General features: G+C 32.1%; 8 protein-coding genes, 1 long non-coding RNA gene and 1 pseudogene across 15 annotated transcripts; 6 read left to right on the forward strand and 4 right to left on the reverse strand.

The window, feature by feature from the left end:
- The first annotated feature begins 6,715 nt into the window (after nucleotides 1-6,715).
- On the forward strand, nucleotides 6,716-7,168 carry LOC113859437. The gene is made up of 2 exons (XM_027492213.1): nucleotides 6,716-6,847; nucleotides 6,893-7,168. Exons 1-2 carry the CDS (start codon nucleotides 6,716-6,718, stop codon nucleotides 7,166-7,168), a joined length of 408 nt encoding a protein of 135 aa, XP_027348014.1.
- A 161-nt stretch (nucleotides 7,169-7,329) lies between these two features.
- On the forward strand, nucleotides 7,330-7,725 carry LOC113859438. Its single transcript, XM_027492214.1, has one exon. It carries the CDS (start codon nucleotides 7,330-7,332, stop codon nucleotides 7,723-7,725), a length of 396 nt encoding a protein of 131 aa, XP_027348015.1.
- A 14,699-nt stretch (nucleotides 7,726-22,424) lies between these two features.
- Nucleotides 22,425-30,046, forward strand: LOC113859440 (annotated as a pseudogene).
- A 1,225-nt stretch (nucleotides 30,047-31,271) lies between these two features.
- LOC113857809 (isoprenylcysteine alpha-carbonyl methylesterase ICME-like) lies at nucleotides 31,272-49,006 on the forward strand. The gene is made up of 11 exons (XM_027490019.1): nucleotides 31,272-32,003; nucleotides 32,877-32,953; nucleotides 33,086-33,155; nucleotides 33,240-33,320; nucleotides 33,801-33,875; nucleotides 34,049-34,150; nucleotides 34,274-34,414; nucleotides 41,471-41,536; nucleotides 41,638-41,781; nucleotides 48,037-48,127; nucleotides 48,633-49,006. Exons 1-11 carry the CDS (start codon nucleotides 31,597-31,599, stop codon nucleotides 48,792-48,794), a joined length of 1,416 nt encoding a protein of 471 aa, XP_027345820.1. The 5' UTR covers nucleotides 31,272-31,596; the 3' UTR covers nucleotides 48,795-49,006.
- A 7,501-nt stretch (nucleotides 49,007-56,507) lies between these two features.
- On the reverse strand, nucleotides 56,508-62,094 carry LOC113857808 (histone-lysine N-methyltransferase family member SUVH9-like). Its single transcript, XM_027490017.1, has 2 exons — nucleotides 59,695-62,094; nucleotides 56,508-57,164 (listed from the first exon to the last, which is right to left on the reverse strand). Exon 1 carries the CDS (start codon nucleotides 61,815-61,817, stop codon nucleotides 59,760-59,762), a length of 2,058 nt encoding a protein of 685 aa, XP_027345818.1. The 5' UTR covers nucleotides 61,818-62,094; the 3' UTR covers nucleotides 56,508-57,164; nucleotides 59,695-59,759.
- Nucleotides 62,095-71,104: 9,010 nt separating this feature from the next.
- Nucleotides 71,105-71,711, reverse strand: LOC113858759 (defensin Ec-AMP-D2-like). The gene is made up of 2 exons (XM_027491507.1): nucleotides 71,551-71,711; nucleotides 71,105-71,412 (listed from the first exon to the last, which is right to left on the reverse strand). The coding sequence occupies exons 1-2, from the start codon at nucleotides 71,612-71,614 to the stop codon at nucleotides 71,240-71,242; spliced, it is 237 nt and encodes a 78-aa protein (XP_027347308.1). The 5' UTR covers nucleotides 71,615-71,711; the 3' UTR covers nucleotides 71,105-71,239.
- A 9,054-nt stretch (nucleotides 71,712-80,765) lies between these two features.
- On the forward strand, nucleotides 80,766-82,944 carry LOC113859441. The gene is made up of 5 exons (XM_027492215.1): nucleotides 80,766-81,275; nucleotides 81,722-82,002; nucleotides 82,092-82,164; nucleotides 82,300-82,487; nucleotides 82,593-82,944. The coding sequence occupies exons 1-5, from the start codon at nucleotides 80,766-80,768 to the stop codon at nucleotides 82,942-82,944; spliced, it is 1,404 nt and encodes a 467-aa protein (XP_027348016.1).
- A 73-nt stretch (nucleotides 82,945-83,017) lies between these two features.
- Nucleotides 83,018-102,392, forward strand: LOC113857640. Its single transcript, XR_003503286.1, has 3 exons — nucleotides 83,018-83,029; nucleotides 95,126-95,131; nucleotides 102,122-102,392. It is a non-coding gene; the product is annotated as an uncharacterized LOC113857640 (long non-coding RNA).
- On the reverse strand, nucleotides 96,639-115,456 carry LOC113857638 (plant UBX domain-containing protein 7). 7 transcript variants are annotated; one of them, XM_027489727.1, is made up of 11 exons: nucleotides 115,375-115,456; nucleotides 115,153-115,266; nucleotides 114,959-115,071; nucleotides 114,780-114,881; nucleotides 113,890-114,085; nucleotides 110,622-110,699; nucleotides 110,469-110,537; nucleotides 100,913-101,056; nucleotides 100,678-100,774; nucleotides 100,095-100,378; nucleotides 96,639-97,002 (listed from the first exon to the last, which is right to left on the reverse strand). In XM_027489727.1, exons 2-11 carry the CDS (start codon nucleotides 115,246-115,248, stop codon nucleotides 96,838-96,840), a joined length of 1,344 nt encoding a protein of 447 aa, XP_027345528.1. In that variant the 5' UTR covers nucleotides 115,249-115,266; nucleotides 115,375-115,456; the 3' UTR covers nucleotides 96,639-96,837. The 7 variants fall into 7 exon arrangements, with proteins under 7 accessions (XP_027345528.1, XP_027345527.1, XP_027345529.1 ...); XM_027489726.1 differs by having other exon boundaries at nucleotides 115,366-115,444; XM_027489728.1 differs by having other exon boundaries at nucleotides 100,095-100,369; nucleotides 114,780-114,876; nucleotides 114,972-115,071; nucleotides 115,153-115,425.
- Nucleotides 115,457-123,196: 7,740 nt separating this feature from the next.
- On the reverse strand, nucleotides 123,197-123,691 carry LOC113859442. Its single transcript, XM_027492216.1, has one exon. The coding sequence runs from the start codon at nucleotides 123,689-123,691 to the stop codon at nucleotides 123,197-123,199; it is 495 nt and encodes a 164-aa protein (XP_027348017.1).
- Between the last annotated feature and the right edge of the window lie 20,488 nt (nucleotides 123,692-144,179).

Raw genomic sequence — 144,179 nt, forward strand, 5'->3', positions numbered from 1 at the left:
CCACCTAAACATGTAACTCAGCTCTATAATGATGCAAAATATATTTTTCAGCATGATGCACACTGCCAAAATTATTGTAACAGCTCAGCTAAGGCAAGTTTATAATAGATCAGCCAAAATCTCAGTATTTTAAATCAATTAACAGCAGTTACAGCTTAGAAAATAACTTTTATTCAAAAGATTTATCAAAATTCATATCAAAACTTCTTGTAATAATATATCAACCGTCCAAAACATAGATTATATGCTAAAGTAAGCTCCCCTTACCTCAAAACGATGATTCACACTAGATCTACCGAATATTACTTATTTTATAGCAAAATTCACCGAAAATTTGGCTTTAGAACGAAGTTTCTCCTAAGAACACCATAAACTTCTATGAGAAAGAGAAGGAGAAGAGAAACGAACGGTAAATCTAGTTTCAAACTTAAAGAAACTTACTTCAAATCCTTTAGAATAGACGTAGAATCTTAGATCTGGCGAGAAATTTAAGTTTAGGAGGGTTTAGTATGAGAGAAAATGGTAGTATACGGCCTTAGAACCTTTGAGAACCTTGAAGAGGAATGAAGAAATGAAAATTTCATGTGAAACCCCTTTTTATTGAAAATTTTTAAAATTTACTGTTCACCGCCGAATTTACTGTTCATCGCCGGAAACATTGTTCACCGTCTTACTGTTCACACCGGAAACACTGTTTAGGGCACTATTCATGCCAGAAAATACTGTGCACACGTACTGTACGCGTATGTGACGTCAGCCATGACATCATGATGATGTCACTGATGACGTCAGCAGTCACTGTTCATACGTGGTTTTTACTGTTCATAGCCCGTTTTACTGTTCATTGACATTGTTCATACGGTACTGTTCACTTTTTTTTTTTAATAAATTTCAAACTCCATCTAATTATATTTCAATACCAAATAATCCTTCAATTAACATTTAACAAGTATAAAATATTATAGATTACTCAATAATAAATCACTAGCCTGACAGAACTACTTTTGAGTCTAAATAGAGTCAGTAGTTATTTTGAATGTATTTCATATTCCCTATATACTCATTGTAAATGTATTGCAACCGATGATGCTTCACATTAAATGATTATATATATACATATCTTTTTACAACGGTGTTATTCCTAAATCCTAATTTATGTTCAATAAAAAGATAAGTTCTCCATGTTCTTATAAAATGATGAAAGTTGTTAAGTATTTATATACATGTGGCTTATAAATAGATAAACAGGTGTCACATGCCCGGATAATCAATATATAATTCGTAAATGCGTGTACTAATATGTGTAAATAGCAAATGCATTTGTGGACACTAATTTTCTTATATAAGAATATTCCCTATAACACGTATTTAAGTATAAATACAGGTGTTGCATGTCTTTTCGTTCAATAAATGTGTTATGCATTTAGGTGGGCCATTGAATTTATATTAGGGACATTACACACAGCATTACACAACTTTAATAAAATAATGTAGCATATTCAGACTATTTTTAGTCCATTTAATGCATTAATGTAAATGTAGCAATTCAGTTTCCATCTGGTTTCATAACTTAGGTAATCCAGAGGAACTGTTCTGGTCTGGGAGCGATCCATCTTGGTAACTGGATCCAGACACAGCACAGCTCAGCATCCTAATCAGCTATAGAATGATGATAATGAATGTGATGCAACACAGTTAAATCAGCATATTACAATACAGCAAATTTTTATTTTCAACTTCAGCAGTATAGCAAAGCACATAATTTTAACAACTCAGCAATGTATATTTTCAGCCAGCTTTATATATATATATATATATATATATATATATATATATATATTCACAGTCTCAACAATATTGCATTGTGCATTTACACAATAAAGAAAATTAAGTAGCTTACAGCTCAAATAAAACTTTTCAACATACTTTAATATTCTTAACATCATATATATCATTATATTTTAATGTATCACTTTTCTTTACAACATTCTAAGTGTTCACAAGTCAACAGTGAAGTCGTCTCAGTTATACTATTTCAAGTTTTATTCTAGAATTTGGTCACTCAACTACTTATTTCTCAGCTATATTGTTACACAATTGGAGAACTAACTAGTAAGTGTACTAGGTAGTTGTAGTAAGTAATAAAATTGGAAATCAATGTGAGTCCTAAGTATCATCCTCAGGGATTAGGTCTATCAATTACCACTTCACAAATTAATAACTAGTTGAGCCAAACAAATTTGGAGTGTTTTGAATCATTTAACAAACAAAAACAATAAAGTGCAGAAATTTGAAAAATACAGCAAAATAGAAATACGAATTTTATATTAAAATGCTATGTGGAAAATAGTTAGGAATCATTTCACCAGATTTTCTATTGCAATGTAATAATGTTCTGGACTCTTAAGAATTTTAATTGATTGATAATCAATTTCACTTCTTTAACCAAAGGACAATTTCTTGCCTCATTGATCCTAATACCTAATTAAATCTCCCTAATTCTTTAGGTGAAATTCAATCAAATATTACATTAAGTTCTGGAAATTATAGGATTACTAGATTATGATACTTATTCCTAAGATCTCAATAACCTAGGCATATGATTCAGATCTGAGAAATAAACTTAATTTCTATTGATGAAGATTCCTCTAGGTTCAATTGAATGAAGGATTAGTTCACAACTGCATTAAGAACAGAATCACATACTCAATTCAATCAAAACCTCAAGGTCCAGATCCAAAATTACATCACAATATCAAATCTGGATCCATGGATCCCTAACAAAAAGAAATCAAAACATGTTCCTAAAAGAAAAAGAGAGAGAAATAGTAGAAGAAGAGGAGCTGTAGAATTTCTTCATAAATTCAATCCCCAGCCTGATTCCTCAAGGTCCAGAGCTTGGAAGTCGCCCCCAATCTCCCTCTCTAACTCTCCTAAGGTGTAAAAATGAAAAGAAAACAAAAAATGGCAAAAAACCTCCAATTCTGAACTCTTAACTTCTATTTATAATGTTTTTTCCGCCTTTTCCACTTCCACACTTTAATCTCTCAGGCTTATAGCATGAAAGGTCTTCTAGAAGCTCCTATAACTGAATTAGGAACTCAAATCGTCCAAAGTTGACACTTAGGACTGATATTTAAAATTCGGTTACTTTTGCGTAAACACTCTCAGCACTTAGAGTGTCTATGCGCTTACTGCGTAGCTACTCTGAGCACTTGAAGTGGCTACGCGCTCAATTGCGTAGCTACTCTGAGCACTTGAAGTAGCTACGCGCATTGTGCAATTCTGAATTAGCCTTGGGCGTAGCTACTCTCAGCACCTGGAGTGACTACGCGCATACTGCGTAGCTACTCTGAACACTTGAAATAGCTACTCTCTTAGTCTTCATGGATTTTTTTCTTCAAAGTGTTAACTCTATGCACTCAAAGTGGCTACGCCCAACACATAACACTTGATTCTTTATCTTTTAAGCTCAATTCCTCTACTTTCTTCACTTCAATCTTCAACTCAAACATCTTCAGCTCAAGCTTCTGCACAAAAGTAAGTCTTTTTAAGCAAAATTGTCCAGAATTGGAATAAAATCTAAAATTCTAAATTATTTATACAATTTTGAATATTAATGTAATTTTTATGATATTTTCAAGTTTGTTTACTATTGAACTCTTTATTTGCTAACAAAAACTAGGCTAAAAATATAGTAAAATGTGGATTTATCATATATCAGAATTAAATTCATAAATAGCTTCATATTTACTAAACAAATGAACCAACTCAGATAAGCTCCCTTTACCTGTAATAAGTTCCAAGATCGTACTCCTAATGAGCCCCGCAAAGATAGATTGATCGTTTGTGTTTGAAATACGGTTTGAACGACTCAAATCCACTCAGCACAACCCGATTTAAGCCTCTTGAGAAAGAGAGAGAAGAAACAAGGTAAAAACTAAAAACTGAGCTCTAAAAACTCACGTATATCTTGATGAGGTAGAAGATCTCAATTTGATCAGAGAAAAATTCAATTTCAGGAAGGTTTTTGCTAAGGATAATAGGAGAGAGAATAGAGAGAAAATGAGAGAGAGAAGTTGTCTGGTGAGAAAATAAAGTTTATGGGTGCTATGGCCCTTTAAATATCCCTCTAGCGCATACGTTCTCGCTTAAGCGAGCTAATTCTTGCTTGAGCGAGTTTTGCTCTCGCCTGGGCGAGAATTTAGTAGCTCACTCTCGCTTAAGCGAGCTAGTTCTCGCTTGAGCAAGAAACACGTCGCTTAAGCAAGATACATCTCACCTGGATGAGATTGGGTCCAGAGAGCTCACCTCTCACCTAAGCAAAATTCTTTCTCGCCTGGGCGAGGTTACAACTGAGGCAATCTTATCTACTCTCGCTTGAGCGAGACACCCTGCACCCAAACTCTAAAATTTCTCTCCTGAATGAAATACTACCAATCCTTTATCAAATTTTTTAATTTATCCAAACACTCAACACATATAATAATCATTATTCAACTCACACTGCACTTTGCATTGAATCAACATCATCATACAGTACAACAACCGCACTACTCCTTATTCGGCAATTACATAACTTTTATATTCCAACATATAACTAATTCACATGGTTCAAGTCTACGTAACTCTAATCAATCAGCATAACAATAAGTACATATAATTACACTAATCTGACAGAGGGAGAAAGGAAGGAAGCTGGACAACGGTAATCTGAACAAAACTAGCTCAAAGGGAGAAGAGAAAGACAAAAATTGAATACATAAAATATTATTATTTAAAGAACTTTGAAAGAAAAGCTTACAAAGAAGATATCTTAGCAACAATTCTTTCTCTTAAACACTCACTCAATATGTAAATCAAAGGGTGTCTCACAACATGGTCGATGACTACTTATATAGAAACATTAAAATATTGTTTCTACAGTTCTGGTTATTTAACATGAACTATTTCCACAGTACCAGTTATAAATTTCCTAAATCTATACCGAAACAATCATCTTCATTTTGGTAAAGATTATCTGACTCTTTTGTGGAAGATGAATATTTTGTCTCATCTTCTTTCTAGAGTAATTGAAGAGCATCTTTCAAGTTATTTTTCATAAGTTCTTTTGAATTGTAACCTGCTAAGAAAGCTAAAATTTGTGATTTCTAATTGAGAAATCTTAAAGTATTTGGATCAGATACTCTGAGAAATTGGAGATGCATATAGAACTAGTTATTTACTCCAAGCGGCTCAGTATAGAATGCATCATATTGATTCCACCATTTAAAAGAAGCATGTCTTTGTAAAATAGGAAGTATAACACCCTAAATTTTGGTAATATTAATTATCAGTAATTATACGTGTATGCGGATTGAATGGATGTCAGAATTGCACTTAAGTGCGTAACGATGAAATGGAAATGAGGTAATTGCATTTGACTGCGTAATAAAGGTGTTGAGTGTATATATGTGTGTGTCTATGTCTGTGTGTGTGTGACTGAGTTGGACTGGAAATAAGCTGAGAATTTAAGTGCAGAGGCTCTTGCTGCGGGGAAAGAATCTCGCTGTAGCGAGAGGGCCCTGGAAAAAAAAGGGCAAAACGGTCGCCTTTTTGCTGTAGCGAGGTATTCTCGTTGTGGCGAGAGAGCGACAGAGGGGACTGCATTTATGGATGCAGACTCGCTGTAGCGAAAGAGTCTCGCTGTAGTGAGATTCTGCAGAAACCAGGATGCAGTTTCGTCTGAGATTTTCACTGTGGCGACAGAGGACTTTGCTGCAGCGAGAGATGCCTCACTGCAGCGAGAATTGTTGTTGTAGCAAGAGTGTCGCGATTAGAGGGGTTTTAAAAGAGGGGTTTAGGGATTTAAGGGTTATTTCTCGAATTTCCTCCCAAATCTCTTTGATTCTCTTGACCCCAAACCCTTCTCCAATGATTAAATTTCCCCCAAAGTCGTTCATGAGTTAGATTGAAGGTTGGATCCGTGTTGGGGACGCTTGGAGGTGAGTTTTAATGGTTAGGGTTTTGTTTTTCCTCCCCTTTCTCTGTTTTTGGGTGATGTCTGGGGTTCTCACGAAATTAACCTCTGTGTTTAGGCCGAAATCTGTGCGAGGAAGTTTCCAAGGTCAAATCTGTGAGTGGGTCTTCAATCCAAGGTCAAATTTGTGAGTAGGTCTTCACGGATGGACTGCTATAGGACTTAGATGTTATTTTGAAACCATTGTATTGGAACTAGTCCTGTAGCAGTGACTTGATGAAAAATTTGTAACCCTTCGCTTATTTTTTAAATATTTTATGAAACATTTATTATTCAAATTTGTGAAATTATTATTTATTTGAAATTAAAGTTAAGATATTACAATTTTGGTATCAGAGCAGTTCATCCAACCAGACTGGGGTATCGAGCTGAGACGTCCAAGGTTAAGTGTTGATTGTTTTGTTTGCCTGAATTACAATGTATGAATTGATCTGATATACTAAGATGTGACTGTTGAATTGTGATTAGCTTAGCTGAATCATGTCTGGTAGAGGTAGAGGAGCTAGGGGCACTAATGACCCCATGGAACGCATAGCTCAATGCTGGAGGCCTTGGTGCACAATCAAGGTGGAGAGCTGGCTGAGCACCGAGGATTGTCTGCCTTTACTAGGCATGATCCTCCGAAGTTTGAGGGAGGATTTAATCCCAAAGTAGCCTAGAGGTGGGTGGCTGACATGGAAAAAAGTCTTTAACGCGATGGGATGCCGAGAAGAGCACAAGGTGACCTATGCCACTTACTTGTTGTGTGGGGAGGCGGAAGACTGGTGGAGGTTTGCCGGTCAGACATTGCCACAAGGGGGTGGTTACATTCAGTGGGAGGCCTTCAAGGCAATCTTTCTAAGGAATTACTTTCCCTGAGATCTGAGGAAGCAGAAGGTCAGAGAGTTCCTTGAGCTGAAGCAAGGAAGTATGACCGTAGGAGAGTATGCAGCTAGATTCCAAGAACTGATGAAGTACTGGCCTCATTACCAGCATGGTGATGAAGAGGAAGAATTGTGTTCTCAGTTTGAGAACGGATTGAGGTCAAAAATCCAAGCCGCGGTCAGTGTGTTCCAACTGACGAACTTACCCACTCTAGTGAGCAAGAGTAGAATCTTTGAAGCAAACACAAGGGGAAGACAGTGGACACTAGGGGAGCTAGCCCCTTGAGACATGATAGAAGACCCCCAAGGTTTTCAAAGGGACCGTATTTGGGTTCGAACAACTCTCAATCCCAAGGGAGTTCTACCCAAGAGAAGAGCAGTGGGAGTGGCTCGGGATCAGATTCTTTCAAAGGGCCGCTCAAGTGCTTCAGGTGTGGAGGGCCACACATGGTGAAAGACTGTTCACAGCAGAAGATAACTTGTAACAACTGTGAAAAGCTGGGGTACACTGTTAATGTGTGCTGGGCCGCTAGGAAGAGCGGCAATGCAAGTACAGCTCAGCGACCTGAATCAAGAGGAAGTGCAGGGCCGAGTACGGGGCAAAAGCCGAGTATTCCTGGGAGAGTCTTTGCTATGACTGGGGCAGAGGCTTCACAATCTGAGAAGCTGATCCGAGGTAAATGTATAATTAAAGGCAGACTGCTTGATGTGTTGTTTGACTCGAGTGCTACGCACTCTTTTGTGTCTGTGGATTGTGTGAAGAGTCTGGATCTGTATGTGGCCAAACTGCCATGTAATGTTGTGCTAACTACCCCTACGAGTAAGCCGGTTGTAACGTCATGAGTGTGTCTGAGATGCCCGATAATGGTGCACGGCTGGGAGTTTGAGGTGAACTTGTATGTCTACCTCTTTCTCAGCTGGATGTGATTCTAGGAATAGATTAGCTTGCTACCAACCATGTACTGTTAGACTGTAAGGAAAAGACTTTAATCTTCGATACAACAATGGCAAAGGTTCCAAGGCTTATGAGTCAGGGAGCGTGGGACAACACTGTAAATGCCAAGGCCTTTATGGTTATGTTCTCAATGGAGGCCGAGAGCATGGTGAAGCCAGAGTATATTCCAGTGGTGAGGGATTCCTTGGAAGTTTTTCCCGAAGACGTTTCTGAGTTACCGCCAGAGAGAGAGATAGAATTTCCTATTGACCTCATTCCAAGGGCAAGCCCAATTTCTGTGGTACCTTATAGGATGTCACCAGTAGAATTAGCAGAGGTCAAGAAGCAAGTAGAGGACTTGCTACATAAACGGTTTGTGAGATCGAGTGTGTCACCGTGGGGAGCACTAGTGCTCTTGGTGAAAAAGAAAGACGGAAGCATAAGGATATGTGTAGACTATCGGCAGCTGAATAAGGTAACGGTCAAGAACAAGTATCCACTTCTGAGAATTGACGATTTGATGGACCAGTTGAGAGGAGCCGCAGTGTTCTCGAAGATCTACTTGAGATCGAGATACCACCAAATCAGGGTGACAAACAAAGATGTACCTAAGATGGCGTTCAAGACGCGGTATGGTCACTATGAGTATTTGGTGATACCGTTTGGAGTGATCAATGCACCTGCGGTGTTCATGGACTACATGAACAGGATCTTCCATGAGTTTTTGGATAAGTTTGTGGTGGTGTTCATTGACGACATCCTAATTTATTCAAAAAATCAAGAGAGCATGTCGAGCACTTGAGGATTGTCTTGCAAATTCTGAAGGAGAGGCAACTGTATGCGAAATTCTCTAAGTGCGAGTTTTGGCTGTCAAAGATCCAGCTTCTGGGACACATAGTGTTGGAGGAAGGAATCACGGTAGACCCTACGAAGGTGGAAGCAATGGTTGGATGGCCGAGGCCGATGAATGTGATTGAGGTTCGCAGTTTTTTGGGACTAGCAGGCTATTATAGGAAGTTCATTGAGAATTTTCTAAGATAGCTTTGCCCTTAACGAAGTTGACCTGCAAGGGAAAGGAATTCAAGTGGACCAAAGGGTGTGAAGCTAGTTTCCTGGAACTGAAAATAAGGTTGACTTCAGCTCCGGTGTTGGCTCTACCTGACCCGGAGCGAAAGTTTGACGTGTACTGTGATACGTTCGTGCATGGACTTGGATGTGTTTTGATGCAAGACGGGCGAGTGGTCGCCTATGTCTCAAGACAGTTGCGCAGGCATGAAGTCAACTATCTGACTCATGATCTAGAGTTAGCCGCGGTGGTTTTTGCTCTTAAGGTAAGAAGGCATTACCTGTATGGGACGAGATTTGAAGTATTCAGTGACCACAAGAGTTTGAAGTACCTGTTTGACCAGAGGGAGCTGAACATGCGGCAGCGGAGATGGATCAAATTCCTCAAGGATAATGACTTTGCATTGTCTTACCATCATGGCAAGGCAAATGTAGTGGCCGACGCTCTAAGTCAAAAATCATTGCATATGGCAGCAATGATGGTAAAAGAGATGGAGTTGATTGAGGAATTTCGAGACATGAATTTGGCCATGGAAGTGAGGCCAGGGAGTTTATATCTCCGAGTAACAACAATTTATAATGACTTCATGGTGTATGTCCGAGATGCCCAACAGGGAGATGTCTTCCTACAGGATATGATGAGGCAGAAAGATGAAGGAAAGGAATTGGAGTTCCACCGTGATGAGAACGGGGTGATTAAGTTCCAAAATTGAGTGTACATTCCTCAAGTGGATGAGCTGAGACAGATGGTGCTTGAGGAAACGCATAAGAGTAGGATGAGTTTTCACCCCCTATGCAACTAAAATGTATTAGAATCTCTGAAAGATTTTTTGGTGGAATGGTATGAAGAGGGATGTGGCTGAATATGTGGCTAGATGCCTGACTTGCCAAAAGGCAAAGGTAGAACACCAGCGTCCACCTAGGTTGTTGCAACCATTGGAAATCCCTAAATGGAAGTGGGATAGCATTTCCATGGACTTTGTTTCTGGATTGCCGAGAACCAGGAACAACCATGATGCCATCTGGGTGATAGTGGATCGATTGACCAAGGCTGCACACTTTCTCCCGACTAACATGAAGTATAAATTGGAAAGACTTGCAGAGCTATATGTGCAAGAGATAGTCAGGCTGCATAGAGTGCCAACTAGTGTGGTGTCAGATAGGGACCCGAGGTTTACCTCGAGGTTTTGGGAGAGCCTGTAACGGGAGTTGGGAACTAAGTTGAGACTGAGCTCAGCTTACCATCCATAGACTGACGGTCAGACTGAGCAGACCATCCAATCCCTTGAGGACTTGTTGAGGGCTTGTGTGCTCGAGCAGCAGGAAACTTGGGAGGAGTGCCTACCGCTAGTGAAATCCACGTACAACAACAGTTACCATGCAAGTATTGGAATGGCACCATTTGAGGCATTGTATGGACAGAGGTACACAACTCCGTTGTGTTGGTATGAAACTGGAGAGGCGTCTATGTGTGCACTGGATATGATTCAAAGGCAGAATGAGCAAATCAAAATGATCAAAGAGAAAATGAAAGTTGTCCAGGATCGACAAAAGAGTTATTATGATAGGAGAGGGAAGTCATTGGAGTTTCAGGTGGGTGACCATGTGTTTCTAAAGGTCTCACCTATGACCAGAGTTGGGAGAGCTTTGAAATCCCAAAAGCTGTCTCCTAATTATCGGTATTTATACGTGTATGCGGATTGAATGGATGTCAGAATTGCACTTAGGTGCGTAATGATGAAATGGGAATGAGGTAATTGCATTTGACTGCGTAATAAAGGTGTTGAGTGTATATGTGTGTGTGTGTGACTGAGTTGGACTGCAAATAAGCTGAGAGCTTAAGTGCAAAGTGTCCTCACTGTGACGAGAGAATCTCGCTGTAGCGAGAGGGCCCTGGAAAGAAAATGATTGAAACTATTGCCTTCTCGCTGTAGCGAGATATTCTTGCTGTGGTGAAAAAGCGACAGAGGGAACTGCATTTTTGGATGCAGACTCGCTGTAGCGAAAGGGTCTTGCTATAGCGAGATTCTGCAAAAATCATGATGCAGTTTCATCTAAGATTTTTGCTGTGGCAACAGAGGGCGTCGCTACAACAAGAATTATCGTTGTAGCGAGAATGTCGCGATCATAGGGGTTTTAAAAGAGGGGTTTAGGGATTTGAGGGTTATTTCTCAAATTCCCTCCTAAATCTCTTCGATTCTCTCGACCCTAAACCCTTCCCCACCGATTAAATTTCCTCCAAAGTCGTTCGTGAGTTAGATTGAAGATTGGATCCATGTTGGGGACGCTTGGAGGTGAGTTTTAATGGTTAGGATTTCGTTTTTCCTCCCCTTTCTCTGTTATTGGGTGATTTTTTGGGTTCTCACAGAATTAACCCGTGTGTTTAGGCCAAAATTTGTGCGAGGAACGTTTCCAGGGTCGAATCCGTGAGTAGGTCTTCAATCCAAGGTAAGAGGGGACTTTACCCTATCTCAATATGCATGAATTGTTATTTATGCGATTGAATATGAAAATGTGGTTGAGTTAGAGGTAGAAAATGTATGGGAAATGTGAAATGATGGTGGGATGTGACGAGGGCCTTGTGCCGGGACTGGTGAATATTAGGTGTATGGATGAGAGTATGAATATAAGATGAAACGTGATGTGTAATGGATTAGCTAGACCTGTGGAGGGTGATTATACGTGTGGATATGCCATTGATTGGTAAATAAATGTAGGCTATGTGCCGTGTAGAGCAAATGAATATAGGGTATGTGTCGTGTGGTGCCAATGAATGTAGACTATGTGCAATGTATTATAAATGAATGTGGACCTAGTGCCGTGTATTGTAAAATAATGTGAATGTGGCGGGTAGTCGCCGATGTACAATAATGTGAATGGAGCATGTAGCCGCCGGTGTACAATAATGTGAATGGGGCGAGTAATTGCCGGTATAAAATAATGTGAATGGGACGAGTAATCGCCGGTATGAAATACTATGATGAGGCGTGTTAATGCCGGTATAACGTGCCGTGATGTTGTAAATAGGGCGTATAAGTGCCGGTATCATATGCTGTTGATTATGAAATTAAATGCTGACTGTGATTATATCTGATTTAATGCATTTTTAATGATTCAAAGGTGAGATTCTATGATTGATTGCATGTTTTGGTAGTGTAGAGTACTCACCTACCCTTACATTCATTTTTCAGGTAATCAAGACGATAAGCACCGAACTTCAATTCGAAATCATAATTAGCAAAAGGAGAAAGAAGGAAGAGATGAAACCGATTTTGTTGTTGAATAAATTACGAAACTGATCCTCAAGAGTGTCTCAGCCCTCTTTCAATCCTTGGACTAGATGAAAATCTAAGCCTCCATGGATAGAGGGAAACAAGTCGTAAAAGGGGAGAAAAAAAATGAGAAAGAGAAGAGAGAAGAAGAAGAGAGGAGAGGAGCCTAAAACAAATTAAAATTCAAAATTCAAAATTCAAAATTCCGTTTGTCACTTTGTTCCCTTTTTTCGGCTATGAAGACGGCCTCTTTTTGGATCGTGGCCTGTAGGACAATTGTAGCCTTGGATGTTAGCTTCAAAACGCCACTGGAATGGGCTTAATCGGACATCTGTGGACTGAGATGTGGCCCAAATAATGCACCTTACTCAGGATCCGCGACTGCAGCGTTTTGACTTTTTCCAGGCCCTGTTTCAACTTCTTATCATCGGAATTGGTTTTTGACCTCTTCATAGGAATTGTGAACCTTTCTCTTAGCTTTCCTACAAATCAAGAATCACAACTAAAGGAGTTCTACAACTCAAGATATGGTCCAAAAACCAAAATAGTATCAAAATTTGCCAAATACTGGAAAAATTAAATAAAGCCCAAATAAAATTCAAACATCATAAAATGATCCAATTCAACCAATTAGGCACAAAAGAGGATTAATGAGTAAGGAATTAGAAAAAATAATGTTATAAAAATCCAATTGATCAATGGGATCTCCCGTATCGGAAACACTTCAATGGCCCTAGAGGGATGTTAGAGTTGTAGCTACTACCTTTGCAAGGTGCAATCCTGCTCGCTTGAGATTGAGCTGGACTCGAGTAAGGTTTCCTCTGAAATTTTGGAAACCTTCTGTCTTGTCTCACTAGTCCCCCAATCCTACTATCCACAAACATTCCCTTCACATTTGCTTCATAGACTTAGCATTTACTCACCTGCTTCGGAGGGTCCATTATTACAAAAATTAGAATACAACAATATTCTTTGCATAAAATTACTAACTAGCAAGTGTACTAGCTAGTTATAGTAAGTAATAAAATTTTGGAAATCAATGAATCCCAAGTATCTCCACAAGGATCTTATTTTTTAATTACCACTTTACAAATTGACATTTGGTTGAGCCACACAATTCATTTGAAAGATTTGTAACATATAAAAAGATGAGAAATAAGAACAAAAAAAGGTAATAAAATGCTATAAAATAGAATATGAATTTTATATTGAAAATACTATGTGAAAAACAGTTAGGAATCACTTCACCAGATTTTCAATTGCAATGTAATCAATCATGTTACAAACTCTTAAGAATTTTAATTGATTGATAATCAACTTCACTTCTTTAACCAAAGGACAATTCCTTGCCTCATTGATCCTAATACCTAATTAAACTTCCCTAATTCCTTAGGTGAAATTCAATCAAATACTGCATTAAGTTCTTAAAATTATAGGATTACTAAATTATGATACTTATTCCTAAGATCTCAATAACCTAGGCATATGATTCAGATCTGACATATGATTCAGATCTGAGAAATAAACTCAATTTCCATTGATGAAGATTCTTCTAAGTTCAATTGAATGAAAGATTAGTTCACAACTGCATTAAGAACAAAATCACATACTCAATTCAATTAAAATCTCAAGATTTAAATCCAAAATTACATCATAATATCAAATCTGGATCCATAGATCCCTAACCAAAAAGGTTTAGAACAACATTACAATGGAAGAAGGAGAAGTAAGAGAAAAAGAAGACAAGGAGCAAAAGAACATCTTTCAAGACCTAATCCTCACCCTGATTCCTCAGCAATAAAGCTTGAAAGCCACTCCCAATCCCTCTCTCTCACTTTCCTTGAAAGTTAAAACAATTATAAACTGAAAAAAAAATGACAAAATGATCAAAAGTCCCCCAAATCTAAACTTTTAACTTATATTTATAATATTTTTTTGCCTTTTTTACTTCCACACTTTAATATCTGAGAATTATAACATTAAAAGTCTTCTAGAAGCTTCTATAGCTGAGGTAAGAACTCCAATCGTCCAAAAATTGACACTTAAAAGTGATTTTCAAAATTCAGCTATTTTGCGTGGACACTTTAGTGTCCACACGCATATGTTCTGTGTAAGTAAGACTTGCACGTGGCTACTTTAAGTAGTCAGAGTGTACACGCGCAAAGTGAGTGGCTACTTTCAGCGACTCGAGTGTACACGTGTAACTTGAGTGGCTATTTTCAATGCTCAGAGTGTCCACGCACAAAGTGTCTGAGTAAATTGGCCTTAGGTGGCTACTCTCAGCGATCAAAGTGTACACTCGCAAGACTCCTTAGGATTTCTGCTACTGGAGTGTTCACTTTCAACACTTAGAGTTGCTACTCACTTGATCTTCATAAATTTTTTTCTTCAAAGTGTTAACTCTATGCACTCAAAGTGGTAACGACGAGCACTTATCATCTAACTCTTGCTCTTTAAGCTCAATCCTTTCACTTTTTTCCTTTTCAATATCAAGTTCAAAGTCTCAGCTCAAGCTTCTGCACAAAAATTAAGTTTTTTTAAGTCAAATTATTTAGAATTGAAATAAAATCAAAAATTCTAAACTATTTACACAATTATGAATATTAATGCAATTTTTATGGTATTTCCAAGTTTATTTGGTACTTTACTACTTATTTATTAACAAAAACTACACCAAAAATGTAGTAAAATGTGAATTTATCATCCATCACTTGGAATACACTCACTGCAGTGTGGATGTCAGCTCTTAGCCCATTTTCAAATTGGGCACACAGATCCTCCTCGCTTCCTTCATGTTGAAAGTGGGGTCAATATTTCATTAACTCATGAAATTTGGTCGCATACTCTCCTACTGACATATCTCCTTCATTGATAAAAATAAAGACAATTACTATATCATATTAAAAAAATAAAAATAAATTAATCTAACTCACATAATTAAACTTTAATGTTAAATCGTAAAATTTAAGAAAAATTGAAATTTATTATTTTTTAAAATAAAGATGAATAATAATTATACAAAAAATATGTATGATCATGAAAAAAAGTATCAATAGGGACCCAACTCTATTTCCTTATTAGAAGTAAGTTAGAAAGATAGAAAAATTTATAATTAACAAATAAATTTTAAAAAATTATTAAAAAAGACAGAAAAACATTTCAACTATTACCTACATTTGCAGTGTGTTTGAACTTGTGTAATAAAAAATAAGAGAATTAGAAAAGTATGAAAATAAAATAATTGTGTAACAATTTTCTTGTTTGGATGCATAAAAAAGATAAGAGAAGAAAATTTTAAATAGAGGTTTTACTATTTTGTTCTCTCTTTTCATCTTGTAATGATTATGCACATTACAAGAATTAAGAGAAAATGAGAGAAGTGTGTTTCAAATTTTAACTTTTTGTGCACATGTATTGTAATGATTAATGAGTTTGTTGTATAAAAAATATTTTGTTTTCTCTTCTCATCTTATAATGATTATGCACACACACACATATATATATGTGTGTGTATGTAAAATTGATTACACACCTAATTATTACTCCATGCATTAAAATTTGAAACTTATAACTTATGAATTAAAATAATTGCATTAAAATTCAAAACTTATAAAGTCACTCTTATTGACTCCACTTACTTATTACTCTATGCATTAAAATTTGAAACGTATAACTTGCGTATTTAAATTAGATTTTATTCATACTTATTGTCTTTGAATTGAATTTAATATACTTATTGTCTTTTAATTGTATTTAACATACTTATTATCTTTTAATTGTATTTAAAAAATGTTTATTAGAATTGATAGTTATATTATATTAGAATTTTTTTTATTGTAATAAAAAATACTTAATTAGTTCAAAAATGAACGAATACTTAAAAAAAATTATTGAATAATGTCACAAGAATTATTTTTTTATAATTAATATCAAAATAAACAAATCTTCATAATTTTAGTGTAATTCATTATTTATCATCACTTTATACTTATGTATAACAGTAAAAAAAATATAGAAATTTTTATTTTATTTTACATATTTTTTTATTAAAATTACATCATTATTTATTATGGTTTGAAACTTATAACTTACAAATTAAAATAATATTTTATTGCATTAAAAGACGAAACCTATAAAATCACTCCTATTGACTGCATTTACTTATTATCTTATACATTAAAATATTAAACATATAACTTATGTATTTAAATTAGATTTTATTCATACTTATTATCTTTTAATTATATTTAAAGAATATTTATTAGAATTGATAGTTATATTATATTAGAATTTTTTTTATTGTAATAGAAAATACTCAATTAGTTCAAAAATAAACGAATGCTTAAAAAAAAGAATTATTGAATAATGTCACAGAAATTATTTTTTTATAATTAATATTAAAATAAATGAATCTTCGTAATTTTAGTATAACTTATTATTTATCCTCACTTTATACTTATGTATAATTGTAAGAAAAGATAGAAATTTTTATTTTTAGTTCTACATATTTTTTTTATTAAAATTACATCATAATTTATTATGGTTTGAAACTTATAACTTATGATTATATTTTATTCATACTTATTGTCTTTGAATTATATTTAAAAAATATTTATCAGAATTATATCTAATAAGAGTGACTATAAATTACTTTAAATTATCATTAAAAATGATTATAATATTTTTTATAATTTATGATTTAAAATTATCTGATTCAAAAGTTTAAAATAATTTATAATTCAATATATACTTCAAACACTAAAGTATGAGTTAAATTAAAAAAATTACACTTATAAGATTATTACTTTTATTATAGATCGTTAAATTACATTTTTAATAAAAAAATTTACACTTATAAGATTATAATAAAAATTATAAGATTATTACTTTTATTATAGATTGTTAAATTACATTTTTAATAAAAAATTATTTATGAAAAAATTACTTTTATGAAATGTAGTTTAAATTAAAAAAAATACATTTATGAAAAAATTATTTTTATTATAGATTGTTAGATCAAATATCTAATGAAAAAATAAGTTTACATATTTAAATTATCTATTTAATTAGTTTAATATAATATGTAGTTCAATATATATTTCAAAAACTAAAATTTACTTTGAAGTAAAAAAATTGTTAACTTAAATTTCTAACAAAAAAATTATATATTTAAATTATTTTATTAGAAATTTTATTATAGATTATATTTTATTATTAACTATTATACAGATGAAAAGATAAATTTTATTATATTATTTTTTTATTTTATAACTTTTCATATATCTCTAAGTAAGATTTCATCTTTACTTATATAAGTCATGTTTAGTTGTTTACACAACTTTTAAAAACTTGCTCACCATTCTTTCTATTGTCATCTTTTTTTTGTATTTTGCAATCATGTGTCAAGAATTATCTATCCACGTAAGTACATGTGTTTTTGAGTTTGATATTTTCTTTCTGTTGTCATCTTTTTTCTTTGTATTTTCCAATCATATCAGCAGTCAATAATTACTTATCAACGTAAGTACATGTGTTTTTGAGTTTGATATTTTTTATTTTATTGAACTATGAAATGAGTAGTATATTTCAATCTATTTTTTTAAGTTAGTATAAAGCTGTATTGTTTTAGCCTTGATATCATGTATTGAATTTTATTTTTAAATAATTAATTTGTATCAAATCTATTATTATTTTTTTATATTCATCACAAATAATTATTTACTTTGATGTTTTTCATACTTTTATAGGAGAACAACAAGTTTCAATGAAGATAAATGGACTTTTCTTAACAATCTGAATTCAACGAAAGATGATTGGAAAATAAAAGTGCGAATATAAACATATATCGCAAGAAAGAGTTAATTAGTACTGATATGGTACTGATTGATAAAAAGATATTAGATTTGTTTTTCCTTATAAAAAAATTATTATTTTTAATAAATTATAATTACGTTATATTTTGTATGTTGTTTTATGATAACTAACTAAATTTATTTCTAAATTTTCTAACTGATTAATTTTTTTATAGAACAATTACATACATGCTTCCATAGGACGAGGTATTTTTTACAGGTTCAAAGGTATATTAAAGGAAGGAAAAAAATACTCCATAACAAATTTTTCAGTGACAAAGAAAAAAGATAAATTTATTATGGTTGAAAACAATCCTTTCATGTTGCAATTCTATGCCACAACTATTATTAAGGAAGTAAATAATGATAACATAATTCCTTCCCATATCTTTGAATTTGTAAACTTTGAAGATTTAAACAGTCGTTGTGAAAATAATGTCCTAACATGTATTTTGTTGTAAAACTTTACTAAAATTTGTTATATAATTTGTATTTAATTTATCAATTAATTCATTAAAATTATTTATTTTATTAATAGATGAGATTGGAGTGGTCATGTACAGAAGTTCTGTTGAAGAAAAAATAACTGCTCAAGGCAAAGTTAATGTCATAACGCTTCAATTACAAGATATGAGGTATAAACAATTATTCTAAAGTTATTATTAATTGAAAAATCTTATAAATTTAGCTAAATCATTTGCAGGAGAAATAAAGTGAAAGTAACACTGTGGAATGATTATATTGCACTATTTGAAGAGATAATACAAGATAACGCATCTAAGGATTTAAAAATCAATGTTACAATATTCACGTCCACTGTTGTAAAAGAATTTCAAGGTAATTGCATTATTATAGTTTTAAAATATTTTATTTAAATAAATTATATATATATATATGCGCTTCATATTTAATTATAAAAAATATGAGTGTATGTATTATAGGTAATATTTCTATTTCCACATCAAGATCAACAAAAGATCTTTGTCAATATTGACATATCAAAAGTTACTTATTTTATAAATTCATTCAGATATTAAAATTATCTAAAATCTCTATGTTATGTTAATTATTGCTAATTATTTACGTTTTATCTTAACCATATTTTTAATTATTCATTATCACTTTGTTGTAGGGATTTTAAAGATGTGTATATTGCAGACAATGTTAATAATACAAAATCTACCATTCTTCCTAAGTTAAAAAATTTTAAAAACATATATGAAATTTTGATAATGGCAAAATCAAAGAGTGATATGGTAAATTTAATTTCTCTTATACTTTGTTTTTCTTAATAAATTATTAAACTAATTTTTTAATTAATTTTTAGAATGCCATAATTGGTTTTATTGCAACTATGAACGATATATTGCTTAAAAATAATTGATATTATATTTCTTGCCCCCATTGCCTGAAGAAAGCTTCTTTCACAATTACAAATTTTAAATGTGAATCATGTTATAAAGACATTGATTATCCAATGATAAGGTAATTAATTTATCACTATATATTCTAATTTTTAAATTTTCATGTTAAAATAAATTGAATTATATATTATTACCTTGATTTATATAAATTACAGATTTCGTCTTAAGCTTGACGTTAAAGATTCTACAGATTCAACTATATTTGTTTTATTTGATGAAATTGTTGAACAATTAGCACAAGTAAAGTTAAAAGATCTTATTGTAACATCTAAAATTGTAAGCAAAAGTGTTAAGTTCTAACTTATTTAAAAATTTAATCAAATGATTGATTATATAAATAAAATATATTAAAACATATAACTATTTTTATGTGATATTTTTTTTAAAGATAATGGTAAATGGTTAAAGTTGTCTCCACAACTTTTAAAGGTTATTGGCACTTTACATATTTTTCAAATAAAAATGAATACTTACTTTGAAAGTCGTGGAAGACAAAGTTTCACGGCAAATAAAATTGTGAAGCCAATAATAAAGGTAATATAGAAGATTAAATTAGAGTTTCATTACTTTTATCTATAATGTTTATAGATACAATGAGAAGGAAGAAGGTTTAGACAATACAAATGCAATAACAAAAGAAAATGACTTAGCAATAAGTTGTTCACATATATCTCTAACTATGGAAACACCAAATTTACTAAAAAGAATGAGAAAATTAATGTATAAATTATAAATTTATAATTTATTGTTCAAATTCCTAGATCATAAAGTAATTTATATTTGATATTTTCTTTTAGGTTTCAACTTAAGGAAGACGAAGCAAAAAATAGTGAACATAAGGCAACAATGGAAGATTTAGAAGATTGAATCATTTTTATTGAAATATTATATAAATACTTTTAATATTGTATAGAATCTGAAAAGTAAAATTTCATCAAATATTTACGTCTTTTTATAAAATAATTTTGTTATTTTATTATATATCTCTCTATTACTTTATTATGTATTGATTTTTGTTCTTAGACAAATCTTATATGTGACTTATATAAATTTTATATTATATCAACATTTGTAATTTTAATTGATATTAAAATTAATTTTTATATTAAATACAATCATTCTTTTATTTTAGTTTTTACCTAAATTTTAATTGAAAATTTTTTAACAACCTTTTTTTTCTCTTCTTCTATTATTTTATTTTATTTTAAAAATAATTTAATAAGAATTGATATATCATAATTATGTATATAACCTATTAACATAGACAATATTTTATTTATATTTTATATTATAATAATTATGATGATAAATTTATTTTTTTAAAATTAAAAATTAACATTTATCCTTAATGATTTTGTTGCAATGTTTCTTTTTATAAAATGTTATAATGAGAATGATAAATTCAAAATTCTCCAATTAAAACTAATTAATTATAATAATTAAACTAAATTAAACATTATTAAAAATCATAACAATGAAAATGAATTTGATTTAATTTTTAAATCTTTAGATAATCGTTCTATTTCTATATTTAAAACTTTTATATCGTAATGAATGAATAAGTAAAGAAAATATAACGTTTTAACTCTAAATTAAGTTTAAATATTATGTTTAATTTATATATATATATATATATATATATCATTTGTTTCAAAAATTAACGAATATTTTCCTTTAAATACTTTTAAAATTTCTTGAATATGAAGTCTAAATCTTCACAACTATCGAAAGACTTTCAATATGAGAAAGATAGAGGTTAGTGTTTAAAATGTTATAGAAGTATTTTTTATATTAACATATGAAATTATATTTATTTATTAGAATTTCATATTATAACTATATGATTATTCAAAATATTCAGATTGGAATATAAGTTCTAACGCTTTTGAAAATTTTTCTCAGAGCATTCAATTGCAAACACACAGAACAGTACTTCCTAAAAGAAAAATTCAGTCATTTTGTGAACTTACAATTAGTTCCCAAAATATAAATCAAAATACATGTATTATACATAAAAATATGAAATCAATATAAATATTTTTTATTAATATAATTATTTATTATGTTATATTCTTAAAATTATACATTTTTTAATTTAAAAAAATATTTAAATCAGGTTCACTGAATATTGACTTTTTTTAGGACCAAGTAATGTATTAAGTAATGTTTAAATTACAAGAACATTCTAATGTAGCATAACTAAATTATACATATTTTAATTTTACAATACTATTCCAATAGTATGATATTGTTTGTAAATAAATTTGTTTATATAACAATACAACAAATAATATATTTTAATTTGCATACATTACTGTATAATTTTTTTTATGTATTTATACTGAAATTTTTATTATTATCATTTTTAATAAAATTATGATAGTAATAATTTATTTATTTATAAAATAAAATATTTGTTAATGTCATCATTAAAGTTTTTTAATTAATTTAAAGAATTTTAAAAAATTTCTAAGTAAGTTGGTAATTATTTATTTATCTTTTAAAATTTATTACAATTATTACCATATGAAATTTATTTATTATATTATATTTTAAAATAAATAATAATATGTATGATAATATATATATATATATATATTAAAAATTTACTTATTTATTTATTGGCCTTTTTTAAGATACAACATATTATTAGTTCTATTATTATCTTAATAAATATTATCATAATTTTATTAATTCTATTATTATTACATTGACAAATAATTATTTAAAATTATTTCATATTTTAAAATTATTTTATTCTTTATTTTAATTAGAGAATAATTAAAAAAATTTATTCATGCATGTATTAGTATTAATATTATAAACTGTAGTGATATTTGCTTACTTATTTATTAATATATATTGATTATATATATATAAAGTTTATCATAACTGCTCTTATAATTAATATTATATTATAGAAATCATAAATTAAAAATATGCTTACTTATTTATTAATAGTTTTTTTAAAATTGTAGGTGATAATTTAAAATATATGAATTTAAGATATTCAAGTTATACCTATGAATATTGCAGTAGTTCTATGTGGTATGTAGAAAGAGCAAATAAACTGCGACAACTAAAAAAACCTAAGTTTTCTCTTTGTTGCAACAAGGGAAAGTTCAATTATCAATCCTTCAAAAATCACTAGATACTTTAAAAAATCTTCTTAATTATGAAGGTGGTCATCGCTTAGTGAAATTTAGACAAAATATTCGAGCATATAATTTTATTTTTGCTTTTACACCAATGGGAGCAAAAATTGACAATACAATAAATTTAAGACCAGGGCTGTATGTTTTTAGAATTAGTGGTCAAAATTATCACAGGATTGGAGCACTCATACCAGAAGAAGGTCAACAACCAAAATTCTCATAACTTTATGTACATAATACAGAAAATGAAGTCCAAAATAGATTACATTCCTTCAATAATAGAGAAAATCTTGACAACACTATTGTTCAAAGTTTGAAGGATATGTTGGATATGCATAATCCTATTGCCAAGGTGTTTAGAATGACAAGAGATAAATATGATAAAAATGTATGAATCAAGCTGCTTGGTATAAGATCAAGAGAATCTCAACAGTATAACAAGCCGACCTCAGCTGAAATTGCTACACTTATTGTTGAAGATTTTGGCCAATCTAATATGGAAGGAAAGATATAATAATAGAGCATCAAACAAATGGGTTACAAAGAATATCAGAGTTGCATCCTTCTTTCATGTCAATGCAATATCTATTATTATTTCCATATGGTGAGGATGGATTTCACTTAGACATTCAATATTCTTTTAATGATGGAAAAAATAGAAAAAAAAAATAATTTGACAATGAGAGAATACTATGCATATCGAATACAACAAAGAAACTTTGAAGCAAAGACTCTTATTTCTGCCGGTCGGTTATTCCAACAATATATTGTTGATGCATATACAACCATAGAAGAAGATCGACTTCGATGGATTAGGCAAAATCAAACAATTTTACGCACAGAGTTGTATAAAAATGTTTGTGATGCAGTTGTTCGTGGGAATACAATAGCTGCTGCTACTGGAAAAAGAATTGTATTACCTTCTTCATTCATAGGTGGTCCACAATATATGGTCCAAAACTATCAAGATGCAATGGCCATATGTAGAACATTTGGGAATCCTGATATTTTTATCACTTTTACTGCCAATCCAAAGTGGCCCGAAATTCAGTATATGCTTTATCAAATTTCAGGACAACCAGCTAATGATAGGTCAGATGTTAAAATAAGAGTTTTCAAGATGAAACTTGATCAACTAATGAAACACGTAGTGGATGGACAGTACTTTGGTCAAGTTATATCGGGTAAAGAAAAGTATTATACTAATTTTTAAATTTTTAAATTTAATCTTATTCTTACTAATTACTTATTATATTTTTTCCTTCTTTTGACTATATACACCTAGGGATGGAAACAGGGCAGGTCAGGCCAGGCTTTACTCTAAACAGGCCTGACTTGTAACATAATTATTAGGCCTGAGTCTGGCCTGTTACCTGTTAAAGGCTTTATTTTAGGCTTGGCTTGGTCTAAAGCCCGTTAACAAAGCCTGTTAAAAAAAAATTAATATTAATAAAAATATAAATATTTTATTATTAAATTAGTTTATACATTTTTCTAATTTCTATCTATGTTCTTAATAATTATTAAATAATTATAATAATATTTATATAATTTATAAATAATTTTTAAAATATTATTTAAGTATTAATTATAAATATTTTATATTAATAAAATTTATATTTATATTTTTTTATTTATTTTTTAAAATTATATAAATAGTAAATATTTTAGTTTTATTTTATAAACATATTTGTTTATTTAAAGACATCTTATATTCAACAAATAAAGTTATAGTAAATACATAAAATTGATAAAAAAAAATAACATTCACACAATTTGTTGAATCAATTAAAAGAAAATTATATGTTTTAAAAAAATAAATTTAAACTTACTGCAATATATATATATATATATATATATATATATATAATGACAATAATAATAACTATTAAATTAAAAAAATAATTACAAAAAATAACACTTATAAAATTTATTGAATCAGCTAAAAAAATTATTATATTTTAAAAAGTAAATAAATATCGTCATTATAAAAATTGTAGATGATAAATACTTATATTATAAAATTTATAGATGCAGAAAAATAATATATGAGCATAGGAAGAATTATTAAAATTTATATTTAAATTAAAATAACTTATATTTTTAAATTTTTATCTTAATTAAAAAATATGTGATAAAACTTAATATAAAAATCTAAACTTAATGTACTATATATATATATATATAAAATGAAAACAATAATAACTATTAAATTAAAAAATAATTACAAAATATTTAATTTTATTTGTCACATTAATTTGTTATTTTAAATTAACAAATAAATGTAAAATTAACTACACTATAATATTAATGTAATATAGAAATTATTACTGATATAATAAATTAAAACACATACTTATAAATTACATATAAATTGATAAATTGACTAATAATTTAATTAAAATATGTGCAAGTTATACAATATATATTATTATATAATTTATTTATAATTATATTATTTGCTACATGGTCTGATTATATATATATATATATTATAATATATATTTTTTTATTTTATTATCATTTTTTTTATAAATTTTTACTTTTAAATAAAATATAATTCAGATTTAAACAATCTCTATTTGTTATAAATAAAAAGAATTATAACATAATATATTAATATAATAATTAAAAATTAAATTAATAATAATAAAATTAAGAGTATAAAAAATATGTTAATATAATTTTATTATTTTATTTTTAAATTTTATTTCGTTTAGTTTTGATTACGTCTTATTCCTGTTCAAAGACTTAACTATTTTTTAAATTGTTTAAATATAATAATTTATTATTAAATAAATTTATTATTTAAAAAGTGTAATCATGTATAAATATTTTTAATTTTTAATTTTTAATATAATATAATTTTTGTTTATTATAATTATAAATAAATAAAATTATAACATAATATATTAATTTAATAATAACAGAATTAAGAATATAAAAATATATTATTAAATAACTTTATTATTTAAATATATTTTGATAACTCTATTTTTAAATTATATAATATATATATATATATATATATATATTTATTTATTTATACAGGCCGGCCTGTCAAGCTTAACAGGCTTTATAAACAGCTCAGGCCTAATTTGTTTACTTAAACAGGCTTTAAAAAATGCCTGAGCCTGATTTGTTTATTAAAAAGTTCAGGCCAGGCCACGGGTTCCTATCAGGCGGCCTGACCTGTTTCCATCCCTATATACACCATTGAGTTCCAAAAAAGAGGTCTACCACATGCTCATATCCTAATATAGCTTCACCAAAATAATAAGTATCCAACACCACAAGACATAGATAAAATAATATCAACAGAATTACCATCTCAAGTGGATGATCTAGTTGGATTTAATGTTGTTTCACAATTCATGATACATAGACCATGTGGAACTAACAACAAAAATGTACCTTGCATGGTTGATGGCCTTTGCAACAGAAATTATCCTAAAAAATTTACTGATGAAACGACCATAGATATGGATGATTTTCTTACCTATAGAAGATAGGATGATAGCAGACATGTCAAAAAAGAAGATATCAACTTAGAGAACAAGTTTGTTGTTCCATATAATTTAGATTTATTACTCATATTTCAGGCACATCTAAATATTGAATATTGCAATAAGTCCAAGACTATAAAATATCTCTTCAAATATCTCCACAAAGGTCCAAATAGAGCAACCATGGTAATTGAAGAAAATATTTTTGTCCAAAATACAAACAATTCAATGCAGATAACACAAGTTGATGAGATCAAAACTTATTTAGACTACAGGTATGTAATTTTATAAATAAATTAATTTAATTAACCGTTTAGTTAAAATCATTATATATTCTTTTTTTATGCTAATTTTTTTAATACTATAAATTTATATATTATTTTAGGTATTTATAATGAATTTATAATTATTAAGATTTAAAATATTTAAATTCACTATAGAATATATTACATAAAAAATTTGCTATAAATTGCATTAGATTACAATTTATTAAAATTATTTATAATATTTTACATAATGTAACAATTGAAATTATAATTTGATTCATATTTATTATCTTTGAATTATATTTAAAGAAAGTTTATTAGAATTTATGCTTATATAATCTTAATAATGGTAATAACAAACTATTACGAATGATAATTTAATAAATAATTATTAATATTTTATATATATATAAAAATAATATTCTATAATTATAATTAAATAATATTATTAAACTATATATTTATTACTTATTGTACATTTATTAAGTGTACAAAATTATATATAATTTTTATAAATAAGTATTACTAAATAAATAATAGTAATTGTTATACATATAAACTTTTAGTCAATTTTATTAATTAAATTTCATATTGACTTTGATATTAAGTGTTATATTTTTTTTTTATTTTTAAACAACATTGAACACATTTTTTTCTTTTTTATATACTCAGACTTTTATGAATTTATAACTATTATAATTATTGTTTATATTTCAATTATGTATGCAATGTGAAGTAAGTTGGAGAATTTTTAACTTTAACATACATTATAGAAGTCCAACTGTTATGAGATTGATCTTCCATTTACCAGGAGAAAATTCAGTTACTCTATAAGATTAAGAACATTTGTCAACAGTTATCAGAAAAGAAGGACTAGAACAAACCATGTTTACAGTATAGATGAAAATGAATTTTATAAATTCTGAAGCATGCATGCTAACATATTATGACTTTCCTACAAAATTTGTTTGGAATGATAGAAACAAAAAATGGAAACAAAGACAGACTAGAAGAACAATTGGAAGAATTAATTATGCTCATCCAACATCTGGTGAAAGATATTACTTAAAAATTTTCTTAAATATTGTTCAAAGACCAAAAAGTTACGAAGAAATCAAAACAGTTGGTGGAGTGATACATAAAACTTTCAAAGAAGCATGCTATGCTCTTGGCCTTCTAAATGATGATAAAGAGTGGAATGATGCATTAAATGAAGCAAGTCATTGAGCCTTACCTTTTCAGTTAAGAGAATTATTTGTTACAATTCTTCTTTTTGGTAAGGTTACAAATGTTAAGAAACTATGGGATAACAATTGGCAAACACTATCTGATGATATTCTTTATAAAAAAAGAAGGTTATTTCATCACTTTGGTTTGGAACTCACAGAACAACAAATCCAAACTTATTGTTTGATTAAAATTGACAAGATATTGATGAGAAATGGAAAGATCCTCTCCGACTTTAATGGAATGTCTTTACCCAATAAATCAGCAGTAGAAGTGATGGACAATAGACTGATTAAAGAGTAACTTGATTATAATATTGAAGAGTTGAAATTGGAATACCAGAGATGCTACCAATTACTAAATGACCAACAAAGACAAATATACAATGAAGTTACTAATGCGGTCCCTGCTAATGTAGGTGGACTTTATTTTGTGTATGACCACGGAAAACTTTTCTTTACAAGACTATCATTTCTAAACTAAGGAGTGAGAAAAGAATAGTACTTGCTATTGCATCTTCGGGTACTTAACCACTTCCTTATACTTGATTTTATATTTTTATTAATTATATATTTCACATATTTAATACTTTTTATTATATTTCTCAGATTAATTATATATTTTTATTATTAACTTTTGTACTTATACATGTAGTATTTTATTTTTATTTTTCAAATTTTAAAATGTACAAATATAAAAATTTCAAATCTAATTTTTTGTTTTATTATATTAATATAAATTAAATTTTTCATTAATACTTACAATAAAAAAATACATTATCTATAAAACTTATAAAATACTCTTTTATTAAATAAAATAAGACAAAAAATATTATTTTATTAATATTACACACATAAAAATTCTAAAATTTAGTATTAGCATCATCAAAATTATTTTTTGTTTGTCATAAAAATTATAAAAATATCTATTAAAAATTAATATTTCTTACATTTTAACGAATACTTTCATAAACTATTATATACATGATTTTATTTATGTCTCATTTATTCTTACTTTAAAATTTTATAGGTATTGCATCATTATTGCTCCTGGGTGGTAGAACAGCTCATAATAGATTTCAAATACCATTAGATCTTTTTGAAGAGAGCACATGTTCAATCAAACAAAATACTCAGCTTGTTCAGTTAATAATTCAAACAGATTTCATTGTTTGGGATGAAGCACCAATGATAAATAGATTGACTTTCGAGGCTCTTGATAGGTCCCTCAAAGATATTGTGAGTAGCTTGTTCAGTTAATAATTCAAACAAATTTCATTGTTTGGGATGAAGCACCAATGATAAATAGATTGGCTTTCGAGGCTCTTGATAGGTCCCTCAAAGATATTGTGAGTTATAAATAATGATAAATAGATTGGCTTTTGAGGCTCTTGATAGGTCCCTCAAATATATTGTGGGTTATAAATATCTTAACAGTACGGCTAAGCCATTTGGAGGAAAAATAGTACTTCTTGGAAGAGATCTTAGACAAATATTACCTGTAATACCAAAAGGACAACGACAAGACATAGTTCAAGCATGCATTAATAAGTCATATTTGTGGGATCATTGCAAAATTTATATGTTGTCCAAAAGTATGAGAATTTTCAACAACTCCTTTTCAAATCAGGAAAATTTCTTGGCATATGCATTTAATAAATGGGTCATACAAGTTGGAGATGGAAACATATCAACAATTAGTAAAGAAGGAGAAGACATTCCCATGTGGATAAAAATTTCAAGCCAATATAAGCCAATGGAGGATTCACTCAAGCAAATTTTTGAAGCACATATCCAAATTTCCAACAACAAATATGGGATAAAAAATACCTTCAAGAGAGGACCATACTTACTCCTTTAAATGATATTGTTGATGATATTAATAATTATATCATAAATATGGTTGAAGGATCAATAAAGTATTACAGAAGCTCTGACGAAATTACAAAGCAACTGATAAAATAACTGAGTAAGAGCTTATGTATCCGTAGAATTCTTGAATATTTTAAATTTTAATGGATTTCCTCTCTATTGCTTGCAACTCAAAGAAGGAATGCCAATTATGCTACTTAGGAACATCAATCCCACATTAGGAATGTGCAATGGAACAAGACTCCTTATCATACATTTAGGAGAATGGATAATTGAAGCAAAAATAATTACTGGAAGCAATATTGGTGCTAAAATACTTATTCCGCGGATAGTTTTAACAGCAAGTGACTTCAAATGACCTTTTCTTTTAAGAAGAAAACAATTTTCAATAAAGGTATGTTATGCAATGAAAATAAACAAAAGTCAAGGACAATCGTTAAATTATGTTAGATTATATTTGCCAAAATTTGTATTTAGTCATGGTCAATTATATGTTGCATTGTCTAGAGTAATGTCAGCAAAAGGAATACAAATCCTTATTATTGAAGAGGATTTTAAATATATAGAATATACAAAAAATGTTGTTATATAAGGAAATATTTCATAATCTTCTTCAATGTAATTATATTTAATATAATAAATTTTTTATTATATTTTTATATTTAAATTATATATTTTATATTTTAAAATAAATTAATTTAATAAAAATAAAACAAACCCTTGCAACGCATGGGCATATTTACTAGTAAGGAAGTATTTCATAATCTTTCTCAATGTAATTATATTTAATATAATAAATTTTTTATTATATATATATATTTTTATATTTAAATTATATATTTTATATTTTAAAATAAATTAATTTAATAAAAATAAAAGAAACTCATGCATATTTATTAGTTGTGTTTTGAATTTTAACTTTTGTGCACACGTATTGTAATAATTAATGATTGTAATAATTAATGAGTTTGTTACATAAAAAATGTATTTCAAATTTTAACTTTTTATGCACATATATTGTAATGATTAATGAATTTGTTGTATAAAAAATAATTTAAAAATATAAAACTACAAATAAACTCCTATTTCAAATATGAAAAACTTAAAATCACGTTGCTACTTATTAAATTTTACTTTACATAAATTATTTTTAATCTACACAATAAAATAAATAACAACTAAAAAATAATACTAAAAATTATAATAGAATTACTTTTTAATATTTTTTTAATTTTTTAATTGTTATATATAAAATTTTAACTATTCTTTAGTGAACAAAAGAATGTTTGTGTTTATTTAAAATAAGTTATAAAGATAAAGAGATATAAGAGATTTATAAATAATATATAAGTCTTAAAAAAGTTATTTAAAAAAGAAAAAAAACATGAAAAGCTTGTATGAAAAAATAAAGAATTGTATCAACTTACCTTATTTGGACGCATTAGAAAAAAGTAATGTATGATTTTTTGAAAGTAGGTCCCACAAGTTTATTCTCTATATTACATCACATGAATTATTATCCAGGATAAATAAAAGTAGTTACAACTGATTAATGAATTTGTTGTGGAAAAGTTATTTTAAAAATATAAAATACAAATAAGAGTTTATTTTACATAAGAAAAAAATTAAATTAGATAATTATTTATTAAATTTTACCTTACATAAATTATTTTTAATATATACAATAAAATAAACAACAGCTATTAAAAATATAATAGAATTCAACATTTACTTTTTAATAGTTTTTTAGTTTTGTAATTGCTATATGCAAAAAGATTTCAATTGTTTTCTTGGCGAGTGAGTATAGAAGAAAGCTGTGCATATCTGTTGCAGTTTCATTTGTGAAATGAAACTAAAAAAGTAGAGTGGGCCCGACATTGGGCGAACACGGAAGCCAATCGTGACGCTTTGAATTTCAATTTTGAAGTTTAGAAAGGAAGAATGCACATTTTTTGGCACTTCCTAAATCCCAGTCTGTCTTTCCCCTTCTCTCTGTGTCACCTGATTCTCCTTTCAACAACAGAAATTCTCGGAAACAGGGGGCGAGAAGGTGGAAAAGCAGCAACTGAACGCGCATGAACCAATAAAGGTTTGTTGTTAAAGGGAGAACCGTCTGAATTCCATTACAAGGACACGAAAACAATGCCGTCTCAGATCCTTCCGATGTCGAACCGTTCCTTAGATTCGTCGTTTTCTTCAGCTGCAATGATGTTCAAAGCCAAAGATGACGATAACAACCCCTCCACGAGTCTCTTGCTCTCTTCATCTTCCTTGGAAGGCACCAACTATATTAAGCCCATCTTGTCAAGGGCTTCAAGCTTCACCTCACCAACACACAACAACAACAACAACAACAACACAATGCCTGTGGGTGCTCCTTATGCTTACCAAAAGAGGCGCAGACGTGCTTCCAGTGAAGACTCCTTGCCCTCCTTGCACTGTGATACTGCTCCCATTAATGCATCTTCCTTTGGACGTGATGTTAGGCATGTTGCTTCTGAAACCTTTCTCTTGACCCGCCTCTTTTTGAAGATGTTGACATACCTCGGGTATCGTTTCATTCTCTTTTCTCTTTTAAATATGGATATCTTAGCTATCATGTTGTCCATAATGTGCCACGAGGTTTTCCATTCTTAGGTTCTGCTGAACTTAATATTTGAGACACATTTGTCATATGGAGTGTGTTAGGGTAAATGACTTATTTAGTTCTTGTAGTGTGCGAGCTTATCTACTAAGTTTGATCATGAAACTTACTGACATAAGGTAAGGAAAAATTTATTTTGACATGAGAAACCTTTTTTCTATTAAGTTGTAAATAACTTATAGGAGTCATAACATAAGCCATTTTCTTGAGCTCCAATAAGCTCCCTAAAAGCTCTTTCAAATACTCTTATGGGGTAGAAAGAATAATTAGTGTAGTAGTTAGCTTCTTTAACGATTTTATTATTAGATGCTAGGTTATTGTCCTGTTCCTTTGTTTCTCGTTAGCTTTTGTTATACTCAAATTCCAGAAAGAATCTCCAACATCTGTGGGAAGGGCTACATTCTTTTACTCTCCCATGATTTTGCTAGGAGGGAGCCTTTTGCATTGGAAGTTATATTGTACACTAATTAATATTTTTAAAACATATCGCAAACCTAAGTATTATACTAAGTCTAGGCCCTAGATATCCTATATATGATGTAGTAACATACTGTATACCCATACCTGTCCCGAAGTTTATTTACCTGCGTGGAATCTATGAATCTCACTAATTAAGAGGGGCATCTTCCAAGACTCATTGGTGTTTGCAGATTCTTGCATCTGTTGTTTTGTTAAATTATTGAGCATATTTGCTTGTTTTGTAATGTTTGATTGTTTTACATGAATATCTTCACATGTACCAGTTATGTATGTTTTCTGATCCTATGTTTCTGTTCAGGTTAGGGTATAAATGGATAACAAGATTTCTTGCCCTTGGTTGTTATGCAATACTGCTTTTACCAGGCTTTATTCAAGGTCTGATTCAGTGATCTATTACATAATTCTCATACATATAATCATATATGTTTAGATTCTGATTTGAAATGCATTAGTTTCCCCCATCAATCGGCATTATTAGAGCATAAGTGTTTTCCTTCTGTTTTATAGTTGGATATTATTATTTCTTCTCCAGTCAGATACGCAGAAGCATAGTTTATGGAGATAAACCGCGAAATAGGTAAGCTTTATTTATATTTTGTCTCTCTGCATTTATAAACTCTTACAATTGTAATTTTGATGAATAGATTATTTTCTTTTGCAGGCTTGACTTGTATTTGCCTAAAAATAACAATGGTCCAAAACCCGTTGTTGCTTTTATTACTGGTGGAGCCTGGGTTATTGGGTAAGTGATATCATGCTTCATTTCAAATTTGTTATTTAATGCAATTAGGTGTTAGAATGCATTGATGTTGTTTATTGATTGAGAGTAATATTCCTTATTCATGGAGCTATCTGCTGATATATGAGTTTCAATTCTTATTTTTATCTCTTATTAGAAAGAGAAGTTCTTTTTTATTTATGCTTACCATTAAGCATTGTTAAAGATGACACGTTGATGATGATCCACTACATCATGATGGTGGTAACTGGTAAGAAGGTTATTGAGGTGCATCAGAAAATTCGTCGAACTGTATATATGATTAACTTGATAGATATAAATGTTTATAATTATATACTGTGTTTTTCTTTTGTGATATTTATCATTCCTTGTGCAATCAGATGCCACTAATTTCATTCAGGTTTTTTTGTGTGTCTACTGTATGCTCAGACACATTCACCACTTACCAATTCAGTTCTTACAAGTTTTGAAGTATTTGTGTAGTTACAAAGCATGGGGTTCTCTGTTAGGTCAACAGTTAGCAGATAGAGATATCATTGTGGCATGCATAGATTACAGGTAATGTTTTTCTTCCCCTATTCTCAAACAACTAAAAATATTTATAATTTAAATTGAATTTATCAACTTACATGAAATTCACTTAATAATAAATCGTCCACTGAAATGAGTATGTTGCTTATGTCTTCTAGTTCTTCCTATTGCGGTGTTATCTAACATCTCTTTTCTTGCAGAAATTTTCCTCAGGGAACCATCAGCGATATGGTAACTGATGCTTCTGAAGGTATCTCATTCGTGTGCAACAATATTGCCGAATATGGAGGTGACCCTAATAGGTAAATAATCATTCTCGCAAGTCCAAAGTTTTTTTTCATTACAGCATCCATTTTTTGCTATTTCACTGAGTGTAATGGTTTCTCATAAAGGATGCTTTTTTCATATATATTTCTTTTCCGTAGAATTTACCTGATGGGGCAGTCAGCTGGGGCACATATTGCTGCATGTGTAATTGTGGAGCAGGCTATCAAAGAGGCTGGTGAAGGAGAGAGTACTTCTTGGAGTCTTTCCCAGATTAAGGCTTATTTTGGTTTATCTGGAGGGTAAGTACTTGCAGAAAGTTTCTTCTAAAAATATCATGAACTTTTGGATGTGGTTTGGTCTCATGGATCCTTGCATGTACTTGAGCTCAAGGTGGAACTTTTTGGTCTACTTTCTCCTCAAGATTTGGTTATTGGTTGTCATTAAGGCACTTTTATTTGATCTCTTGTTAAATGTCAAGTTGCTGCAATATCGGGTGAAGGTATTGAAGTATTAATTAATTGTGGAATCTCTTAGAACTTGAATAATATGAGGAAAATAATGTTATTTCCAACTGTGGGTTATAAATGCATATAAGAAATGAATTCATTCCTATTTACAAGAAATAATTAACACAGATTGTTATTTCCAACACAACAATTTCTTAGGGTAATTATCTAAACACAGATTTCTATAGAATAATCTTCTCATGTCTTTAAATAGGCTCTTGATTTCAAAGCTTGCATAGCTGTTACCCACATTTGAATTAGTCTCCTTTGTTGCGCCCATATCTCTTTAGTTGTGCTGTAGTACATGATGTTCTCTCCTATTGCATTGGTACTTGTGTTTGTTAGAACTTAGAAGTAGATTGGACTTAATTCAACCCCAAAAGCTAGCTCAAAGGGATAGGAATATCCAAGTCTTATATGGACTATTTTGACTGTATTCTTAGTTAATGTTCCCCATCTTGATAGACATCCCTCATGTTCAGAACTGGACATTTGGATCCCAAAGTTTGCAAGACAAGACATTTGTGTGTAGTCCAACATAAAAATTAGAGCTGTCAAAAAGCCTAATTAGTCTAGCCCTAGCCCTAGCCCATATGGGCTATGGCCAAAAAGCTCCATAAATCAAAAGCTCTATGGGCCAAAAAGCCCACTGGGTCAGGGTTAGAGTCAGGGCTTCAAGGGCTAAAAAATTTCAACATTTGCAAGTTTTCAACTCAAATTTAATTTCATAATTAACAATTAATCATTAGTGCAATAATAGCAAAATAGAACATCAGTCTATCTATAAACAATGGTGGAATAAATTAACAGCAAGATTCTAGCAAATTTAATTTCTAACATTAGTGCAGTAACATAATATCTATAAACAATCTGTATTTACATAAATCCATCTATAACAAAAGAACATCAGTCCAACTACAAACAAAATCAATTTCAAGGACTCCTTTATCTTTTCAGCACAAGTAAGAAGCAGATAACAGCAAAATACACAAAGCCAATGTGTAGGACTCCTCATTATCCATTGTAGAACAATGTTGAACACATTAAAATTGTCAATTCTCCTCAGTCATTTTCTCTCTGAAAGAAACAGAAAAAAGGTGAAAAAATAATTGGTCAAAAAGAAAACTCGATAAATTAATTCTTAATAGATTCATACTTCACTTGCTTGTAGTCTTCAATATCTTGTTGCATACTAGACTCTAGTGTTTTTGTCTCTTCATTATCTAAAACTCAAAAGCAATAAAAATAGAATTATGTTTGTACAAATTATATAATAATCATAAAAGGTTATTAGAATAAATATTACCGCTTGGACTTTCAACAAAGCCATGCAACCAATTCTTAGTACAAATTAACATTTGCACATTTTCTAAAAGAGCCTCTATACTTAGTGAGAACACGTCCACCAATGCTAAAAGCAGATTCTGATGCTATTGTCGTGATTGGAATGCTAAGCACAGCTCGTGCTAATATAGAGTGTTGGAAATCTCTTTTCATTATTCTTCCAATAATGAAGCACATCAAATTCTTCAGTATCATCATAATCAACTTGTGACTCATCCAAATACAAATCCAATTCACTCTTACTAATGGTAGACTTAGTTTCATTTTGAAACATTTTAAACTCCTGCAAAATATAACATAATAATTCTTTAAACAAAATAAAAATAAGAAATACACTATAATTAAAATGACATAAAAAAACATACATTGAACAATCTTGATTTCTTTGATCTATTTCCATCTCCATGTGACTTTGACCACAAATTGGATTCATTGGAAGGTTGAGAACCACTTGTAGCATTAGAATTGTTTGCATATTCTCCATAAAGTTTATCAAACTTATCCTTCACATTGTTGACATTCGCGTGAGAGGTTAAAGGATCAAGCTTGGTATAACAAAATCTTAAAATATCAAACTTTAAACAAGGGTCAAGAATAGCTCCAAAAGCTAACAACACACAGTAATTCTTCTAATATTTTTCAAATTTTCCTTTCATTCTTGCAGCCATATCTTTTATAACATCATCCTCGTTCAATAAATATTCATTCAACAAGCATTCAATCTTCCAAACTTGCATAAAATATAAGTTTGAAGCCGGATAACAAGAACTAGAAATCATATTTGTAGTCTCGTAAAATGGCTCTAAAAATTCACATAATTTCTCTCCTTTCCTCCATTCCTCATACGATGGACAATATTTATAATTCCTATCAACCACTTGAAGAATATCAGAAGCTTTTTCATACTTTATAGCATTCTCAAGCATTAAGTATGTTGAATTCTACCTGATAGAAACATCTAATTTTAACCCAATTGTTGTGTCTATTCTAGCATCTTGCATACAATCTTGAAATTTAATCATCCTTCCATCGGACCCTGTCACATATTTAACACTCTCTTATTTTGAAGAGTGTTTTATTAGTTACTTTTAGACCTTCTTGTACAATCAAATTGAGTATATGAGTAGAACAACGCACATGAAAAAATTCTCCATCACATAACAAACTATTTTGCACACGAAGATGATTTTTCAAAATATCTTGCATATTGTCATTGGCAAAAGCATTATCTAAGATAATAGAAAAAACTTTTTTATCAATTTCCCATTGCTTCAAGCAATCAAATAAAGTGGCTTCTAATTCAACTCTAGTGTGAGGTGGTTTCATTCGACAAAAATTCAAAATCTTACTTACTAATCTCTAATTCTCATCAACAAAATGAACAGTTAAACAAATATAACCCTGTAGTTGCTGTCTAAACATCAGAGGTAAGACATAATCTGTTAGGAATATTACACATGACTTCTTTGAGTTTTTCCTTCTCTCTCATGTAAATTTTTTGAACATCTGACACAACAGTATTCCTAGAGGGCATTACAACATTAAGATTCACATAACTGATCTACTCTTTGATCATATCATACTCTGCAAAGTTAAAAGGAAGATCATGTTTGATTATGGCTTGTGCAAGAATGTTACGATGAGTCTTTTGGTTAATTTTTCTCGCACCAAAATTTACATCTTGAGTAGGAATCGCATCTACACTTGAACTTTGAATGTTTTTACAAACTGAAACGTGTAGACTTAAATGTAAAGTTCCATAATGATTTTGTCTTGGGATTTTTTCCAATAGCATAATCATGGCCACAATATTTGCACACAGCTCTTTCAATCCCATCCTTATCTACACCAGTTTTAGTAAAATATTTCCAAACATTTGAAAGGTGCTTTCTAGGGGTTTCAACACTTTCAAATAACACAGGAGGAGTTTCAGAAACAACTTCATCATCTATATTCACAGTCTTATTCATAGAATTCATAATATAATTTATAGTTCCTATGCATTGAAAGAAACATAAGATAAAAATTAGAACAAACAAATTTAAGTATTATTTGATAAATATATTAAAAAAAAAATATTTTATCATAAAGACCTTCTGAGTAATCCAATTTAAAATAGAATAATAAAATTTAAAATTTTTAAATTACAAATGAGTAAGACATTTGTTCTAATTCTGACATTCAGCAGAAAACTTACTTGATAGTTTGATAAGATCTTTTGCTTGTATTCCTTGTGATTTTGAATCTGTTCAAACCAACATAGAATAACAAAAACTCAGCAAATTGAACAACAAAATCAAGCCGAAGGCAAAATACCAAGAAAAATAAAAAAAGAAACACCATCTCCACAAACTATAAATATTGGGCTTGTTAATCATCACTTTTTTTAGCTAACAAGTGATTTTTGAAATACTGGTAACTAAATAATATTAGATATGAAATGTACTTGCAAACATATTAATATGCTATTTTATTTTTATTCAGAGGATCGAGGACTTTTATACTTTCAAGTTACTACTTATTATTCATAATTAACTACGTTCTAGGATAAGATTTATATCTTGGAGTGATCAAATAGTTTGTAAATAAAATTATAAAATTTTTGTTCTCAATTTGCAATTGTTTGGTGTATATGAAAGAAATGTTAGAATTTTTCCTAGTTGAGTGATGCATTAGGAGTTCAATTGGAATTTAGCAGTTCACTTAGCTTCTTTGTGATGTCCTGCTAAAGGTCTGATTAGGGGATTTTTTGGTTGATACACAAAGATTGGGATGCCTTAAAAATAATCAGCCCACAACTCAGTGATAGCAGGATGGATTGTGCGATTAAAGTTTTCATTTAGTAGAAGTGAAAAGGAACACCGTAAATGGAAAAAAAAAGAAGAAGTAATGAATCCGTAGTGACGATTTATCAAAGGTTTTTTAAATTGATTAGAATTCTAGAATGAATTGGCTACATGGTGGCAGCAATTACATGAAACCAAAGATAGCTGCACCGCAAAATTGTTCAATAAAGTAAATCAAAAACTTGAACAGATAGATTTCAATTAAAAAAACTATTGTTTTATAGCAATTGAAACAAGTACTTCCAAAACTTATTCAGAATTGTTATTTGGAAGATTTCAACAAAAAGCCAACAATACATAAATTAGATTTAAAATTAAGAGAAAAAATTGGAAGAACATGTGATGAGATTGCAAAACAGTAAATAATAACAAGGTAGAAACAAAATAACTGAGAGGATTAAAGCATATGCCAAAACCTTAACAATCAAAGGAAGCATTGACAATTCAACTGCAGGCAACTCCCTTAACTCATTGTTTACACTGTGAAATGCCTCACCTGAAACATACAGAATATAGTCTAACTAAGTTGATAAAGCACCAAACAAGATAATTCTGCAAATTAAAAACAGCACTGTGTGGGCTGATGCTGGACCAGTATCTGCAAAACCAACTCTTATAATAAAAAACATCACACCACGGTAATTTCACAAAACAGAGGAATTCAACAAAAATTTAAACAATCATTTGATGTCAACCAAAAAGCAAAAGACCGAAACAATTAAGGGTTCAGTTTAACATTCTTCAAAACAGGATAAGAACACACTTTGAACAAAAAAATGTTTAAGCAAATAGAAAAGCAAGAAAAGAAATTGAAACCTGGGCGATTGATGAGGAAGAAGAAGATTAAAGGTGGAGGGATTAAGACGAAAGGTGCAGCTAATCTGAATGTGGAACAGTTTCTGCAATCGAATTCAAAGCCAAATTAAAGAGAGGAAATATTGAATTCTGATTGAGATAAAATGGAAGCGTAGGGTACCTAAGCAGAGAACCTCGATGAAGACGGTGAGTGATTGCATCAAAAGCTGAAGAAACCAAATCGAAAGTTGAAGAAACCAACTCCAACGAGAGAAGAAGGAATGTGTAGAGGCAAAGAACTTGTAATTTTGTAAATAATTGAGAATGGTAAAAAAATTGGGACTAGGGTTTGCTGAACAAAATTTAGAAGTATTTCCTGGGTCAGGGCCAACCCATGGGTAACCCTACCCTGGCCTTATATTATGGGGCTAAATAACTTAGGGTCAAATTAAATTATTTTAACTAATATTAAAACAGGGCTTAATAAATTATTCTAGGGTCGGGTAGGGCTGGCCCCAGGGCTTTCGCCCTTTTTGACAGCACTAATCAAAATTGGATAGGCTTTAACATCGAATAAGAAATGGATTGCACCTTACTCAACCCAAAACGCTAGCTCAATGAGTGAGGATTGCTCAAGTTTTACTAGGACTATTTAGTCCATATTCGTAGCCAATATGGTGGCATCTTAATAATGTTCAACAGCCACTACATCACCAAGCTGTTTTTGAGTCTCCATTTTTTTTGTTGGGTTCATCTTTTTCCACTTGCTTTGCATCCCTGTGATACACACTTTTCCTTTCCTTGGAAAGAAAAATCAAACCAAATTGGCCCATTTGATGAAGTTTTGTCCCTTCAGTTTGTGGCTGGTGATCAGAAGAATAGGTCCTTCAATAAGGCCTGTTATGGTAGGAATGCCAGTCTCTGATCTGGATACTATGGGCTATCATTCTCCTGTTTTTTGGCCATGGATGGAATAACATGTAGTTTGAAATCAAACATGGTTCAGATCATACTTTGAACCATGCAGAAAATACAGTATTTTCCTTGTTGATTTTGAGATGGTAGAATAAATAGAGAATTAGGGTAACAGCTGTATGCTGATCTAGGCCTAGGTAATAAGATAGAAAATCTCTCCTGAAAGGTAACAGAAAATTACAGATATGAGATACAAAGAGATCCTAAAAGAATGGAACTGATATCTGTACATAAGAAGACAAAATAGTAGTTTTTTCTGTTCCTAGAACAGGAACCAATCACCAACCTAGAGTTTGATACTTGTCACTCCATTCTTCTTTTTATAAACAAAAGTTGAATTTAAGCACAATGTAGGTAAGTCTCTGCATTGCCATGCTTCAAGTTCAAAGGGCTCTTGCGTGAGGGGTGTATGTTAGAGATGAATAAAAGCTGTTCATATGCCTGCAGCTAGCTGCTTAAGCTATTTTTACTGTTGGTTTGTGATAAATCCCTCGTTAGAAATGCAAATTTTGTCTGTGATATGTTACAAAAGCATATTTGGTTTACTAACAATAGGATTGTTACACTGTTTTACATATTATTGAAGGAAATATAGCTCCAGTTGATCCTGTATGAATTTAATTTTTTTTTTTAATGATAAATGTATCTGAAAGATATGCAATAACTACTAATTCTTCCAGGTAGGGTTTTGACTATTCGCCTCGCTTAGGGGGACAAGGCTTTGTTGTTGTTGTTGTCTTCCAATTATGATTTTATTTTGCTTACAGATGATGCAATTTATTTGATTGAGAATGCTTATTATATATCCCGCATTTGCCACCAAGCTTGTTGATTTTATGGTAAGATTCACATAATTCTTTTGCTGTCTTTCCTTCTTCCATCAATGCAGGTATAATTTGTTAAACCTTATAGATCACTTCCATCGTAGAGGTCTATATCGCTCTCTCGTTTTAAGGTAAAACACTTAATTAATCTTCAAGTGAGTTAATGTTTAATTAATACATGATTCTGCTTTTTATTGTATTAAATTTACAAATGACAACTTTTATCTTACAGCATAATGGAAGGGGAGGAATCCCTGCGACGGTTTTCTCCAGAAGTAATGATTCAAGATCCAAATATTGGAAATGCTGCTTCTCTACTACCTTCTGTGGTTCTGTATCATGGCACTGCAGATCAGTCCATACCATCAGATGCGAGGTTTGTGCCTCTTGAAATTGTGGTAACAATAGAAAACGTGAATTTATGTTAATTGCCCATTAATTAGTTATGGTTTTTAGTTTTGCTCAAATAGCTGAGAAGGCCCTGTTTTGGGAGAACAGGGAGTGTTAATTGCTTCAAGCAATATTGAAGTGCCAAGATTTGTGTGATTTTAGTTAGCATTGCCCAACTTAATTTAACTTCAATATATGGATAATCGTGCTAAAGAAACAAGACAACAAACATAGATCAACCTGTGACAATTCCTAGTCCTAAAACAAGAATTTTAGCAAACGATCAATATAGAAAACTTAAAGAGTGAAATGTTCTAGCTTAATTCACATGCAACGTGAAAATGATGTAATAAATGGAGTAAGTTATGTTAGAATATATGAAGCATATCTATTAATATCTGTTAGAATCTTGTAAATATAATAACTGTATATTTTGTAATTATGTACTCTTCTCTATAAATTAGAATAACTACGCTGTGCCCTAAACATACGGATTCAATATTTTCTCTATCAACATAGTATCTAGAGCCTAGAGAGGTAACCCTAATCCGGTTTTTTTCCTGGTGGACTCACTATTCACTGATGCCCTTTTTTTTTCCGGCGCCGCTGTCACTGTCCGCCACTGTTCTGGCACTGCCGCCACTGCCACCGTCTGACCTCCGATCACTACGGAAACCCCGCCGTTCTGGTCGCCCTTGTCAGATCGGCCGAACCCCGATGACTATGCATTCATCGGCGCCCCCACATGCCGCCCTCTCCTCAGTCGATTTTCTCACGCGCCACCTCTCTCCGTGTGTCCGGCGTCCTTTCTTGATGCCGTCGACTGGGGTTTGCTCGCTCTTCTCTCCTTTACCTGTTATCAGTCTCGGTTAGCTGTTTGGACATTTATTTGCCCTTGTTTTACCCTTTTTCCCTGCTGTTTGGGCATTTTCTCTCTCTTCTCGCTGACCAATGGCTGCCTCTAGCACTCCAAAAGCTGACACCCAGATTTTTACCAATCATGTCACTGCTCCTCTCTCTTCTGAGCAGTTGGACGGTAAGCACTACTCCTCCTGGGCTTCTCACATTGAACTTTGGCTTGTTGGACAGGGTTATGAGAAACATCTCACCCAAACAGTAGACGATGTCCCGGAGGCCGACCGTCCTCTGTGAAAAAAGGTTGACGCTTAGCTGTGCTGTATCATGCGAGCCACCATTCGCCCATCTCTTCGTGATGTCTTTCCCACTCACAAAACCTGCAAAGCTGTTTGGACACAAGCTCAACAACTCTTTACAAACAATTCTTGACGACTCTACCAAGTTTGTGAAGACCTCATGACTGTCCTTAGTGCCCATCAAATTAAGGATTTTATGTCAACCTATCTTGGCTCGGTATCAAGCCTTCTTTGTGAGTTCAACGAATTGCTTCCTCCCGTTGCCACTCCAAATGCAGAACTTGATAATCGCGAGAAGTTTTTCATGTCCTTGTCTCTATACGGTCTGCCCCCAGACTCTTCTCATGTTCGTGATCAGATCCTGCGGAGCCTTACAGAAGCTACTATGGACAGTACTTGGGCGACCCTCCTTCATGTGCCCCCCAAAACCTCCTTTGAGCCTTTGCTTCCCACTTCTATTGACTCTTCGGCTTTGGTTTCTCGCAACACCAACCAACCTCCACAGCGCAAGGGCGGCAAAGGACGTCCCTAGTGTGATCATTGCCACTAATCGGGACACACAATTGATAAGTGTTGTACTTTATATGGTCGACCTCCTCGCACTGCCCCGGTGGCCCAAAGTTCTGTGTCTCCTTCATCCACTTCTACTCCATCATTGGCTCTGGATCCATATCCATCACCTTTTTATGACGATTTCCTGAAATGGTATGACGATCGTCAGGCCTCCGGTTCCACTGCTACTGTTGCACACACTAGTAATTCCTTCGTTGGTCTCTCTCACTCCTCAGGCCCTTGGGTCCTTGACTCTGGGGCCACCAATCACATCACTGGTAATAAATCTATTTTTTCTTCTCGTTCTACTTCTGGTTATTTACCTTCTGTTACCAAGGTGTTGGTATTGTTCATCCTCTTCCTTCTCTTTCTATTAACAATGTCCTTTATATCCCTAGGGCTCTCTTTAATTTATTGTCCATTAGTCAACTTACCCAGTCTCTTGATTGTGTCATCTCTTTTATCAAAAGTTCTGTTTCCTTGCAGGACCGGATTACGGGGAGGATGATTGGCTTCGGATGTGAGTCCCATGGCCTTTATCAGCTCAACAAGCCCTCTCTTGTTGGTTCGTCAGCAACGTCTCCACTTCTGATTCATGCTCGATTACGACATCCAGGTCTTGATAAGTTGAAACAGCTATACCCTAGTCTTTCTAAGTTAAAGTCTTTGTCTTGTGAGTCATGTCAATTAGGCAAACATGTTCGTAATTCTTTTTCTAGTCGCACTATGAGTTGGGTTTCGTTCTCTTTTGTTTTAGTTCATTCAAATGTTTGGGGTCCAAGTTGTATTTCCTCTACATTAGGGTCTAGGTATTTTGTTACTTTTATAAACGATTTTTCCCGTTGTACTTGGTTACACTTGATGAAAGATTGTTCAGAAATTTTTTTATCTTTTCAGTCTTTTTTTTATTAAATAAAAAATCAATTTGGTATCCCTATTCGCACTTTACAAAGTGATAATGCACGTGAATATCTGTCTACTCAATTTCAGACCTTTATGGCATCACATGATGTGTTACATCAAACATCTTGTCCTCATAACCCCCAACAGAATGGAATTGTAGAATGCATAAATCGGCATCTACTTGAGACCACTCGGACTCTTCTTCTCCACTCTCATGTTCCTCATTAGTTTTGGGATGATGCGGTACTTACTGAATGTTATCTCATTAAGCATATGCCTTCCTCTGTTTTACAAGGTAAAATCCTTCATCAAGTTCTATACCCCCACCATTCTCTTCATCCTTTACCATCTCGGGTCTGTGATTCTACATGTTTTGCTCATGCTCTCGGTCTTGACATTGACAAGCTCTCTCCTCAGTCTCATAAGTGTGTTTTTCTCAGGTACCCGTGATCTCAAAAAGGATACAAGTGTTATTCTCTACTCTTCGCAGGTATTTCATTTCTGTTGATATTACTTTCTTCGAGTCCATTCCATTCTTTGAACTTAGCACATCTACACTTGAGTCTTCCCCGCCACGACTGCCCCTAGTTCAATCCTTTTCTATCCTCCAGAGGCGTCTCCATCCCCTCCACACCCATCCCGTCTACCTTTGCAGGTATATTAGCGTCGTACTCGTCCTATATTGGAGCTACCGAGCACTAATAACACCATGGACTCACCTTTGGAGCCACTTCTTTCGCCTCATCTTTCGGTCCCGCCCTCTGAACCTGACATTCCCATTGCCATTCGAAAAGGTATATGTTCTACTTGTAATCCTTCTCCTCATTATATTTCTTTAAGTTATCATTGTTTTTCTCTTTCCTATTATTCTTGCCTTTCTTCCTTGTCCTCTGTTTCTATTCCTAAGAGTGCAAGTGATGCATTTTCCCATCTCGGATGGAAACAAGCTATGCTAGACGAGATGTGTGCATTACAAAACAGTGGGACTTGGGACCTCGTTCCTCTACTACCAGGGAAGTCAGTTGTTGGTTGTCGGTGGATGTATATAGTCAAGGTTGGTCCGGACGGCAAGGTTGACCAACTTAAGGCCTATCTCGTCGCCAAAGGCTATACTCAAATCTTTGGGTTGGATTATGGCAACACCTCTCCCGTGGCCAAATTGCCTTCTATGCGACTATTCCTGTCCATTGCTGCCATACGTCATTGGCCTCTCTATCAGTTAGATATCAAGAATGCTTTCTTACATGGTGATATGCTCGAAGAAGTGTACATAGAGCAACCGCCTTGCTTTGTTGCTTAGGGGGAGTCCTCTAGTCTTGTATGTCGACTGCGAAAATCTTTATATGGCCTCAAGTAGTCACCTAGAGCATGGTTTAGCAGATTCAGTACTGTGATTCAATAGTTTGGCATGACTCAGAGTGAGGCTGACCATTCTGTCTTCTATTGTCACTCCCCTACCGGTTATATCTACTTGGTTGTTTATGTTGATGATATTGTCATCACAGGTAGTGACCATCATGGCATTGCACAGGTGAAGCAACATCTCTTCAAACATTTTTAGACAAAAGATCTTGGCAAACTCAAATATTTTTTGGGAATAAAAGTAGCACAATCCAAAAATGGGATCATCATTTTCCAAAGGAAGTATGCAATGAATATTTTGGAAGAAACAGGAATGTTAACTTCCAAGCCAGTTGACACTCCCATGGATCCTAATGTCAAGCGCCTGCCAAATCAGGGGAGCCTCTTTTAGATCTTGAAAGATACAAAAGATTAGTAGGGAAGTTGAACTACCTCACTGTTACCTGTCCAGATATCTCATTCGCAGTAAGTGTAGTAAGTCAATTCCTCAACTCTCCATGTAAGGAACATTGGGATGCAGTGACTCGCATTGTTCGATACATCAAAGGAGCTCTAGGAAAGGGTCTTTTGTATGAAGACAAAGGACACACTCGAGTTGTGGGATATTCAGATGCAGATTGGGCAAGATCTCCTGTAGATAGAAGGTCCACCTCTGGATTCTGTATATTTGTTGGAGATAACCTTGTCTCTTGGAAAAGTAAGAAGCAAAATGTTGTAGCCTAGTTGAGTGCGGAAGTGGAGTATCGAGCTATGGCTATAGTGAGTCAGGAGCTTATATGGCTCAAACACTAAAGTTCAGAGAGATCACACATATGTCACTTATATGTGATAATCAAGCTGCTATGCATATTGTCTCAAATCCAGTATTCCATGAAAGGACAAAGCATATTGAAATTGATTGTCACTTTGTCAGAGAGAAAGTCATGTCCGAAGAAATATCTATTAGTTTTGTCAATTTCCATGACCAACTAGCAGACATATTTACTAAGTCATTAAGGGATCCTCGGATTAACTACATATGTAACAAGCTTGGTGCATATGACTTATATGCTCCAACTTGAGGGGGAGTGTTAGAATCTTGTAAATATAGTAGCTGTATATTTTGTAATTATGTACTCCTCTATAAATTGGAATAACTCTGTTGTGCCCTAAACACACGGATTCAATATTTTTCCTCTCTTAACAATATCTATATTATATCTTAGAATATTTTAGATCATCTCTTTACTTAGTTTCCCTACTTTCTTAGTCACTGCATTTCCTGATATCTCATGATTTATTTCCCTAATTAATTAGAAATATTAGTATCAATAAGGAATGTATGTTTTGTCACATTGTTAGATAACAGTTATCGCATCATATCTAGTCAATATCAATTTTATGGTATTTGTAGAGAAGAGAGAGATGTGAGAAATGTATAATAGGATTCACTACAAAGTGTTGCAACCCCCACATTTAAATTACTAGGTTAGGTGCATTGTACATGCATGGGTCAATTCAAGCCCATGTGAAAGTGAAAGGACTAGGCCTTTAGGCATTGGGAGAGAACAAGATCTCTCGAATAACTTAAGTTGTATTAGAGAATAATGTCCACTCTTTTCTTCATCTAATTTCTCTGTTTCTTTCTCTGTTTTAGTCCAGTCCAATCAACAACAGTAAAGATTACTATTATCAATATGCATGTGTTGTTAATCATCAACTTAAGACATAACAAGCATTCAAAAAACCTTGGGGATTATAATGGTTTCTAATAAACTTCTGAGATTGAACAAGTTACTCCCTCTGTTTCATATTGAATCGCATTTGACTTTTGAGCACTTTCTATTTGTGTCAAATTATTTGTCACTTTAGAATATCAAGTAATCGTACAGTCCATGTACCCGACCTCCCTTAGTGACCAGAGATATACTTGGAATTAATTGAAACTTAGGGAAGATTCAAGGAAGAATCAGTTTCTTCCGCACCAAATTTTTGTTGAAATGTTGAACTCGTTTTCTGGATTGATTTTAGTTTCATTCTCCGTGTCCTGTTCTTTTAAACTGGTTAAAGTAGGCTTTAATCCTATATTATCCTCCAAATTCACAGTGTTACTAAATTACTAGAGGATTTGAAGAGAAGCTATTTAATTTGTAGAGCTGTGACTTGTCATTTTAGTACAACTACTTTGCTTTTGTTTCTAAATTGAAACATTTTCTTTAAATATTTTCTTATTTTTCAGCTGCTGAACTATGTATGATTAACATACTTTTTTTTTTAATTGTTTTATACAGTAAATCATTTGCTGAAACTCTTAAAAGTGTTGGAGTCAGAGCTGAATCAATTTTGTATGAAGGGAAGAGTCACACTGATGTGTTTCTACAGGTATTTGAGCACTGTTTTTCTTAGGCAACTGTATACCATTTTCTGCCTAAACTGCTAGGTTTTGTTTTCCATTTCAATATCACCGTAATACTTTTTAACAATATTCTATGATTTAAATAACAGTTAAGGAATAAATATCTTCAGAATAATTAATGCTAGCATATTTAACTTGCTTAGTCCTAGCCAACTTGTACCTCAAATCTTGTGTTATGGTATCATCTTTTTGAACCTTGCATTATGATTATCTTAAAGCCAACTACGATTGACTAACTTGATCCAAATATGAGGACACACTGCATTATCTAAATATATCACTCATTTCGTTGCTCTCTATTTATCTTTTCACATTTTCACTCCTGACAACATTTTCTGAGGTAATATAGCTTTCTGTTAAATTCTCTCAAGGAGTGATGGTTGCTAACTTTTCTGTGAAAATTTTTCTGATGAATGATTAACGATTAACGTTGTGTAAGAGCCATTCATGCCAAATGCCTATACCTTTCAGGATCCCATGAGAGGTGGCAAAGATGACTTGTTTGAAGATATAGTAGCATATATCCACACTGGCGATGCTGAAGCCTGTGCCAGAGATGCAGTGGCTCCTCCAAGGAGACGCCTTGTACCTGAATGTATGTTACTGATGGCTCGTAGTATCAGTCCTTTCTAGCCTGCAAGCAAAATCAATCAACTTTTTTAAGACTATTTAATTATTTTACTTTGTATATTTTAAATTGGAATTTGAGGATTTAATATATTTGGCTCATAGCATTCCGTCCATTCTTGCCTACAAGCAAAATCAATTAACATTTTAGTGATTTTATTATTTTACATTGTACACAACCTTTTATTCTGGTAATTGAAATGAAGTAGAAGTTAAGCGAAACGATAGTTACCCTAGATGCTAGTAACTTTGACTTTAACTGTGGCTATAAGTTAGTTACCTAGTTACTAGTAACTATACCTTTGACTATGGCTATGGCTAAACCTTTTTTCATAATATCAGTTAAATGTGTTGCTTAAGAAAATATATTTAATTTTTAACAACTCCCTTTAATTAATGTAATTGTAAAACATGTTAAACATTTGATAAAGAAAAAAATTAGATGTTATTCTGCAAGTATTTTTTATATTATTTATTATTTATTAATTAAAATTAAAATTTTATTTTACTAAACTATTTACATCCTATATTATAATAAATTGTTAATATAAAACTTTGAAATTGATTATAATCAATGACAATTAAACTTGTACTTTGTTTTATCTTTTGAAATGCTAAGCCATCGTATCAGGGAACTCAAAGTAAATTAAAAGATTAAGTTGATTTTGTTAGTCTGTTATTTTTCAGTTAATAAATTTAGCTTTATAAATTCTTAACTTCTTGTATTTTTTTTAATAATAATTAGTTTCTGAAATCATTCAAGAATTCTCTATATTCATCTTTTCTCCTTTAGAGTTTGTTTCTTTACACATTGAAACTATCCAGTTTTGAGTTATTTTATATTATTATTATTAAATCAACTTTTGGGATGATATTGTTAAATTGCATTCAGGCATCAACCAAACTCCGTTTTTCTTTAATTTGCTTTCAACTTTTTTTTGTCTTATTCAATTTTTTAGGCTATTTGAAAAAAAAGTTTTTTTTACAAGTTATTTATTAAAGTAATGAAAAAGAATTCTTTTGGGGTGATTTTTGTTATGTGAGCTGCAAATCTCCCCTACCTCATATGCAATACTTAAAAATAAAATAAAATAATATTTACACTTTATAAGTGTGACACCAATTTTAATAATTGGGATGTTATCACGTGATTGAACTTAATTAGTCTCACTCTCCGAGGGAGACTAGTATTGCCTCTTATATGAGTGTCACTGTATGGATGAGAGTAATTGAAAGTTGCCACATGACAACTCCTCTTTTATTATGTGAATAAATAAGTGCAGATTCACCCTTTTGTCTGCTACAAAACCCTATACAAGGAATGTTCACAAATCCATTTTTTTCATTGCAAACTCAATCTACGTAGAGAGTGTTATTAGTATTTATACTTGTATTCATGTTTGTATTTTTTTTAAAATATTTGATAGTTTATTTTAATTTGGTAAATATTTATTTTATTGTTATATGATTAAATTATCAAGTTTATTTTTTTAGGAAAAGAATGATAAAAATATTGTAAATAATAAGCTAAATTATAACATATTGATGGTTATAGTTTATTTCATATAAGTAATAAACATTTTATAAATTGTTATTTATGAAAAAATAATATTTTTTTGTATTTATTTATATATTTAAACTTTTGTCATTAATTTAAACAGTTATTCTTTTAATTAAAATTAACAATAATTTCTAAATTATAAATAATACAAGAATGTTATAATTCTTCAACACAATCTCAAGTCAAGAGCCCAAAATATATGTCCTCGCCTGAAAATCAAACAAACAACATTAGGTAAGTTGTTATTTCTTCCGATCACAAAGTAAAAGTAATACAAAAACATAAACAATAAATATCCCAAATTCCTTAGATCAAACAGAAACACTTATAAACAAATACACAAATGGAAGACAAATACCCAAAAAGTTTAAAACAAAGGAATGAAGAAGAGGAAAGGGAAGGCGAAGAACTTTTGCCATATGTGTGAAACTGCATTAGATTCCACCAACATGATAGTAGTCTCTTCCCCTTCCCCATATTTTTAAATTTCAAATTTTAAATGCACATGTATTATGTTCCTGCTAGGGAAACACTGGTCTTCAGGTCCTTGCTCCGAAACAATAACGTATCTCTGGTAGTCGCTGACGTAGGGAGAATACCTGTAAAAGGCACTCCGATGTTGAAGTCAAGATTCGGGTCTGCGTAATAAATGGTATTTAATAATGAAAGTTAACCTTTTACTTATACTTTTACCTTCTTTATATAGGCACTGTAATAGGCTAATGAGCCTGCTAAGTCAGTCTTGATCTTTGGCCCTTTGATTAAAATAAATAATATCTTGATTATTACTTTAATTGGTTTAATTACTTTTTAATCCTAACAAAAGGTATCTGGTCACTTAGGCCGAATAGGTACTCGATTTCCTTTTCCTACAAGTAGGACCGAGTTATTCCTTATCCAGTACACTAGCCCCCCAAGCCCGAAGAGGTACGAAGTAAGGGCTGTAAATATAAAGTATCATAAAACACAGAGATAAGGGGGAAGCCAGATTGTTGGAAGTGTAAGGATACCAAGGGGGTATTCGGCTTAAGATATGAAATCCTTAACCATCCAATCTTGAAGGAAAAATACCGAGCTGACGTACTTTAAAGGAGTACTCGGTTCTTCAGAAAATCATTATAGGAAATATTGAAGTAAAGGGTAAATAATAAGTAATAAAAAAGATTATTCTAGAATCTTCAGGGTTTTTAGGGTTTCCTTGATCTGTGTGCGCGAAACGAAACGGTGTTCAATCTTAACCATCCAATCTTGAAGAGATTTGTTGGTTTGGAAGAGAGGTGTCTCTTCATATGTCCGAGGGCCCAAGGCCCTATAAATACATGGTGGTCCAGGTCTTTTGTTCTCCACTTTGTCTCTAAACCGAGAAGTATATACTACTGCTCCAAACCGAAGGGTGTGCAAATTTTCTCTTTTCTTCCAAACCGACTACCTGTGAGGTACGTTTAGTTTTTTCTCTACCTTCCTTATTTTATCATGGCCGAATCCTTGGAATGGGAGGACTCGCTGTCGGACTCCTCTAGGCTGACTAGTGTCAATATTCAAAATGCCGAGAGAACCGAAGGGGGGTGAATTTTGCTTCAAGACCGAGTGGGGAAGAGGTAGAGATTTGCTATAGGGAATGCAATGACGAAGCCGAGTCGTCTGAATCCACTGATTCCGACTCTTCTAAACCACTACCGAGTATGAGCCCCTCTAGGGAAAGACCCGTATTTCCCCCCTGTACAATTCCTGGATACGAGTGGGTACACAGTGAAGTAGCCGCCTACTTCTCTCGTTTTAAAAGAAACAAGATTCTTCAATCTTTTGTTGACCATGTTGATATTGCATTATAGGAACCTTCCGATCCCCACCCTATATCCATTAAACCTTGTTGAGGAGACGAGACCGAAGACCTTGAATTTGTTTTTCTAGGAGGTGCTGGGATGGTTGACACCTTCTTTATGTATGATTATATGATTATATGGTTTAAAAAAAGATATGTTTAAATGAGTTTGTTGACCATTTACTTAATTTGATGAGTTGTGTTTTCTTTGTTTATGAATGATGTGAAGTATATGTTGTGTTAAGAATAAATGATTTGGATTAAGTCCAGAGGTATCCAACCTTCGACATAGTTGATTGATGTTTTTATAAGAAAAGTAGACGTGAATATAATAATAAAAAAAAAGATGAACATTGAGTTAGTATGCAAGTGATAAATCTATGTCATGATGAGAAATGAAAAAAGTGAAGTTATAATGAGAAATGAAAGGTGAAAAGAATCGTATGGATAGTTACAAAGATATACTTAGAAGTAAAAGATGGTGACGATTTTAAAAATTTGGAGGAAATGAGGATGGTAAATGTTTTTCTTTGATTGCGCATAATTCATGAAAGCATCACAAGCCTCATACCATTTCCTAACCTGAAGATCATGCTTTTGGTAAAAAAGATCATGTTGGCACATGTTGTATCTGTGTTACTACTTGACTAACCAGTGATTATCTATACATAAGGAATACCTCAAGGGATCCTAGGGATAATGAATGATTGTGATAAGGATCCAAGAATACTAAAAACATTATTAAAATGCAATTGTAATATTGATAAGTATTGTATGCATGTGAAATGACTGTTTATGTAATTATCATTTTTAATTGGTTGGTGTGTTTCTTATTTATGTGTGCTTTAGAATTATTGATTTGATCATGTTTGGTGGTGAGAAAGACACTCACTCTTGCTAAATATTTCAAGAAAGCAAGATGACCCCTCCCCAGAGACCTGTTAAACTATTGAAACAACTAGTAAATAGTAGGTTAAACTATGTATTTAGAGAATGACAACGTATCTGTTATTGTAAATTTATTGTAGATTATAACAGTGAATCAGGAGATTTTTTACTATAGAAATGACAATAAAGTATAATGTTCCCTTTGACTATCCTATAAATCATTTCAAGATTGACAAGTAGATTTATGATATCTTATGACGAAAGAAAGTATAATGATTTTCAAATATATAATAATGAAAATATTCAATGCATAATAAATGTTTTTGAAGAATAATCGTCAATGAAAATTCTTGAACTATATGTTGATAGTGATTTACTTCATAGTTTTGTAATAATTGTTCAAAGTAATTTAACTTATGCTATGGAAAAATATTGGAGTGCAAGTCAATAACTTATAGTTTTGTTTATTTATTTTATAATTACTTTATTATTTTATTTTACAATTTTAATTCTACTTTTTATTAACGGTTTAGGTGTTAGAGAGATTAATTCAACGAATGATGATGATTTCAATTATAATATGAATATTCTTGATGATAGGAAAAATGACACTAATATGAAAAGTAATTTTAATTCAATTATTCAATTACCAAATTCAACAAGTTAATTACGTATTAATTTTAATTTAATTAGTTCAAAATTTACAAACATTTAAATTATTACTCATATTATTAAAAAATATATAATTAAATTTAACTGAATATACGTCTCTATGAATTAATTTAGTTTAAACTTTATACTGCAAAATTTTTAGAAAAACTTAATTATTTTAGTAGTAACTCGACAATTGTTTATCGCTTTCATTGTTATTATTTTAGTTTGGTAAAGTGAATAAAATATATAAAAAAATTGGAGTGTGCTTTTTAAAATGAAAAGGATTGTTAGAAGATATACCCTCATTTTCAATCTTTGGTTGATTGCGTTTAGTAGTAGTCTGCTATGATCTTTTTTCCTTTTTTCTCACATTGTTTTGATGGATTTTCAGAGTGTGGAATGTACAAATATACACTAAACTCATAAAGTAGTTCCTGTCAGATATATTAGTCTCTTACTTTTTTTTAATTCTACTATTAATTCTTCATATTGCAGTCTATCTAAAATTAGGTCCTTAAATTTAATTGATGTGTAAAAAATATTACGTTTCTCTCACATGTCATATTAAGTGACATGTGTGATGTCATCTTAGGAACTAAATCGGTTTTTGTCATCACTATTGTTGTCATCTCTAATGTCCCTTTCCCTCTCCACCTTTGATGTTGCTAGCTACAAACTTGCCATCGCAACCTTTGCTAACATTAAAACTTAGGTCTACACCACTTAACGAGTCATCACAAACATCATAGTCTAGATCTACACATTCAAACTATGTCACGAAACTTATTATTGCTACTAGGGATTCTTCCCCATAAAGTTTGTCGCTGGAAATTGTTGGTTTGTTGGGGAATAAGGTACGGTTTCTTCTTTATTGCCGAATTTGATGTTGATGATGCAGTGAATGGTGGGTAGTACACAAGTGACACCAGTGGGATAGAGTGAAAGTGCGAGGGTAGAACCTCAAATGGAGTTGCTTCAAGCCGAAGAAGTGAGAGAGACAGAAGAAATATTCTTTACAATCGTAAAAGTGACAAGGAAAGTCACATGGCAAGCTTGGTGGCAATGGCGAAAGGGAACATTGTAAGTAGGAAAAAGAGGGAAAGAAACATTAGAGACAGCAGCAACGATGGTGATGAAAAATAATGAAATTAGTCTTTTGAGATTGTAACCATATCATTTTCCTCCCTAAAATGGCATTTCACATGTCATTTAATGTGAATTATCAACAATACTTAATATTTCTCACACGTCCGTCAAAAGAGTAACATGACAATTTAAGACTAATTAATAAGTTTATTGCACAATTATATATTTCAAGGGTTTGGATTCCTTAGCATTAGTAATACATATATATTTTGTTATTATAACTGAGAGTTGAAGTGTAACCCACCCAATTGAAAAATCGGGCATAGTGAAATCAACATTATTTAATAAATATTAAACAAATTTTACTTAATAACAAATAATTGTACAAATAATATATTGTAAATATTTCAATTATTCCAAAATTATTCTTTTATGGTGGTCGATGAGTTCATAGTACTTTTTTAAAACCGAGAACCTGAACTGTCATCACAATCTTTAATCACGTCAATTTAAAGTATACAACTTAAAATATTAGTAATTATTCTAATGCTTTTAGCCTTGCAATGCATAATGAATTGTACAATTTTGAACAAAAATTTATACAAGGAGAGATAGATATATGAGAAAAAATACAGATAAAAAATAATATTACCAAAATATTATATAAATTACGTAAGTCTTTTTTATTTCCTCACTAATGGTACCATAACTCATAATTGATCTATGATCTGTTGATTCATGTTTCTCTTGATACTTTCGGAAAGCAAAGTATCTTTAGACTTGTTTCCATGCTGAAACTAATGAGCGAGTATATAGGGACGTTCTGCAGATAAATCGTCATGCCTGGTGGTAACACTGTATTTATTGAAAGGAAACGATGAAACGCTGAAGAAATATGATAGAAGCTACTAGCCATTGCGCTGTGCACATTCAAATTTCGTATTCACAAAATTATATTAGGACAATAATTCCTCCAACCTTAGATTAGTACAAATTAAATATTGGAATGAATTGTCTCAACTCTTTATGATTTTTTATTAGATTTGTTAACGGATCAAAAAATTAGACGTAATTTTACTTTTTATATTATTAAATGCTTTTCTCATTTTAATTATATAAACATTAAAAACAAATTCAGTATACGACCTCAACGAGCTTAAAATAACTGCAGCAAACAAAAATTCTTGATGAGTGTAAATCAAGATATGTGGTCAAATTCATTCCATTCTGGGTTCAGCTTGAAACTTTTATATTAATTTTATTTGATTTAAGTTTAAAACCTATGTTTGGAACTCAATGTAGAAATGCAATTAAATTTATATGCAAATAATTAATTTCTATCCTTGCCAAACAAAAATTAAATAAAGGAATTAAATATTTATTTGTTGATAGGTCGGAAGAGATAAGTACAATACTTCAATTAATAAGGATAATAATTAAAACAAAACTAAATTAAATACACATCACTGTTTAAAGTACACAAATTTTACATATGCTCAGCTAAAATTTTAAGTACTTTAAAATCAAATAAATTATTGTTTTTACTTCATGTACAAATCCTTTCATTTATAAGCTAGATCAATTCTCAATCATTTAAATGCATAATTAATTACTTTTGTAAAGTTCAATTGTTGCAGTTGACTATGAAAGTTAATTTCAGTTAAGGCATCCTCGCTTATGTGACTAATAAGACTGAACAAAATATTCAAAACCACTAGCCGTCGAGTTTAAAGTTTGAACTCACTTCAAGCTAATAAACCCTAAGACATACATGAAGAAGGGATTCTCACATCATCTAAGTCAATACAACTGACAGGTCAGTGTTATACAAAATGCTAATATATCATAGCAAGATATCTACAGAAAATTTGGTTGGCTAATAACCTACTGACACATGAATCTGGATAGCATGAGGTCTGGATACCCATGCATCATGCATGTGCTACTAAACCCATTGAAATGCTGCATTCTATCCATCATTACCAACCACTAACATCATCCTGTACAATCTTTCCACTTACATTATATACAGTGACAAAAGAAAAACCCAAGCTATTTGCTTCAAAAAGGTGGTGATAAGCCTTGCAAATGCTTTGCCTAAGAGCAGCCAAACAAATGACATCAGAAATTAGAGAATAATAACAGAAGTGTTCAAGATTAAGCACACATGGAACTCCAATTCCTAATCTTCATCACCACACAGCAAATATAGCGCACATGCCAGTAGCCAACAAGAGCTAGACAGAGCCAGGATAGCAACTATTAAGTGATTTCGGACATCATCACAAAAAGTTCATATAGCAAGCACTTCCACGATTCCAAGAAATTTGGTGAGGTTGAAACCATCAGAAAATCACGGTTAAGTCTGCAAATGAACATGAAAACCATATAGTTAAGTACATATGACTATGCTCAGCGCTGCCAGATAAAATATCAAGAACATTGAATCAAAACAAAAGGGAAAATAGTGCAACAACTCATAAAACAAACAACCAACGGTTCTTTGCCTTAGCTTCAGTAACTCCAATGAGCACCAGACTCTAAAGCTGAGCCAAAGAGTACTAGTAATTGTACCTGTGCTAGAGCATGATTTTTCTAAAACCCATTTTTGCCCTCAAAACAATGTCATTTTGGGGCCGGTCGTAGGGGCAAAGTTTGAGATTTCCCTCTCCCTTTTTAAATATTAGAAAAATGTCCCTAATCTATCTATTTATAATATATAATTTCTAGTCGTGTATTAGTTTACATATAATTGTTTTCATGATGACAGATGACCTATTTGAAAAGTTTTAGAAAGATTTAGAAGGATAGGTTTAAGGCATTCCACAAAACAAAAGGAGGAACATCTTATCACTCAAGGACATAAATTAATTTCAGACAAGTTATACTTGATTTCCCAAGGGCATACGATTTCAAGATTATGAATACTTGTTTTAAGAAACATGAGAAACATCTTATCTCTCAAGGTAACAAATTAATTTCTTTTTGGTAAGGAACCAAGATAAAAGAATTTTTCAGGATTGCAAAGTAATTCAAGAGAGAGCCTTACTATGTAACATACGGTCTTTAGTCCTTGATGTTCATTTTATGATTTGTAAACAGAGAACTCAACAAGCTTATTCAAGAATCAAGTGGTGTCAACTCAAAGATAGACAATTGAATTTTGGGAAACACTATAAGAAGAAGGCAATAGCTAAATACAAAGTAGTGCTAACTTCATTTGAGATGAGCTATCTTTGAAGGTTAGAAGGGGTGCTAAGGCAATTTTGTGTGAATCTAGAGGTTTTGGGACAAAAGATAAGGAATCTTGATGGTGTAAAGAAAGTGAGCAAGAAAATATTAGAGACAAAAGAATGTGTTTTAAAACTTTACATGGGTGCAATAATGCAAAATTTTGGGTTATTTATCAAAATGCAAAAACGAGACAAGGAAAAAGTGTGCAAGTGAAACATGATCTAAGGCTTTTGAGACAGAAAGTTAGTGGGGTTGTGTAGTCCATATAGTCAATTTCACCTAGTGGGATAAGGTTTTGTTATTGTTATATGAAATTTTAGTTCTCTAAGAAAGAGATATTTAAATATATTGATCTTAAGATTTAATAATAGCATTAACACATTAGTCATCCCATCAACATTTTTTTCCATATCAACATTTTAAGAAAACACCTATCAGAAACAACCTTTACCTTATTTTTTCTTCCATCATTTTTGTTGTAGTTGTAGAGAGAAAAAAAAAATTCCTATGATGTTGATTTTCATTGTTTTCATTAGACCGGCTACTAAATTGTTATTGCAGGGGAGAAAAATAAACACTTGAGTACAATTAGTAAGCTTTTTTGACAACTAAAGTTAGAGGGAAGGAATAAATGATAAAAGTATGCCAAAAAGCACAGAGTGGATCTTTTTGCAATAAAACAAGCACAACATCTTTCCAATTGCAATTCTGATGAAGCTTTAGACAAGTGTGCATGAAGAACCCAACCACAAAAGAAAAATTTACTCTCGATCTCTATAAATTATTGCATTTTACCAAATTATCAATGTCCCTTTTATGATGAAACATAAGTTAAGTTGAACATCTCAGCAAGATGGAATACTGAAGAACATCTTGTGTAATCATTAGTTACTCATTAGAAAACACATGCCAAACATGGATTAAAGCACCCTCAAGCAAAATAGCATCTTAAATAATAACCACATCCACCTATCCATTATGCGGTTCCTGGCATCCATTATACATTATGTTGCTCTCAGCATCTACGACATCCTATATTACAGGAAATAACAGAAAATCCCAACTAAATCAATTCATATTTTCCACTTCAACTAAAAAGAACTTGATTGAGAAATTAGATTAGTTTTCCCAAATCAAATAAAATTAGACAACACAAATGTGAAAGCAAAGGATCAATCCCCCCATGTTGAGACCTGAACCCTTATTGAGCATAAATTGAACCCTGAAAGCTGCTTGCTATATGTTCAATCTAGCTTGCTACGCACTTGGGAGATTAGAAGAACCAGACATCAAACACATTACAGTACCCTTTGCAAATCAAACTACAAAAAAATACACGAAGACATAAAAGGAGAGAGCATGTACCAGAAACAAATTAGATCTACTACACCAAGTACAAACTACATTAACAGGCTCATATATCAGAGCAGCCATGATACCGATCTGTTTGCAAAACAGATTAACGTAAAATATTTTTCCATCATCCAAAGTACACCTGGACTTTGAACTGTCACAATAAGTTATGCCTATAACTAACTCATTATCATACGCTAAACAGAGTTTACATTGAAGACAGCACAGAGTATCAGACAAGAGTAAGACGCAATTAAAGGGAAGAAAATGGTGCAAACAAAAAGTTGAATGATAAAACTAGGCTTTACCTCACTTAACCATGCCCAAAACTTGGCTTCAACATATTAGAAGTGCATGAACCTTTTAACATCATTCAGTTACAAATAGCGAGCTTGCCTGTCGACTCATCAGCTACACCATAATCAAGGCTGAGCTCTCTCATCGGAGGGATGTTCTCCATTGCAAATAGCATAAGGTGAGGGAACGTCAAATTGTTGTGATCATACAAAACAAACTGAACCATGACATTTGGAGTGGAACTATGGCTGATATAGCACGCGACATTCCTCATAGTTGACACATCCAGATAAAAATCTAGGGGAGGTACTGATGGATATGATGGACGCACATAATCTGGGTATATCGGAGACAAATCCCCCCATTCTGCCCATCTTTCGGAGAACCGATTAGGATATATCAACGAGTCACCATACATTGTCAAGATTTGCGCTTGCGCCCGAGTCAAAACAACCCCCGTATACTCGCAGATAAAGGAACCAGCTTGAATAAGGTCCAAGGACCTAACTCCCCAACTCTTTAGCTGAGACCTAAACACTTCCAACTTATTTTTCAGCCCTCTCTGCGTAAGACGATTCCGACAATGCGGAGGACAACTGCAAAAAGGGCCACATTCAAAAATCAAAGGCTTCCCTCTCAGGAGAAACCCCTGCAGACTATAAGGAAAGTCGCCCCCATTTTTTATAGCACAGAAGCATCCGTCACCGCATCCATCTACACAATCACAGCCAGTAGCTTTCCCATACTGATGAAAAACAAACTGGGGAAAACTTATCGTTGCAAGATACTCAAAAGAAAGAGGGTCCTTGTTGTCATCAATGTCATTGAACAGCCGAACGGCAACACTCTCCTTCTCGTTGGACAAATCAGTACAAAGACAACTCAGAGGATCAAATTCCAAACCACTCCTAATATTCTTAGCGTCCCTCAAAACGGCACTGCCCATCTTAGACTGTCCGACTATCCTGTAAAGCTTATACTTATACACTCCAAAACCAGATCTCCCCACTTCAAACCAGCAATCAACAATCCTATACAATCCATCATACACATAAACCTTACCAGAAGCGGAGGCACTGCCCTCGTACTTCATCCCGCGTATAACTCGCACTTCAATGCCATAATGCATGCTCCTCTCTAATGCAAGATTTCCTGCCTCCAACCTCTGATCACTAATCTGCCTAGAGGAATTCTTGTCCTGCCCTCCATGACCAGTGTAATGTATAACCTCACCATCATCCTTATCATCCTCATAACCACCAGAAACAATGACACTAGTAGCTATGGGTTCCCCGTTAGAACTCATGCTCCCAGGAAGATAATCAATTCCAGCCTGTATCTGACCGTGCAACCCAACCACACACAGCTCTATCCTAAACAAAAACAAATCCCCAACCATAACCCCAGGTAACGCCCCAACGATCCTTTTATCACGATTCAGCCACAATCCACGTTCTTTCATTCGTGCCGCCGCTCTCAGGTCCCCGCGCAGCCGCCGCGGCCGCTTATCCTCGTCCGATTCCGCAGCCAACGTGGCAGCCTCAGCCATCGTAGCAGCCTCAGCCACCCTCTTCTCCTCTTCCAGGAACGTCCAAACGCGGATAGAGTCGTAGGTCAACCTCGTTCTCCTCATCACCTCACGGAAATGCATCAGCTCCTTCGCCGAGAGATCCGCCACCCTCACCAGCTCCTTCCGCCGGCCCTGCCTACTCCTCGCTACCGCCACCGTCCGTTCCCGCCGCTGCGGAGGAACCGGAACGATCGCTCGCGAGTTCGGATCCGAGACATTGATGGGCTGCGAATGTGAGCAGGAAACGCCGGTGTTTGCATATTCTGGGCCCGGATCGGGCTGTGAAACGGTGGGCGGGAACGGGTCCGGAGGAGCAGTTACCTTGGCTCCGGGCGAGGTCTTGGCAAAGGCGACGCGGAATAACTGGGAAACTCGGTTGAACTCGGAGCATAAGTGATGTTGGTGATCGGAGGAGTGCTGAGGAGTGGCGAATAATTCGTCCAAGGGTTCGGGCTTGGGAACCAAAAGGATTGGGAGTGAGGGTGCAGTGGTAGGAGGAGTGGGAGAGCCTATCCCTGGAGGTAGCGGTGGAGATGTTTGTGTGTGCGAGGAAGGAGAATCCATCCCCAATTAATGGAAACTTCACTTCTACTTATTTCTAGTGGATTCCCTTACATTCACTTCAAGACAGGGAGCCAGAGAGGGGAGACACAGTTAGAGACCCACGACATTGCGAGTTCCAGCGCATTTTCCGTTTCCCTTTAACATTATTTCTCATCAAAATACTCTCATTGTATCACCCATGACACACTCTCCTTCTCCGTGTCTTTCGCTCTTGCTTGCAAGACACCCAGGATTCCTTTGGTCAACCACTTTTTCCTTTTTGGTCAAACCCAACTATACTCTCTTTAAGAGCATTTATTAAAAGGTTTTTATGGAAGTTGAAATAACGGGGATTATTATTTTAAAGAATTATTTAGACAAGTTTTATGAAATTATTTTTATTTTATTTTTAAACATTCAATTAAAATTAAATTTCTTTTTATTATTTTAATAAATGTTACGATTTAATATGCAATTATATTTTCATATAAAAATTATTTAATAAACATTTAATTAAGCCATATTTATATAAATAAATTCTTAGAAAAAGTTTCGATGCTTTAGATTCATACTTAAAGAATATTTTAAAAGGTTGATATATTTATGATTAAAAGTAGAGTTTAATTAAGTATTTGATTCATTTAAAATATTATGTTTTGAATTAAGTTTTGATATTTCATTAGAATATAATATTTTACTCTTTTACATTTATTAAAAAATTGTCTTTTATCATCGTCTGAGTTTCATTACTTGATACAGGTCATTTGTCATTTTCATCACACGCTCCTAGTTGGACGAGCAACGATCAAGTGATAGAGTCCCCACCGCAAAACCATGCACCCTCACGGAAAGCACAAACCAAAATCCTAACTAACTGGGAATCGAAGAACAACGACAGGGAATGGCGAAAGAGATCGTAAGGAGCCCACAAGCTATTAAGTGGAAATTGACATGGCTTCTTGGAGTCAATTCTCAGCCATGATTTCCCTTTTATGCTCCAACGCCAACTTCATCAGAAGACGAGCGGTTACAGTTACCACAGTTAGTTATTTATACAGCTGTATTCTGTTCAGGTTAGTTAGGAGTTAGTTTCTTTTCTTCTTTTTAATGAGAATTGATCATTCTTTTTTGCAGAAACGGTGACAACAATCCAAGGTCGTAGATCTGATTCTGTTTTTAGATCCGCATCAGTTTTCAACTTCTCCACGTACCATCCTTCATGCTATTTCTCAACTAGAATTTTTGATCCTGTACTTTCCCTCCACCGTTGTGAATCTGAACGTCTCCCAAAAAAATCACAAACTCAACAAACCACCCTTCAAAACAATAACCCAAACCATTGCAACTCAGAGAATTTTTTTGCATGCTAAAAATAATTATCAGATACAAATACGTGAAAGTGATTAGTCAGAGTTCATCTATATAATTGATCACTTAATAAGATGCAATTGAAATAAAAAAAATTAAATTAAATTCAAAAAATATAATTTATGAAGAAATCAAATACTTAATTAAGCTTTAAAAGTAGAATAGCATATCTTAATCTCTTATAATAAATGATTTAATATTTTTATTATTTAAATAAAAAATAAATAGCAGATTAATCAAAACTCAAAGGGTTTGTTTGTTTTTTTATTTTAAAAATATATTTTCTTTTTAAAAATTTTAAAATAAAACTTATTTGTTAAGATGAGTTTTTAAAAATAATTTTTAAGATAATTTTTTATTTTTTATTTTTAAAGATAAGAATAGTTTTAAGATGCTTTGATTTTTTATAGCAGTTTTAAAAATTAAACTAACAAACAATTTTATTTTTTCTTAAAAAGTATTTTTTAAAAAAGTGAATTTTTTTCTTTAATAAAATAAAAATTAATATATTATTATAAGTAAATTATATTCTTCTCCCTTAAAAGATGTATATATTATAGTACTCTTTCTATTTTAAATCTTATATAACCTATTCTAACGAGTTGAGTATGTTTTTCATAAAATAACATGTATTATTATAGCAATTTTGAAGACTTGTCTCTACATCAAATAACGAAAACAAACTAAAAATAATCAACCATTTCCCCTAACAAACTAGTTCAAACGCGCGCACACTGCACCTTTAATCTAGTTTTCTTTTACGGACATAAAAGAATCACGTAGAGAGGGATCAAGGGAATTAGTGTTCAAGCTTTTCTCATGTTAAGGTTGTAACTTGTGAATCTGAATGAGAATGAATTTTTTGTGTGATTTTTGTTCCTTCTTCCTTTTCTTTCTTCTTTTAGTTATGGGTGAAAAACTTGGGTGCACAGGACCATTGCCAATGGCATACCTCTCAATTGAAATCGATATTCTAGGTGGTGACACCTCTAGCACACTTTACCTTTATTCTCTTATACATAAATATATCTAACTACTCCCTTATCTTATTTTATTTGTATTTTTGTATGATATTTAGAAATAATAATGTGGAATAATGGATTGGAAGCTGAAAAATATTGATCTTCAATAATTGTGAGACTATTACCCATTTGAAAAGAAGTCAACTAAGCTGATGAACTTTTGTTGTGTTGAGTGATGAATAATAATAATAATAATTAAATTTGACAATTAAACTGCATCTCACTCTTTATTGTTTGATATTACAATATTTTTTATCAGATGATTTACTTTTCATGAATACTTACATAGAAAGTCTAATTTGAATATGACATACTAGTTTATTTCTTTAAGTAAGAATTTTTTTCATTAAATTCATTTCTTTCTCTCATATTAATTTTGAAATTAAATTTAAACCACTTTGTTAATTGTGCTTAAGAAAATAAATGCATTTAAACACAATTTCTTATGCTACAATGTGAATTTAGATGAACAAGTATTCATGCAGCAATTAAAAATTGTGATATGTAGATTACTCTTATCATTTGCCTACTATAAAATTAGATATATAATTTTTTTTAAAATAAATGAATAAATAGTTTTTTTTTATACATTTTTGTCAATAAAAAAGAAAACTAAAAGTACACTTTTCAATCACAGATATTCTTATATTTTTATAAATGATTAAATTGATATTTTTCTTTTATTTTTAAAATTTAGATTCATGCAATAATTTATAATAGTAATGTATAAATTATTCTATCTTATACCCCATACATGTAAATTTTTCTTTCCTTTATCAATAAAAATTAAAATATAAAAAAATTAAAAAATATTTTCAAAGCATAAAAACATAAATATCAAATTTCATTAATAAAAGAAAATTTAAATTTATATGTAATGCTTCCTCTAAATATGTGCATACAAACAAAATAATATACCATATTTTAAACGTATGAACTTTTATGTGACAATTTATAGCAAATTTCTCCTTAATTTATAATTATATTTTATAAACAATCATTTTTTAAAATATTCTTATATCATTTTTTAAGTTTTAATATGAAATTAATAAAATTTGATTCACTAATTGATGTCGTTTTTTGTCAAAATATTATGCAATATTATTCAAGTCAATCTATATTGCATTCCAAGAAACAATATCACTAAATATTAATTAAATTAGAAAAAAAATTACTATAAATAATATCATATATTTGCTGAATTTAAATTAGTAAATCAAGTGTTTCTTAGTTCTAATGCAATTATCATTAATTGAAATTAATTCAAACTCATATAAAAAGTCAAAATAACTTTAAATGTGATTCTCAATCCTAATTTTAATTAATATGAAAAATCAAGTGTTATTATGAATAAAAGTTCTTGTTAATTATATATTAGGCGTGAATGAAATTTAAATATTATAAAATATGTATATTCAAATTTGATTAAGAAGAAATCTTAAACTTCAATTATTGAAATCGAATTGGAGAATTGATCCTTAAGAAAGCCTTCCATGTTTAGATCCTCAAACACAAAGAAATTAAACATAAAAGAACATGAAAAAGAAAAATACAAATGAAAATTAATTTTTAAATTTTTAAAATCCTATTTCAAAAAATAACCAAGATAATTCAAAGCATACTAAAGAAGAGAGAAATTAAGCTATCTATAGTAATCTTAATTAAGCAACTTCTAATTGATACAAATACAAAACATAATGGACTCTTAGGCCCAATAAAATCATAATATAATGATTTTTGCATGTAACTGTGGTAATTCAACTTGCCTCGATAATATATTTTTTAGCTTTGAATCCATTTTCTGTAAAATTGCCCATCAAATTAAAACTTTAAAAAACAGTTTTCTGACAAAAAAAATAAAAATAATCACCTCAAAATTTGACTTACAAGTCAAAATATATCAAAGATGCTAAAAGATTAAAATTAGAATGCCATGATAACTCATATTTAATTAAGATCTTATCAATAAATATAACTAATTCAAAATAATTAAACAATCATATTATATAATTAAGTTACATTATAACTTAATAAATTTATTTTATTTTCATGCATTACATTAACTAAATACTTAAATAAAGGTTCTAATTTTATTTTCTAAGTCCCAAATTTATTAAATATGTTCTAAATCACAAAAATTAATTTATCCATAATTCCTTAAAATTTTATAAAATTTATAATATTAGTCCCTATGTGTTATTTAATGGCCTATAATTCTAAAAACTTTCAATATTTCTAATCCAATTCATAAAACATTCTAACTTTATATTTTCTCACTCAAATTTATAGTTTCATAATTTCTTAGATTTCCATAATTTTTACAAATTGTTTCCTCTTCTAATTTTTTTACCTTTACTGATTAATCCCTATTCAAATTATTTAATTACTTATAATCCAAAAACTTTACATCGTTACACATAGACTTACGATGAACTACATGAATTTTCTTAAATTAATATAATTTAAACCCCTTAACTTTTCATTACTTACATATCCTAAATTTTATTTCAATTTTTAAAACCCTTTTTCATCCTTATTCTACTCTCTTAATCTTAATCTCATAATCAAATCATAATTAGAAACTCATTTAAAAATAATTTTATTTATTATTTTTAAAAAATCATATCTTTGAATCTTCTAATTTTTTAATGAAATTCTACTCATAAATACTTTATTCGACAGCATTTTGGAACTCTTTTCTAGCTTATGAAAGTACAATATTTATAATTATTTATTTTTTATCAATTCAAACACAAAATCATTAAATCTATATAAACTTTTACTAAGCTTTAACAAGGTAAAATGAAAATTTTAATTTCCATTGTTTTAAGTTATTTTTTAACATTTCAGAAATATATAAAATCATTCTATATAAAATTTAAATTATCACTTCGTACGCACTTAACAAGAATTAATCAAAATAAAGTTAAATAACATAAAACACATAAACAAACATCAATAATTAAGAAAATCTTTAAAAAATAAGATTTTAAAAGAATACACTAGATTGCAAAACAATATTATAAGTAAAGAAGAAGAGATGTTAATGCTTGAAATTTTTTTTGATAAAATTTAAAATAATCGTAAAAAACAATACATGAGCATATAAAAAATCAAAAAGAAAGAAAGTTTAATAAAAAAAAGAAAGAGCCACCTAATAATAGGCTCTTTTTTTTTTTTTTATCTAAATAATATATTTTTAAAAATTATTTATCTGATTAGTATATATATATATATATATTCATCTTAGACCAGTTTTTTTTGCCATGTGTAACACATAACATGCATATAACAAGTATATCTAGTTTTGAGAGGAGAATGTTATCTTCGTTCACAAGACTAGTATCTCCATATCAAAAACAATACTACGTGAGATGTGTCATCTCACATGTCATGAATTCAAAAAATAAGATTATGAATTGTAAGATTTTAATTTTAATTTTAATTTTAATTGTAGTATTAGTTATTAGTAAAAAAAAATAAGTTGTGATAAGTTTAAATGACATATTTTCTATAAAAATATAAATTAAATTTATAATTAATTGAGTTATAAAATAAAAAATTTTAAAAATAAGATTATAAATTTTAAAATTAAATTTAGAAATAATAAAAATTTAATTTTAATTATAATATTAAGTTTTAGTAAAAAAAAAAAATCTAGTTGTAAAAAGTTTGGTTGACATAGCATGCATAAAATTAAAAATTAAATTTATATTATTTGACTATAATCTTAAATATTTTTAAAATTCATAATTTTAAATATTTTCAAAATTTATAATATTAAAATTTTAAATATATTTTAAATTTATAATATTATATATTTTAAAATTCATGTTACATGTTACATCTAACATACTCCCACTAACATAGTCTTACTGTGTTAGTTGCACTTAAAAAATAAAGACATTAATCCAGTCCAAAGGTGATACTTGTCGCATATAATTTTAGTAACAAGTATCATTCTAAAATATACAACGATTTAAAAAATAAAAAAGTATTGCCAATAAATATGTGATACACTTTGTGATCAGTCTCATATAAGAATATATATAATAAAAGAAATAATTTTTAAAAATATATTAATTATATAAAAAAAAAGCCTCATAATAATAAAGATAAGAAGTAGAAAAGGAGTTAAGCTTGGTTAAAGAGAAAAAGATAAACATGATATCTTGTTTTACCCTGGTTCAAGGTATTTTTTATCATTTTTTTTCTTTCCTCCCAAGTTTCTCATGCCAAAGCGGTCATATCTTGGATAACAATATTTCCTAATTTTCTCACAGTTATCTAGAAAATAAAAATATCTAAGTAGATCTACAAATTTTGATAATATTTTTTGTAATTTTGAGTTAAATTTAACTTTTTTTATCCGTCCTTTAAACTGCAGCGAGTCTTTAGAGGTCTAAAATATAATTTTCTATGCTTAAGAAGGTTTACGAGTCGTACATTGTTGTAGGCCCAACAAAAATAATCTAAATTGAGCTTATATTATCTTCTAAAATTTACTACCAATTCAAATTTTTATATGAATTAGAAAAAGAAGCAGAAAAATTAGAAAACTTGTGAACCAGAAGTCTAACCAATTGAGTGGTTATAAACTTTAGTTGTCTTATTTAAAATTAATTATTAAAATAATATTTTTTTTTCGTTTAGAATTTGTGTCATGTCAATTATAGTTTACATGTTACCGGTGTAAACTTTTATTTTAATTTTTTTCGCATGTCATTCTAGTAAATTTTTCTCTCTCCATCGTTTCATGTTAGACAAGTTTAATCATTGTCGATGTAAATTATTAAGCTGTGAACTCTAAACACATTATCCCAAGTTAGAATATCTGGATCGAGCAAAATTTTGATTTCAGAAACATTGCAACAATTCTAAAATGGGCATAGCTTTTCACTTTTTATTCTTAATTAGAATTTTAAAAAAATTTAAATGTAGAAAAATAAATAAGCAAATTTATTTTACACTTGTAACATGAGAAAAAAATTTAAAAAACGAAATTAGTTTTAAAATAATATTATTTTAATAAATAATTTTTTAAAATATTTAAAAATAAGAAAGCCACTTTAAATACAAAGACAAATAAAATGTAATGCCAACTAGTTACTAGTACATATATTATACATGTATTTTATTTTAAAATAAATATATAAACTAAAATCATTTAAATTATTAAATTTTTAAAAAATCATCACATATATAAATAGTATTATTAAGTATAAAAATATAATAATTTTAAATATAGTTTGTTTTAAAATATTATAAATTTTATAAAACAAAAATATTTATAAAAACCTTAAAAGTTTATATAAAGTAATAATTTTTTTAATAAATATAAAGGTAGAGATTTACAAAAATAAAAAAGAATATTAAATAATAAAAAAGTTAAATAATAATTTTTATTTTTAAGTTTTATATTTAAATTGATAAAAAATAATAAAAAGTAAAAATATTCCAGGAGAGAATCTAATTAACACTTTATTTTTAGATAATTTTATTATTAAAAAAGCATGTAACAAAATATAAAAGAGAGTAATTTTATTACATATTCACTTTTCAAGGAATATTTTCATCTATAATAAAGAATAAATTATGTACAAAATTACATCAGTTAAATAAATTTGCTTCATTTGTGAATTAATCAAAGATTGTGCTAAAAGTTAAAAAATATTTAAAAATAAAAAATAATATCATTTAAAAGTTTAATATTTTAATTTTCGTATGTACGAGTCTCTAAACAGCAAAGTTAAAGGCAAGGTGGCAGACACGGATGTGATAGGATGACGTCATGTGAGACAAAGTTATAGTAAAAGCGGGTTCGGTAGATTAGTTCGAAACGTGGCAAATCGTAAATCATGAAATTATCTTTCCTAGCTTTGTTCTTTGTGCCTACTTCAGCCCCTCCCAAAAATTAGAGTTCATACCACTGTTTTTAAATATTTTAATTTTTTTTGGAAGGAATTGAATTTCAAGATTTTTATTTTTTAGTTTCATGAAAATAAATAAATATTTTAAGAGTAAATTTAATAAAAATAAAATTTTATCTTTTACAATTAGAATTTTCCATTTAATTAAATTAAAATACATTGTTCTATTCTTTTCTTTTTATCTAAATAAAATATTAAATAATTCTACAATCGTTAATATTACAAAAAACAAATTAAAAAATTCATTATGACATTTTTATTTCTTCTTCTTATATATCTTACAATAGTTTATTTTTAACCAATTTTTTAATTTAATTAAAATTTAAATATATTGACAACTATTAATGATTAATGAATAAGGTATAGAAAAGTTAAACTATAGACATCTACTTAAAAACTCTAGTCTAATTGTAAGAAATTGTAAAATACACAATTTCTTTAATATTAAAAATTATATTACGGAATCATATTTTGTAAAATGAAAAAATAAAAAATAAGTATGATGATACTGTTTTAAATTTTTTAAAATAAAATTTTTTAAAAAACGAAATATAAACTATTTTTTCTTTTCTTTATAATTTAATTTTTTTTTATTTCCCACAATTTACACTGCCAAGACTAGTGTCATGTTCTCAGCTCTCAAAGCAGCAAGTATTCATTACTTCACCAGCTCTCTGGTAATAATAAAAAAAGATAATTTTTTAAAATAAAGTAAATCTAATAATAAGAGTGACTAACTTTTCAGGATGACTTTTACTTCACAGATAAAAATAGGTATCATTTCCTTCTATTAATTTTTTTAGAAAAACAAGAGGAGAGAATATGAAAAATTATGACAGAAATAAAATTTACTAGAAAAAAGAAAACTATAAGAACCCATATTACTTTTTTTTATTTTTCATATAAGCAAAACACAGGTTACATGGTTAATTAAAAAAAAACAGAGATTTCATCATTCCCTCACTTTCACTCATTTCATAGGATCTAATTACATGAAACAAGAGACATGCAAAGAAACCCATGGCAGAATGGGTAAACTTATTCTCAAACATAAGGCTTACGATATGAGTAGAAAGATGATAGATCTATCATCTTCTATTCCAAAAAGCACTGTCAGTTTATTTTAACAATGTTTGGTGCAGAAGCATCTGCGGCGGAACCCACGACAATGTCCTCCACTGAAATGTTCGGTTCGACAAACAGATCCACAGTTAGTGTCACTCAAACATGCTCCCTTGAAGCGGTGGCTTTGAGACTCACAGGTTCTTGCTTCTGCCACCATTGCTGGTCCCATCTCTGCCAAAGCAACACAAAAGAAGTTGATATATCACACTTAGACCTAGTTTTGACACACTTTCAACAAAAACTTCTATAACCATAAAATAAAATAATACAAGTTTTATAATAAATTAAACTCCACATATATATATTTACCAGTGGCCACCAGAAGCAGAAGCAAGAGAAAAATGGTTGAGACGAAAGGCACAGAGCGAGCCATGTATGAGAGTAACAAAGTTTCAAGAAAGGGTGAACAAGCAGGGGATGGAAGCAAGACGCAAATAGAAGCCAGTTTGTCTTAAATAGGGCGATAAAAGTAGTAAAGGTGACAATGATTAAACGAAGTAAAACAATTTTACTTTGCATTTAGGAACAATTTTGTTTAAGAAATAATGAAAAGTATATTAAAAAGATGAGGATATCAATTTTTTACTATGTTCATGTCGTGATGCTCTAAAGCTCTAGACATAAAGGAATGATCGAGAAAAAAGAAAGGTAAACCAATGGACGCAATGAATGAATTATTGACAAGTGCTGGCAATGGCAGGGCCTTTACTGCTTTTGAGTGGAAACACGCTGTCGGTCTTGAGCTTTTGTGGGTCCACTTTGCTTTTCCACGTTATTTTTAACAATTATAGAGCCATCAGCACACACACGTACTCGCATTTTCCATCTTTCTGGCCATATCACATGGGCTGCCAGGGTTTTAAAGTGGGTCCCCTGTGTTGTACCAATTTTTGGAAGTTTATCTTGCTGTTATTTTTTTTTATTTTTAAATGTTTGTTATAATATCTATAAATTTTATAAAATATTTTATATTTTTTAAAATTAATTATAATATTTTAAATTAACAATATTTGTTTTTTAATATTTTATTATTTATTTATATATTTAATATAAAATATAGAAAAAATTATCTATTTTTTAAATTTAACATGAGTATTGTTTAAGTTCTTGCTTATCTCAATAAAAAACTTTTATTATTATTATTTTAAGATTCATATATTTTATCTTAAGTGAGATATTTTTGTTTTATTTTAAATTTTATATAATAAAAAATATTGAGTATTCATATTCTTTTATTACGCATATTTGTGCATTATATTAAAATTTAATTAATCTAACAAAGTTGAATAATATTTTTATTTACTTTCTTTTCAAATTATTAATTTCTTTCAAATGATGCATTTAGTGGTCAGTGAGATGATCGACGTATGTTAAAATTATATTATAAAATTTGATTTTCTAAACTTAAAGAAAAATTGTAAGATTGTAAAAGGATTTTCACACTTTTATGTAAATGAAATTATTTCATATTTAAATATGCTAAAATCATAATAAAAATACTAAAATCACTTGCTAAGAAAAATATTAAGATAAAAAAATATTTTTGTGCATATTTGAAATTTAAAAATATAATTCACAATTCCTGAAACTTAATTAAATGATTTTTATAATAAATTTTTTTTTGTTAGTTATGGAAAGCAAAACTAGATGGACTGAATTTAAGAAGTAAAAAAAAAAAGTGACGAGGAAATGAACTTTTTATTAAATTTGAAAAAGGGTACGGATGAACAGAGGGGTTATTTTTTCGGGTCCCACCACCAAGAAAAATTCACCCATCCTGCCTACCGTGAGAAACGAGGGATGGAAGGATTGATGGTTAGGAATTAATTTTTATAAAATAAAAATAAATAAATTTATGAATTTTTAAATATAACTAAGTTTTTTTATATTTTTTATTCATTCATTTAAATGAGTAGAAGAATTTTTTTTTTATTTTATTATTTTAACTTGTCTAAATATTAAATATTTTTATTCTAATTATACTCTATTTCTTAATTATTTTTTTATTTCACTTCCAATGGAATGAGTGTTAAATTCTTGATATTTGTAGTATGAAAAATGGCAATACTTGTCATGTGATGTCCCTTTTGAAAGGAATGCTTACTAATAATTCTAATATGTCTTGTGATAAGGGATCATAGGTTGTCTCTTAGACGCATTATGTGTGTTTTTACTTTTTCTTTTCTTATCTTTTTTTATGGACTTTGTGAATAAGAAAGTTATTACTTGAAATATCTTTAGTGTTGTGAATGTTGAAGGTAAGCTGTATGCTAAGAATTTAGTTCTTACCTACAAAACCTTCAGTAATGTGTTTACTTGAAACTCACTATCACTATCAATTCAAGTCCACAATATCCTTTTGGACATCATTGAGTGCAAAGGTTGTTTTATCAATGAAGCTAATGATCATGAGGGTGGTATTTGGGTTCTTCAATCCAGTCATAGTAATATAAGTTTGGTGTTGGTTGACTTTACCTCCTAAGCTATTACCTTTTTAAGGGCAACACCAAGTGAATATGTACTACTTTATATGCTAGTCCTTCTCCTAGAAAACAAGCTTACTTCTAGGAGTATCTTACTTCTCTTTTGTAGTGGATTGATATTCCTTGGTTGCTTATAGAGAATTATAGTGAAATCTTATTTTCCTCAGAGGTTCAGGGTGATCACTTTTATCATTCCAGGTCTTCAAACTTTGCTTATATGATTAATGAGTATGATCTATTAGATATTGGAGCTATAGGCAACCAATTTACTTGGGTTAGATCTATAGTTAACTCTCTTACTATTATGAAGTGCTTGGATAGGGTATTAGTGGACTGAGTGTGGAGATTGGCTTTTCCTAACACTTACATAAATAATCTTTGTCAAGTCAAATCTAATTACTCTCCTCTCTTACTTTCCTTTTTTAATGTGGAAGACGAGCATTATTGGACACTACAAAAAAATCGCTCATTTGTGACAGTTAAATTTAATGATTAACGACAGTTTTAACTGCCTCTAAATATTTTTTCGGTAGTTATGAAACTGATGTTAAAATTGGCGACGCAAAGCCAAATTTATAGCAGTTTTGAACCGCCGCTAAATTTTGAAATTTGCGGCAGTTATTTAGTAACAGTTTTGAATTGCCGCTAAAATTTGAAATTCAAATTTCAGATTACGCGTGTCAGTGCTTTGTTTCTGGCTTCCACACTTTTTTCCGTTCTTATCTTCTACTCAGTTCTTTCTTTTGCTATCTGGGTTCATATTCCATTTATTTTTTTAACATCACAACATATATATTATATAATTTATAGTGTAGAGTTGTTGGAGAAGAGTCATTTTTGGAGAAAATGAAAATGATAGTAGAAGATTATCAATGTTGTCACGGTTAAAGAAGACACTTTGACAATGGTAACGATGGTGGCAGTGGCAAAGAGGATGGTGGAACTCAATGAGGCTAAGGTGGAGATGAATGGTAGCTTTGAGTGAGTGACTGAGAATAGGGAGAAGAGTGATGTTTCTTATATTCAGTTATCTTAAACTAACGCTAAACCATGTATTTTTTGTGACAGTTACAAAAAACTATCGCTAAATCCCGCATTTGTTGTGGTGGTTATGCAAAATCGTTACTAAATCCCACATTTTTTGCGGCGGTTACTAAAACTAACGTTAAATGTTACTTTCAAAATGTTTTAGTGGCCATTATTGCTAACCGCCGCTAAATGAACCGACTATAAGTGATGCATTTTTTTATAGTGGAAGACCTTGGTGTTTCATGGCAAGTTGGTCTCGACATAAGAAATTTGAAGGAATTATCAATTCTGCTTGGCATAGGGATGCCCATGAGGTGATTTATAATCTTATTCGAGTTTGCCATAAATTCCAAGAATTCAATAAAAATATTTTTGGGAGTATTTTGAAGAGGAAGTGACATGTTGAATGAAGGTTTAAGATATTCAACCACAACTTGAGAATTATCCTAATTAACTCTAGCATTATGAAGCTTGAAGCTAACCTCCAAATAGAATATATTGAGACAATAAAATAAGAGGAATTACTTTGGTTTCAAAAGTCCAAGGAGCAATGGGCAAAATTTGGTGATCATAATACCAAATTTTCTACACCTAAACCATTGTTCGTAGGCATAGAAACAAGATTATTAGTTTTTCCTTGGAAGATGGTTTTCAATGTTCTAACCCTTAAGTTCTTAAGACAAAGGTTCTAAATAATTTCTAATCAAACTTTAGTTCTGCTACTATTGACTCCAACTTTAAAATTTCTCTTTGACATAATCATATGTTAATCGTTTTAGGCTCTCATAGCTCATGTTTCTAAAGAGGAAGTCAAGTTCACAATGATATGCATGAAATCTTTTAAGGCCTTTTGGTTAGATGAGTATCAACTTTTTTTTTTTTTTTAAATATTGGCATATCATTAGGGATGATGTTTGGAAGCTAGTCAACAATACCTTCTCTAATGGATTTTTTAAATTTTTTTTATAATCATACCATATAAACTCACATTGTTTTCATTCCTAAGGTTGATCACCCACCAAAGGATTAATGATTTTTGTATAGCCTTTGCAATATTATCTTCAAAATCAAAGGTTCTAGTTCATTGACTTCGACCTTTCTTGAATGATCTTTTAAGTCCTCATCAAAGTAGCTTTCTCCCTGGCCAGGGCACTTGTGATGACGCCATTATTGCTTAAGAGGTGGTTCATCACATGCATAAATCCAAAGTTAGAAAGGGGTGCTTGACTTTTAAAATTGATCTTCAAAAGGCATATAGTAATATTAGTTGAGATTTCTTACATCGGGTTCTTTAAGATTTGGCTTTCCAATTAATATTAGTTCCTTCGTTATATGGTGTGTGAGGACCTTGTCTCTCTCTAATTTATACAATGGTGTTATCATTGATCTCTTTCACTATCGCAATCGGGCAGTCGCAACGGTACGGCGAAAACGTGTTTAAGAAAAATAACTTTAGGAATAAAAACTTTTTCTAAAAAAAATTCAGAGGAGTCACCACTAAAATTTATTAAAAAAAATCTTGGAAAAACTTTAAAAAGTGATCTTTGAAACAAAGAATGAGTCGGGAGTGATTTACATGTAGGGAAGGTATTAGCACCCTACAACGTTCGTTTTTTTAAAAACGATTATCTTAAATTAATTGTACAAATTTATTTTAGTTTTAAAAAATATTTATTTAATCCCTAAACAACAATTATTATTATTATTATTATTATTATTTATTTTAAAAGAAGATAAATTATTTATTAAAATGTTAATGGATACCTTAAAAAATTATTTTGAAAATTATTTTGACTTGACGAGTCCAGTTTCTACTCTTACGTATCCCCGGGTACAGTGAAAAACTCAAAGTCACGTAGTTCTATCTAAAAATTATAAAGTTGATTGATTAAAATTAAGTTTAGTAAATAAGATTTATTTTGAGATTAATTTATAAAATAATATTTAGGATATAAGATAATACGGTTATACACGTATCCTACGAGAAATAATACAAAAAGTGAAGGAAGATCACACAACCATATTGCAAATCTTTAAAATATATTTTTATTTGTAAATGAAATATTTGAATTTATATTGTTAAATTATAATTAACGTTGAAAGAGAATTTAAGATATGTAAGCTATACATAAATCTCTTATAATTTATTAGACGATTGAAGGTAAATATAAATTACACATCGATGTTGTAGAAATTTATATAAATAAGTAAAAAAATGTTTAATTATTTAATTTATCAGAATTAGAAGTATGACTTAAGAAATTTTAAAATATAAAATTAACTTTATTTTAATAAAAGAAATACATTTATCTTATTTAATAAAAAGATTAAAAATTTCATTTGATAGATTTATATCATATAAAACCTAAAGTAACATTGGTACACATAGGTTTTTGATAATTTATAATGCATAAAGGTAAAGTCGCTACACATTAGCATTATAAATTATTTCGTTAATAAAACAATTTAGATTTAAATTAGTTAATTTATTCATAAGTTAGTAATTAGAAAGGAAATATATCTTAATTTATTGTTAAGATAGTTAACTAATTAATTAAAAATAATATATGATAAATTAATATTGCATAACATCTTGGTAACATAGGTGCACATAGACTTTATCAATTTATAATACAAGACATAGAGAAGTTATACGTTATTATTATAAATTGATGCAATTATATTATTATTTATTAATTGATTATACAAAAAATAAGTAATTTACTATTAACAATATAAGAGAAAGTAATCATAAATATAAAATTAAATCATATCAATATTCTATAAATATACAATAAATAAAATAAAAAATAACAATCCTAAAGAATAAATATTCAACATGATAATTAAGATATAAATAATAGAATATAAAAAAAATAAAATGAGAAGAATTTATTGTTAAGGTTAAGATACGATAAATTAAAAAATAACTCAAATATAATATTGTAAAGTAAATAGTATCAAGAGAATTAAAATAAATAAATAAATTAAAATTAAAACATTTTATTTAAATTAAGCTAACATAAAAAAATAATAAATAAAAATAAATAATAAGAACTCATTCATTAAATAAATTAATAATTACCATAATAATAAATAATAATAATGAATAAATAAATAAATAAAACTGAAATAAGAAATTATATGTTGAGCTAAGTAATAATTAAAATAAAAATAAATAAAAAATTTAGACCAAAAAAATAATAAAAAATAAAAAAGAGTAAAATGGTCCAAAATTTAAAATTTTTAAATTTGAAGGGGAAGGACTTTAATGTTAGGGGTGTACTTTTCTCTAAGAAAAATAAAAGAGGTTATGAAAGGGTAGTGGTGAGGTTAATGAAGGCCATGGTTTTGTGTTTATGGATGATGATAGATGGGTGGAGAGGTGGTAGGACTTGGATGTTTGAAGTGGTGGTTTGAAATCCTTATTTCCTTTTTGCCATTTGGAATTGATTTGATATATGAAATGTTTATTCAAAATATAAATATGCATGAAGAAGAAGAAAATGTATAAAATGCATGATAAAAGTTACTTGATATTCTTGAAAATTATTTTTGTTTGCTTTTTGTTCTTCCTCCTTTTCACTAGCCTTCTTTTTCTATATTTTTCAGAAAAATCTCCTCTTTTTCAATATAAAAATTTTCCTTTTTATGTATAAAGTAACATTGGTTTAAGAGTTTGATTATTTGCCATATTCTATTTTTCTTTTAAAAATTAATTTTAAATTTTCCTAATTTTATTAAGACAAATTTTTATTTTTATTTCCTTAAAACCCTTTGTTTCTATTCCCTTTTTGTAATATTAAAATGTAGATTTTTTTAAATCAAAATTTTTAAATCAAAATTTAGTATTCACATTAATGCTGCCATAAATAATAGTTCTTCTTACATCTGGCGTAGAATAGTTAAGACTAAATATGTCCTTAAGAGAGGTTATTCTTTTCAACTTGGTGAGGGTGAAACATTGATAAATCTATATTTTATTAGATTTTTAGTTAGTTTTCTAGTAGCTTTATAATAAAAAATTGTAGTTAAGAAGGTTAAAATCTCATAAACAATTGATAATTGTTCAAATTGTTCAATTTTAGTTTACAACTCAATTTGATTAGATTTAGTTGATTTCTTATACAAATTTTATTGATTAATTAGTTTTATAGGAAAATTCTAAGAAAAAACACGAGTTAGAAGTTAGAATAGGTCAATTGAGCCTGAGCATAGTCACCTTCAGTGCAAAAAGTGAGCATTTTAGAAGTTTAGAAGTCAGTTAATGAGGAGCGTAATCATTTTTAGTGCAAAAAGTGAAGGTTTTAGAGAATTGAAGAAGTAAACAAGTTGAGTGTAATCACTTTTGTCATCAAAAGTGAGTCTTGCATAGGCCTTAAAATGGAACTATAGTGCACGTGATAATTTTTCCACCCAAAGTGACCACTTTAAAGACTTCTAAATGGAGTTCATGCTTCACGTGATCACCTTTGGCAATGAATGTGAAGGTTTCAGAGCTTCTGGAGGAGATATGCTGCATGTGATATGTAACATCCTAAAATTTTTGTCTTAAAACTGCTTATTTTATTTGTACAAACTCGGCATAAAATAAGAATTTTTGTATATGACAAGCATTGTAAATACGAGTAAATAAAATATCTTTTCTATGAATAAGATTACTTTCAAAATTTTCCAATTAGGCAATATTAATTAAATAATAGTAAATTTAAAGATTATAATGAACTAGAAACACATTTTTTAATCTGGATACTAAACATGCACTATATATATATATATTTACAAATTGTTTGTCAAAATATGTGAGACTTAAAATAATTATTACACAACCAAAATAATTACATTACAAAAATCAATTTAAGTCCCAGAGCAGTCCTAAAATATATCCAAACACTGAGGATCTAGTGCTAATCATCTCCATGCCATCCTTCTATCTCTGCTAAATCCTTAGAATCAAGGTCATCATCTAATCCGAGATATAAATCTCCCGAGTCGGCTACAACCTCAACACCTGTGACTCGCTCACCGGTAACTCAAGTCAGTCTTATGAGATGGTCATGATCATGGTATGTGAACAGATACATGAAGGCTGCCGGGGTCCTACCGTGCCCCCCCTCTCTCTCTCTCTCTCTATATATATATATATATATATATATATATAGAGTATGGTGTATCCTAGTTACAGGAAATCAAAAGGAATATTATAATATAGTTCCATCTCTAACATAATAGTATTCTTAGGCAAATCGTCAACATGTATGGCTAATTTAAAGTGACATGTCCTATGGTACTCATTAAATACATAATTATGTCTATTATGTACAGAACTGTCTATTAGCCTAATTCTTTCTTGAAGCGCCGTCATCCTGGTTTTCTAAAAATGTAAGTAAGGATGAACATCTATTTTATTATTTATAAATCATTACATAATAAAGATCACAATTATAATATAAGGAAAACATTCATTTCCACAACCAATTCACATTACAAGCATAGTCACATATACATAATTCAATAATTTGTTATAACTTATTCAATTCTCTCCAAATACGCACTCTCAGTGCCCTGTTATCACAGACAGCGATGCCTCCAGCATTTCTTGAGGTCTTACTCAATTAGGTAAATAGTCATTGGTTAACCTATATATACGGATACAACGTATATAATAACGAGCTTCTTAGAAAAGGTATAGTCAAGGAGTCTAGTCAGGAAACGAGTGTAAGGCCATGTGGTGCATTCACTCTCAGTAAGAGTGTGTATATACACAATGTTGTTGACCACCCTACGTCTCCCCTAGATTTCTATCGTCTCTGGACTCTATCCCCTATTGTATCTCTATAAGTATTCACAATAGATCCATTCCATATTCAAAACTTATAGTCATTCCCAAGATCATTCCCTTCTACACTCATAAGATCATGCTTAGTAAAGCACTTCCAGAAGAAAGCAATAGCATGAAAGATCTCTGACATAAGAGGGATTAGTCCCTCGTTTTGCACTAACAAGATTTTGATGGAGTCTGATTTCAAGGCTGTAGTGCAACCACAAAGAAGGCTAAACCTAAATATGAAGGAAGTGGTGAAGGCTGAAGTGATCAAGCTACTTGATGCCGGAATGATATATCCCATCTCAGATAGTCCTTGGGTAAATCTGGTACAAGTCGTTCCAAAGAAAAGAGGAATGACTGTAGTGCCCAATGAGAAAAATGAGTTGGTGCCCACTAGGACTGTCACTAGATGGAGGGTTTATATTAATTACCGGAAATTAAATGATGCAACAAGGAAAGACCACTTCCCTCTCCAATTCATTGACCAAATGCTGGAGCGTCTTTTGGGCCATATGTTTTACTGTTTCTTGGATGGGCTCTCAGGATATTTCGAAATCCCAATAGCACCGGAAGATCAAGAGAAAACTACCTTCACATGCCCATATGGAACATTTGCCAACCGTCAGATGCCGTTCAGATTGTGCAATGCACCAACAACTTTTCAGTTATGCATGATGGTTATTTTTAATGAGATGGTATAGAACATAATGGAGATATTCATGGATGATTTTTCAGTCTTCGGTGACTCATTCTCTCATTGTTTAAAGAATTTGTCAAGAGTACTTTGAAGATGTGAAGAAACCAATTTGGTGCTTAATTGGGAGAAGTGCTATTTTATGGTGCAAGAGGGCATTGTGCTTGGTCATAAAATTTCCTGTAGGGGAATTGAGGTAGATAAGGCAAAGATTGACACAATCGAGAAGCTACCACCTCCTACTTCTATTAAGACAATTCGGAGCTTCTTATTGCCATGCGAGATTCTACAGGAGATTTATCAAGGATCTCTCTAAGATCACCAAACCTTTGACCAGACTTTTGAAAAAGGAAAATTCCTTTATTTTTGATGAGGAGTGTTTGATTGCCTTTGAGCTACTCTAAGGGAAAACTGACCCAAGCTCCTATTTTGTGTGGTCCTGATTAGAACTATCCATTTGAGTTGATGTGCGACGCAAGCGAGTATGTTGTGGGAGCTGTACTTGGCCAGAGAAAAGACAAGCATTTTCATCCCATTTATTATGCCAGCAAGACTCTAACAATTGCTCAAGAGAATTACACTATAACAGAAAAAGAATTATTGGCTGTGATGTTTGCGTTTAATAAATTTCGTCAATATTTAATTCTTTCTAAAGTTATAGTATATACTGATCATTCTGCATTACGTTATTTGCTAACCAAAACGGAAGCAAAGCCTAGATTAATGAGGTAGGTCTTGTTGCTGCAGGAATTCGACTTAGAAATCAAGGATAAAAAAGGTTCAGAAAATTTGGTTGCTAATCATTTGTCAAGGCTAGAAATCCCAGCATGGAGGAACTAGATGAGATGAGCATTAATGACAAATTCCCAGAAGAACACTTGTATAATGTGGTAACTGCTTCTGATTTTTATTTACCATGATTTGCAGATTTTGCTAACTATTTGGTTGTTAAGGTTTTACCACAGGAGTTTTCAAATTAACAAAAGAAGAATTTCTTTTATGATTTGAAATACTACTTTTGGAAGGACCCATATCTTTTTCGAATTTGTGCAGACCAGGTTATTAGAAGGGGTGTGTCACATTCTGAAGGATGGAATATTTTAGGACATTGTCACACTAGCCCTGCTGAAGGTCATCATTCTAGAAGTAGGACGACTAAAAAGGAGCTAGAATCCAGATTTTACTGGCCTTCTATTTTTAGGGATGCTCACAGGTATGTTGAGTTATGTGATAATTGTCAGAGATTAGGTAATATCTCTCAAAGAAATGAAATGTCTCAGAATTACATCTTAACTTGTGAAATATTTTATGTTTGGAGGATAGATTTTATGGGACCTTTTCCTAGTTCAAAAGGGAATACATACATTTTAGTGACTATTGATTATTTGTCCAAATGGGTTGAGGTACAAGCTTTACCTACTAATGATGCAAGAGTAGTCACTAGGTTCCTTAAAAAGTTGTTTTCACGATTTGACACCCCAAGAGCTTTAATTAGTGATAGGGGTACACATTTTTGCAATACACAACTTGAAAAAGTTCTGAATAAATATGGAGTCACCCATGGAATTGCTACCCCATATCACCCTCAAACAAGTGATCAAGTTGAAGTAGCTAATAGGGAGTTGAAAAGGGTGTTAGAAAAAATAGTAGAGAAGAATAGGAGGGACTGAGCTGATAAGTTAGATGACGCCTTGTGGGCTATCAGGACAACTTTTAAAACTCTCATAGGCACTACACCATATAGGCTTGTGTTTGGTAAAGCCTATCATCTCCGGTTGATTAGAGCATAGGGCATTTTAGGCAATCAAATCTTTGAATATGAATCTTGATCATGCAGGTAACAAGCGGGGGATGCAATTGAATAAATTGGAAGAGTGGCACATAGAAGCCTATGAAAACTCCAGGATCTACATGGAAAGAACGAAGGCTTACCATGATAAAAAAAATCAAGGGAGGTAAACTATTTCAAAAAGGTGATTTAGTTCTGTTGTACAACTCTCGCATCAAATTATTCCCAAGTAAACTTAAATCCCGTTGGTTTGGACCGTTCACTATGCATGAGGTATTTCCTTATGTTACAATTGAATTAAATCATCCAAAAAAAGGAAACTTTAAAGTGAATGGACATAAGCTAAAACTGTACCAGGGGGTCAACTTCCAACTTTTGCAAATGAGGAGTTTAAACTCCTCCATATTGAATGTTGAATTACATTGAATAGTTTAGGTTAGATAGGTTTAGTTTATTTTAATTTAGTTATTTATTTTCTCAATTATAAAAATAAATAAATAAATAAAAGAGGGTAGTGAGATACACGTCCATCTACACGGTCATGTACATGGCCGTGTATTTGTGTTTCATGCTATTTCTATTAAGCAGTGATGTACACGGCCAGATACACGGCTGTACTTTTATTTTGCTTAGACGTAGTATAGGCAGAGATGTACACGCTCAGTTACACGCTCATGTACTTTTCTTCCCTTTTGATATTGTTGGGGCAGTGATGTATGCACAGGGGAGTCCTCTGTTTTAAAATTGCTGGGCAGTGATCTACACGGCTATGTAGATTGTGCGACGAACTTAACGTTCCATCTCCCCTGTTTCTCTTTCCCGTGCTGTACCCCTCTATTCCTCTGCACAATAACTCTTAAAACCTTATTCCCTTTTCCTATTTCTCTGCACAATAATCTGGTTATGTATCACATTCATTCTTTCTCTCCCACTCGTCCTCACTCCCACACTTTGGAACCACACTCTCCTCCCTTTCCAGTCTCTGTTTTCTGTAACCTCCATGGCTGATAGGTCTTCATCAAGAGTGCCTAAAAGGGACAAGGAGCCAGTGAGGAAGCGTCTCCACTCCCAGAATGAAGCCCCCTCCACAACTTCCCTCATCCCAACTGCTCACCTTCAATGCCCCTGCTCACCGCACCAAATATGACAAATTGAAAAATCAGATTTGGGGCCAGAGCAAATTTATTGATTGAGACGTTCTACATCACTATAATTTATTTGAGGAAGTGAAGGAATTGGTAAGAGTGGGGCATTGGAAAAATTTGTTTTCTATTATTGAGCCAACATATAGAGAGCTTACATTAGAATTTCTCACTACTTTGGTTGTTGAGAAGAAATTTTTTGGTTGGGACTCTAAAGACTCTATTCAGTTTCAGATGATGCAAAACATGTATCAGATGAGTTATTCTGACTTTCTGTATGAATGAGACTTTATACCTCTGATTTTGTACTCATTGATGAGTACCGACGACTAGCTCACATCCCCCTTTTAGGTTGCTCTAATAAAGATTTTTGGAAGAGGATTATTGCTGTCGATAAGGATTGGAATCCTACTCGGTCCAAGGCCTTCACATTGAAGAAACCAACGTGGAGATATATGCATACTCTGTTAGCCCACACTCTAACCAAGAGTGGTCACAGTTTTGGGGTTGTGGGTACAAAGGACCTAGAATTCTTGCGCAGCATGATTGATAAAATCCCCATTCACCTTGGTATCTGCTTAGCAAAATTTTTGTTCTCTCAAGCCAATGATGATCGGGTGGGCTGTATTTGTACGGGTCCATATGTCACTCGTTTGGCTAAGGGATTAGGAATTCTGAGCAATGTTTCTGGTTTCATATTGGTTAATCATATGGCCCCTATCTTGCACGACACAATGAAGGCCATGCACTTTGAACCAGCCCCTTTCAGTACCCACATTGATGCCCAGGATGACCCCCTTGATGAGCTCCCTTCTCCCCCACCTAGGGTAGACAGTCCTCTTGCACCTGCTGAGGATCCTAACATTATTCACCATCAGCTGCAACAGATCACCGCGTCCCAGCGGTCTTTGAGGAGCAGTCATAGAGACTGCATTCACAGTCGAAGCCAACTTTGCTGCTCTGTTCAGTCATTTTGGTATATCAGCATCGACAGTCCTCCATCCTACTCCATCTCCTTTTGACCACTTTCTTAGTATGAATGATGAAGATTCAGATGATGCTAGTGCAACAGTTTAGTCTGCAATTAGGATAGTCTTAGTTGTTGGATTTCTTTTACCTATGTTATTTTCAGAATTTAAATTGCTCTTGTCTTTATTGCCTTTGTTTCTTTATTGTGTTATTTTGATTATTCCTTTCTTTTTGTCATTTTGAACTGAGTTGAATTTCCCTATAAATTCATTTTGGTCATGTTTCTTCTTCAATTGAATATCAGATTAGCTGTGACTCCCACCACTCTTTACTTATTTCTATTACTTTTCAGGGAAGTTTCAGTTTGCACTTTAATTCTTATATTTGATTGAGGATAATGCAAATCTTACAGTATGAGTAGATACTTATAAATGTCTGAACTGAACTTTTGTTTCGTCCTCGAGCAAATATTGAGTCAGTTTTTCTTTTGCATTAGAGATGATATTTCTAAATAGTTACATAAATAAAATGTTTTGTTGAAAAAAAATCATATGCAGTTATTTTGGTTATTTGAATTGTGTTTTTAATTGTTTCTCGATTGAAGTATTAGAAGAATTTTCTGATTTGAGGACCTTGAATCTATACCAAATGTTTAAGAATAAATGCAATTAATAGAATAATTAATATCTGAAAAAAAATTGGGGCTTTGCTCAAAAAATAAAAGAGCATGCCATAGAAGCATATCTAATTGAATGTGGATTGCAGACAATGTTCAGATACCACATCCTAGAACCCCGAAATTGTTTGAGGTACCGATGTGGAAAGCAAGGGGTGGAATGTCTATTAATACGTTATGCTAGTTGGAATGGAGCATAAGATGCACCCTGTTAGTTGATTATGGCTCAAAGTGAAACAAATTAAATAACACCTTGTGGAAGAATTCAAAATTTTGAGTGTGATTTTTAAGAATTAATGGTATAAAGGTCCTTATTCAGTTTCGTCTGAAGTTACAAAGGTTGAGAGAAAAAGAAGGCACAATTTGATGCTTATGAATTATTATTCTTAAAAAAAAATTTAAAAGAAAATAATAATAATAATAACAACAAAAGTTTAGGAATTTGATTCTTTGTTATTAGAGGTAAATTTGACCCATTTCTTTGCTTGGGGACAAGCAATCATTCAAGTTCGGGGGAATTTGATAAATGTCTTTTATTCTTGATCTTAAAATGTAATTCATGAATGATAATTGTGATTTTTGAGTATATTTTATTCATATTTCAGGAAAAAGGATCAAGAAGTGAAAGCTTAAAGAATATTGGGAATTGAAGCAAGAAAAGAACCAGAGATATACACGGGCAAGTACACACCCGTATACATGAGTGTGTATCTCACTAGTTGCAGTAATCAAACACATAATCAGAGCCAAAATGTACACGGGCAAGTACACGCTCGTGTATATGAGCGTGTATCTTATTGGTCGCGTCAATTGAAGTACGTCATCAAAACTAGAGATGTACATGGTCAAGGTACATGGTCGTGTATATGAGTGTGTACTTTTCAGAAAAGCTTTCAAGGGCAATTTTTAGAGACCAGAGATGTACACGGTCAAAGTACATGGCCGTGTACTTTTAACTTACTTTAGAATTAAACTTTTGTGATAAGAAGAGTCTTGGAACCACTCATATAAAATAAAACTTGGCACAGAAACCTGGGGAGGCACTGTTTTTGGGAAAGAAAGAGTTAGTGACGCTGGGAGGATGTAATCAAGATCTTTAATTTCTTTCTTTTGTAATTGTAGTTTCGACATGTTTAGGTTTTAATTTTCTTTTGAGTATCTAGGCGTAATAAATCCTATTTGACCAAACCGTTTGGAATTCTTATTAATGCTATTTCATGTTCTCTTCTCTTGGGTTTAATTGAGTAGTATTAATTATCTCTTATCTTATTTTTTTGTTTGATTTTGACTAAAAATCCTGCATGAAATTACCATTGCTCAATTAAAAGGACTTGAATGTATTTCTAGAGATAGAAAGAGATGAGTTTTCTGTATTAGGAATAACCCTAATTATGGAACTCATAATGAATTTAATGCAACCTAAGAGAACTAATTAAGGAAGAGATTCTGATTAATCAACCGAAAGTTAGGAACCATTATCCTTGAGAAAGGTATTGGTTTATTTCAGGAATTCCTGCAGAAACAAGGGACTAGAACTAAGTAGTTGAAGGAGAATTCTAATTATTTGGACATTTAGGAGGTTTACAACCTAGATACTCACTTATTTCTCTTGAATACACTTAGTCATACTTTTTTAGGTTTTATTATCATAGAAATCTGTTTCTTTTAAATTGTTATTTTCTTCGTTCAGCAAATTTATCAACATAATTTCTTACCAATATTCATTAATAATTGGGTAATCAAGGAAGCAATTCTTAGTAACAGTCCCTGTGGATACGATACTTGGTACTCTAATTTTCGCAATATTACTTTGACAATGGGTGCACTTGCCCAGTAATCAATTTTTACACACCATAATGTAATTCTTGGGTGAATTATTTAATTGAATTGAACTTAGAGAATTTTCATTAATAGAAGTTGAGTTAATTTCTTAAATTTGAATTAAATATCAAGGTTATTGATATCTTAGGAATAAGCATTCACGATCTTGTGATTTATTAATGTCGAATACCTAATACAATGTTTAATTGAATTACACCTAAGAAATTAGAGTAGTTAATTGAATTTTAGTATTATTGAGTCAAGGAATTGAGCTTTGATTAAATTGGTGAAATTGATCATCAATCAATTAAGAAACTTAGGAGTTCAGAGCACATTCAAGTTTGCAATTGACAAATTGGTGAAATCATCCCTAACTACATTTGATTACTCATCTCATTCTAAATTCGTTACTTTATTTTGCTGTTACTTTTGAATTTTTCTGCACTTTATTGTTTAATCTTCATATGGTCAACACACCTCAAAATTCGATTAGCTCAAATAGCTTTTGATCTATGAATTGGCAATTGAATGAATCAATTCTAGCAAATGATACTCGAAGCTTAAAATTCTGAATTTTGTTACTTGCTACAACTACTTTAGTATACTTGCTAGATAGGACTCTAAGATCATGATAAACATCAATTTGATATAAAAATTGGCTTTGTTGTGGCCCTTTTTGTTATCATTTGGATTATGTCCATGTTCTAGATACTAAACTTTGGATTAATGTCCTTATTCCTAATGGAGTATGTAATTTATCTATTTTAAGCACACCTTTACCCCAATTTATCAAGGATTGCATTATGCAATCCTTAAGCGTGTTGCACCCTTCCTTTACAGATTGTTGGTGCTAGATTTCTGGGAAGGAAGGTTGTTATACATCAACTTCAAAATATACTTGGCTCAAGCAACAACGTCATTTTCTTCTAAACCTACCTATGTGGAAGTGAGTGTGGAGGTTGACCATTCCTGAGAAGCTTTGTCTTTTTCTTTGGCAACTCTTTCATGATGCACTTCCCACGTTGTGTCTATGTGTTTATTGTAATTTATAAATTGTTGCAGGGTGTTTGCGGTATTCCAGCCTAGTGGAGAACTCACTTCATTGCTTACGAGTGTGTCTATGCTAAAAAAACATGGCTGCATCTTGGTTTCAAAGTACATCGACACTTTTTCAATAATCTTGACAGCTGATTATATAGTTGTATATCTTTAAAGCAACGGATTTTCTTCCTCTTAGCTTTATGTTGGATTTGACGTGGATGGAATAATTCTATTTTTTATATAGTAAATGGTCAGTTCAATATGTTCTTTGAAATGAAGTAGACAATATTAAGTTCTTTACTCTGGATTTTGAGTGATTTCTGCTCAAACTTAATATTAATGATAGTTATCCATAAGACTCTAGTGGAATATTTTGATATTACAGAGAAGCTTGGATTATGGGCTTCACAAGTTTTGATGGTGTGTGAGAGTGACGCTAAAGACGTTGTTGAGATGCTTTATACAAATTTTGTCTCCATTTTACATCCTCATACTCATGTTATAGTTGTTATTCTAGAGCTACTTCAATGTTTTTGAATTATAGAGTTGTGGTTTGTTCATCACAAGGCAAATCAAGTTGTTGACTATTTGGCTTGTTATGGAGCTTGTTAGGATTCTTGCATGCATGTATTGCATGACCTCTTGAGGATGTCAATCAGTTGCTTCTTATAAAAATAGCTTCTTTTTTTTGTTTTTATAGTTCTTTTTATTTTCCCTTTTATATAAAAAAAAGGCAAAAGAGAGAAATCATTTTTCTTTTCCTCCTTTTCTCTTCTTCCCTTTATGTTGGCATAATATTTTTCCTATATATATATATATATATATATATATATATATAAAGCCTTTTCTTGTGGATTAGAAGTCACTTGAACAACAAATGCTTAGATAAGCCCTCTTTCTTCTTCCTCCTCTTAAGACCTCTATTTTTGGAGGTGTTTCATACTCTTACTATTTATTGAATAGTAAAAGTGTTGAAACTTTTTATTTTTGAGTCATTTTGCATTTCATTTGACTCCTTTTAGCCTAAACTATGCTTGAACCTATTTTGGGAGAGTTTGTGAAAACTTAGAGAAATTTAGGTAAAAATTGTCCCTTCTCCTTTGTAGAATTTTCCATTAAATAGTATGATACAATATGATTTCTAGCCTTGAGGTTTGTTGACCTACAGCTGGGTTAACTATTTAAGAATAAAATTACATAATTATAGCTATACAATGATGCTAGATATGCTATTTTAAAGGGCCAGCAGATCAGCGAAAATAATGCCAAATAATCTGCCATAAATTCTATTGGCAGTTTGACACTCAAAACACTTAATTTTCATCACTTTAAAGCATCACAAATTTGAAAATTTATTCTCTAATACTGTTCAAAAAATGTGGTTACGATTCATGAAAGTTACTATTCATAAAAAAATAAAAGGCTTAGTTTTTCAGCAATTTTGACTTCCTAAATGCATTGTTTAGCTCATGGTAGTCAAAATCACGATTTAACATATAAGATTATATGATTTTATGATCTACTGCCGCCACTAGTGAAACGATCCTGATCTTGGGGTGTTGCTCTTTCTTATGATCCTGATAATTAGAGCCTTTTTTGTTTTTCAAAAATTCCAATTGAACCCATTTGACTCACCCATTTTATTTTGACTCGACTTATATAACCCATGCTTTAAGATTTTTTTGGACATTTCTATTCAATCTTACCTCTCTCTAACATGCAATTAATTACATTTCTCTTCATCATCGTGCAGTATGTGAGTTTGTTCTCTTTATTCTCTACCTGTTTTCCCTTCAAATCGCCTCTTTCTCCATTATAATTTTATTTAAAATTAATTTTTTAAACTTTTTGTGATGAAAAATTATCTATAAAATTGTTGTAATTAATTTCATTTAACATTTTATTTTTAATAGATAATAAGGTCAACACGTTTAATTTTTGTTGAGACATTCTTGATCTTCAGTAAATTTTATTAATTTTAATTTTGAAAAACTTCTTTCAACTAAAGTAACTAATATTGAAATCGTCAGCATTATTCTATAAGCTATATATACATTAAGAAAATAATTTATTCTTTTTATATAATTGAGTATGTCAATTAATTTACCATTTTCCAATCCTATAATTTCTTTTAATATATTTAATTATGAAAATAAATTTAATCTATCAATATCCAAGAAATTATCATATTTCAAAGAGTTTTTAAGGTTTAGGCATGTTTTTTTCTTCAAAATAGTGACTTTAATTTTTCAACACTAAATTAAAAATTAAAAATATCTTCATATATTTTAAATTATTTAAATTTACTTTGGAGTGCAGTATTTTAATTAAAGAGATTATTATTTATTGGTTGAAGTTACTACTTATTAAATGTTATTTGTAGTACCAATAAAAGTTACAATCATTTAGATTATTTTAATTAAAAACTATTTTTAAATATTTTAATTTTTTAGAAATATATTAGTACTAAAAAAATAAATTTTTGGAGCCTAAAGCCCTTGCCTTAGCTGCTTAGGCTTTAAGCCAGCCCTAGTTACTTTCTCTGCATGTGAGTGTGACTGGGTGGGTACTAGATTCTCTTCTTTGTCTCTATTTCTTTGGTTTTGGTTGTTGTTGCACCTACAAGTATGAGTTGCTTAGGTGTTGGTCACTGTGCCTGTGAGTTCATCTTGCCAATAGGTGCTGAGTGTTTAAATACAAGTATTTGATTCCATTTGTTTTATTATTATGCATCTTTATTTTTTATTCTTCTTTCTAGTTGCATGTTTTCTAATCCTTTTTTTGGGTCAACATTTGTCCACATTTTGCAAAGTGTGGGTTGGACTGTGTGATTAGCTTAAACATATATATTGTAGAAAAATGTTTTTCTGTTTCTTTTTTCATAAAAACATATTATTTAAATAAATGACATATATTTTCAATTAAATTTTAATTGATGTTCTTTATGATTTTAAGGTTACTTTGCTTATTTATGATATTTTATATGTACATACTAATTTAATTCAATATTTAAGTAAGATAATACTTTTTGTGTTAGGATCTTACGATTTACATGTTTTTCTCTTCCTTCTGATTTGGCTAGGATTTTGATTTTGACTACCTTGTTAGTGACCATTCCACAAGTAGATCCAATGAAACCATGGAAATTTTGAACCTTAAATCATGCATTTTTTTTTTTAAATAGAGCTCATTAGCACTTTTTGACATATTCCTTGTTGTGTTGTGGCCTAAATTAGTTGTGTGAGGTGTCTGAGGTTATAAACGTGAAGCTAATGACAAGATTTCAAGTACCACACGAGCCTGAGCATTATACTAACTCTTCCCTTTTTAGTAAGGGGGAAGAGACAAATATATTTATAAATAACAGAAAAAAGTGTTATGTTTTATTCATTTCATTCTAATTTATTTTAAGTAGAGTACTCCTTGCTCCATTTTAAATAAAAATACTTGATGGGTTAGTTTTGAAATACTTTAGAAGAACTATATTTATTTACGTAGTCAAAAAGAATGCTTGGTGTTTTTAGTAAAGTAAAGAAGTTTGAGATTGTTGTTGTCATAAACTATTATTAGAATAGTTGTTGAAATTATTATTAGAATTGTTATTTTTATTAAAATTACTATTGAAATTGTTGTCGAAATTATTATTAAAATTGTTGTTGATAGAATTATTATTGGAATTGTTGTTAGAGTGATTTAAAGAATTGTTGTTGATAGAATATTACTTTTGGAATTATCATTGTGAAATGTTGTTGGCACGAAGCATAATGCATTTAGTTGTGCATTAACAAGGATTATTGAATGCAGTCCTTATGGGATTGAGATATTTTGATAAGGAAGAATTTGAAAAGATTGTTGATACATTTCAAAGGATACCATTAAAGATTTTATATATTAAAAATATTTTGTCGATAGTTTGAATCGTTTCACTCACATTGTAAGTTGTGAAAGTTGTTATTTTAAAAAATTTTACATACCAAAATGTTTCAAGAGTTTATACCTTTGATGATACATGTCCATTTTAACACTTTAGTTTTTGAAGCTTGATTTATTAAAAAATTCTACTTAAACTACGTTATGCTACTTTTCTTGAACTTGTTGATTTCATAAATCTAGTCAAATTAAGATTTAGTGGCTTATTTCAACCACGTGTTAGAGAGGATATTCATTTGATTTTCTTTGATTACTTCCTTGATAAAATATTTAAATTATTTGAAAAGAGAACTTGGGTTGGATATGTTGTGTTTGAACTATTCTTAAAAAATTTTTGCTAAATTTCAGGTTCGTTGAAAAATTTGGAAGGCCTTATTTTTAGGAAAAACTCTGTCAAGATTTCTGGAGGAGTTGGTGTTGTGGTGGATAGCTAAGAAGGTTATGTGGTTATGATGAGAAAAGCCTAATTTCTCATTTAAGACCATGCATCATTGATTGAGTCATGTGGTGGTAACTTGGTGATCACTTGGCTTGGAGCCTTAAAAAACAATTGGGGGTTGACTTATGCCTTGTAGTCTTAGGGGTGCAGTTGAGTGTAGAGCCTTAGGGGACCTAGGCTTTGCTACCTAGTGTCAGGGTACTCTACGTGCGTGCTCAATAACCTTGATCTAGCCTTGAGAGGTTATCGGCCAGTCAAGTTGTTTTGTTGATATGATTAATTAAACCCAATACTTGTGGGTAGGGACAACGAAACTCCTAGCAGTCCCCAGATGATGTGATTTGTGGACCCTCATGCATGAATTGCATTTTTGATAGAATCGTGAATTTTAGATGCATGCATATACATGTTCATCATGATCATACTCTCAATGTGTATAATTGTTGCGTGTTGTATTGATGTCTATTCTTAATTACTAGTTGAGTGCCCATTATGATTATATGATTGGTGTTCACTCTTTCTTGTTATGTTTGAGTAAGTATAGTTGTCTCACTCCCTGTTCTTGTTGAATGTGAGCTAAGATTCTATCTTAATATATTTGGCATAGGATGGCAAGGCCACCCTTCCACTGCTGTATGATAGTTAGCTTCAAACCATGCATGTAATGGGTCAATGACTAGATAGAAAGGGACCTCGACCTACTGCACCACGCATCTTCATCCTTATTCCCAAAATCTTCATTCCCTCCCACTGGTCACCTAGTTAGAGAGGTGATGGACGTGGGAAAAGTATCTTTCTGGATAGGTCACTAGGATGTGGCTGGATCCTTCGTGTGGAATTATGGGAGATGGACTATTTTGAATGCTGTTGTGTGTGTCGTGCTCCTAGTTAGTTTGTATATGTATGACTTGGCTCCTCCTTTTCACATACTCATGGATTACTGTGTGCAGATGTCATGCTTCATGAATATGTGGTATCACTTACGTGTTGTGTGAATGAGATAATACATTAGACTTTTGTTATATTTTAAAAAGATATTATTAAAATTTACCCTTTATGGAAGCATTGGATTTGTGATGAAGTTGTGTATTCTTCTTTAATTGATATCGATGATATGGATGTTTCTGTGTAGCAACAAGGGGCATCACAAGAGGATCAAAATGAATAAAATAAAGTTGAGAATGAAATAAAATACTTACATTAAAATTAGATAACAAAAATACTAATTTTATCTTTTTTTTATAAGGATGAATTCTAAAATCAACAATATTTGTAAGAATAAAAAATATTTAAAATTATAATTTTCATTATGTGATATGTATAATTTCATATTTAATAATGTAATTTGAGTAGTTACATAATTTTATATGAAACTCTCATATAATATCACTCGAGATTTAAATATTAATACACTTATAAAAATAATGGTTATGATGTAAATATTACTCTTATAATTTAAATATTAATATAATTTTATATAAAATTTTATTCTCATATGTTTATCATTATAACTTTAATATTAATATATTTTTATTTAAATTTCTATCCGTATATAATGTGACAATTTCTTTATGCAATGTTCATCAATTATATTTTACTAAATTAGTTGTATTTTATGCAAAAATATAATAAACAATAACTAATTAATATATTATATGGGTAAGGATTAAGTTACTCCAACTTTTTATAGATATCTGATTTTATTAATTAAACTCTTGAATAAAGTGGTGTGTTCACATTAATTATGCATATCAGGTATCCGTAAACATATACTTTTCTAATCATTTCCTTATATTTTAAAAATGTATATTAGATATTAAAATAAATTTTTCTAATAATTTAATCTATTTAAGAAGAATTTTATATTTAACTATAAAATTGACAAAATTAAATATTTACAAAAAATTATCAAACAAAGTAATTCTTATCAATATTCCTCCATCCCTACCCTAATTAAATTGTTAGGTATATTTTGCAAAACTTTAACGCTATAAATTTAGTGTTAACATTGTATTTACCTATTAAAAATAGTTTTTAATTAAAGCAATATGTATGGAAAGTTCTAATAATAAGGATAACAGTAATAAAATTTAAAAAAAAACTCAATATATAATTATTTCAGTTTAATTTTCATGTTATTATCTTAAATTAATATAAAGTATTTTCTTTCCTAATTGATACCTGATTTAGATTTATAAAAAACCATGTTTATTATGTTAATTAAAAATCAGCGTTGTGTTTAAATATTAGTATTTAATTTAAGGTAAATAAAAAAAAACAAATTTAAATTTCGATTATTATATCATCTTCAAGTAGTTGGGTAAGAAAAACTACCTTTCCATTACATTACTTTTTATATATACCATGAGTCTTACTAAAAAGTGCTTTTAAAAAATTAATTAAAAAATCACAAAAAAATATCTTTTGTTAACAAAACATTAAATATATTTAAAATCACATAAATATATACATTATTATGTTATTCAAATAAAAAAAATGTAGTTTTCATCACTTAACCTATTCTAAACATTTTTCATAATATATAAAAGTAACTTATTTTATTCTATTTGGAGTTAAAGGAAAAAATTTCTTTTTCAATTTTTTCTCGTCCATTATTAGAATAATTTTAAAGAGAAGCAAGATACCAAACTAAATAAAAAATGTATAATGATAATGATGATGATCAAACTCATTTTCCTTTCGCGGAGTGGCCGAGAAAACCAACTCATTTTCCTTTCATCTTTTTGCAAATTAAACAAATTTTTTTTTCTCTTTGTCTATGAACTTAAATCCTCCTCCTGAATAGTTAATACCGTTGCAAATTAAACAACATAATGATTGATCCTCGGAGAATTTTTTCAATTTCAGTCAATTTTCCATTTAAAAAACAAATTGACAGTTAATTTACTAATACCTTACATTTTAATAAAAACAAGAATAAATTACATTAGCCTCCCTTTATTTTATACCTCTTACTAAATAATTCTCTATTTTTAAACCTACACTAAACCCTTTTCATTTTTAAAATATACAAAATTTCTATTTTTAAAATGCATTACATAAAACTCCTTACATTTTTTAACGATTAAAATTCTTACTCATTTTATAAATAATTTACAATCAAATCCGTATTGTAATAAAAATTTAGAGTAATTAATTATTTTTATATCTTCAAAATAAGAAAAATTGAAATTACTTATTATCAAGGATAGTATTCCTTAAAAAATATTAGAGCATCAGAATAATTTTGAAGTGTTTAATAATTCTAAATTTTTATTATCAGTTTAATTATTAAAAAAAATTATAATAGGGGGATTTTGTAAAAGAATTTGCAAAATGGAAGGAAAGTTGAAGTAATTTAATCTAAAGGGAGTTTTGTATAAGTTTCAAAAATAGAAAAGATTTTTTGTAAGCGCAAAATAAAATGAAAAACAGGCTGGAATAAATTACTCTAAAAAAACAGAGTTGTGTGTAAATTTTAAATATCAGAGTTCTTTGTAAGAAATGCAAAATAGAGATCGGAGCAATTTACTCTGAAAATAATATAAGGGGGAGGATAACACTAACAATGGTATATTTTCCATTAACTTCGTTTAAACCATCATTCAGATTCAGTCTATACATAAGTTTCAATGACCATTTTTTAAACAGTAACCAGGCTAAAAAAAAAAGAAAAAAAGAGATCGTAGAGATAGAAATCACCCATCCGAAGTTCCCCATTCAGTCTGCAAATTTAACCCAGCAATGAAACCGAACTCAGTCCCATGTTACCGAAATCATCGAGTTGGCAAGGCCTGATTCCTCGAAGGTTGAATTACTTTCATAGACCAGATTTTTTGATGCTCCAGGAATTGCATGTGTTAATCTAAATGGCCTTGTCTCATCTTCCCCTAGTTGAGCAGAAATGAAGGACCACAGCAGCTTCAAGGAAACAACAATCACTTAGAAACTCAAAACCAGACAAACAAACTAAAAGTAAAAGTAACAAACACTATCAACTTGCATCCTCAGAAAAACAAAACCCTGAATATTTTCATAAAGCAACGTTAGACAGAGTTTACTAAATAAAAAAACTTCTATGAACCAACGGGCAGTTCTTCCAAGTCATAGAAACGTGATATTTGCATACTAATTTTCAAACAACACCACTAATGCTAGTTTTGAACATCGAACATTGAAATACATTTGTGAATTCAGCTGTGGGCCAATAACACTTCTCCAAATTAACAAGAAAATAACCTGGCAAACTAAACCAGGAAAGATAATTATTATCATTATTGTATAATTAACTCTGCAGTTATCCAGCAGTCATCAAATAAAATGTAGAAGTAAACTTTGTTCATAGTTAAGTCGTACTTAAGCAAGAAGGGTGTGCATTATGCTTAGTCATACTTTGTACCGTAGTTAAGTCATACTTAAGTAATACTTCGATAGTACTTCGTACTGAGTAAAATAGGTTATCATCATTCGTGACATGTGACATTTACATAATGTAATTTACTAACATTAAACAATGTAATTTTGTAAATTAATGTGGTTATGAAAATTGTTATAAAATGGTAGTTGAGTTGGATCTGTCTTTTGGTACTTTTGAGACATTATTTAAAATATTGTTTGAAGATATAACTTATATATAATATCTTAGGCTTTGTTTGAATGTCAATTTATGGGGGGAAGGGAAGGGGAAACGAGAGTTTATTTATAACTAACCCTTGTTTGAGAGTCAAACGAAAATGAACGGAAGGATTAGAGGGTTTTTCTAAACTCCTCAAGACTCTCTTAGCTTTATTTTTTTTAGTTCCTCAATTTGAAGGTTTTTTCTTTTTAATATTGAAATGACTAATTTATCCTTGTGAATTTGTGAGTCTCTTTTCTTTCCTTAACTCTACTCCTTTCTTTTCACAAAAAAAATAAAATAAAAAAAATAAAAAAATATTTTTTCAAAAAAATTTAGTTTAGAGTAAGAATTTTTTTTAAATTATATAAATAGAAATATAAAATATAAAAATATTTAATTTTTGTATTTTTTGAAAAAATAAAAAAGACAAAATATATGACTAAAAAATATAAAAGAATTATAATATTATTTACATGATTAAATCTCTCATTAATCTTCTCTCTTAATATTGAACATCCAAACAATGAGGGTTTAACCCCTCTTCCCCATCCCTTCTCTCCCTCTCCCTTATCCCTCAAACTTTAAACCCTTTCCTTTCCTCACCTTCCAAACTTCCAAACAAGCCTTAAAATACTTTTGGTGCTTTTCTCCAATTAAAATTAGAAATTTATTTCTGAAATTAATATCAACCTTTTCTAATGATGACCTTTATTATATTGGTTATCGATGTTAAATTTTAATTTTAATTAGAGAGCAACACCTAAAGGATTGTATTTAAGTTTTGTTTATAAAACTATCCACCATAATTGTACGTACTTCCACTATTTTCAAGTGAAAAAATAATGGCTTTAACACTTGAAAATCAGTTCACATTCTCTTCTTGTAAGCTTCTGCAATAAATAAAAGCAAAATACTTTTTATCCAAATCTCAAGCACCATCTTCTCATAATAATATCAATAACCACATTAAATTACATTGTTTAAAATCAATAAATCATCTTGTGTAATCTATCATAAATCATCATAACATTTTTCAACTTATTGCAATAATGAGTTTTATTTTGACCCCTATACATAACATTTTGCTTTTCATTTTGGTCTCTACATGAAATAGTTTTTCTTTTTTTTGGATCCCTCTCCCTCTGATTTGAATATATTTTTTGTATAAGGACTAAAATGAAAAATATTGTGCAAGGACCAAATTAAAAAAATGTGTTACGTATAGGGATCAAAATTAAAAAAAAAAATACTTAAATATGAGATGGCAGCATTATAACAAAAGTTATCAGTAGGGACTATTTTGAAAATGTTTTTTCATATAGGAACTTATTTACAAACTTTTTGGTGCAAAGACCAAACAAAAAATACAGCTTTTGTATCTGGACTAAAATAGTATTTAAACCTAATTATAATAATTCCATTTTTCCAGAGACCAGTATCACATACATCCACAACATCCACCATTTCACAATAATGTATGATCAAAACATAGGCAGTTATAAAATTGTAAAAGGGAATAAAGCATAGTTCCTTTGGCCACTACAGATCTGGCATAGTGGTGCGTTTTTGCTGTTGCGGCCATCACGACCAACGGCGGCTGTATTTGCAGCCCAAATTGCGGCCATTCATGGTGCAATAGTGCCATCACAGGGAAAGATATTAACTTTCCTTTTCTACCCTCAAAGTGAAAGAGTTTTAGGATTTTTTAAGGGTAAAAATGTGTTTTTATATTTAAGTAATAAGCTGACTTTCCCTTTTTGCCCTTATAATGACAATCTTTAGGTTTTTTTTAAGGGCAAAATTATCTTCTCAGTTTTCAGACCTAACCCCACTTTTCTCTGGGTTTTTTTCTTTCTTTATCTCTTCGACATCCATTCCTCTCATCTCTATTGCCCTTCTGCTTTGCAACTAGAGACACATGACAAAACCCTGCTTTTCCTACACTGTTTTTCTTCTCCCCCTTCTTTGTTCGATACTCCCTCCTCCCATCTATATCTCATTTCTGCTTTGCAACAATCTCCAATCCAGCACACTCACTCATTTAGGATGACTTCTCTAACAAAAGCCACTTCCTTTCTTCTCTCTATTCTATGATTCTACAGTCCTACCTCATGCTATTTATGCATATTTGTTTAGCATTATTATATACATAATTATCTACATATGTATATACTTTATATCCATATGAAAAACTTTAAAATAGCGGCAATCCCCTATGTGCTATCCCGCGATGGCGTTTTGAGGGTCCGCTACACTCCGCTAATAGAGATTAACAACTATGAAATAAAGTACAGCAATCAGAAATTATACCTAATTAGGCAGAAAATCATCCATACAAACAACGAGAACATAGTATTGAACGAATTCCCACAGGTATATGAGTAACATTTGTTACCTGAATAGAGTCGGAGCGTAAGAAGTTACGTTGAACCCGGCGTCCATCTGGAAGTCGAACCCCAACTCTGCATAGGAGATTTCTTTCAGCCTTGGGTTCTTCAGGCAGGGTTGGATATGTGGGCCTTTTAGCCACAGCTGTTTCTTGCCCATTCACTGCAACATCTGCATCTTTATTGTCTCGTCCAGCTATTGCGGTTGATTCTTTCATGCTTTCCATTGATGCTGCCAGAGCTCTTTGAACTTCCTCATCCTCCTCTTTATTTCCGTCTGAATCTACCACAGCTGTAACATCAAACAATATAATGATGATGATAGAAATACAACAAAGATAACTTTGTCAACAGTAATGATGGATATAGAATTGAGGCAGTAAAATCAGGATTTTAAAATTTCATAAAAATAATGAAAGACAGCATGACCATAAGTGGGTTAAGGGAGGTGGGTAAGGTCCATCCAATTACAACAGATAAGGAACACATCAAATATATGGAGTGTTGATCAGTAAAAGAAGTAAACGAGTTGATATAACAGACACCGTAAAAATCAATTCATCTGACACAAAACAAACCAGCAAGAAAAACCTTTAGTTTTTGGTGGGCTAGAACTTCCTCTAGGACGCTTGTGAGACAAGGTAATGTGATGATCCTTTGGACCAGCATCAAGAAATGCTAGTAGGCCCTAGCGTAAAAAGCACAAGACTCTTCAAATCAGTAAGTATACAAGAACAAACAAGTTCAGAAATTACACATGAATAATATTTCAGTTTCCAAAGAAAAAGTTTCCATCATAATGAGTAATAAAAATTGTATCACATACTTCCAATAAGCTTTCTGGTTGAACCATTCCACACCAGGAGCGCATCTTTTGGCCAGTGATGGGATCTATAATAAGCACAACGGGAATTGAATCCAGTCTATAATAAGTGCAGACTTTTCTGCCTTCAGTTGTATCATCATATACCTATAGTAATTGACAATGGAAAACCATATTTAATTGAAAAATAAAAAATAAAAAAACTATATATGCACATGTTAACATAGCGAATACTTTTGAAAATATCACAACCCAAAAGCAAGCCCGGGCTACTTTCAGTTAAAGCGTGTAAAATAGAAATTAGTACATGTATAATTTAGATTTGCAGTTATTGATATAAAGGTCAAAGTTTCAAACTACTATTGGTTCAATAGGAGCCACTAAGAAACCTTGATAGTAAACTTAACAACGTTACAGTAACCAAACTAGACATTACTTTTGTTGCAAGTGTTGTAAGCCAATTTCTAGACTACTTGTGATGGTTACTGGGATGGTATGGTTCACATTCTGAGATACAACAAGACTACACCATGTACAGGGTTATTTTATGAAAACAAACACAATTATCAAATTATTGGCTATTCTGATGTTGATAGAGCAGGATCACCATTTGACAGAAGGTCGACTTCAGGGTATTGTGTCTTCATTGGACGTAATTTAATCTCATGGAGAAGTAAGAAGCAAAATGTAGTTGCTCAACCCAGCATAGAGGCAGAATATCATAGCTATGACAACAGCAACATGTGAACTTACATGGTTGAGGCAATTATTCCAATGGCTCAAATTGGGAAAAGTGAAGGACCTATTAGAGAAGTCAAGGCTGAATACCAGCATAGACTGCACTTGACAGTTGACATTGCTCCTAAAAACCAGTTTTCTATGAGTCATTTCATTTGAGAAAAGGATCTTTCTAGTGAAATTACTACCAACGTTGTCAGTTCCAACAATCAACTAGCTGATATGTTTACTAATTCCCTCCTAGGACCTATTTGTAACAAACTTGGCACATTTGACGTATATGCTCCAGTTAAGGGGGAGTTTAAGTGTCAGAATTAAGCACATGTAAAATAGAGATTAACATGTGTATAATTGATGCTTAGCAGAGTAGGTAATTAATTCTTGGATGTTATCCCTTAGAATTAGCACCAGATTCTAATGTCTTGAATGTTGTACAGATTACAAATATACAATGTAGAGTATATTTGTAATTAGTGCCATTTGGATGAGAAGTGTTGAAGGGAAGGTGAACCCATAAGTTATGCGTAGGTCAGACAGAACCTTAGAAAAAGGCCTATGCTCCCCATACCAGTCAGTTTAGACACAATTTTCTGAGAAAACTAGACTTCAACCATGGGTTTAAATTGTTTAAAGATAAAGTTTCAGAGTTTAGTTTCAAAGGATAAATCCATGTAAACCTGGAGTACATATCTATAAAGGTTACTATAATAGGCGTAATCAGTAGAAGAAAGTGAAACAATATCAGCAGGACCAGCAGGACCCTATATATCAATGCAAACTAATTCAAATGGATAGTATGAGGTGGGGAACACAGGTGATTTGTCTTGCCCAAACACCATTCTAAGCAGAAATCAATACCAGTTAGCCACTTACTATGAACTGGCATATTACAATAAGTTAAGACTTAAGACTGTTTTCAGAGTATCCTGATGAGGGTGACCGAGGAGGGAAGCCAAAATATGGAGAAAGAAAGTAGAGGAAATTGATAATACTACTCTATATGAATTCTGTTCCTGGTGTTCTATAGCAAACAATCATATCTTCCCAGTTTCCTACAAAATTTTGTAATAAATTGAAAATCCAAAAATCATATGTCATGGACACAACTAATCCATGGTTTATGACAAAGTTTCTCATTCTCAGATGATTCTTCCTGTTTAAAAGTTGTGCATCTCAAATATTCTGAAGATAGAAAAAAAAAGAATTCTAAATCCAAGATAAATTAGGGGCCAAGGAATGGAAAGAAAGCACCAAACTCAGACACTCAGCAGCCTCTAGAAGAATAATATAGTAACATAATGATCGAATTGGTTCAAAACAGAGAAAGCAATAGAGAAAATAGATGAAGAAAAGAGACAAGATGTGTATTATTCTCTAGTACAACTCAGGGTATTTGAGAGAGCCTATTTTCTCCGAATGCCTAAAGGCCCTAATCCTTTCACAAATGATCTGACGACCTCTCTCTCTGCCTCCCTCTTATTATAGGGGCAATAGCCTTATTTCTTCTACAATCTTAACCTGCCTAACTAACTAATTCAATCTAACTAACTAATATGTTGTAACTAACTATTAATGAGTCCCTAACAAACATATCACAACTAATTACAAATGGAAGTTACCTAACAATATTTCCCCCCTAAAGTTTCACCTTGTCTTCAAGGTGAATAGCTGTGGCAGATGCAAAGAAAGTTCCATTGGGATTCTGTTAGGAACAGAGTATTCGATTGAAATTATAGGGCTCACACAGGGAGGATCCCTGGAATTACAAGCTGCTATAATAGAAAAAAACAGAGCCAAAGAACTATAACAATGGAAAACAGAATACAGCAATTAACTAAAGACCCTCCCACTGCATCAACCACCACCCAATGACCTCCCAGCCAAAATCCCCCCATTTGTCATCTATTCATTCTCCTTATATTCCCCCCGTACCTCCCTTGCCACCTATGCTAATTTTGTTAGTCAGTTAGAATCTCGCATAACGGCTTCTTGATCCACCCTTCCCATTTTACCCTTTCTCTTTTGATATGTCTTGAGTGGAGGCCCAGTTGGCCTAGACCCAACAATACCCCCTCCATCAAGGCAAACCTTGTCCTCAAGGTTGAAATGGGGAAATACAGCTTGAAGCATATCAACCTCCTCCCAAGTGCTTTTTTCCTTAGGTAAACTCCTCCATTTAATTAGGACCTCCCAGTGTCCATTCAACAATCTGCGTGCGTCCAGCACCTCTTCTGGCTCCACTTGCAGTTCCAGCTCCTCGGTCAAAAACGGTGGCAAAGCTTGGCTAGCTTGACTGGTAGGAGGGGCCTTCTTGAGCTGTGACACATGAAAAATGGGGTGCAGACGCGCTGATTCTGGCAGCAACAATCTGTAGGCAACATATCCTATTCTTTCTTCCACTCGAAATGGACCATAAAACCTTGGACTTAGCTTCTCATTGATCTTTTTGGCCAATGTCTTTAATTTGTAAGGACGAGCCTTCAGATAAACCATATCCCCAATCTGAAATTCCACCTCTCGGCGTCCCCTATCAGCCTGCTCCTTCATCCTCAGCTGAGCATTAATTAAGTGTTGTTTGAGCTCGTCTATGATACTGTCCCGGTTTTGTAGTAAATGGTCTACTTCAGCCACAATTGTACTATCTTTGCAGTAGGGAATAATCAGAGGAGGGTCCCGCCCATATAGTGCCTTAAAGGGGGTCATTTTGATGGATGCATTGAAAGAGGAATTAAACCAAAACTCCCCCCATGGTAGCCACTTCACCCATTGACCGGGGTGATCATTAACAAAACACCTCAAGTAAGCCTCAATGGTGCGATTTGTCACTTCGGTTTGGCCATCTGTTTGGGGATGGTATGCGGAGCTGAGTTTTAGCCTTGTTCCCGAGAGACGAAAAAGCTCCTTCCAAAATGAACTAATAAAAATTCTGTCCCTGTCGGACACAATGGAGCTTGGGAATCCATGTAAACGCACAACCTCCCTCACAAACACAGCAGCTACGTCCTTAGAGGAATAGGGATGAAGTAAAGGAATGAAATGAGCATATTTGCTCAACCTGTCCACTACCACCATGATGCTGTCTGCTGTCCTGGTCTTGGGTAATCCCCCAATAAAATCCATTGTAATGTCTTCCCATACATGCTCTGGAATTGGCAAAGGTTGTAGGAGCCCTGCTGGCTTTAGCATCTCATGCTTATTCTTTTGGCACACTTGACATTCAGCCACAAACCTTTCTACATCTTGTTTCATCTCAGCCCAATAGAATATCATAGCTAACCGCTTATAGGTCCTTGTTACTCCCGAATGACCACCCCAGGGAGAAGCAGGGAATTCTAACAACAACAGTGGGATTCGGGTAGAATTCTTAGGCAGAACCAGCCTTTGCTTATACCATAAACACCCTAACGAGACAGAATAATGAGGATGGGAAATAGGATTTGTCACTATCTGTTGCATGATTTCCCTTAATTGCTCATCTCTCAGAACTTCCTCAGCCAATTCTGCTAAATCAGAGTTGGTTATCATGGATATGGCTTTACAAGTCATGACTCGAGACAACGCATCAGCTGCCTTGTTCTCCAACCCTGGTTTGTACTGAATTTCGAAGTCAAAGCCCATTAATTTGGCCACCCATTTCAGCTGCTCTCCCACCAACACACGTTACTCCAATAAAAACTTGAGACTCTTTTGATCGGTCCGAATAATGAAGCGATGACCTAGCAAGTATTGCCGCCACTTCTGGACAGCAAACATGATTGCCATTAATTCTCGTTCATACAGCGATTTAACCTTGTTTCGGTCCAATAGAGCTTGACTAATAAAGGCTAAGGGTCGGCCTTGTTGCATTAGGACTGCACCTAAACCATGTCCTGAGGCATCCGTTTCAACCACAAATGGTAATTCAAAATTCGGCATTGCTAAGGTAGGCAACACCTCCATTTCCCTTTTGAGCTTTTCAAACGCCGCTTGTGCTTCTCCTGACCATTTGAAACTGTTTTTTTTTAGTAATTGTGTTAGGGGTCTTGCAATAATTCCATAGTTGCGTACGAATTGGCGATAGTACCCCGTTAGGCCCAAAAAGCCCCTCAAACTTCGAATGTCTTTAGGTTCAGGCCACTGAGTCATGGCAGAAACCTTGGCGGGATCAGCAGAGATTCCAGTGGAGGAGATTACATGCCCCAGATATTCTAACTGGGACTCTCCAAAGCTGCACTTCTTACCATTAACGCACAATTCCTGACTTCTCAGTTGTTGAAGAACCAAGTGCAAATGACCCATGTGCGAGGCATAATCTGCGCTATAAACTAGAATGTCATCAAAAGACACTAACACAAATTTGCGTAAATACGGCTTAAAAACCTGATTCATCAATGCTTGGAAGGTTGAAGGAGCATTGGTTAGGCCGAAGGGCATTACTACATACTCGTAGTGCCCCTCATGTGTCCGGAACACAGTTTTGGGAATATCCTCTGGTAATTGTGCGTTAATGGTAATTTTGTCATCTATTCATTCTCCTTATATTCCCCCCCGTACCTCCCTTGCCACCTATGCTAATTTTGTTAGTCAGTTAGAATCTCGCACAACGGCTTCTTGACCCACCCTTCCCATTTTACCCTTTCTCTTTTGATATGTCTTGAGTGGAGGCCTAGTTGGCCTAGACCCAACAGATTCCAATTAATTGAAGCATGATGATCAAGCCAACTACACTACTGCAGTCCCAAATTAGTCTCAAGGCCACCTGATCAAACACAAACAAGTGGCTGCAATCAATTTCCTTCAAAGCTTTGTTTTCTTTAATATTTTTTGCCCTGAAACAGAGCATCATTGCCTCTGCAAATGTATTGAGAACCCAAGGTTTTCTAGGCGAATCACAGTTTGTTGTCATCCTTTATTTCCTAAATGTTGTTGCATGTGTTTCTGCATCTCACAACTGAAATGATGGTATCCTTCCACATAAGAAAGCTTGTTTTCAGACCTCAAAGCAGCCAATTGTCTCTCTGTCTCGATTACTTGTCCCAATCCTTTGAGTTCTTCCATTTTTGGTTCTTGATCCAAAATGTGAACCAGTTCCCTTTGAATTTCATCCTCTTTATTTGTCTTTGATTCCGAGATTTCTGGTTTCCATGACTTTTGTTTATTTTCTTGGGCAATTTCATATTTTTCTGTATTTGTTTTTGGTCTCCAAGCTTCTGGTTCTTTTCTCTTCAGATCTTCATTTTCTTTTCTTCTTTCTTGCACCCAAGATTCTTGTTCCTCATCCTCAACTGATGCAAATAATTCTGGATCATATTCTGGATGAAATCTCGAGCACTGCCTTCACAAATGTCCGCCAATTTGCCTTATGATTACTTTGTTTCTAGCAAAGCCACCAATTGACAGCAGCACCCCACAAAGCTGTTGTAGCCCAAGATAGCTTCTCCTCTTCTGGCACTCAAATGGCCTCAAAATACTATGCATTAATCAGCCACCAGTAAGCCTGCTGTTCATCAAATGCTGGAATCATCTTTAAGATTTGACACCCACAGCTCCAGGATTAGAGCTCTGATACGAGTTGATAAAACTGGATCAAAACAAATAAAGCAATAGCGAAAATAGATGAGACAATGTGTATTATTCTCTATAGTACAACTCAGGGTGTTCGATAGACTCTGTTCTCTTCTGATGCCTAAAGGCCCTGATCCTTACACAAATGACCTGATGATCTCTCTTTGCCCCATCCTATTATAGTAGCAATATGCCTTATTTCTTCTACCATCTTAGTCTGCCTAACAACTAATAAATTCAGTCTAACTAATTAATATATTATAATTAACTATTAATGAGTCCATAACTAAGATATCATAACTAATAATAAACAGGATTTTCCTAACAAATAAACCCTAGTAAAATTCCACCAAAGAGGGTAAAAATGTCAAAGGGAATAGAGCTTTGCGTGCTATCAAGTATCTGTAAGAATACTTGATAGCATAATTGGGGTTTTGAATAAGACGACCTTTTTTTTTCATTTTTCATTCTTATTACTTTTTCAATATGAAAAAGTAATAAGAATGAGAGGTGTTAAGTTTTTTATCATCCTGGCGCCGAGCTATTTTTCTGCAGGACCTCCCCTATAGTATCGTCACCGCAGTAGAGTTTAACCACCAAGTTCGGGATGGATTGGTGTGGTTCCTCTATGCCTAGGACACCAGAATATCGAACCATGAACGAAGAAAGGCATAAGATAAAAGCAAACATATTGACTATTCATTGTGAGGCCCTAATTCTCGACTGGAGGGGACGTCACAATTATTTACGTGGTATTCCAGTATTAAAGAGATCATTCCTCCTAGACACACAAAACACATATACAAAGTAACTAGGGGAACAAACAAACAACAAACCCTTAACCTACTAGGTAAGATTGACTACATGGATCTCAAGTTGTCATTGAGGGAAAATAAAAATTAAATGGTGGAAGATGTTTTCCAATTGATCAAAATTAAGAGCCTTTTAATCTAATGAATGGCCAATACAGAAAGTAACGTTGATCTTTTCATTTGCCTTTTTCTTCCTAGCTGTTGAAAATGCTATGACCAGAAATGAAGCAGAAAATAACAGGAAATGAATGCAAAACACTGTTCAAACTGTGTAGCATCAATGTTTCATCTCTATCATTGATTCTTCAAATATCCCTAAATCAATGCAGGAAACCTTAAAGATAAGAATTGAGTTTAATCCATAAATAAAGAGAGCACATTGGAAAGCATTGCAACTTGGGAGATTGTAGAAAGATCTAAAGACAAGAGAGCAATACGCTGAAGGTGGATCTATACCATTAAATATCAACCACATGGTACTCTTGATCAGTACAAGGCCAAACTAGTTATCAAAGAATACACTCAAACTTATGTGAATTGACTATGAAGAGATGAGATGTTCACATCAATGCCAAAAATGAATATTTTAAGCAGCGTTGTCAAATGGCAGCCATGGCAGATGTCAGTGACAGTTCTCAACCTAACAGCCACAACCATGGCAGATTTTAGATGGCGGGGCATGGCAGCCATGGTGCAAAAAGCAAACTGGGTCTCTAACCCAACCTGGTCCAGAGTGACCTGTGAAAAGAAAAACCTGAAAACCTAGGTTGTAAATAATGCACGATAGTGCTGCTACAGCAGTGTCACATCGCATCATAGTGGTTGGCCATTATTTTGAGCTTGTCCGTGTTGGGTTATTTCCACAGTCACTGTGGAGAATTGTAGCAGTGGAAATTGCAGCTTTTTGCATGCGTCTTGGTTGCTATTGGAGCTTTATTGAAAACCCAAAAATGTCCTAAATTTTTAAAATTGCAGAACCTTTTTTTTTTGGGGCGGGGTTAGTATTTTGGGGTTTTGGGTCAAAAAATAAAAAGGCTTTAAATGGGTTTGAAAAAAAAATCATGCCTCCTCGCATTTTTCCACCCTCTTTTCTTTGGCCCTTGTCCTGCTTTTTCTGCTAAGTGTTCTGTTTTTCTCTTAGTTTTGCTATTTTTCGGCAAGTTGTTGTCCTCTCATTGTCCTTTTCTTTTTTGTTCTTGTCTTTTCCTATGTTTATTGGTTTCAGTTTCCAGCTATTTTGTTATTTTATTTATTTTGTCTAAATCTCTACTCATTCAGTTCTAATTTTATTTGGCCTTTATGTTTTGTTACTTTAAATGCATTGAATTAGAGGCTAAACTTGTTTATTTCCTGGACTAGTTTACATTACTTATATATACTCATTTATCGTCTTCACGTCTTTATTTCAACTTTCTTTGACATTCCTTCTCTTTTTTTTCTTAAACCATTTTTCCCTTCTTGGTTTTATATCACATTCTGTAGGTTTTTTTAATAACTGCCATGCTTCCGCCATAATTTTATGGCAGTTTTTTGGCTGTCCACCATCTGCCAGATAACATTGACTGTAAGAACTATCCTTTCATTAGAAACTTACTCTAGTTGGAGTGTGCACTAGTTTGATGTAAAAAACTGTCCTTTCACATGGAGACTTTGAGGAAGAGGTGTCTATAGATATATCCCATTGAGATATGCACCATTTATGGTGGAAACAAGGTGTGTAGATCCAAGAGCCCCCTTCCATTCCAACCTTAATTTTGACAACCTTGAAAATAACATCTACAAATTTTTTTAATTATGGTTTTGTTGCATGCTTTAGAGTGCATTTGGAAGAGCTTATGAAAATAAATTGACTCTCATAAGCTCTTTCTAACTTATTTCAACAAGCTTATTCATATATTATCAAAATAAGCTCTTTTCAACTTATGTCGACTAGTGTCATGGTCTAATTTATGGTATAAACTCCTTATGCAAAAAAGCTGATTCAATAATTGCTAATTAAACTATTATGCAAATGCATCCTTAGTTTTATGTGTTGCTTTTGTTTTGACAGAAACTTATGTGACTTGTGACTTTTCAGTTGTATAAGATTTTATGAAGAGTTTGAGTTTAATTAAAAAATTTTGGTGTGATTTAAGGATTACTTTTTTTTACCTTTGCTACATTTTTATACATGTGTGTTTTTAAATATAATTTTTCATTTTAGTTTACTCTTACGATTTGTGTTATGATCCACCAATCATATGATCCAAGAGATCCCCTTCTATTCCAACCTTAAAACTTGATTTTGACAACCTTGAAAATAATATCGACAAACTTTTTTCAAGAGACTGAGCACTATAGTGGTTAGGAAATAATATAAGCTACCATGCTAAAGAACATTTGAAATTTTCAAAAAAATTAAAAGCATTTTGAAAATAGAAAATAAATTAACCACAAGTGTTCAAGTAACACAGCAACACACTGACCTGCCAGAATATGAAGTTTGTACTAATGGTCTGAGAAACAGCTTCATTGGCCCATGTATCCCTATTAAGCTTCACAAAGCAAACATGACATCAGTGGTGCTAAAACTGAAACAAAACCAGAAAAATGTAAGTGGAGCACGAAGAATATAATACCATATGTGAACTGAATTCCTTGGTAGATTGTATGTTCACCAACAGCCATTTGTCCTGTACAGAAGCAGCATCTTTTGCCTGCATTCAAAGATCAAACCTTAGTCACAATAGCATAATCTTTACATATATGCAAGACAACAAGATAAGAATGAAGAATCCATGTTTGATTAGAATTCTCAAACTACTACCAGAATAGGTTTCTTTTCTTATCTGTTGTGTACATTTTTATCCAAAGCACAATGATAAATCCTAAATACAAACACATAAAGCGAAACAATACAGAACTAATTAATTAGTTATCCATTAGTTAGTTATATTAGTGGGTTAGTTAGTTAGGTGAGTTTGTTTAAATATGGCAAGTTGTCGATAAATAAGAAAAGGGGTCGAGAGAAAGGTTTTATCTGCCAAATTGAGAGGAAATACAGATTATTGTGGGAGAGTCCAGGCCTCTCAAAAGTCCTGGGAATTATTTGCATTTTGTTCTATTAATAGAAATGTTTCTTTCTACAATGCTGATCCAGTTCTACCAGCTGGTATTAGAGCTCGGATCTTGGAGCTGTGCCTGTGGGTATTGTGTTCTTGAAGATGATTCCAACATTTGATGCAATGGAAGCCTATTGGTGGCTGATCCAGGTTGAGTCATATTTTGAAGCCACTGGAATGCATGAGGAAGAGAAGCTATCAAAGGCAGAAAAGGCTCTAAGAGATGAGGCTCTCAACTGGTGACTAACATGGAAATAGTGCAACCAATATGCAGACTGGTGGACATTTGTGAAGGCACTGATCAAAAGATCCTAACCAGAGTACGATTTTGATCAACCAATCTGGGTATGGGAGGAGGTGCAAGAGCATGTGGAGCCAAGAAATAGAAACAAAGATGATAATTCTTGGGTGCGAGAAAACAGACCAGAAGATGAAGGCTTAGAGAAAATAGAACCAGCTGCTCAGAACATGAAAGCTACAAGAATTGAGAGAAACCCAACAACATTCTGGACAAAGAATCAGAAAACAAAAGTAAAAATTAAGTTCTAGAGATCAAGAATCACAGTGGCACAGATGACAAAGGGAGAAGTCTTTTTCTGGGTTGCAAAGAGGAGACATGGATTGAGGGAAGCCCTATCTTAGGCACGAGCGGAGAGCCAAGGACTGATCTGATGACAATGATGAAAGGTTCAGGTTTGGGCAGTATGAACAACCCACTGCCTCTGCCCAACCCACGTGATTCATTTCTCCCATGAAGTGGGGTGGGTCAATAACAGTCAACAGCAGTAACAAAATTTTGCACCTCAAGTGAGGCAGACAAGGCTGCTCCTACCTGAACCACAGGACTGTGGTGCATGTGTGGAAGCTGAGGCTACTCCATTTATGGATATGGAAGCAAATCAAGTCATCATTCCACAATTCCAAGGCAAAAGCATAACTAGTGAAGAGAAGGGAGGATGAACAAGATTGGATGTTCCTAGGACAGGTGGAATTCATATGAGATCGAGGGTTAGTGGCCATGTTACTACTCACAAATGAAATCCAGATCAAGAATTCAACAAACCTTGATTATGTTCTGTTCTCGTTGGAATGTGTAAAACTGGTAGATGAAATACAGAAGCAGAATGAAGGTCCAATTAGTACAGCAGCAGCAATAGTGGGAAGGGAATACAATATAGTTGGTATATTTAGCTGTACAATTGATGCTATTGAAAAAGTTATAGGGAATTGGCAATATCCAAAAGGTGTCATTTCACTGAAGGTTGGGCAGCAGCTTGTTTTCATGCTTCATGGGGAAACTAATGGTACTGTTGCATCTCTAGTTAAGGCTAAAAGGGACGGTAAATTGTTACACTTCAGACAGTGGGACCGGAGTTATGTAATCCTTCACTTTGAGGACAAGGTGAAACTTTAGGGAGGAGAGTATTGTTAGCATGGTAGTCAAAAGTTGTCGACTTCCCCTTTCTATCCCCATAATGAGGCAGATTTTAAGGTTTTTTAAGGGTAAAAAAGACTTCTTATCTTTTAAAAATGATTTGACTTTCCCTTTTTGTCCTTAAAATGATTCTATTTTAAGTTTTTTAAAGGGTAAAATAGTCTTTCCATCAGAATACATTACCTAATCCATCTTTTCATTCTCCTCTTCTCTGTCTCTTTTTTTAATGGGCATGTCCCTGTTTCTGTTTTGAGTTAAGGGTGGTTCCCTTCCCTCATTTGTCTTTGTTTAGCTTCCTTCATTTATATATTTATACTATTTTATATGCATTCATACAATTTTGTAGAATCTTACAATCTGTGTTACGATCCTACGAGTTACGATCTTTCACCCCTTCTCTAATCCTACATAGAATCTCGATTTTGACTACCATGATTGTTAGGTAACCCACATAGGTAGTTTGCTTAAATAATTACTTAGCTATCCATTAGTTAGTTATATTAGTGGGTTAGTTAGTTAGGTGAGTTTGTTTGAATATGGCATGTTGCTTATAAATAAGAAATGGGGTTGAAAGGAAGATTTTGGCCCAGTTTGGGTAAATTAATCAATAAATATTGATAGAAGTCATATATTAAGAAGTAAAATGAATCAAACTTCTCCCACAAATTAACATCAACTTATGCTTCTTGATTGTTTTAGAAGCTCTCTCATTTGATTTCTTTAAAACTTAAATGAGTATATGTTGCTTTTGACTTATGAGAGAAGTTTTATTCATTTTGCATGTTGATTTTTTTCCTCCTACAAGAACTTATTTAGAAGCTTACCCCAACTGGGTTTTTACCTAGTGAATTGAGAGGAAATACAGATTACTGGGGGGAGATTCCAGGCCTCTCAAAAGTCCTGGGAATTATTTGCATTCTTTTTTTCTGTTAATGGAAAGGTTTCTTTCTACCATTCTGATCCAGTTCTATCAGAAACATATCTATATATATCTAATAATTTATAACAGTAGCTTTTGGGTGTTGACTGTTGACTAGTGGCTCCATTCAGTCTATTGTTATCATGCCTAGATGGATTTATGTGTAGACTGTAGTGTATTTTCAAAATACAAAAGATGTATCTGCAAGTGTTAAGGTTGATTAGCTTTCAAAATAAAGAGGGTATGTAAAAAATCAGGAAAATAGAGTAAGAGTAATTAATTCTATATCTTAATAGTATAAAAATTAAAAACAACAATCAAGCTCAAGTTTAAAATCAAAATGGATAAAAAGATGTTAAGCCTGTACTTGGGTTGTCTCAATTCCACCTCTAGCAGAACCCACAAAAATCCAAACTAAAGAGCATATTTACCTTATCAAAAGGACCATTGAACATTAGATGAAATGGAGGGCGATAAAGTGAAGCAAGATTATCCCTAGAACTCTCTGCCGTAGAAGCAGCACCTTGCTCTGACTCCCAAACCCCTGGACGTCTCATCTCCTCTTCAAAGTTACGAAATGCAATTAGGGAGCTTGGTTCTTGTGAACGATGTCCAATCCTTGATGTGCTGCATAAACACCACAAAACACAACTTTAATGGATAGTTTGACTGTCAAAAACCACATATTTATCACGGCACAACAAACTTAACTAATAAAATTCAATAAGCCAAACAAAAAGGCATGGAAAATATTTCCTAAAGAAAAGGCAAATAACAAACAGCATTAATTGAATTCTGAATACAATATCATTTCACACAGATATTTATCTAATTTACATTTTGAAAGATAGATATGAGACAAAAAATCACAGTTGTAACATACTGCAGTGAATATGCAAGAGCAAGACAATCAAACAGCTCACATAAGTATATGACACATTCCATATTCCACAAGAAAAACTGTCAGCATTATGCTTCTTAGTGGGTATTTGTCAAAAGTACACACCACCCAGTTCTATATATAGACAACAAGACTACCTGCCTAGTCACAAGAGTTCACTTTTCTTTCATCTTCCTATCCTTCGTCATCTCACAGTTCAGAAAAACACGCACAAAAAGAGAAGAATTACTCAATTATTATACAAATAACTAATCCAAAGAACGACAAAAAACTGAAAATCCATAGTAATCACAAGATTAATGAGTGATCTACTAAACTACATGAGTGCAATCAAAGCAATGCTAAAAGAACTATTGAACTTCATTTAAGGAATTGCATTGGCATGGAGAAAAACACCAAATGAGAAAAAGCAAAGCATACCCATACAGCATTGCATCGTCATAAAGAGTTTCCCTTATTACAGGTAAGGGAGGGCGCACTTCTTCAGCAACACTTTCATTGGCAGTGTCCTTCCTGGGTTCACTAAAATGACAACAAGAGCAAGTCAAAACGCAACCCCCAAACAACAACTGACTCAGAACATGGAAAGCAGAGCTTACCTGGAAGGTTGATCAGTCCATGAATCAACGTTTTCCAAAGGCGATGACGGAGGCGGAACTTCACTGCCTATCAGAAACAGTTGAAGAGCCTCCTCGAGTTTCCAACTGGTAGCCTGTTAAATACGACAACATATAACATCTGAGAGATCTGTTAGAAGCAAATCGAAAATTGGGGATTGAAGGAAGAGGAAAACCTGGAGGAACTGGCGCGCAGTCTCAGCGGTTTGGCCTTGAGCGACTTCGAGGAAGGAAGAGACCATCATGTTTTGTTGCTCATTGGATGACTCCATTGATTCTGTTCGGATTCACTGTTTCAAAAGGGGTTTGTTGTTAGGGTTCGGATGCAGAAGAAGATGATGCGATGAAGATTCATTAACTCGTTAACCAACCGTAACACACATCCTTACTTTACTTACTCTACCTTCCACCAATTCCCTCTTCAACACCACTAGATGCCACTCTACCTCTCTGCATCAATCAGTTTTCTTTCATCAACATTAAAGATATATATAATATTGTTTTAAATAGCGGTATAATTTATAATTTAGAATTAATTTAAGATTGATTAAATTTTAAATTATTTTTAACTGATATTATTTATATATATAATATAAGTAAAAAATAAATTAATTTCTAAAAACGTATAAATTAGTGATATAATGTGCTAAGATTCAAAATTTAAAATTACTATTGATTAAAATTATAATTATTTTAAAATTCAATTCATTTAAAAAAATTAATTTGATATATTGCATTAAAATTTGAAATATGAATTAAATAAATTTGAAATTAAATTTACTGACATTACTTAAAATGTATAAAAAATAAATAAACATGTAAATTAAATGAGTAGAATAAATTACGTGGTTTCTTTATAATAATAACAAATTATTTGGCTTAATGAAAAAGAGTAATTTATAAAAATAAGTTTTTTCTTAAAAGAGAAGACTAAATTTTTTAATATAAAGGTTTTTTGATATAATAATTTTGAGAACAAACCTTTTAGATTAATTTACAGACACAAAATATTTTTTATTAATAAATTAAAATCATTAAAATATACAGCAAGAACTTTATTTTTTTAATATATTGAGATAAAGTGTCAAAATTTATAATTTAAATGTTAAATTAAATTAAAAATTTATCAAGGTTATAATGATATTAAAATTTAGTTTATAAAAAAATATATATCTTTAATTTTATATAATATATCAAAATTTAAAATTTTAATCAAGTAAATTAAAAAAATATTACTATTCAAAAATGAGAATCAAAATTTATAATATAATGAATAAATATAGGTGTAATTCTTTAAAATTAGACTTTTAAATTAATTTGCTTTAATATATATTAAATTAGATTTGTGCAAATAATAATGTAATTAGAAGGTCTTTATTTTTATATATATTTTAAAAATATTTATTATATTAATAGTGAAAGCTAGTATCATGGAATAGTTGGAACAATTATTATAATAGAAGTTATAAATAACTAATTCATTTCATATTGCATGCATTAAAAAAATAACTCCTTTCCGAACAAGTTATCTCTTGTAACCATGATCTATAATAGTCCTTACCAGCCATAAGTTTAATTTCTCCTCTGTATCTTTACAATTTTTCAACAAATTTTATATCAATTAAAAATTAATTCAAAATTTAATTATAAACTAATAAATATGTAATATATTGCACGAATTTGCACAAATATATTTATATTTTTTATTATTTAATTTAATTTAATTTTAAATAATTATAATCTAAATATAAAAATAATTATTTTTAATATAATAGAAAGATAAAAATATTAAATAAAAACTTTGACTATTTTTTAAAATAAATTATATATATAAAAAATAAATATAACAGTTAAAATTAATTTATATGTGACTTTAAATATTATAAATTTTAATAATAATAATAATAATAATAATTTAGTTATAAATTAGTAAATATATTTGTGTGTTACACAAATTTATTAATATTTTTTATTAAATTATTTTATTTTAAAATAAATAAAAAATTATAATTTAATTATAAAAAATATATAATAATAAAATTTTATTATATTAAATAATATCAAATATAATCACATTAAAAAATATGATAAATATATTTTTATATACAAATATTTATATATTTAAAAATTTTATTAAGATTTAAATAGAAATTAAAAGAAAAGAATAATTTATTGGATACAAAAACTAATTTTTATATCAATTAAAATTACACATATTGATATAATATAAAAATTTATAAGTCACATATAAAATATATAGATAAATGTTATGATATATTAAATAATATCAAATATAATCACATTAAAAAATATGATAAATATATTTTTATATATAAATTTTATATATTTTATATATTTAAAAATTTAATTTAAGCTTTACATAGAAAATAAAAGAGAAGAATGATTTTATTGAATACAAAAATTAATTTTTATATCAATTAAAATTATATATATTAATATAATATAAAATTTATGACTAACATATAAAATATAGATAAATGTTATGATAAGAACAAAGTCAATATAATATAATATAATATAAAGTAAGAGAGATATACATAATAAAATGACAAAATTATTTTATAAAAGATACAAATATTTGGTGATATTCTACTTTTTAAATTCTGCAAAATTTTAAAAGTATTTATACAATAATGCAATAAAATTGTTCAGTTTTTTAAATTTTTTATTGCTGCCTTTTGTTCAATATTGTTTGTTTTATCTTCATCAAATTGCAACCTAAAATAAAATATTAAATATAAATTACTGTATAATCTAAAAAACTTCAACAATACATTATAAATTTATAAATTATACATTAATTTCCTCTTTCTTTTTGATAAATTTAGTGTTTACACGGTTGGAAGTATACGTGAAGAAATTATTGTCAAATTATCTTTTTTTATTTTAATATTTATATTTATATTGTCTAAACTTTTTTATTTCTTTCTCAATATATAAATATTAAACAATGAAAATAAAGTTATTCATCATCATATTGCAAACATTATAAATGAAAACAATAAAACTCTAATTTAATCATCTATATTACCTTCACTACCTGCTTTGTGAAACTTTGTCTTCAATAACTTTCAAAGTAAGTACTCATTTTTATTTGAAAAATATGTAAAGTACATATAATATTTAAAAGTTGTGGAGGCAACTTCAACCATTCATCATCATCCTAAAAAAACTTATCACATAAAAATAGTTATTTATTTTAATATATTTTATTTATATAATCAATCATTTGATTAAATTTCTAGTAAGTTAGATCTTAAAACATTTGCTTACAATTTCAAATGTTACAATGGGGCCTTTTAGCTTTACTTATGTTAATTGTTCAACAACTTCATTAAATAAGATAAATATAGTTGAATCAATAGAATCTTTAATATCAAGTTCAAGACAAAACCTATCATGTATATAAATTAAGATAATATTATATAATTTAATTTATTTTAATATTAAAATTTTAAAAATAGAATACATAGCGTTATAATTCAATTACCTTGTTATTAGATACTCAACATCTTTATAACATGATTCACATTTAAAATTTGTACCTATGAAAGAAACTCTCTTCTTGCAATGAGGGCAAGAAATATAATACCAACCATTTTTAAGTAATATATCATTCACATTTGCAATACAACCAATTACGTCATTCTAAAAATTAATTAAAAAATTAATTTAAAAATAAAACAAGAAGAATAATATTTATCATATCACTCTTTGATTTTATCATAATCAAAATTTTAGATATGTTTTTGAAATTTTCTAACTTAGGAAAAACTGTAGATCTTGTATTATCAATAATATGCACATCATTAAAATCCCTACAACAAAGTGATAATGAATAATTGAAAATTTGGTTAAGAAAAAAAAGTAAAAGTTTATGAATAATTACTGTAATAGGAAAATTTTAAATAATTTTATTATCTGAATGAATTTATAAAATGAGTGACTTCTGGTGTGTCAATATTGATATAAATATTTGTTGATCTTAATGTAAAAATATAAATATTACCTATAATATATACATTCATATTTTTTATAATTAAATATGAACCATATATATATATATATATATATATATACTTTATTTAAATAAAATATTTTAAATATAGGATAATATAATTACCTTGAAATTTTTTCACAACAATGAATGTGAATATTGCAAATTGATTTTTGAATCATTGGATAAATTATCTTTTATTATTTCTTTAAATAGTGCAATATAATCATCCAATAGTGTTATTTTCATTTTATTTCCCTACAAATGATTTATCTAAAATTAAAATATTTTTCAATTAATAATAACTTTAAAATAGTTGTTTATGCATGATGTCTTGTAATTGAAGTATTATGGCATTAACCTTGCCTTGAGTAGTTATTTTTTCTTCATCAGAACTTGTATGCATGACCACTCCTTCAAATACCCTAACCCTTTCAAATACCTCTATACTCGCAACACTCTCGCCCCCTGTCACTGCAACAAAAATATCAGATAAAACTGCACTCTGGTCTCTGCAGAATCTCGCTACAGAGAGACTCTCTTGCTACAACGAGACTGCACCCCAAACTTTTACTTTGTCGCTTCAGCGAGACACTCTCGCTATAGCGACAAGACAACAGTTTCACGCCTTCCTCTCAGGACCCTCTCGCTGCAGCGAGAATATCCTGCACCAAAACACTTAGTCAAATTCCAGTCTAACCCCAAACATACACACATTTCCTCATCACCATAAATATATATATATATATATATATATACACTTTTATAATCACGTATTTATCCATATGCATTCACACACACATCATTCAATATTCATCACACACTCAAGTGTACATTCCAACATCCATTTATATATATATATAATAGTAATAATTAATATTACAAAAATTCAGGGCGTTACATCATAAATCTTGTTATATATGTGATTATATGTGAAATAATCCTTGTTTTGTGAAAAATAACCGGTGAAAAGTGAGAGTAATTGGTTGTTTATGTGATTTTATAATGAATATATAAAGATATATGGTGAAAATATGTTATTATGTTCAAATAAAGCATGATAAGGTATATTGAGGATGGTTGATATGATTTTGTAATATGAAATGTACAAAGAGATGGATGCTTCATGTTTGAATATATTGTGGTTCATGTAAAAATGATGTGTATTGTGAATATGCCATGGTTTGATATATATGATGGAAAATATGTTGAAATATAATGAAAAATATGTGTGAACATGAGAAATGACATATGTGAACATGTGAATATACTCGAAAGAGTATGAGATGGAAAAGGATATGATATGAATAGTTACAGAGATACACTAGGGGTGAAAGATGGAGACAATATGGGATATCTTGGGGAAATGCAGGGTGGTGAGTGACATTCGGGGTTGTGCACGAAATATTGTGTACGAATGTACCACATGGCCGCATACTCGTTTCTCGACTTGACTCCTGACCATTACCTTTGCTAAGGGACTGTCTATTGCATGCGTTGTATCCGTATTGCATTGGGCCATCCGACGACTATTTACATGTGTTCTCATAGATCTTGTTATATATGTGATTATATGTGAAATAATCTTTGTTTTGTGAAAAATAACCTGTGAAAAGTGAGAATAATTGGTTGTTTATATGATTTTATAATGAATATATAAAGATATATGGTGAAAATATGTTATTATGTTCAAATAGAGCATGATAAGGTATATTGAGGATGGTTGATATGATTTTGTGATATGAAATGTACAAAGAGATGGATGCTTCATGTTTGAATATATTATGGTTCATGTAAAAATGATGTGTATTGTGAATATGCCATGGTTTGATATATATGATGGAAAATATGTTGAAATATAATGAAAAATATGTGTGAACATGAAAAATGACATATGTGAACATGTGAATATACTCGAAAGAGTATGAGATGGAAAAGGATATGATATGAATAGTTACAGAGGTACACTAGGGGTGAAAGATGGAGACAATATGGGATATCTTGGGGAAATGCAGGGTGGTGAGTGACATTCGGGGTTGTGCACGAAATATTGTGTACGAATGTACCACATGGCCGCATACTCGTTTCTCGACATGACTCCTGACCATTACCTTTGCTAAGGGACTGTCTATTGCATGCGTTGTATCCGTATTGCATTGGGCCATCTGACGACTATTTACATGTGTTCTCATAGATCTTGTTATATATGTGATTATATGTGAAATAATCTTTGTTTTGTGAAAAATAACCTGTGAAAAGTGAGAATAATTGGTTGTTTATATGATTTTATAATGAATATATAAAGATATATGGTGAAAATATGTTATTATGTTCAAATAGAGCATGATAAGGTATATTGAGGATGGTTGATATGATTTTGTGATATGAAATATACAAAGAGATGGATGCTTCATGTTTGAATATATTGTGGTTCATGTAAAAAATGATGTGTATTGTGAATATGCCATGGTTTGATGTATATAATGAATGATATGTGGAAATATAATGAAAAATATCTGTGAACATGAAAAATGACATATGTAAACATCTGAATATACTAAAAAAGAGTATGAGATGGAAATGGATATGATGTAAATAGTTATAGAGATACACTGGGGGTGGAAGATGGAGATGATATGAGATACTTGGGAAAATGCAAGGTGGTGAGTGACATTCGGGGTTGTGCACGGAATATTGTGTACAAATGTATCACATGACCGCACACTAGTTTCTCGACTTGACTCCTGACCATTACCTTTGCTAAGGGGTTGTCTATTGATTGGGCCATCCGGCAACTATTTACATGGATGTGTAAGACCTAAGGATAAAGGTATCAGGTAACTATGGCCACAGGGTGCGGTGAGCAGGGATAATAAAAAGAAATTATGAATCTATGGATCATAATATGTGTTTATGTGTTGAGATGAGAATTTGCTTTAGGTGACACTATGATGTGCAATACCATGATGTTTTCTTTAATTGTAATGAGATGTGTGTTATGATGAATATGTTTTATGTATGAGTGGTAGGGTATAGACTTACCCTTACACAACATTTTCAGAAAACCAGGATGAGTAGTACCAAGCTCACAGTGCATGGATGGATGACAATTGCTATAGGACTTAGTTATTTTGAGTTATATAATGGATATTTTTAGTTCTATAGTATTCTTTTGGAACAGTTGTAAAACTATTATTTCTTTTGTTGCAGATGAAAATTTTAGAATCTTTATTTTCTATATTACTTATGAATCAATGAAATTTTTACACTATGGTTTATATTATTTTCACACTTCTTTCTCACTTACAAGAATGTTCAAAGGAATTCATTTTATTTTCTTGATTCTTTTATTAAAATATCATGTATTTGAGAAAAGAAATATAAGGCGTTACATCTTGCATCAATATGCATCCCAGACCTTAATGCGATGCATCATAGTACCCCTCAAAAGGTTGACCGGTATAAGGATGTCAACCTCTGCTTCAGCTCATTAAAGCTCTGTTCACAGTCCTCCGTCCAAATGAAGGGTTAATCTCGACGAGTTAATCGTGTTAAAGGTGAGAAAATCTTTGCAAACCCTTCTATAGACCTCTGGTAGTAGTCCACCAAGCCTAGAAAGCTACAAATTTCTATGGCTGTTTTCAATCTTTCCTATTTTAACATCGACTCCACCTTTGAAGGGTAAACTACAATCTTTTCAGCTGAGATCACATGACCAAGGAATTTCACTTCCTCAAGCCAAAATTCACGCTTGGACAATTTGGCATACAATTGTTTCTCTCTCAAAATTTCTAAGACAATCCTCAAGTGTTCGGCATGTTCTTCCAAGGAACTGGAATAAATGAGAATGTCATCGATGAACGCCACCTTAAATTGATCAAGAAAAGGCCTAAAGATTTGATTTATGTAGTCTATAAATATTGCAGGAGCATTAGTAACTCCAAAAGGCATCACCACATTTTCATAATGCCTATACCGAGTGCAGAAAGCTGTCTTTGGAATGTCCTCGTTCTTAACTCGAATCTGATGATATCCAGACTTTAGATCAATCTTGAAGAACACTTTAGCACCTCTTAGCTGGTCCATTAAGTCATCAATCTGCAGTAACAGGTATTTATTCTTAATGGTCAGCTTATTCAGCCGACGGTAATCCATGCAAAGTCACTTCCGTCTTTCTTCTTCACTAAAATAACTGGTGCTCCTCAAGGCGATACACTTGGAATAATCATCTTTTTCGGCATCAGATCCTCAATCTGATTCTTCAACTCCATCAGTTCCTTCGACACCATCCGATTAGGTGCTACCAAAACTGGTTCAGCTCTAGGGACCAAATCTATACCAAATTCTATCTTCTTGGTTGGAGGTACTCCAAGAACATCATCAGGAATGATTTCGGAAAAATCTCGCACAACCGGTACTGACTGAAGTTCTTGCTCTTGCTTTACATCCATAACAGCTAAAAGAATAAAGCATGATGCTCCCTCATCAAGAGCTGCCTCTACTTGGCATGTAGGAATCATTTCTTGTAAGCCTTGCTGCTCAGGAAAAATCAAACGTCGCTGGGCGCAATCGATTACCACATGATTGGTAGTTAGCCAACCTATACCCAGGATTACATCCAAACCCGACATAGGGATACCCCTGTACTCCCATCCTTTAACTACTATGGGACATCCAACATAAACGGTTAACGTCATTATCGAATTCAAAGTGGGGGTCGCCACCACCAATTCACTCTTCAAGTCACTCGTAGGCAACTTTAAATCCCTCACACATCCATCCACAATGAAGGAGTGCGTGGCTCTAGAAATAAAGTGTATGGAAAGGGAGGTACCTGCTACCACTCCTGTTCCCTGAACAAGGTTTTTGGCCTAAATCGCCTCTGTTCCAGAAGTGGTAAAAATTCGTGGCTCAGCTTTAGGTCTGGTCGTCTGCAGAGCCATGACCATTCTAGAATGTACTGCATGTAGGGCACTAGCCGAAGACGATGCTGCTCTGCTCCAAGAGATAGGACAATCCTTAACAATGTGTCCTAGTTGCTGACATGTATAGCAAACTCTACTTTTAACCTGTGACATTGGCTCAAAAAATATGGGTCTCTGCACTTAATGATCACTCAAATTGCATTAAGATTTGTCGCCAATCCTCATTAAAGTATGCAGAAATTTTTGTGTAGTCTAAGATGCAAGCCTAGGTTGTCTCTGATGACTTTGGTTGAAAATATGTATTAAAGATGTTACAAACATTCACTATGAAAGCAATTAAAAGGGGGGTTTGTTTGATTTCTAGATTCAATAAAAGGAGCAAGAAACACAATGGTAAAATTCAATCAATAAAGTGTAGCAATCCTTAGTTCATTCACACAATTCTATCCTTATTCCTCTCAACATTTAAGACTTTTCCTCTTCCTTTGAATTGATTAATTCAACAAGCGAGAATCAACCTTAAAACCCCATACGAATTTAAGCAAATTCAATAGACTCCAACCCTTTTTCCTAAGATTATGCAACCTTAGAAATCAACTCAGAATTATGCAACTCAAGTTAATAATCTCATTAAAATGAATTAGGGTTAATTAAGCAATGTCCCCCTCGTTCAACCATTAATTCAATTCAAAGGATTGGGAAAAAGAAATTCATGAAGGAAAAGGAATTATATTGACATTAATAACCCAGGAATTCAAGAATCCAAGTTAATTCACTAAGGATTACAAAGGATTTTGCCCTCCATGAGGACGAGTCTCACAAATACTAGATAAAAATAAAGAGAATTCAAAGGAAAGTAAAGGGAAAATGTTAATCAAACCCTATGTTGAATCCTTGGCTGTCACCCAAGGTTGACCTAAGCTCTACAAGTGTTCCCAAAATGGCAAAATCTAAAAGTGTAAAAATCTCTGCAACCCTAATTTCTAAATATCTATTTATAGTGAAGTGATCATCGCTCATAGTAGCTACTATGAAAACGATAGTAGCTACATGTAGCCTCCCAATCCTATCATTCTTCTTTGGAATTGTCACTATGGGATCTAAAAGTGGCTACATATAGCGCGCATAGCTACTATAATTTTGAAAGTGGCTACGTGTAGCACTGAATCAATTTGGGCCTTGCTGTAGTTGTCACTATGGATTTCAAAGTAGCTACGTGCAAGCCTTTTGTAATCTGGGGTCTCTGTAGTGTCTACTATCACTTCTGAAAGTGATCACTTTGGTCTGCCTTCTAGATCTAGCTTGCTGTAGTGTCTGCTATCACTTCTGAAAGTAGTCACTTTCAACTCAAATTTTCTCAAAGACTAAAAATGTATGGAATAAGTCTAGAAATTCCTGCATAATTATTCAAATGATCAAAATTACAAATTATATCTATGTAATTCAATGTAAATTAACCAAAAATTAAGAAACCTATGATATTTGACCAAAATGATATTTTTATGTTATTTACACTTCCTAAGTCTACTTTTTCTATCAAGGAACACTAAAAAGACAAGTAAAAATCTAATAAAATGTGGATTCATCACAACCCGTAAACTTAAACTTTTGCTTGTCCTCAAGCAAATCAAAACTCAATAAAGTTGCATGTAAAAGAGTTGGATTTATCCAAAAATTTTGCTCAAAAATTCTCATTCCAATATTAAACTCTAATTGGCACTCCGAATATTTTCAAATCACAGATTCATTCAACAAAGAAATCACACTCATATCACTACGCTAGAATGAAGATCTGAGAGCGGTTTCGTTTTAAATTAGAGAGCATTTAGAACTGCTTTAAAATCTTGCGCTATCTGATGTGTTATATTTAAGGGAGCAGTTAAACAACCTGCTATCAAATGTTAAGATTGGAGAGCTGTTCCACGTGGAACCGCTCTCCAAATTATAAGTGTAAGATGAGAGAGTGGTTCCACATATAAATGCAGACAGCAAATCTGAAATTTGAAATTGGTTTCTTTTTAAGTTTTCTACTACAAAGTAAAATTAATTTATTATTATGTTTAAATCAAAATTTGGAATTGATTTCTTTGTAAGTTTTCTTCATTTTTATCACAAATCAAAATTGAATCTCGAGTTTATATGTTTGGTGTTAACCAAACAGTCCACATCTGCATGAACCAAACAGAAAAAAAAAGAAGAACAAATTGGTATGATGATTTTTAATGTTAATAGAGAGAAAAAAGAAATAAAGAGATAATGGATGATTCACCGTTAACAAAGAGAAGAAGAAAGAATGTAAGAATGAAGAAGTACCTATAGATGTAGAAAAAATCAATTTGTTAACGCAGAAAATATGAAAGAGAGCATGCTAACGAAGAATGAAGATGTACCTACAAATATGAAATAAAACTAATTGTTAGTGCAAAAAAGATGAAGAGAGCAGGCTAACAGAGAATGAAGAGGTACCTACAGATGTGGGAAAAAAATCAATTTGTTAGTGAAAGAAGACGAAGAGAGCAGGCTAACAGAAAAGTTGAAGAAAACATAAGAAAGCAGAGAAGACGAACATAACTTAAAGTAAAAGAGACCAACTTTGTTAGCTAAGAAGAAGAAATACATTGAGCGTGTTTTATTTATAAACAACTTTAATGACTTTAGAGAGCGATTAATAGAGAATCGCTCTCAGAAGTATAATTCTGAGAGCAGTTAACAGAGAACCGCTCTCAAAAGTATAGATCTGAGAGCGGTTCTCTATTAACAGCTCTAAAAAATATAGATCTGAGAGCGATTAATAGAGAATCGCTCTCTAAATATATAGTTACAAAGCAGTTTTTACTAATTGCTGTCTAAGTTAGTGTTCCAAAAACTCATTTCTGGCGTAGTGTATCAAATATTTTCATGCAAAGTCCCACTAAACTGAAACAAAAATCCAGCAAGGTTTCATGCAATCTATACAATGCAAAGAGATTATCTAGCTCACAGGATAGTGTTTCACTCTTCACTCATTAGTGTTTCAGGCTAAGTATTTCCCCTCAATTTATGCATTTTGCCTCACCTTATCATATGCTTGCCCATATTCTCAATCTCCTTTGCCTAGATACAATGAACCACCTATCATAAGGGCTTTGTTGGTCACAAATGGGTTATGTTAGGTTCAATTTTGATCAAGAAGGGTCAAAACTCAAGTGGGTTTTTCAAGAGAAGGAAGTTCTTTTGAGTGAGTGAGTACAATAACTTAGAGTGGAATGCATTAAATGATGCAGCAAATGAGATTTAAGCATTCTTTCACCATATTTTTTATTATTTCGCCTTATGTGGAAATTATTTTTCTATCAAAATAACTTGCTGTATTTTTCTTTTTCTTTTTCTTTCACTTCCATTCATTCATTTTTGTGATTTATTGGACTTTAGCAATCATTCTTTTCTTCAAATTTAAGCATTTTTTTGACATGTAATATTGACATATATAATGCTCACCACCCCAAACTTAAGAGCTTGCTTGTCCTCAAGCAACTACAGTCACAACAGCACCCCAAACTTAGTTTCTTGCATTCACTCTTGATGCAACTCAAAATAAATACCTCTCTTAAGGTAAAGAAAATATTTTAACAAACTAAGTTTGACAAAAGAAGGAAATATGGAATAGGAAAATTAGGTGCAAAGGTGTTTTAGGGTGGATGAGTGTATGCAAAGTAGGCCTTAATTATTTAGATGAAAAATTGCACAATGCATATTCAATTAGGAAATAAGGCAAGTTCTAGAAGATGAATGCAAAAATACATGTACAATGCACACACAAAAGAAATTTATGGCCCAATTCTCTACCAAGGTAGAAGTGATAATTACTTAGCAACATGTGAGTGCAATTCACCTTTCAAGAAAATATGTTCAGTATGGTAGGAATGGTAAATATGTACGAAAGAGAGAATGATTGTGAGTTGAATGGGAAGTGCAATTAGAATATGAAATTAGAATTACAAAATTAGACTTAATTAAAAAGAAAAGAAGATGAAAAGTATTTTTGTAATTTTGTCCATTACTATGTAAGGAAATTAGAATAAACACTTATGAAATAGAGGCAAAGAGATTATCCCCCTTTCATAGAAGATAGATTCACAACCTGGGGGTCAAATTCATGTTCCTCTTGATGGGACTGGGGGCATTTTCTGCACAAATATACACAGAATTCAGTATAGATAGCAAATATGAAAGAAGTACGAATGATATATATATAAAAGTAGAGATGTTCTAAATTGTTCAAAATTAAAGCAGTAATATGAAGGTAGAACAGGAAAGATAAAAATGATAATGTGTGATAATTACATGGAAATAGTAGCGAATAAATGTACAGGAAAATAAAAGAAAATGAGTAAAAAGTAGAGGACATGAAAAGAAACTAAAGCTAAATGACATCTTCATTTGAGCTGGAGGATAAGGAGTTGTCATCATTGTCATCCTCCTCCTCTGCTGCTACTTCTTCTTCTTTCTCTAAAGAGCTAGAGCTACTGTCCTCTAACTCAACTCTCCCTCTAGCAATGGTAGTGAAAGGTGGAAGATCATTCTGAACTGCTGCTTGAAGGTAGTGGCCACTGAAGGTGGGAGCATCATAGATTTGTGCAGAGGTCATCCCCAGCTTCTTCCTTATGTTTAGCAGCATAGTGTCCATCAAAGTCATCAAGGCCGTCTGGCCAGAGTGTATGGCATCCTGTCTCAGAGCAAGCTGTTTCATCTACTCTCTCATCTTCAGTGGTGTGCCTTTTCTGTACTCTGCTGGTAGTGACAAGCCTAGATCAGTGGTCTTCTTTGGCTTAGACAGCTCCTTCACCATAGCTATGGAGATGGAAGGGGCTGCATGACTTTTTGCTGGTATTCTCCAAAGTTTACCCCAGCGTCCTAGCATAACATAGTTATGATGGACGAGAAACCAAGGGAGTCCCTACTCTTGCTCAGGATCTCCATAATGGCATTGTTGACCACCTCACCAACATGGATGGACATGCCTGTGAGGATGACATATATCAGCTCTGCCCTCTTTACTGCTAAGGTGGAGGAGTGAATGACTAGCATGAAGGAGCTAAGAATAACAACGCTCCATACTTTGGCTGTAGGGACAAGATGTCTTGTTGCCAGATTTTTAGGCTGCATCTTTGTGTCAAACTCCCAGTTTTCTCCTTCCTTGCAGATTGCTTGGAGAATGGGCTTGTAGTCCTTTTCTTCCAGGTAGCTGAAGGTGGTAAAATCCAATTGGCCAGCTGCCCTCTATATAGCTGGAATATTCAGGATTCTTTGGATATTTGTGGGTGTGAAATCAATCTCTCTGCCCCTCACTATGCTATGTCTTTGGGGAAAAGTGTCGCCCTTAACCCTCATGGCATTTGCATAGAACTCTTGGGTGATTTCTTTCCACCCATTCCCAGCACAAGTGGTGAAGAGGTCCCAACCTCTTCTCTGGATCTCCTCCTTGAATTAAGGATAAGTGCCTTCTTGGATTTCGAAATTCCTGTCCTACACCAATTGTTTTCTGAGGATGTTGGTATTAACATAGTTTTCATGGTGTGCAGGTGAAGGTCTGAATGAGGAGTGTAGCGACCCAATTCACTACATTACTGATAACTACTTTACAACATGATAGTTCAGAAAACACCAAAATCTGGTAATATATATATATATATATATATATATATTCCGTTTTCATGCAGTTTACAAGTATAGTTATCTTTCTCTGAGAGAGTTAACATGCATATATCTTTCTCATCTCATCCATCCATAACTCCATTTCAATAATATACTCATATAAGATCATCACAACTCGTCATCAGAAAATACCTTAAATATATTAATTATAGATTGCAGAAATGATAGGTTCATGATTAAACAGTACGGTCAAGTAGTTCAAATACAACATAAGTAAACTGAAAACAAACCAAACTCCCTAAGAGCAGTTCCATTAAAACACAAGTAAATAAATGACATCAATCCAGAGGCGAGTAATCCTCAATGGGATCGGACTCCTCAGGTGATGTCGGGGAAGTGGAACTAGAAGCAGCAACCGTGCCATGATCTCCACTACTCTCCTCAATCCATCCAGCAGTGTGAGGAGGTGAACGGGTGACAGTAGGTGGAACCAAGGTAGATGGATGTGAAGGATGCATGTAAGAGGGCATGGTAGTGTACCTAATGGAGGATTCCACCACATGGATATCCCTCTCCATTGGCACAGGTGAGGGAGTAGGAGACATGAAAGGGAATGGCACAAGTGCAGAGGTTGATGTAGCAGTAGGTGTACGGGAGTCTACGGACATAGGTGTGGGGGAAGCAAACAAGGCTAGGTAAGGCAACTGAGTATCACCAAGAGGGACAGAAAAGACAATCTCAATGGGTGTGTCAGCAACATACTGGGTGATCTATGAGCCTCCACTATCAACTCCATGAATCACTCGGGCGAATCCGCGGAAGACACTCTACTGGGCCGCGAAGTCAAACACCCACATATCATCCTCAGAAGGAAGGATCCACACCTTCACCTTGTTCTTGTCCATCTATATAGCCAGGGGTGAGTTCTCCAAGGGGTGAGTTCTCTAAACACAAATATCATATATAGCCATACCCCAAGGAAGGCAGTGTACAGTCACATCTCAATCTAACAATCCATATTCAGCATCATCAAAGGTTTTATCATATAATAGGGAGATAAATGTAATCATAATCATAACAAATCTCACAAGTATTCAATCATCCCTAATAGTAATGCACATAATGCATGAATGCAGGTTTCGATCTCACCCATATAGTACTCATGTGTTAATAACATGGAAATGATACATGGGGATCCCATTCCTCTATGACTGGGGACTTGCCCAGTTTTAGCATAGAGATAGATAGATAGATTCAAGTCGTGTTGCGATCGGAGGACTCCATTCCCTACTCTGCACAGTGATATAATAGATAAAAAATAGAATAATAGCACATCATTGATGTGTAGTGCCATCCGGCACGTTCAGGAATAGACCTCTACGACCCTAGTATTATAGAGTTCACGTCAGGTTTGGCTAAGGTCTTGCAAGTGGGTCATAACTCGACTACAGGGAGCTCAGCTGCCATCTGCCAATTAGGTCGGATGTTCCCCCTTTCGCCACCCCCAGAAGGTCTACTTTGGACTGAACTTCCAATACCTACAGTTGTGCCTCTGCAATGCCATCAAGTCGTTTCACAAGATAATATATGATGCATGAAATAGCATTTTCAGTTTTCTTGTGATAGTTTTCTCAACTCACATCATCCAACCACTTGGGGCTGTTGCACAGTAATAATAGAAGTCACCATGGACTTAACATCATAGCATATAGCATCAAGCTAAAAGTCATCATAGACTTAGCAACATGGATAGATAATCTCCATGAGTCACATGCCTTAGCATGAATAGATAGATACCATAAGTTTCACTATACATCTCACTGAGTTCATAATAATTTCAAGATAATATAGTTCAGGAACTCAGGGCATAACATATATTTCTTATCATAATTCATAATCTCATGGTTTTATAATTTCACACTCATGGATAATTTTAGTGAAGCATATAATATATTGGACCACAGCTTAGGCAAATCATTCAAGCCTTCATAATTCATTTTCTTTTTCTCAAGTTACTCTTTATTTCACATTTCAATTCAATCCCTCTTTCAATTTAGCACAGTCCCATTCCTCAACCCTTACAATCTCTCCTTTCAAGTTCATCCTAACCATCACATTTATTTTTATTAACCTCTAACACCTTCTAAACCATAAATCATTTCACTCAAACTCTTACTCTCTTAATTTTCTTCCTCTCGATTTTTCTCTCCATGAAAGAACAATTTATCAAACTTAATTCCTTTCTAAACCACTAATTAATCAAGTTAATTCAGAAAAGTCCAAGGGTATTACCTCTCGGTTTCTCACTCTTTATTAGGTTATCTCAATCAAACTTAAGTACTTTTGTCACACCAAGTAGTTTAATTTATGTCACACACCATCTAAGTCCGTTCCTCTCATTTATCACATTTTTCTTGCATTATCACTTGTTGATTTTTCATTCTCAATACTCAATCACTCACAAGGCAACTAAATCATAATACTTTCAATAATTCCAATCATATTCATGGTCCATTTCCATCAAACAGCCCTCAAAGGCTAGAATTATCAACATTGCAATATCATATAATCATTTTCACTACACATTGTTATAATTCATCATTTCTTTCATAAGGTATGTAATGATGCATGTGATGCTCTCAAATAACAATTTCATAGCTAAATCCACAATGAATAGTAAGGAAATCTAAATTTCCAGCCAAGCATCACTTCAAACATACCTCTAGGTTCTCAAACACAATTACCAAGGATAAATAGTACATATCTCACATCATTCTCATTTTTCCAGCAAGTTACTCAAGTAAATTTCATGAATTTCCACATCCAAAATCAAGTAATTTCAAGTCTTGCACCAATTTTTATCCAAGGTCAATCATGCAAAAATTCACAAGCAACCATCAACCTTTCAAACAAGTAATTTCAACATGGTTCAATCAAATCATGCCAAGGCAAGACACTTCCAACTTCATTTTTACTTCCATACACAAGACAAGGCATACAAGATAATTTTTCTAAATCTTTGCAACATTTTTAATGCCAAAACCGAGACCATCCAAGCTAATTGTCACCTTTTCCTTTATAAAATTTTCTCTCATTACTCATAGCAATCTTTTCCAAATATTCCAAGGTTCCAAAACACATAGATTTCAACCTTTTTCCTCATAATACACAAAACTGTCCAGCCTTCAAAACTTAATTTTTTGTCAAGTTCAAAATGAGCAAAATAGGGAAAAATCAACATGCAAACATAAGGTTCCATTATCCAAGTGCAGTACTTTAATTTTTAGCAAAGGATTAGGTTTAAAAAATCTAAACCGAGGCAATACATAAGGGTTTTCGACACTTAGACTTTTCATTTTAGTGATCCAAAATTACACTTATTTAAAAAGGATAGATCTCAAAAGAACAAGGAGTTCAAGACATGTAAGGCATCATTTAAAAATTCAACATGCACCAAAAGATGGGACATGCACCAAAAGATTCAACATGGAAAGAATAAAAATTCAAACTTTCAAAGGGTCCACTCATCCAAGCATAAAACCGAGAATTTAGAAGTGACAAAAATGAAGCACAAGGCACAACTCAACACGCAACTAAAGAAAATTGTCATCCAAGTTCATGGTTACATGATTTCAAAGGTGGATCATCATTTAAACAATAAATCCAGCAAAGGAAGTGAAAAATCGAGACATGCACAAGGAGTAAACAACATGCAAATGTCAAAAATGCAAGCTTTTAAGGGGATTACCTCATTCACACATAAATCACAAACTTAGAGGCAATTAAAGTGAAGAAATCAAGTGGAATTCAACATGCAAATGGTACAATGAGCTTGTTCAAAATTATTGAAGATAAAAATGAAACCTTTCCAAGATTTTACATAATTCCAACCAAGGAAAGCAAGCAAAAGATTGAAGGATGAGAACTCCCCCTTGCCTTTGAATTTTTGGCATGAAATAGTGGGAGAAAGGGTTGGAATTTGTGGATCTCCAAAGGGAAGCTTGCTGGACCGAAAAACAGCAACAAGAGTCTTCAAAGTTCTCCTCCAAAATGAGCTCCTTCCACACAAAAATTGGAGGGATGATGGAGAAAGAAGTTGGTGATGGAAAGGAGAAGTATTTGGATGATTTGGATGAAGATTTTGTGAAGATTGGGGGCTGAAAGCTGTCGGTTTCTTGGGAGAATTTTGAGAGAATTTGAGACTTGGAGAGAATGAGAGAGAATTTTCGGTTTTTGGCTTCCAAAAGGTGCAACTCTAGTTTGGCAAGCTTATTTATATGGAGGGTTAAGTTTAGATTGGCCAATTGTCACTAAACATTTACGTTTTGGCTTGCTTGGAAAGGTTCCAAAATTTAAAAACTGCACACGTCTTAATTTGGGTAAAATTGGAGTGAATTTGATAAATTGGTGTAAGAAAAGGGGTGTCACGGTTTTTAGTGCATGAATAGTGAATTGTGGGAAAGTTTGCAAGCAAAGTTAGTAAAAATTCAGCAAGAAATTGCATGAAATGGTGTAGGGCTGCATGCACACAGTTTGGATATCCCAAATTCCCAAAAGTCAGCACAAAATTCCAAAGACGAGATTTTGGGCAGCAAATGCATGCAATTTCATTGGCCGGAAAGAATGCAACATGACTAGGTTGACATGTGGACGAGACTTTTGATGTGGTGCTAAATTCAAGAAAATGCAATTGATTAAAGTAATCATGGTGTCGGCATTTTGGAAGACATGAAAAGAAAGTTCCCAAATGATTATGTTTGCAAATTGGGAGACAAAATCTTTTTACATGAAATTCTAGTCGCCGATGCTAGATTTGGAAATCTTAGAAGTAATGATTACTATATTTCGTGAGATTCCATGCAAGAATTTTGACGGCTAAGAAATGATTAAGAATCTAATATAATGATTACTAAATCTCACGTTTTTCAAGGCAGAAAATTATGATTTGACGCTTATTTAAATAAGACAAAAAGTGACTTTTTGGATAAGATTCTTAGGGGTATTTTAGACAATACTGCTGAACATAATCAGAGAAATTCTTGGACGATATTGGAACCAAATATATTGCATGCGGTTACCCTAAAATTTTGAATTCAGAAATAAATTAATATTCTAAAAATAAAAATCAGCATCTATCTAATTATTCCGACGCTAGCAAGCCGGAATTAGCAAGTAGTTAAAATTCAAGAGCTACTAGCTGATTAACGAAAATTGGGGCATTACAAAAATTCAAATGATATGTTTAACTATGAACAGATGAATTCAGGCATGTGTGACAACAATTATGCAGAGTTTATGTAATGAAAATGCAGTGCAACATGTTGACTATGCTGCTAGAGTGAATGCAATGGCAGAAGGTAGTAACTACAGTGGAATCTAGACCTGTCGTTGTAGTTATGCAACAACAAGTCAAGTGCAGATACAAGCCATGCAGAGAAATGCAACTGATAAAGGAAGTGTAGACACATGTCATTTTTTTACAACAGATTACAAAAAAAAAAAAAAATCATTCAAGGAAAGAGTGATGTAGTGGATACTACTGCAAGTGAACATGGTAACTTTGAAAGTGCAAGTCAATGCTAATTTAGCAGTAAAAATACATGAAAAATGCATGTCACATACCGTATATACACAACAGATTTCAGGGAGATCATGGCAACTATATGTGATGCAGTCCAAGGCAATTGACTCAAGCAACTCACACACATGCAAAATGACTATTATTGACAATAAAAGTGATTACTTCTAATTTGTAGAATTTCAACCAAGAGGTGTGTGTGTGTAGTAATTGTCCATATCAATTTTTTAGCAACTTTCAATGCAGATTTCATGGTTTGGCGCAGGGCAAGGGTGGAAGTACAATAGCATAGTAATTCAGCATCCCACAACACAAATAAACTTCAAAAGAATGATCATGGTGCCAATAGTTCACACAAAGTAACTGCTGTCTTAGTTGATAGTGGCCACTTCAGAGTATGCATATTTATACCAAATACAACATAGTTAAATTTAATGAAGATTAATTAGAGGAAATGAAATCATAGTACAGAGGAATAACTTTGGCATCAAAATTGAACCTAGGATAGTCACTATTGCATCAGAACGCACAAAGCAAGCACTATCAAAAATAGAGATGGCTATCCTAGGGTTCGGTCCTAATAAAATACAACAAATTATCCCAATTAAACACCCCCAATCCCTTTCAATCATGCAATTGTACATTGAATGGTGGATTCTACACAACAATTTCAATACATGAAACCCTAAATAAAAAATCCCCAATTTGGAAAATGAAGAACCCTATCGTAACAAAAAGAGAAATTGAGAGATTACCTAAATCAATGTGCAGAATTGGTGTGAAAATGCAGAGAAATGGGATTTTTAATGCATGGAAGTGAGTGCGATAAAGGAAGTACAGCGGGAATTAAGGAGAAAACGAGAGTGCTCAGAGGATGTGAGTGAGAGTGAGAGTGGTTATTTTCTCTCTCTCTCTCTCTCTCTCTATATATATATATATATATATATATATATACATGTTTTGAGCGTGCCCACTTTTAAAACCATAGTAGACACGCGTAGTGGAATTTTACAAAATGGTGCTATGCATGGCTGCTATGAAAATGAAAGTAACAACTACAAAGAACGCTAATTTTTCAAAAATGTAAGATGGGATTGCGTATAGCTACTATGAAAATGGAAGTGGCTACGCGTTACATGTTTGCTCAAAAAGGACCTCTACGTAGCCACTATGGAAATGGAATGACAACTACAGAGAGCGCTTCCCTGGAAATTGTTTTAGTGTAGCTGCACGTGGCCACTATGGAAATGAAAGTTGCTACGTGCACTCTTGTTAGTCCAAAAGCCTTTGAAAATGATTACTATGAAACTGAAAGTGAAAACTACAAAGAGTAAGACCACATACCTTAACTGAAAATGACTACTATGAAAAAGAAAGTGGTCACCTCTCATGATGAAATTGAAACTTCTTCCCTAATGTGACTTTGTTGTGTGGTGGAAATGATCACTCCTTTGTGCACTTAGACTTCCTTGAATTTATGCATGGATTCAGTCTAAGATTCACAATTTCCCATTGTAAAGATAAAGATTATGCAGAAAATCATGTCAATTATGCAGAATGAAAAGTTTGAACAGCAGAATTATGCAAGAACTTATCAATTATTATAGCTCAAATATAATACTATTATTAAATGTAAAAAAGAAGCTAAAATTCTTAATCTAATTGTGAGTTGCCTCTCACACAACACTTCTTTAATGTCACTAGCTTGACGTATGAAATGAGTTATGCAGACCAAGGGTTTTGGTTGAGGTTTGTGCATGGTGAGTGCAGGTCAATCTCCTCAACTTTCTCCAAAGTGGTTGAATTTTACAAGAATAGCTTCAAACGATGCCTATTCACCATAAAGCTTTTGCTAGTGGAGTTACTTTAGATTTCCACTGCACCATGAGGAAATACCTTAGTGACTGTGAAGGGTCCAATCCACCTTGATTTAAGCTTACCGAGCATGAGTTTAAGGTAAAAATGAAACAAGAGGACCTTTTGACCAATGGAAAATTCCTTCCTTGATATCATCTTGTCATGGTACCTCTTGGTCTTTTCTTTGTAAATTTTTGAGTTCTCATAAGCCTCAAGATGCAACTACTCTAACTTTTGCAGTTGCAACTTCCTCTTCTCTCCAGCTGAGTCATAATGGATGTTACAGGTCTTCACTGCCCAGTATGCTTTGTGTTCTACCTCAACTGGAAAATGACAAGCTTTTCCATAGACCACCCTATATGGTGACATTCCCAAGGGTGTCTTAAATGCAGTTCTGTGTGCCCATAGTGCGTCATTAAGCCTTTAGCTCAAGTCTTTTATATGGGGCTGCACTACTCTCTCAAGTATTTTCTTGATTTCTCTATTAGAGAGCTCAGCTTGCCCATTTTTCTGTGGGTAATAGGCAGTGGAAACTTTGTGTAAAACTCTATATTTTTTCAACAAGACTTCCATTGTAGTACGAGCCTCATACAGAGTTGTGCCCCTTTAATATGATGAGAAGAGGGGCTGCCCTCTTTTCTGCAAAGATCTTTATTTACTACTATATTACTATCTATATTTTTTTGGGGTGTATAGCTCAGAAGTGATTCCCTTGGTCACTAATGATGGCTCTAGGGATTTCAAACTTGCAAAACATGTTAATACGAACAAAATCTGCGACAACCCTAGCATCATTAGTCCTGATGGCCTTAGCTTCCACCCATTTCGAGACATAATCAACAATAAGAAGTATATAAAGAAAACCAAGATATGAAGTGAAGGGTCCCATAAAGTCAATACCCCATACATCAAATATGTCAGAATATAGTATGAGCTGTTGGGGCATCTCTTGTCTCCATGTAATTACTCCTCCTACTCTTTAGCATCTCTCACAGGTGGAATATGTTTGCCATAAGTCTTTGAAAATTAAGGGCCAATACAGCCCTGCATCTAACACTTTCTTTGCTGTCCTCAGTGTCCTTGATGACCTCCTATGACTGAGGCATGACAGAACTGTAGTATGGATGAAATTTCTTCATCAGGTGTGCACCTTCTGATGACTTGGTCATTGTAAAATTTCCATAAATAAGGGTCATCCCAGACGTAATGTTTGGCATCACTCTTAATCTTTTCCCTTTTAGCTCTTGGTGTATTGCTGGAAAGGCCCCTGCAACTAGAAAATTAATAATGTCAACATATCAGAGTGCCTGTGAAACATACAACTCTAAGAGTTGCTCATCAGAAAAATCATCTAAAAGTGGAACAGGGTCAGGAACTCCCTCTATTCTGCTCAGGTGATCAGCTACCAGATTCTGAGTTCCACTTCTATCCTTGATCTCTAAATCAAAATCTTGAAGTAAGAGCATCTATCTTATCAGTCTGGGCTTAGAATATGTCTTTTTCAGCAAATACTTTAAGGCAGAATGATCAGTAAAAACCACAACTTTTGACCTTTTAAGATATGACCTAAACTTATCCAATGCAATGACTATGGTTAACAATTCTTTTTCAGTTGTGGTGTAATTACATTGTGTTGGATCCAAGGTTCTAGAAGCATAATAAATAATGTGGGGAAGCTTACCAACTTGTTGTGCTAAGGCAGCTCCTACTGCAAAATTGGATGCATCACACATCAATTCAAATAGGTTGGTCTAATCTGGGGTTTGATGATAGGCATGGTGGTCAAGCCTTCCTTAGGAATATTAAATGCTTCTTTGCACATTTCATCAAAGTTGAACTCAATTTCTTTTTGCAGAAGTTTAGAGGGAGGGATGACAATCTTGGAGAAGTTTTGGATGAATCTCTTGTAGAATCTTGCATGGCTAAGGAAAACACGAACCTCTCGGACACAAGAGGGGTAAGGCAATTGTGCAATAACATCTAATTTCGCAGGATCTACTTCAATGCCTTTTTTAGATATGATATGGCCTAACACTACACCTTGCTCTACCATGAAATGACATTTCTCAAAATTTAGTACAAGATTAGTGTCTATGCATCTTTTCAAAACTTTCTCTAAGTTAACTAGGCATGTAGAAAAAGATGGGCCATACATAGTAAAATCATCCATAAAGACTTCCATACAATGCTCCACTAAGTTAGAAAAAAATACTCAACATATATCTTTGAAATGTGCCCAGAGTATTGCATAAGGCAAAAGGCATTCTCCTATAGGCAAAAGTGCCAAAGGGACATGTAAAAGTGATTTTTTCCTGGTCTTCAGGTGCAATGCAAATTTGAAAATAACTGGAAAAATCATCTAAGAAATAGTAATAAGACTTACTAGCTAACGTCTCCAACATCTGATCAATGAAGGACAATAGAAAATGATCTTTCTGGGTTGCTTGGTTTAGTCTCCAATAGTCTATACAAACTCTCTAACTGCTCTGAACTCTAGTGGATATTAATTCATCTTTCTCATTCCTCACCACAGTGAGTCCAGATTTCTTTGGAACCACTTGGACTGGGCTGACCCAAGTGCTATCTAAAATAGGGTAGATGATCCCAGTCTGTAGTAGCTTGGTGACTTCCTTCTTCACCACGTCTAGAATGATGGGATTCACCCTCCTCTACGGCTACATCACTGATTTAACACCCTCCTCCAACAGTATTCTATACATGTACAAAGAGGGGTTGATTCCAGTATTATCAGCGAGGGTCCAGCTTATGCCTTTCTTGTGTCTCTTTATCACTTCAAGGAGTCTCTCCTCTTGATCAATATTCAGCTTGGTAGAGATTATCACTGAGAGCTTTCATCTGCCTCTAGATAGACATACTTTAAATGTTATGGCAAGGATTTAAGCTCAAGTGTGGGAGGTTGCTCCACAGAGGGAAGTGATTTGGCACTTTTAGTAGAAGAAATTTCTGCAACATTCAAATCAAAGGGGTTAGATTTAATTGTACTTGCTGAACTCAATAAATCACTTTCTACCCCTGCTAGTTTTTCAATCTCTTCAATATCAGAAGTTGCAGAATTTACATTCAAAAAGTCAGAAATACAAGTGTCACACATAGAAGAATTATTACAATATTCACAAATAGGAGTGTCTATACATTCAAAAAAATTAAGAGAAAAATATTATAAAAACTCAGAAACATTTTCATCTATTAGAGCATCAAACAAATCAATTTGGAAGATTGAATGTTCTTTAGATGGGTGCTTCATGGCATCCATTATGTTGAAACGTACAATGTTATCCCCAAACTCCATAGTGAGTATCCCGACGTGCATATCAATTTTCGTTTTTCGGTCTTCAAGAACTATCTTCCTACGATGATTGGTGCAACACTTTTCATTGACTCTCCCTTTTGCATATCTAGGATGTAGAAGTCAGCTGGAAAGATAAGATCATTTATTTTGACTAGCACATCTTCAACAATTCCAGCTGGATTTGTTATGCTCCTGTTGGCTAACTGGATAACTACACCTGTAGGCTGCAGAGGTCCAAGAGACAGTGAAGTAAAAATGAACAATGACATGACATTTATGGATGCTTCTAAATCTAACATGGCATTTTCAATCCTATTGTTACCAATGATGCATGGGATGATGAATGTCCCTGGGTCGTTGCATTTCTTAGGCATTGTGGACCTTTGTTTATTAAAAAAAGTGTAGAGACATTCCTACTCATGTTTACCTTTTCATTACCCTTAAGACGCCCCTTGTGAGTACACAAGTCTTTCAAGAACTTAGCATATTTGGGTATTTGCTTGATTGCCTCTAGTAGAGGTATATTCACCTCTACTTTCCTGAAGGTTTCTAAAATCTCTTTTTCAGCCTCTTTAGTCTTCTTACTTAGCTAGATGACTCTCTAAGGGAATGGTAGAGGAACCGCTCTTTCAACATTTTTTGCCACCTTTGGTTAGGCAAATGCAAGTTCTGGTTGTTCTTGAGTCTTTTTCTCTCCATTTTGATCAATTGTAGTTGGAGTACAACTTGAGTCTTCTTTCTCCTTGGGTATTATGGGCTCTTGCATCACTTTTCCAAATCTCAGGGTGATTGCACTCACATTTTTGGGGTTTACAACAGTTTGTGCAGGGATGTTTCCTGAACCTTGATATTGCATCTGGTTCAAAGAGGAGGCTAACTGTTCCATTTGATTCTCCAAAGTCTTAATACTAGCCTTAATACTCTGCTGGAAAGTGATATTGTAATGCCTCAAATTTTGTAATACAGTTGATTATTAATATAAGTAATTACGTCGACTTTTCTGTGTAGTGTATTTATAATTGTAGATGATTGGATGATTGGGATTGGACTGAATTTTGGCTAAGTGTTCTGGTGCAGAGTGTTCTCGTTGCAGCGAGAGATGTCTTGCTATAACGAGAGGGCCCTGGGAAGAAGGCATAAAACTGTCGCCTTGTCACTGTAGCGAGAGGTCTCTTGCTGTAGCGAGATTCTGCAAAAACCAGAGTGCAATTTTGTCTGAGTTTTTTTGCTATAGTAAGAGAGGGAGTCACTGCAGCGAGAATATCTCGTTGTAGCGAGAGTGTCACGACCAGAGAAGTTTAAAAGGGAGTTAGGGTTTGAGAAAGGGTATTTCTCACCTTCCCTTCGAAATTTGTTCGATTCTCTTGACCCATAACCTATTCCATTAATTAAATTGCCTCCAAAGCCGTTCGGAAGCTATATTGAAGGTTGGATTCGTGTTGGAAACGCTTGGAGGTGAGTTGTAATGGTTAAGGTTTTGGTTTTTCACTCCCCTTCCCTATTTTCATGATTTCCCTGGGTTCTCATGGAATTCTTCCGTGTATTTAGGATAAAATCCGTGTGGGGAGCACTTCCTTGAGTCGATTTGCGTGTGAGTCTTCAATTCAAGGTAATAGGAGACTCTACCCTATCTCATTTGCGTGTAATTCTGTTTAGTTGCTATGTTTTTGTAATGTGATTGAGATAGAGAGTAAAAATGAGTGTATTGATGAAAATTATTGTGTGTTTGAATGTAATGTGAGTTGGTTATGATTGGGTTAATATACCCTTGATTGAAATGTGTGTGATTGTATCATTGATTGATGACTGAATAATGTAAGTAGTTGGAAATGGGTATGGATGGCATGATGAATGTAGGTAAATATGAAAATGTAGCGTGACAAAATAGGGACATATGTGCTGAGTGTTGTAAAGGAAAATGGGTCTCTGTGCCGTATAATATGATTTGAATGTGGGCCTGAGCGTAGGCTGTGTGCCGTGTATTATGAATGAACGTGGGCTGTGTGCCATGTGCAAGCGTATATGTTGTGTGTGTGACTGAAATATGTGTGAATGAGGCATGTTAAACGTCGTTATAATGATGCTGTGTATAGTTCAGAGGTACACTGGTGTGTGAAAGATGAGGATGGTAGAAATACCTCGAGAAAGAGAGAGTGGCGGTGACACCAATAGTGAGCGTGGGTGCACCACGGGCCACACATTTTCTTCGTGACTAGACCTCTGACCACTACCTTTGCTGCGTGATCTGTAACTGCCCACATGGTATCTGTGAGGCGAGGGTAACTGGTGACCATTCATGGTGAGAATCTGTGATCACAGTGCCATAGTAAGCGTGGCTGCATGCAGTGAGCGCCTGCGTGTATGAATGTTTTGGTGCCATGAGTGCATCGGTTATGAATGGAAATGATATGCGTAATAATGTTGTCTGTGACTATATTATGTGAAGTGTATTAGAAATAATGTGAATTATGTGCAAGGTTAGACTCTATGCTTGTTTGTGTGTTTGGTAGTGTAGAGTATTCACCCTTACATTCATTTTTCAGGTAATCAAGACGATCAGCACCAGACTCAGTGAAAGGTTAGATAGAACTGCTATAGGTTTTAGGTTATTATTTTGAAAATGTTGTATTTGAAATGGTCCTGTAGCAGTTATTTGATATAAACTTGTAACCCTTTCCCTATTTCAAAATATTTCAAGAAACTTTTATTATTCTGAATTTGTGAAAGTATTATTTATTTGAAATTAAATTTAAGGCGTTACAGATATTGTTCATGGTCAATTGCTTCATGAGCTCTTCCAATGATGACTCATTTTTTTGGGATGCATTATGAAGAAGATGGTTTGTGATGTTGTTGGGTTTGTTGTGGTTAATGGTGGGTTAATGGGGTCTATTTGGGCCAACATGATGTCTTTGATATTGATTGCCTTGCTGCTAGTTTTGTTGTTGAGAGTTGTTCCCCCATCTCAAATTTGGATGGTTCTTCCAGCTTGGGTTGTATCTATTGGAAGATAGATCCCAATTGGACTGTTGCTGCAAATTTTGAAAAAGAATTTTATTAGTATAAATATTTGCAGCATAAGCCTAAGGATTACCTTTTAGAGTGTCAGACTCTTGCAGTATAGGGCAGCTATCAATATAATGATTTTCAGATGAACAAATGCCACACAACATGGCTGGAATGGATGGTGGATGAGGCGAAGATGTAGCAGCACTCTTCTGTATGGAAGCCAATTGCTTTACCATGGATGCTAATTCATCAAACTTATGTTCCAGCTTACTAGGTTCAGCAACTTGGATTTCACTTACACTTCTGGTAACACAAGAATTTTTCCTTGTTGCAAATTGTTGGGAGTTGGCAGCCATGTTCTCAATCAAGTTGCAGCGTCTATCATACTTCTATCCATGGAGTGCAGTCCCTCATAAAAGTATTTGGATCAACAATTGATCACTAATTTGATGGTGAGGGTAGCTGCCACATAATCTCTTGAATCTTTCCTAATATTCATAAAGGGTTTCTCTTTCAAGCCGTTTTATCCCACAAATTTCCTTCCTTATGGATGCAACTCTTGATGTTGGGTAAAATTTCTCTAGGAAAAGTCTCTTTAAATTGTCCTAACAGGTAATAGATTTGGGAGGGAGATAGTAAAGCTAATCCTTGGCTGCATCCATCAGAGAGAATGGGAAGGCCTTCAATTTGACATGTTCTTCAGGTACACCTTGTGGCCTCATGGTCGAATAAACTATGTGGAATTCGTTGAGGTGCTTGTGTTGATCTTCACCTGCAAGGCCATGGAATCTAGGTAATAAGTGTATCAGTCCGGTCTTAAGAACAAAAGGTGCATTAATGTCAGGATATTGTATGCACAAAGTTTGATAAGT

This window comes from Abrus precatorius, unplaced genomic scaffold (genome assembly GCF_003935025.1).
Source record: "Abrus precatorius isolate BTA unplaced genomic scaffold, Abrus_2018 Scaffold2, whole genome shotgun sequence".
In the NCBI taxonomy this organism is placed as follows: Eukaryota; Viridiplantae; Streptophyta; class Magnoliopsida; order Fabales; family Fabaceae; genus Abrus; species Abrus precatorius.

Excerpts from the sequence above, each read along its gene's own strand:
- LOC113859437 (XM_027492213.1), top strand. The coding sequence starts at position 6,716 with ATGGGATGCCGAGAAGAGCACAAGGTGACCTATGCCACTTACTTGTTG. Across the intron at positions 6,848-6,892 it reads TTCAGTGGGAGGCCTTCAAG|AAGGTCAGAGAGTTCCTTGA; the intron begins GCAATCTTTCTA and ends CTGAGGAAGCAG.
- LOC113859441 (XM_027492215.1), top strand. The coding sequence starts at position 80,766 with ATGGAGTCTGATTTCAAGGCTGTAGTGCAACCACAAAGAAGGCTAAAC. Across the intron at positions 82,003-82,091 it reads GCAAAGCCTAGATTAATGAG|AAATCCCAGCATGGAGGAAC; the intron begins GTAGGTCTTGTT and ends TGTCAAGGCTAG. Across the intron at positions 82,488-82,592 it reads ATTTTTAGGGATGCTCACAG|GATAGATTTTATGGGACCTT; the intron begins GTATGTTGAGTT and ends TTATGTTTGGAG.
- LOC113859442 (XM_027492216.1), bottom strand. The coding sequence starts at position 123,691 with ATGACGTTAACCGTTTATGTTGGATGTCCCATAGTAGTTAAAGGATGG.
- LOC113857638 (XM_027489727.1), bottom strand. The coding sequence starts at position 115,248 with ATGGAGTCATCCAATGAGCAACAAAACATGATGGTCTCTTCCTTCCTC. Across the intron at positions 114,086-114,779 it reads GACGATGCAATGCTGTATGG|CACATCAAGGATTGGACATC; the intron begins GTATGCTTTGCT and ends GTGTTTATGCAG. Across the intron at positions 97,003-100,094 it reads TACGCTCCGACTCTATTCAG|CTGCTGTGGTCCTTCATTTC; the intron begins GTAACAAATGTT and ends GTTTCCTTGAAG.
- LOC113857808 (XM_027490017.1), bottom strand. The coding sequence starts at position 61,817 with ATGGATTCTCCTTCCTCGCACACACAAACATCTCCACCGCTACCTCCA.
- LOC113858759 (XM_027491507.1), bottom strand. The coding sequence starts at position 71,614 with ATGGCTCGCTCTGTGCCTTTCGTCTCAACCATTTTTCTCTTGCTTCTG. Across the intron at positions 71,413-71,550 it reads TCTGCTTCTGGTGGCCACTG|AGATGGGACCAGCAATGGTG; the intron begins GTAAATATATAT and ends TTGCTTTGGCAG.
- LOC113859438 (XM_027492214.1), top strand. The coding sequence starts at position 7,330 with ATGGTGAAAGACTGTTCACAGCAGAAGATAACTTGTAACAACTGTGAA.
- LOC113857809 (XM_027490019.1), top strand. The coding sequence starts at position 31,597 with ATGCCGTCTCAGATCCTTCCGATGTCGAACCGTTCCTTAGATTCGTCG. Across the intron at positions 32,004-32,876 it reads AAGATGTTGACATACCTCGG|GTTAGGGTATAAATGGATAA; the intron begins GTATCGTTTCAT and ends GTTTCTGTTCAG. Across the intron at positions 34,151-34,273 it reads TATGGAGGTGACCCTAATAG|AATTTACCTGATGGGGCAGT; the intron begins GTAAATAATCAT and ends TCTTTTCCGTAG.